Source organism: Diabrotica virgifera, chromosome 2 (assembly GCF_917563875.1).
Source record: "Diabrotica virgifera virgifera chromosome 2, PGI_DIABVI_V3a".
In the NCBI taxonomy this organism is placed as follows: domain Eukaryota; kingdom Metazoa; phylum Arthropoda; class Insecta; order Coleoptera; family Chrysomelidae; genus Diabrotica; species Diabrotica virgifera.
Genome location: NC_065444.1, coordinates 249,556,263 through 249,681,381, shown reverse-complemented (window position 1 = coordinate 249,681,381; position 125,119 = coordinate 249,556,263). Strand labels below are relative to the sequence as shown.

The 125,119-nt window shown below is 33.3% G+C and overlaps 2 protein-coding genes across 3 annotated transcripts; one reads left to right on the top strand and one right to left on the bottom strand.

Moving 5' to 3' along the window:
- Positions 1–37,601: 37,601 nt before the first annotated feature.
- LOC114326516 (mitochondrial ornithine transporter 1) lies at positions 37,602–55,339 on the bottom strand. Its single transcript, XM_028274909.2, has 3 exons — positions 55,044–55,339; positions 54,452–54,985; positions 37,602–42,981 (listed from the first exon to the last, which is right to left on the bottom strand). The coding sequence occupies exons 1-3, from the start codon at positions 55,135–55,137 to the stop codon at positions 42,659–42,661; spliced, it is 951 nt and encodes a 316-aa protein (XP_028130710.2). The 5' UTR covers positions 55,138–55,339; the 3' UTR covers positions 37,602–42,658.
- Positions 55,340–57,427: 2,088 nt separating this feature from the next.
- On the top strand, positions 57,428–121,451 carry LOC114326517 (protein lava lamp). Of its 2 annotated transcripts, none has more exons than XM_050644438.1 (13): positions 57,428–57,585; positions 57,665–57,986; positions 73,876–74,111; positions 74,171–74,887; positions 80,179–80,280; positions 80,382–80,641; positions 88,657–89,127; positions 92,667–97,467; positions 103,942–104,228; positions 108,248–110,009; positions 118,204–118,348; positions 120,643–120,809; positions 120,919–121,451. In XM_050644438.1, the coding sequence occupies exons 2-13, from the start codon at positions 57,670–57,672 to the stop codon at positions 120,996–120,998; spliced, it is 9,345 nt and encodes a 3,114-aa protein (XP_050500395.1). In that variant the 5' UTR covers positions 57,428–57,585; positions 57,665–57,669; the 3' UTR covers positions 120,999–121,451. The 2 variants fall into 2 exon arrangements, with proteins under 2 accessions (XP_050500395.1, XP_050500396.1); XM_050644439.1 differs by having other exon boundaries at positions 57,438–57,580; positions 57,660–57,986.
- Positions 121,452–125,119: the final 3,668 nt, after the last annotated feature.

Genomic DNA, 125,119 nt, shown 5'->3' with positions numbered 1-125,119 from the left:
CGCAGGGATGTTGCAATAACCATATATATTTTTGAAAAGCACTATTGATGAAGCATATGCCCATATGGATCAAAAAGCAAAAAACAAAAAAAAAATTTTAACCCCCCATTTTATTTATTGTTTTTGGCTACAAGGGTTGCACTAGGAAATCGCGTTTAGTGTCCATGCATGGGTAATAATAACTTGCACAAAATGATATATGAAGCATATTAATGAAGGGCATTGTGTGTTAAGGATTCCAAGAAAATCACTTTATTTATTAATTCTTCTTCTTTTTTGGGTGGTTCCGGGGAAAAAATGGGGGTGCATTATACAAATTTGTAAATAACACCAGTACATGGGTAATCGCTGAAAGTCTTTTTACTCTAGCATAAACGGTTCAGATGGTATAAAAAGGGGTTTTTTAAAATGTAACACCCTGTAATTAAAAAAAGGGCAATTACCCTTCAGTGGAACCTATACGAAAAAATCAATCATATATTTGTAAATAATCTCCGTAGCATTTCTTTTTAATTTCCGTTACAGTTAGCGAAAAATATATTTTTTCTAAAAACATCTTTTTTTAAAAACTTGTCAAATTTGGGGCGCCACCCTTGCTAAACGGTGGATGATAGAGAGATGCTGTTGGAAATAAATCGTAGAAAATATAGTCCTCTTCATATTTCTATAAAAGAAATTTTTTGTAAAAGGTACAGGAAGGGCTACGTTCTGCAAAAACCATAAATTACCCCCTTTAAAGGGGTGAAAAGGGGGGTTCCGGGGCGAAATTTTTTCAGAAAAAGTTAGTCTTATAATAAGCACCCCTTGATATGCCAGAAAAAAAATAAAACCGGACTTGTGTCCATTTTGCAAGGTTCAACCTCTGTTTCCTACACTAAATTATCATAATGAGAGAAAATCAAAACCGTTATTTTTCTTATTATTTTAAAAGTTCAAAGATATTTTAGATTTGCAATAATTACTTTTTCAGCATAAATTAATATACGATTATATACGTGGAATATAACATAATTTGTCCTATTTCAAGAATCTTTCTTATGTCTATATTGTGTATTATTGTGCGAATAAATATTTTAGATATATAATTTTCTTCTTTACTCGAGAAATTTGTATTTCGAGCAATTTTCATGTCGAGCAATTGATTTTCGAGCAATTGAATTGTATTCGAGCAATTCACCGGTTACCATTATTTTCTGTTATAAGTGTTCCTAAGTAAGTGTACTTTTTTACTCTTTCGATCTGCTGGCCCTCTACTATCAAGATTTCGTTATTATTATGGTTGTTTTTACTAATTTTCATAAACTTCGTCTTTTTGATATTGAGAGAGAGTCCATACTCCCTACTACACCTTACTATTTTACTCATGAGTCTTTGCAGGTCTTGTAAACTATCGGCTATTATTACTGTATCATCTGCTTATCTGATGTTGTTAACTAAGACTCCATTGACTCTTATGCCGACTGTTTCAGCTTCCAGAGTTTCTCGCATTACCTCTTCAGATTAAGCTTTAAATAATAGAGGTGATAGTATGCAGCAGGGTTGTAAAAAACCCGGGTTTTTTTTAAAAGCCCAACCCGACGGGTTTTTTTGGGTTTTCTAGGGTTTTTTCGGGTTTTTTTGGGGATTTTCAGTTTTTTATTTAGATTTGATATATAGTTTCTGCTCTATCAAAAGTTTTACAAAAATTATGAATTTTATTGCAAAAATAATAAAATAACAAAATATGCTTACAAAATAAAGCAACTTGACATAAATAAATACATTTGGCATCACTGGCCATCAGTGCATCAGCACCTGCACTACGTCATTTGCCTCCACGCCAACAGCCGGATAATGGGGAATCACCGATATTTCTTCGGGGATTTATTTAGAGCACAAACCTCTTAATTTTGTCAATTTTAACTGTGCGATGCATTGATGAGTGCGTTTTGCCGTAGCGTTCTGGAGTTGTGAAATTACATCATTCTGAAATTATGGCAAATAACAGTAGATGTGGAAGAAAATTAGATTTCAGTTGGGCAGACGTTAACAAAATTGAAACGGAAGGTGACAAAAATACAGATTCTGATTTTCCTGATAACTAATATGCTTTGCTGATGCTTTGTTTAACAATAAACTTGTTTATTTTTTATTTGTCTATATATCATGTTTCAAATAAAAGTGTTTTATTAGTTTAGTTTCAGTTTCTCTCGTTTTGTATTCACCTACTACTTACTTCATGATATTTATGCTAGTTTTTGTTTTTATTCAGAAATAAATATATGTATATGACGTTCATTCAACTGAAAATTTGCTATTTTTGAAAAAACCCCAAAAAACCCAATAATAGTGGGTTTTATCAATTGAAAAATCCGAAAAAACCCACTGGGTTTTATAAGATGGGGAAATTCTATGCCAACCCTGGTATGCAGCCTTGCCTGACCCTCTCTTTATTTCCATTTCTTTAGATGTTTCTTTTTAAATTCTTACTATTGCTTGCTGATTGTAATAGAGGTGTGTTATTAGTCTTAAATCTCTTTCATCTAGGTTTTTAGTTTTCAGAATTTCCATGAGTCGATCGTGTTTTACTTTATCAAACGCTTTAATTTAGTCTATAAAACAGACGTAAAGAGGACGGTTAACATCCAAACATCTCTGTGTCAGCACGTTGAAGGAGAATAATGCCCCGCTGGTACCCATACCATTGCGGAACCCATATTGAGTGTCACTAATATCCAGCTCCAGTTTAGAGTATATTCTGGCGTGGATAATTTTCAGCAGAATTTTCAAGGTATGTGACATTAAGCTTTGGTAGTCACTGCATGGTTCGGTAGTCACTGCATTCTTTGGCATTCACTTTCTTTGGCAAACGCACAGATGCTGATGTCAACATTTCTCTAGGGATGATTCCCGTAGTATAGATAGCGTTGAACTGTTTTACTATTATGTCCAGGTTTTTCTCGTTGACCAAATTTATCAGCTCGCTAGGTAATTCATCTGGACCAGCAGATTTATTGGTTATCATAGAGTCTATTGCCTGACTAACCTCTGAATTGGTTATCTCTGGGCCCACATCTCCGGTTTGGCTATCTACGGATGTACTAGCTTCTCTCTGGTCATGAAATAGTTCCTCGATGTACTCTTAGTCCAGAAAGCCACTGCGCATCCGCTAGGAAAAATATTCTAATTCGGATTTCTTGCACAATCTTACTCAAAAAGGATCTTTTAACAAATTTCTATGTTGCCAGGACCAAAAGGTGGTCAAAAATTTTTTAAACGTTTTTTTTTGTTTTTTTCCTAAAATTATTTTTATTGCATGGAAAAAAGTTTTTTTTAGGTTTTTTGGATCATTCCAAACAGAAAAGGTCTTTAGTGACTTTTTTCTAAAAATGATAGTTTTTGACATATAAGCGATTAAAAATTGAAAAATTGCGAAATCGGCCATTTTTAACCCTCAAAGACTATGTGAAAAACTGAAAATTTGAATGTTGCCAAGGTAGGTAGATATTCTTTAAACATCGCTTGATGAAATCCCCGAAGAGTTTTTTGCAATACAATATTCAAAACTCCTTTGTTTTTTAATTGCGGATCAAGCGTGCGCGACACTATTTTCCACCGACAGTATGGTGCAAATGAAAGGAATAAATTCGTTATTTCGAAAATCGGCGACTTTAAGGAAAAATCCCGAAACAGGTCGATTTTTATTTTTAAGTTATGATATTGTGGCAGATATGGTATACTAGTGACGTCATCCGTCTGGGCGTGATGACGTAATCGATGATTTTTTTAAATGAGAATAGGGGTCGTGTGGTAGCTCGTTTGAAAGGTTCTTCAATTCTCTATCAAGTAATGTAAACATTTACATAATTTTTTATACAGGGTGTCCTTCTACTTCTTTTTTTGTCAAATAATTTAATTTAATAAAAAATTTTTGGACACCCTGTATAAATAATTATGTAAATGTTTATACTACTGAATAGAGAATTGAAGAACCTTTCAAATGAGCTAGCACACGACCCCTATTCTCATTGAAAAAAAACAACGATTACGTCATCACGTCCAGATGATGACGTCACTAGTATACCATACATGCCACAATATCATAACTTAAAAATAAAAATCGACCTGTTTCGGGATTTTTCCTTAAAGTCGCCGGTTTACGAAATAACGAATTTATTCCTTTCATTTGCACCATACTGTCGGTGGAAAATAGTGTCGTGCACGCTTGATTAGCAATTAAAAAACAAAGGAGTTTTAAATATTGTATTGCAAAAAACTCTTCGGGATTTCATCAATCGATGTTTAGAGAATATCTACCTACCTTGGCAACATTCAAATTTTCAGCTTTTCACATAGTTTTTGAGGGTTAAAAATGGCCGATTTCGCAGTTTTTCAATTTTTAATCGCTTATATGTCAAAAACTATAATTTTTAGAGAAAAGTCACTAAAGACCTTTTCTCTTTGGAATGATCCAAAAAACCTAAGAAAACTTTTTTCCGTGCAAAAAAAATAATTTTAGGAAAAAAACAAAAAAAAAACGTTTAAAAAAATTTTGAAAACTTTTTGGTCCTGGCAACATGCAAATTTGTTAAAAGGAGTCCTTTTTGAGTAAGATTGTGCAAAGAATCCGAATTAGAATATTTTTCCTAGCGGATGCGCAGTGGCTTTCTGGACTGTCTTTCCATCGTCGTAGTTTTCGTTCTGTCTCCATTATAATATTTCCATTTTTGTCGAGCAATATATTTGAGGTTCTTCTATTTCTTATTCCGGCTAGTTCTTTAACTTTTTTATGTAGGTTGAAGTTGAAGTTTACCTATATGGTCCAGTTATTTCCTGCACCTTTTTGTGCATATTAGACGAGTTATTATTTTTCTGTATTTCTACTATTTCAAGACAGTTGCTTGTTGCTTCTGTACCATTTTTCTTTTGTATCCCGGATTTTACCTCTGATTTCTTTATTGATTTCGTTGTATTCTTCAGTGATGTTATTTTTCTGTTTTTTGTCTGTTTTTCATTAGCCTAAATATTTCATCAGTCATCCAATGTTGTTTGCGTTTATTGATTGGTTGCGTATTGCATGATGATTTGCAAATCAAAATATCACAATTAGTCCAGTCGAGTTAGACGAATAACAGGCCTAACCTTGCATTAAGAGCTGCCCCAAATTTTATTTTTTTAGTCTTTAGGGGGGGGGGGTCAATAGTAGTGTAAATTTAAAATCTCGACTGAATTCCGCCATTGCGTTAGCCGCCATCTTGATTTTAAACGAGAACTGTTTTTGCTCAATATCTCCGCCATTTTCAACTTTTCGACAAAATCTATAACAACCAAAATTGTTGAAAATGTAATTTTCTATCATTTCTATTAAGTACAATATTTTTGTGTCATCGATATTTTTCGAGTTATAGCGGAAAATAATGACAGTTATATATAAATAGAGCATAATTATTGAATTATCTCGTTTATTGTTAATTTTACGACAAAAATGTTCCTATACAAAAATAGAGAGAATTGAATTCTACACAATTTTAGTTTGTTTCATTTTTTGCTAAAGTTAATATTTAAGGTAGTATGTATGCGATAATGGCGCGAGCGTAAGACCTGCTTGATTTTGTAGCAATTGTTTTTGTTCAATATCTACGCCATTTTCAACTTAAATTGTTGCAAATATGATTTCCTACAATTTCTTTTTAACAATTTTTTTCATGCGGTTGATATTTTCCGAGTTAAGTGGGAAAATAGTTAAAAGTGGTGGGGGGAGCATAATTACTAAATTGAATCTTTTTTCCGAGCTACCCCAAATTTTATAATTCTATCCTTTAGGGGAGATCAATAGTAGTGTAAATTTAAAATCTTGACTGAATTCCGCGGTTGCATTAGCCGCCATATTGATTTTAATAGAGAACCGTTGTTGCTTAATATCTCCGCCATTTTCAACTTTTCGACAATTTCCTACAATTTCTTTTCCACAATTTTTTTATGCCATTTATATTCTCCGAGTTAAGGAGGAAAATAATGGAAGCGGAGGGGAGCATAATTTATTGAATTGTCTCATTTATTATTAACTTGACGACATAATTGTATATAAACAAAAATAAAGAGAATTAAATTTTATACAATTTTTGAAACTTCCAATGAAACACCAACCAAACTAAGTACATAAAAGACATAAATAATAACTTACGCATTACGTTCACTTAATTTTATTATTTACCGGGTTTTATTGGTTGAATTTTTCTGTCGACAATTAAGTTTCATGTCAGCTAACATATTTTAATATTTCTACATTTTTTTTTAATTTTGGACCCCGTTGGGGGGAATTTTTCCATTCCCCCCTCTTAGACCCGCCACTGTAAAATCGTAATTGCAACAATTTCAGTCCTTACACTTTTTGTCGAAAAGTTGAAAATGGGGAAGATATTGAACAAAAACAATTGTTTTAAAATCAATCGGGTCTTACGCTCTCGCCTTTACCGCATACGTACTACCTTAAATATTGATTTTATCAAAAAAATGAAAGAGACCAAAATTGTACAAAATTTAATTCTCTTGATTTTTGTATAGGTTAAAATTTGTTGTAAAAGTAATAATAAACGAGATAATTCAATAAATCAATAATTATGCTTTTCACCATAACTCGGAAAATATGGACCGCACAAAAAAAAATTATAATCAACGAAATTATAGAAAATCGCATTTTCAACAATTTTAGTATGTATATTTTTTGTCGAAAAGTTTAAAATGGCGGAGATATTGAGCAAAAACGGTTCTCGTTTAAAATCAAGATGGCGGCTAACGCAACGGTCAAATTCAGTCGAGATTTGAAATTTATACTACTATTGACCCTCCCTAAAGATTAGAAAAATAAAACTTGGGGCAGCTCCTAATGCAAGGTTAAATGGTATCCCGACTGGGCTAAATCGACTTAGATGGAAGTGAAATCGAAAGTGCCGAAGAGTATGTATCCCTAGGTCATACGATCAAACTAGTCAAACAGCATCAAACGGCAGAGATAACTTGAAAAATCCGACTGACTTATGCAGTAGTAGGAAGACTCAGTGATGTGTTAAAAACAAAAAGATACCAATAAATCTAAAGAAAAGGGTATTCAACAGTTACATTCTACCAGTTATGGCTTATGGAATGGAGACCATGACACTTACAGAGGTATCAGCCAATAGATTGAGAGCGACACAGAGGGCGATCGAACGAGCTATATTAGGAGTATCTCTAAGGAAACATATACGAAATGGGGAACTGTGAAGAAGGACGAAGGTGGAAGATGTAACTGGAAGAATTACGCAAATGAAATGGAACTGGGTAGGACACGTGGCACGGCAAAATAACGACAAGTGAACGAAAAACATTGTACATTTGACACTACGCGAACACAGTTGTAGTAGAGGAAGACCACAAAAAAGATGGCTAGACGACATCAAAGCCAAAGTAGGGAGAAACCGGCACCAAATAGCACAAAACACAGAAGAGTGAAGAGCTCACGGGGAGGCCTTTGTCCATGAGTGGATGCAAACAGGCTGAAGAAGAAGAGAAGAAGATTGCATGATGAGCTAAAACAAGAACAAAAGAGGTTAGAGAAGTATTCTACTAGGATAAAATCTGGTGATATGGATTTGAGTACGAACCCAATTTTGGATGGATTGGGCTGACAATATAAAACCCACAAACCAATCGTGCCAAGACCAATCCCAATAGGTAGAGAAATAAAATATGTAGTTCCTTAGTACACAGTAAATAAAATTTAAATTCACTCTTCTTCTTCTTCGTGTACCATATCCTTTCAGAAATTTACTTACCATCATAGCTATCTTAATTTTATTCACTGCCACCCTAAATAGCATGCTTGTATCAATATTATACCAATCTCGCAAGTCCTTAAACCATGAAGTTTTCTTTTTCCTGGATTGCGTTTGCCTGCTATTTGCCCTTGCATAATATTTTGTAGCAACCTATATTTGGGCCCTTTCATTACTTGTCCAAAGTACTTCAGCTTTCTCTTCTTGAGGCTTTTTATAATCTCAGTAGTTTTGCGAAGACGTTCTAGTATTGTGGAGTTTAAAATCTTTTCCACCCAAGAAACTTTTAAAATAATTCTTCTAGAGGACCACATTTCGAAATCCTCAAGAAGATTTAGATCACTTTTATTTTTTGTTTTATTTTATTATCAATTTGTGTAGTTAATAAAAGCAGCTACTTTCACATTTGCCGTTTATTTTCTACGATTATTCTGGATTATAGGAAAAATACAAATGCATCTCTTAAACTTAAAGTATAACCTATCATCTGTCAGTTTTCTCCTTCTTGTAAGAAAAAGGACAGGTAAGGAGGTTTTTAACGATCTACAACATTATTTACGGTCCAAGACTCGACACCATAAAGTAAGACCGAGAACACTTAACAACGAATTAAGCCTCAATTTCTGGCCTGTTCAATTCTGGATCTAATTTCTGGACCGTGACTCTCTGCATTAAAATTTAACTAATAAACAAGTTTAGGAATTTGATCAACTCGCTCAAGTTTGGTACTATGTATTTACAAATATATACTCTTTTGTTTACTTATTACGAGTATTTTGGTTATCCATATGTTCAGATCCAGACCTGCTTTCTGCTTTCTTACAGCTCTCAAAGACACTGTCAAGTAATGTATGCAGATCTTCGTGAGTAGAAGCTAGGAGTACTGTGTAGCCTACATATCACAAATTATTTATGACTTCACCGTTCACAATAATTATTTCTACTTGATTTTCAGAATGCGCATTTTTGAAAATTCTTTCGGAGTAAACGTTGAACAGCATGGACGACAAGCATCCCTGCCTTCATCCACTTTTTGATATTATTAGATTGGACAGTAGTTGGATCGTGTGCACACCGTTTGTGTGCCACTTGAAAACACGTAGATACTAACGCGTACTAATCTAAAGATTCCTCCACGAACGCGTACCGCACACACGGTGCGAAGTGTTCGGCGCGTATATCTATACGTACCTTTATAATGTTCTTGCTTGAAGAAGACTGTACGCATATAAGTAGTATATCGCACACCTAGTTCAATAGTGCCACAACTGCAAAAAATCGAATTTTGAGTTAAGGCTGTAAAAGATTGCCTATATTATGCCCCATCTAATGCAAATTATTAACTTTATATCAAACATGATGTCAAGGGCAAGAAAAATTGTTGGGTTAGCTTTGCAAATTAAAGATAATGAGAATCTGAGAGACAATTCAAAGGTTTTTTTATGAATAGATACCTTGGACATTAGTGACAAATGTATTAGAACAACTTTGAGAAAATCAGATGGTAAAGGATCCGTGGAAAAGGACAAGAGAGGAAATTGTATGAAACGAACAACGGTTACTGAACCGGTGAAAAATAAAATAAGAGAGCACACAAATTCTTTCGAAAGAGTAGAATCGCATTACTAAAGAGCACAAACTACAAAGTAATACATAGATGGTTCACTTACTTTAGCACAAAATGTATCGCTACTACAAACTACAGAAAGAGAGTGCAGGAAGACCTGTCGCTAAAAACTGCACTTACGAGCATATTTTCAAAACTGAGTTTAACATAAGCTTCTTTCGACCAAAAAAAGATAAGTGCGCGGTTTGTGAATCATACAAAAATTATTCTGCTGAGCAGCAAGCTACTCTTGATCAAACTTCTAATAAAGGTATCCAAAATAAATTCAGAAGCAGAGAAGAAAAAGCACAAGATGTAGCAGAAGCAAAAGCTGATCCTCAAGTGTTGGTAGCTTGTTTTGATTTACAGGCGGTCTTTCCTACACCTTGTGGAGATGTTTTAAGCTTCTACTATAAATGCCGCCTGAACTGCTTCAATATTACAATTTTTCAGATGGTTCAAAAGAGTGGTTACTATTATTTTTGGCACGAAGCTATTGTTAACCGCGGCTCAAACGAAATAGCTACGTGTCTTTTTGATTATCTTTCAACTCATTGTAATGATAAAGACGTCATATTTTATAGCAACAATTGTGTTGGACAAAAAAAAAATAAATTTATAGTTACTATGTATCTCTATGAAATTGCAAAAATTAATATTAAATCAATCACACACAAATTCTTACCAGTGGGACATACCCAAAATGAAGGGGACGCCATGAAGAGGACGTCATTCTTGAGAGGGAAAAAAAAGCAAATACTTAACAGGTCCCATTTATGTGCCTGCCCAATGGCCTGTTATCATAAGGTCTGCAAAAAAAGAAGAAAATCAGTACAATGTAAAGAAAATGTCAACAGAATACGCGTTTGCTACAGAACGTTTTGCTCATTTCTCGAAATTATTGTGTTTTGCACTTGTGGCACTATTGAATTAGGTGTGCGATATGTAGAACCGAAAAGGGAAAGAGCAGCAAACACGAGCTTTCTCAACTGATCGTAGGTAGAGTCAGGAATACTACTCCAAGCATTGAAAATGGTCATGTATTCCTTCTCCAGGTCATTAAAAGCATTTCATTGTAATTATCCAAAGACATAAAAGTATACCTACACGGATTTAGGGCATCTAACTCAATAAAAAAACTATATTGTACATGTATCAAATCCCTAGTCCCAGTTTACTCCAAATCCAGTCCCCGCCACTGTTGTATTATTTATTTGTGTTGTTTATGTTTATAATCAGATACGTACGCGAATTACTGAAACACATGAGCCGGCCGTTGTCCTTTGTTACGCATGTTCGTATTTTCAGTTGGAAAAGTGGGTTGAGAGGTTCTGATAAAAAGAGACGTGTGTCTTCGATAAGATTGCTATTATTTACACAGTCGGACTGGCAATAGGGCCGTTATACACCGTCGGACTCGAATTTCGAATTAGTAACAGTTGGAAAACTACCGAAGCGTCCAAGTGGAATGTAGAAAATATTCTTCATTAGAAATAAATTGAAAGTGAAGATACAAGTAGATTAATATTGAATTAATTAAAATAGCTTTGTTTACAAAATAGTTATAGTAGGGGAGGAAAGTATGCTAAATGTGCCGTCACTCGAGCACTTTGGGGACCTATTGGGTTGTGAAGAGTAAGTTCTAAAACCAAAAAAAATAAAAGTAAAGTTTTCCATTTTAGTGGGGACTTTCGATTTTTAATTTAATTATCCATTTCCAACAATCGTTTTTTTCCGATTATAGCGCTATTTATCCATAATTCGAAAAAATGTTTCAAATAAAAGTTACTTATTTTTACGTAAGGAATCCGAATCAGCAATAAAAAAACCCGTGTTTGTGAGCGAGCTGCCCCCCTCCCCACTTGCAAAAATCAAAAAACAAATAGCCCTGATTTATGAGCTTTCATATTCCGCAAACTAAAAATTTTGAGCTCCTTCCACTGAGCAGGAATTTAATACTTTAGTGGGGGGGGGGTCAGCCCCCCCCACTACTTAAAAATAGGAATATTGAAGCGGTTTTTGCGGCAGAATTACGAGCTATTTATGAGCTCTTGAAATCATATAGTTTCGATTTTTGAGCTCATCCCCTTCACCCCCAAACAACCCTTTAATTGATTTAACTTAAGAGCAAAGTGCTGAGAAAACTTAAAATATATCGTATTGCGGATATAATTCCTATAGCTTATATACTCTAAGAATAAACTATTAAATCACGTGCATTTCGATTATTGAGCTACAACCCCTTCGCAAGAAAACCACCCTATCTTCCCGGCTTAAGAGAAAGTTGTACTTAAAATGCATTAAATTAATTATTTGGCGACTACATATCATTTAATAATTTATAAGCTCCCAAATTACACGCATTTAGATCAGTAAATTGCAATTTATTTTGTATAGTGCAGTCACTGAAGGTAAAAATCAACCATTACCTTTAATTTCGGTGAACCTTCATCGATTTTTACGAAAATTGGTCAGTGGTTAGAGGATACATCAAGAAAGAAAGGTGACATGGTACCACCTTGCGCCTTTACCCTGAGGGTGGATACCGCCCCTTCTCGGGGGTGAAAATTATTTTATAAAAAATAACTGCACAAATCAATAAAAGAACAAATTAAAAGCAAAATTTATTATATAAAGTTATTAAAATATGTCAATACTTTTTAAGTTATTAAAGATCAAAGATTTTAATTATTCGTGAAAAAAAATGCATGTTTTGAAGCGGTTTTTCGTAAATCACTGAAAAACTGTAAGTTTTTACAAAAAAGTTAATATTAGTTTAATTCGTATAGCTTATATTCTAAGAATAAACTCTTAAATCACGCGCCTTTCGATTATAGAGCTACAACCCCTTCGCAAGGAAACCATCCCATATTCCCGGCTTAAGAGAGAGTTGTACTTAAAATAATTTAAATTAATTATTTGGCGACTACATATCGTTTAATAATTTATGAGCTCGCAAAATATACGCATTTCAATTATTGAATTGCCATTTTCTTTCTATAGTGCAGTCACTGAAGGTAAAAATCAACTATGACCTTCGATTTCTGTAAATCTCCATTCATTTTCACGAATTGATAATAACAACTTGCGGTTTTAGCCTGGGGTATATGTCACCCCTTCTCGGGGGTGAAAATTTCTTTATTAAAAATAACCCCACAAATCGAGAGAGGGACAAATTCTAAGCAAAATTTGTTATATAATGTTATTAATAAATCAATACTTTTTGAGTTATTAAAGATCAAATATTTTAATTTTTGTGAAAGAAAATGCATGCTTTAAAGCAATTTTTCACAAATAACTCAAAAACTGTAAGTTTTTACAAAAAAGTTTTCATCACTAAAATTGAAGCTAATAAAATATATAATAAATTGCTTACTTGAAAAACCCTTTAATATTAATTTAAAGTAAATTATTGGTAATTAAATGTATATTTTTTTCTGCGACTGTTCAAATCTAAGGATTCAAGCTTAAATAACGGGAAATAGATGCATTTTATAACATTTAGGTACTAAATACTTGTCAAAGTACTTAGAAATACCTATCAAAAATGAGCTCCAGAAAAAGTTGATAGCATCAAAATCCGCTCACCAATTTTCGTGAAAATGAATGGAGATTTACCGAAATTGAAGGTCATAGTTGATTTTTACCTTCAGTGACTGCACTATACAAAATAAATTGCAATTTACTGATCTAAATGCGCGTAATTTGGAAGCTTATAAACTATTAAATGATATGTAGTCGCCAAATAATTAATTTAATGCATTTAAGTACAACTTTCTCTTAAGCCGGGAAGATAGGGTGGTTTTCTTGCGAAGGGGTTGTAGCTCAATAATCGAAATGCACGTGATTTAATAGTTTATTCTTAGAGTATATAAGCTATAAGCATTATTTCCGCAATACGATATATTTTAAGTTTTCTCAGCATTTTTCTCTTAAGTAAAATCAATTAAAGCGTTGTTTGGGGGTGAAGAGGATGAGTTCAAAAATCGAAACTATATAATTTCAAGAGCTCATAAATAGCTCGTAATTCTGCCGCAAAAACCGATTCAATATTCCTATTTTTAAGAAGTGGGGGGGCTGACTCATCCCCCCCCCCACTAAAGTATTAAATTCCTGCTCAGTGGAACAAGCTCAAAATTTTTAGTTTGCGAAATATGAAAGCTCATAAATAGCTCATAAATCAGGGCTATTTGTTTTTTAATTTTTGCAAGTGGGGAAGGGTGCAGCTCAACACGGGTAATAAAAAAAGGGGGCTCCTATTTAAAATTATAAAGTATCCCCCACCCCACATCCGTGGAGGATCGTGTTTGGTACTATTCGATAGATTTTTCAAACATATTGAATAAGTGTATTTTACAGTTTTTCGATCTGATGTTCATTTTGCGAAATATCGCGGGATTCGTATTTAAAATTTTAAATTTACCCCCCACCCCTTTCCGTGGGGAGTCGTGTTTGGTATCATTCGATAGATTTTTGACAAATATTCAGCACGTATTTTTTAGTTTTTAGATCTACCTATCGTTCATTTCGCGAAATATTCGCATTTTTCTTGTGAAACTTTGCGACTCACCCATTTCCTTACGCCCCGCCCAAATCGTCAGATTTTTGAAATATACACTGTTTTCTATGTACTTATCTTATCTTAATCTGACGATTTCGAGTTTTTCTAAGGATAAATTTTTTTTTCGGTCCCCCCTTAACGAACTCCCCTGTGTTTAGAGCCAATGTATGGTAGAGGTACATCTACAGGGTACCAGGTTTCTCCCCATATGATAATCTGACGCGCTCAAGTTACTGCAAAAATCCCCGCTTGTGCTCCCCTACCATTATTATATACAGGTTTTGTTAGGCCAATTCCGTACGAAAAATGTTTCTGATTCGATTTCTTTGCAGATTTCTGTTAGAAAACGTATCTTTTAAACAAATCTAAAGGGTACCAATATTTTTAAACAAATTTCAAACTTTACCGAAGGTGTAGGCCTCTTGTAAAATTTTCCACCTATTGATTTTGAGCTTCTTACTAATTTGTTATGATGATGCGCTTAATATCTTCCGTCCATCTATTCGCCGACAGATAACAATGCATCAGAAACACAACCCGACACAGCCACAACACAAAGATTACTGGAACTGGAAACTGCAGAAATAAGAGTACCGAGAAGAATTACAGGAAATGCGCTGGGCGATCGAAAGGGGAGCGAAAACATTAGAAGAAAATGTAACGTGCAGTGTATAAAACGAATGGCAACTAAATAGAAAAAATGGAATGGAATTGGAAAAAAATGGAATGGAAAAAAAAATGAATGGGATAACCACATAAGCAGAATATGGGCGACCTGTGTGGTCAAAACAGCAAGAGATAAATCACCAATCCACCAATCGGTAGAAGAAGTATCGACCGACCGCGCAAAAGATGGGGTGACAACCTTCCACAGAGGTATTAAGTTGTGCTCACAACGGAGAGATATGGACTGTATCCTCGCTCCGACCCTTGCTCCCTGGTATTTATATTCGTTATATTCGTGAATTCTCGCATTTAAAATAATGTATTTATTTTAAACGGAGAGCAATGGATTGTATCCTCGCTCCGATCCTTGCTCCCTGGTATTTATATTCGTTATATTCGTGAATTCTCGCATTTAAAATAATGTATTTATTTTAAATGCGAGAATTCACGAATATAAATACCAAGGAGCAAGGGTCGGAGCGAGGATACAATCCATTGCCCTCCGTAGTGAGCAAACCCTTAGTCAGGATCGGAACTACCATTGGAGCAACCGGGGCAGCGCCCCGTGGCCCCCGACCAAGGGGGGCTCTTGTTGGTTGGCCGTGCATAGATTTTAACAAGGAAAATAAAAATATGTATTTTAAAAGCCGATCCCAGCCAAATATTTTCAAATGACACAATTTTAAAAAGACCTTACAGAGGCACCGTAGACCTCAACATAAAGTTGAGGGGTTGAGCTAGGGCCCCGAGACCTTAACATAAAAATTTAAATTATTACTAAAGAAATTAGTTATTTCGGCGTAATAAAACCTAAAATGCCATTGGAAAAGGAGGCCCCGGCTAAGCCGGGGCCCCCGCGAACTTTCGTAAAGATATAAATTGTTACTGAGGAAACTAGTCATTTTAGCGAAATGAAAACTAAAATGCAACCGGAATAGGGGCCCCTGGTCCCATCTACTTTGTCTTAACCAATTTACCCCAGACCACATCTTGGTACGTGAAAGAAACCACATTGTAGCTGAACAATGTAATTAACATTATAGTACATTTTTTTATGAAAACAGAAAATATGTTATATTGATGGTACTTGCAAAATTATTTAGCTTAAAATAAGGTGATTTCAAATTTTTTTGTGTTGGTCAACTAAAATAGCAATATGTAGGTACAAGAAATTTCATTCATGAAATGCATTAAAATGAGTTTTCAAGGGTTTAAATATCAAACATTTTTCCAGACCCCCCATTCCGCTGCGAGGTAAACCCCAGACACCTCGATAGGGGCCCCAGGTTACGTTTGCCCCGGAGAAGCAGAATTGCTTATAAAGAGGAAGAAGAAGAAGATCTAGTCGGTGATTGTCGACCGACCGCGCAAAAGATGAGGTGACAACCTTCCATAGAGGTATCAATCCGCCAATGAACAAGCAGAATTGCTTATAAAGTTGTCATCTGCTTCGATATGCCTCTTGTGTTGGTCGCCACTTCAGAATCTTCTTTTTCTAGTAGGAACATCTATCATCCGTAAATCTGGCAACATGTCCGGTCAAAGCCCATTTAGCCATGGCAATTTTTTCAATTGCACCCGTGACTCCTGTTCTTCTTCTTTCTAGGTTTGGTACTTTATCTCTGATCGTAATACCTAACATTGATATTTCCATAGCGTGTTGTGTAACTCTTATTTTATTTACTGTACCTTTTGTTAGTGTTCTGTACAGGCCCCGGGCTTAGGTGACTGGCGCCCTGGGCAAATGGTCTACTGGCGCCCCTTTATTACTATAATGTAAAAGCAAATAATCTATGTTACTTATATTTTATGAAGTAAAGTAAATAACAAGAAAACACGTCTTTCATACAATACACAAAACTGTAGACATTTATTTCTACATAATTCACACTTCCAGCAAAGATTACAACTTAAAATTATATTTTTAAGATCCTACTTTGTACAAAGCATTTTAAGTGACAGATTTTTTTCTAGCCTTCAATTTGGCAAACTTGTTTACTACATCAGAAAAATCTGTGCTTAGGGTGAAGTATTTTTCACAACACAGTAACATGAGACAATAATTTAACTTGCTGTCTGAAAGAGCAGATCTCTTAACATTCTTCAGACGATTCAAAGCGAAAAATCCTCCTCTCTGCAGAGCAGTTGGTGACAGGTAAGGCAAGAAAAATACTAACAGCTACTTCAAGATTTGGGAAAGTATTCTTCAATTCATTTTTTATTGTGTATTCTTACACGTCATCTTAACTTATCATTATTATGTTTCTTCCTATTTATATTTTACATTTCCGGTAGCCTGTATTATATTTACTTGTTCTGTTCTATATATTTTTGACTATTTCACTCATCTTAAAATTTTCACATAATCTGACCAATCACAAACCAAAGACAGCTTGTGTTATCGCGAAAACACCAACTGTCTTTCAATTCTGATTGGTCTATCAGCTTCGTATTTTCAACGACGTAACCATGGATACCGATCGCAAAGCAAAGTTTGACGTTTGCCAAAAAAATTATTGTAGCTGTATACGTCAAAATGAGTCGTTTCGGTGGTACTTCAAACGAAGTTATAAACCAAAACATTGAAGAAAATATACCGAGTAACACAAGAAAATCTAAATCTTATATATGGAGACAATTTATGATGTTCTGTGTGGATCGCAACTACAAATTATATGCAGAAAATAACAACGAAAGACTAGCATTCATTCTAAAAGACTGGGCCTTCAACATGCGAAAAATTGATGGTAGTGATTACAAGGAGAGTGTTATTAAAACCATATGAAACACTACTGCAAAATTTTGAGTTACCTAGATCAAATGTATTATTATTAAATTCCTTCCTCTCATTCTACTGAATTTTTGACCTATCACTTTGTTCGTGAAATAGTCTAATAAAATACCACTCGTGATTTAATTTATCTTATAAGTCTGTCTTTTATTTCTAAACTCAACTGAGTTGCTTAAAGAAAACACCACTCGTCCTACGGACTCGTGGTGTTTTCAAGCAACTCAGTTTCGTTTAGAAGTAAATCGACAGTAGTGGTATTACTATTGATAATTTTTGATAATATCCCGTCGTTAAGTATATTACGTCAGATGCCCTTCGTTGCTACGAAAAAATACATTCAGTGACATTAATGACAATTAATGTTTTAAAAATTATAAAAGTGATGACTTTCAATCGTCAAATATTTATAAAAACTGTGTGTTTAATGGTACTAATTTGTACTTACATAAATAATTTACAATAAAATTTTGGTTTTGAACAGTTTTATTCATGAAATAATCGCAACAAATTGCACTCGAGCTCTGAAATTAATATAGAATTTTTGCTCTCGTGACACTTTGACATAATTTCACTCGCTAATTTCACTCGCCTTCGGCTCGTGAAATTAAAACTGTCAAAGTGTCACTCGGGAAAAATTCAATAATTTCAGAGCTCTTGTGCAATTACTACTGAAAATTTTTTTATCAGATATTTTTTAGTGGGTAATTTGTTTCTCTAATTTATTTTTATTATCTCTTTTATTTTGCGCCCCCAAAAATTTGGCGCCCTGGGCAAATGCCCAGTCTGCCCATTTATAGCCCGGGGGTTCTGTATGTAAGAACCGGTAAAACACATTAGTTAAAAATCCTTCTTTTTAAAGAAACTGGAATATTAGACCTATCCTTGAATCGAAATCCAAATTGAAATCAAATTTTGTTTTATTTGTAATAAATCGCCTTGAGGCTTTCGATAAATAAATGTGGTGCTACAGAAGAATTTTAAAAGGTTCTTGGGTGGAGAAGATTTGAAACTCCACAAATACTAGCATCAAGAAGAGAAACGTGAAGTATTTCGGACATGTAATGAGAGATCCCAAATATAGTCCTGGACGAAGAAGGACTTCATGGTTGAAGAACGTGCGAGATTGGTATGGTATTGATTGATACAAGTAAGTATGCTATTTAGGGTGGCAGTGAATAAAATTAAGATAGCTATGGTGGTAACCAACGTTCTGAAAGGACAAGCTACATGAAGAAGAAGAGACTTTAGTTGTTCACTTACAATTAATCTATATCTATGGCATGGTTATATAGACAAATTAAATAAAAGCTGACTGCAAATTATAAGTGAGTAAAGTACACCGTTACCGTGAAACACGATATTACTAATTACTATTTATTATTTATTATTACGATTTAATTAATTACTTTAAATAATATTCGCTTATTTGAAATACGGGGGTTCGACTATATTAATTAACTATCGAATAAGTTTGTATAAACGTGTTCATTTAATCAAAAAATTATTGAAGTTATATAGTCCATTCTTTCACGGTTTTTGCTCTAAATTTTAAAGAACCGCTTGGATTGACATGAAATTTGGCATACGTATAGCTTACATGTCAAAGAAAAAAAGTGATATTGTGCCGATGTGTGCTTTTGCCCTGGGGGTGAAAAAATATATGTCCAAAATAAGTCTGGAAATGGGTAAACTGACTAATTTTAAGTAACTTTTGTTCTATAGAGCATTTTCGTTAAGTCAACACTTTTCTAGTTTTTTGCGAGTGAATATGTTCATTTTTCAACAAAATAACCACATTTTTAGACGGTTTTTTTGCAAATAACTCAAAAAGTAAGTATTTTGTCGAAAAAAACGTTCTTAGCAAAAATATAGCCTATAAAAAAGTAAAAAAAATTGTGTACGCGTTAGGTCTCTGGATCTCGTAGAACCAGAGTTATATCCAATGAAAAATAGATTCATATTCACCAAATGTCAAATAGAATATTTCGACGTGGAATATCCAAAAAATTAAGCACTTTTTGGGGAAAACCCATTATAACTTTTTTAAAGTGTTTAAAAAAAGCTTTATTTCTGTTTTTACAAAAAGTTTCTAGCATTAAATTTAAGCAAGTTACGCTCAAAATAAAGCTGGTCCCTTTTGTTTTTTCAAAAAAAAAATCGGGAAGACCACCTCCTAATTAGCAACTTAAATTAAATTAATCGTTACCGCTCCAAAAATTATTTTACTTATGTTGTGTTTACATGATCTGTAAGTTTCATCGATTCAAAGTGCTTATTTTTGAAAAAATTTGGTTTCAAAATAAAATTTTTTAAAATTTAAATTTTGAAAAATATGCTTTTTTTTCAAAATAACTTAAAAATTGTTAGAGATACCAAAAATCTCGAAAAACAAAAAAAGTCAGATTTGCTTTTTCTGAATATCATGTATTTTTTTGTTTTTCTGTTAGACAAAAATTGATTAAGATTTGGTGTTTCAAAATTTGCATACATTCGTGATCAGTGACTCGTTCAACCCCTTTTAACTACAGCCCTTTCAATAATAATGACTTTGAACCGATGAAACTTACAGATCATATAAATAATATATACATGAGTCAAGAAACTTGTGAAGTCGTAACGATTAAGTTCATTTAAGATACTAATTAGGGGGTGATTTTCTCGATTTTTTTACCAAAACCAAAAGGGACTAACTTTATTTTGAGCAGAACTAACTTGTTTAATTTTGATGCTAGAAATTTTTTTTATAAAACAAAAATGAAGTTTTTTTTAAACACTTTAAATAAATTGTAATGGGTTTTCCCCGAAATGTGCTTCATTTTTGGTTCTTTCACGTTAAAGTATTCCATTTGGAATTTGACGAATATGAACCTATTTTCCATTAGCTATAACTCTGCTTCTACTAGGTGTAGAGACGTGATATATACACCATTTTTTTAAATTTTTTACAGGCTATATTTTTGCTAAGAATGTTTTTTCGGCAAAATTCTTACTATTTGAGTTATTTGCGAAAAACCGTCTAAAAGCGTGGTTATTTTGTTGAAAAAATGAACATATTTACTGCCAAATAACTCGAAAAGTATTGACTTAGTGAAAAAACTCTATAGAACAAAAGCTACTTAGAATTAGCCAGTTTATCCATTTCCTGACTTTCTTTGGACGAATATTTTTTCACCCCCAAAAGGAGGTGAAAACCACCCCCAGGGCAAAAGCACATTATATCGGCACAATATAACTTTTTTCTTTGACTTGTTAGCTATGTGTATGCCAAATTTCATGTCAATCGAAGCGGTTTTTTTAAATTTAGAGGTTTTGCAATATTTTACCGTTAAAGAACGGACTAATACTTCTGTAGGCGCGTTGAGAGTAAATTTATATGTGCGCGAATTCATCAAAAGTCTTGGTCCTGGGCGCAGCTTAAACGTTATACGTCCTCTGATTGGGTAATTACAATTACCTGTCAACAATTGTGCAATATGTCGGATATTTTATTAATACGTCAATGGTTGTGGGTAAACAAATTGTGTGTAGGTATATTAGTTTTTATTGTTGTGAGAACAGAGACAAAAACCAAGTTTATGATTGTAGTGACTTTTTAAATAGTTTTTAAAAGCAACAGGTACGTAATTATTGTAAATGTTTGAGTATTACAATAAAAAATTACTTACCTATTTGGAAAATGTACCTACCTACCTAGCTAGTAGGTAATGCTTTGATTTACATAATTTGATTACCAACAAAATTTCAACCAATTTTCATCTAATAGATTGCTTTTTAGTCTTTATTTTGTTGTATTTAGTTCCACAAAAATCAAACTTATTTGATTAAACTAAGAGAATAAGCAACTGTGAAAGAAGTTTAAAACGTTTAGTTGCTATATCTTCCCACATCATTCATATGTCTCGGTAGCTAAATTCTGCGTGCGGTGAGTTCAAAATCTAACAACCTGATAGACGCAGGTTCAATAACCAATGCAAATTTTTATTTTTTTATACATTTTATGATTGTGAGTATATTTATTATATTTTTTTTTTCAGAAAATACGTATTTAGTTAAAATTTTTGTCAACTATTATTGTTTAGAAATCATTTCTTTGTTTCATTTTTCAATGTGTTTGCGTGTGTTTTATTCTTTTATTTTTTTAATTTTTGGTATTGTTTTAATAAAAAATTTTTGGAAAGTAGAAGTACCCATTAAAACTAAGTTAATATTTAAATAAAATATAAATAAACTGTTTAAAGTATATTGATTTCGTTGAAATCATATAATAGAAGTATAATTTCTTACGTTACACACACATTCTTTTTTTAAGTGGCGTTTTCAAATTTATGTAGAGTCAATTTCAGTAAACACTTTACCAATTTTTGCTTATTTCAAGATATTGTTCTGCGTATATTCTTTGTATTTTTGTATAGACTAAATACTTATAGGACTTTTTATCTCGAGAAACACAATATCTACTAAAAGTTTAAAGGGTAGTTGGTATATACCTTCCAATGTACCTTAAACACTTCCAATGTAAAATGGTATAAAATTTTATTATTAATTTTTTTTAATGCCAAATGGATTTATAGCATTAAAAACTTTTTCAGTTCTATCGGGCCATCATCAGTAAGAACTAGCCACAAAATGGGGTCATCATCATCAATGGTGCTACAGCCCTATAAAATAGCCTCGACCTTCCCAAGTCTATTATTACGCCAGTCAGTTCTATCAATTGCCAACTGTTGACAGTTTGCTGCGCCTATTTTTTACCATCCTCATCTACACCATCCTTCCATCTGAGTTTTGGCTTACCCCTATTTCTACTTCCCACAGGTTGTGACATAAGGATTCTTCTAGGAGGATTGTTCTGCTGTGATCTTGCTAGATGTTCTGCACATCTTAGTCTTGGTCAAAATGGGGTCAAAGTACCCTTAAATTACATAATTACTGTTTACAGTTTTAAAAATAATAAATATTATGATAGTGAGTCGATGTAATTTAAGTGTCAACTGAGCACCATTCCGCTGATGCTCATGGTCTCATGATGCAAGGAGGTTCTCACTGGTGATGGTCCAATAGTACTGAAAAACTGAAAACCTTTTGAATTTTATAAATTCATTTGGGTATTTTAAAGAAAAATTGTTAATAAAAAATTTTAATCCGTTTTTTATTAGAAGTGTTTACTTCAGCGTAAGTTTTTACGATTGTACTATTTATAACCTTTCATATATTTTAATTACAGTACGTTTTTTTAACCTCATGATTTTTCCACTAATAAAAAATTCCATAAATTTTTCAAATCACATGTCTACCAAATCAATATTTTGACAAATACATATACCCATTCAAGGACAAAATCTGCGCATGAATTTATAAATACTAAAAATTTTGAAGGAAATGTAAACAAACAACCTTATAGTAGGGGAGCAAAGTATGCTAAATGTACCTATAGTCACATAAATGTACCTATAGTCACGACGATATTGGTATATATGTTACAGTTCAAGTTGATTATCCAGTTGGAGTTGACTCCAACTAGTTGGAGTCAACTCTAACGGCTGGTTTCAGTAAAAGTTGATTATAAATATAAAATGAAGATTTATATTCAACATTTACTAGTAAAAGTAGACTCCAACTAGGAAAAGTATACTCTTCCCAATGCCATTTAGTAAAAGTTGATTCTGATTCACACAAACAGCCGATTCTAGATATTAAATGTTACTGAATATGTTCAAATTAGTCTAGGCTGTATCGTCGCCCCCGTTAGGTAAATTACTCCGATTTGAATTTTTTGCACAAACTTACTCAAAAAGAGGTCCTTATAACAAATCTACTGGGTGCCAGGCAGTAACTTGATCGATAAATTGTTTAAACAATTTTTTTTAGACAAATTCACAAAAATAATTTTTTCACTTCGAAATTTTTTTTTAGATCATTTGGGTTATTCTGAACAAAAAAAGAAGGTATTTTGTGTTTTTTCTCTAAAATTGATTGTTGTCGCGTTATACGCGATTTAAAATTTGAAAAATGCGAAAATAGCAATTTTCAAGGCTTAATAACTCGGTTAAAATCCATTATTATGAAAGTCAGAAAGTGACCAAATCAACGTTTATGGCCCCCTCTAAAAGATCCAGCAGAAATTTTTGTCACTATTTTATTACTAAGCTTTATCTTTAATTATTAACAATGAGCGCTAAGTGCGTATTAGGCGGCCGTCAATGGTGAGTGCTAAAGAGATTCCAGCCGTCCAATGGTGAATCTCACTCGCACTCACATTGACGGCCGTCTCAATACACGGTTAGCGCTCATTGTTGATAATTAAAAATAATATCTTATTAATGAAATAATGACAAAAATTTCTTCAGGATCTTATACAGGTAGCTTTAATTTTGATTTTTTTTTAGTTTCTGACTTTCATAATATGTATATAATATCGTATGGCATTTTTGCCTTTCGGACAGTTCCGGCGCCAATTACATCTTTAACCCTGTTTCAAGTAATTAGTGTCGATGTACACTAGCCCAGGGGGACTGACGGCTTAACGTGCTCTCCGAGGCACGGTGAGACGGCTCGTGTCATTATTGGAAATGAGAATGGTTTAATTATCTTTAACAGAGTTATTAAACCTTGAAAATGGTTATTTTGGCGTTTTTCAAATTTTAAGTCGCTAATAATTCGACAACAGTCAATTTTAGAGAAAAAAAGGCCCAACGGATCTAAAAAAAAATTTTTACGAAGTGAAAAAATTACACACACCGGCAAAATTAGCCGAACACCTTAAAAATGGGACATGTTTGATGTCTCGAATTTCCTAAACCAGTTGTCCGATTTGAGTGATTCTTTTAGTAAGTTATAGCCTTATTAGTTAAGAATATCGGTGTAATAATATTGTTGCTAGACAGGTACATGTCATTTTATACCGGGTGTTACAATCATACTATATTTTTTTCTTAAAGTTCGGAACACCCTGTGGAATATTCTAGTATATAATATAATATCTTAAGATTAAAACTCGATTGTAGACTTAGGCTTTCTTAACATTTTCTTTTTTGATTCATTTGCTTATGTTGGAAAATAAAAAAGTTATGTGCTTTAACAACTAGCCATGTTTTTTATCAATAATTCCTCATAGTAGGGGAGGAAAGTATGCTAAATTTGCAGTTTGTAAATATGTCTCCTATTTAAGATTTTAAAGTAACCCCCCAGCCCACCTCCCTCGGGGTCGTGTTTGGTGCCATTCGGTAGATTTTTGAAAAATATTAAATAGGTGTATTTTGCAGTTTTATGATCTGATGTTCATTTCGCGAAATTGCGCAGGGTTCGTATTTAAAATTTTTAATTTACCCCCCTCCCCTCTCCGTGTGCTGTCACGAACCTCCACGGAGGTGGGGTGGGGGATTTAATTTAAAATCCTAAATAGGAGCCCCCAATTTTTATTGCAGATTTGGATTCTTTACGTAAAAATAAGCAACTTTTTTTCGACACTTTTTTCTAATTATGGATGGATAGCACTATAATCGCAGAAAAATGATTGTTTCAAATGGAAAATTAAATTAAAAAATGAAAAACCCCCACTTTCTGATTTTAGCACATACTCTTCACAATCCAATAGGTTCCCATAAAGCTCGAGTAACTGCAAAAGTATACTTTCCTCCCCTACTATGAGGATTTATTGATGAAAAACATGGATAGTTGTTAACGCACATAACTCTTTTATTAGCTCACAGAAGTAAATGAATCAAAAAGAAAAATGTTAACAAAGCCTAAATCTACAATCGAGTATTAACTTTAATATTTTACATGTTCTAGAATATTCCACAGGGTGTTCCAAACTTTAAGAAAAAAACACAGCATGATTTGTACACCCGGTATAAAATGATATTTACCTGTCCAGAAACAATATTATTACAACGATATTCTTAAATAATAAGGCTATAAAATACTAAAATAATCACTCAAATCGGATCAGTGGTTTAGGAAACTCGAGACATCAAACATGTCCCATTTTTAAGGTGTTCGGCTAATTTTGCCGGTGTGTGTATTTTTGCGAACTTGTTTAAAATCATTGTTTATCACCAAACGTCACTAAAATCATTCATTATTGTACTCATTTGCCCATTTGCCCTCATTTTCGGCAGTAAAGTAACACTTTGTTGTATTGAAAGAAGAATGTTACTTTACCTGCCGCGATAATTAATCAAATTAACCGAGATGAGAATGTAAGTGGTCAATGGCAGCAATCGATTATTTATTTGAGTGAAATTAAAACTTATTTACTTTAATTATTAAAAATATTGTACAAAATTTATCTTATAATCAATAAAATTTATGTCAAAAAGTAAAATTCTGTAGTGTTTTATACAAAATAAATCAAAACTTTACAGATTTAGTAATTAGGTAGGTATACAATATAGGGCTTTTCATCGATTGTCATTTGTTTCGAGCTTCTGTCATGTGTCATATAATATTAATATATCTACGTCATACGTCTTTGGTTTGTATCATTGGTATATGTCAATAACGTATGACGTAGATATATTAATATTATGTGACACATGACAGAAGCTCGAAACAAGTGACTGTGAATGAAAAGCCCTATTGATAACTATCGATTAACCATCAAAATCGGCCATCATGCAAAAGTCATCTGTCATTACTGTCATACGAATTTTTTATTTCGTCTAAAATTAAAAAAATTTCCTCAAAGTTGTAAGTAAGTGTTAATGTTTTTTATGATTGACGATACAATTTTGTACGCACCACCTCAATACTCTTTATCGAACGCGTGTGTTCCTCTGCTCGTAATATCAGACTCGTTCGATGAAGTGTCACTTTACTGACTGACTTTACTGAAATTAGTTAAACAATTTTTTGACCGCGGTACCGCGTGACGCCTTGTGTATTTTTTATAAGGATTGTTATACGGATGTATTTCTTTGAGTAAGTTTGTGCAAAAAATCGAATCAGAATAATTTACCTAACGGGGGCGACGTTACAGACTATACTAATAAGTAGTAGAAAAGGTCAAAACAAAGAAACGCATACTCATCAAAAATGCACTTGAGATTCTCGTATAATCAACATTTACTGAATCGATCCAGGAAGAGTCAACTCCAACTCGTAAAAGTTGATTTAAATTTTTAAATCAACTTTTACTGCTCGTTTCAGTTGGAGTTGACTCCAACTAGTTGGAGTCAACTCTAACTGAGAATCAACTTGAACTGTAACATATATACTATATAAACCGGTATAGACTCTTCCTGCACTCTCAGATTTGACCATATTATTATGCAGCTGCTGCATTTTAGTGTAGCAAAGAAATTGAGAATGTTTATACATTCTTAATTAATTTACTCTTTTGTTTGAGTATTAAGGAATCTTTCTTGTTGGAGCTTTTACCAAGCTGAGCAGATGAGTTGTGAATTATTTAAAATTCTCTCGTCTTAATTTCCTCGGCATCCTGTATGATTTATAAATTTTGAAAATCTCAGGAGGTGTAACCAAAGAAAGTATTCCACCTGTTGTCAATCTGGTGGTATGCAGACGATATTTATTGTCGTTATCTGTGCTACTTCGATTGATAACTTACTTTGTTTTTCGGCAGATGGCCCTAGTTCATCCGTTATATTTCTTTCTTTGCAATTCGGAAAGGCTCAAAGTGTGGTACGTAGAAGAATCTGAGAGAAGAGGATATGGAACTACTGATGAGGGGGAAACAACCCCCGAAACCGGTATAGACTCATCCTGCACTCTCAGATTTGACCATAGTATTATGCAGCTGCTGCATTTTCGTGTTGCAAAGAAATTGAGAATGTTTATACATTTTTAATTCATTTACTCTTTTGTTTGAGTATTAAGAAATCTTTCTTGTTGGAGCTTTTACCACGCTGAGCAGATGAGTTGTGAATTATTTAAAATTCTCTCATCTTAATTTTCTCGGCATCCTGTATGATTTATAAATTTTGAAAATCTCAGGAGGTGTAACCAAAGAAAGTATTCCACCTGTTGTCAATCTAGTGGTATGGAGACGATATTTATCTTACTTTGTTTAAGTAGATAAATTTGCACTACCTACTCGAAATAAAATAAAACAAATAATATGTTGTGGACTTATCATACATTTGAACGTAGGTACCTATATTTTAAACTGATAATAATATTAGTTCATTAGAAATCGATTAAAGCCATATCAGAAACCTATTACGCAATAACACTGCAATCTTAATCAATATACCAAACAAATACCTCTACGTAAAAAGTTTCTGCGTTTAATGGATTATCTCAAAAAATCAATCAATTTGTACGTTCTAGACAATTATTAGATGTTTAAAAAGGGTCAAATTGCTACTACGTAATTGATTGTTTGGGCAGTGACGTTACAGTGAATTGGAAATTAACGTTACTTATCGTAATCGAACGAACGTACCGAGTACCTACCTAGTTTTTCTTATTTATCAGTTAATAGGTACATTCTTAATCCTAGTAGTATTGTCTGAAGTTCTGAAGTATATTTTTACTGTTCTTTGTGAGGGAAAATGTATTATTAATACGTATTTAAATTAATATATAACAGCCAACTTAGGCGTTAAGATCACCCATCATCATTCATTCTTTACTTGTCCACTGCTGGACATAGATCTCCCTCATAATTTTCCATTTTTGTTTCGATCTTGTGCCTCTTACGTCCAATTCCTACGATAACGTTTTAGATCACCAGTCCAACATGTGGGTGGACGACCTCTGCTTCGGTAGGCATCATCTCTTGGTCTCGATTCCAGTTTCCGCTTTGTCCATCTGTTATATGTCATTCGGGCCACGTGACCTACCCAGTTCCATTTCAGTGTTGCTATTCTCTCTACTGCATTAGCCACTTCTGATCTTCCTCGTAGCTTGCGGTTTGGGATCTTGTCTCGCAGTGAAACGTCCAACATAGCATGCTCCATCCCCCTTTGAGTCACAAGGATCTTTTACACTGATCTCCTTGTCATGGTCAACGTTTCCTCTCCGTAAGTCAACACTGGCAAAACACACTGATTAAAAGTTTTTCCTATATTGGTATGTTGGACGATTGGAAAATGCGGATCAACTTGCCGAACAAGTAAGTCTTATTATAAGTCAACGGTTTGAGCTTCTATATTTGAGTTTTATTATGCCTACTTATGTATATCATATCACCCATAATGATCATTAGACCAGTCTAGTTAGACTCAAAAATAGGAGTGAGGTTACAATAATTACCATCAAGCTGAAAATTGGCAGGATTGTTCAAAATACCATCATAAATTAAATCTAAAAAGTCCTCATAAATCCGACCCGAGCTAAAAAATTTACGCGGGGTAAAAGGTCACCAAATATGGATTTACCGATTTTCAGCGAAACGGTAAGTTTTGTAAATGTAGATTAGATAATTATCTATAAAAAATATCTTAATACTTTTTTTCCTAAGAGCCACTGTTTTTGAGATACAACGATTCAAAGAGTTGAAAGAGTTCCAATCGTCATAATATGTATTAGTACACCACGTATATACATCACTGAAGCTGTAATACAAGTAAACATAATATTTTATCGGTCAACTTAACTTATATTTTATATTACACATAATAATATAAGATATTATAAATATATGATAATGTTTCTACTATACAGCTTGCGGTCTACCGGGGGATGCAATGTATAAACTGTATTATATTACAGTGCCAACAAAAAAATCTTTACAAAGTGAATTTAACGCGAAGATAATAAGAATTATTTCAATTTTACGGCTTATTCGCAACAAAAATAGTAATTTGATATGACAAAGTATTAACTTATAGTAATTCTTCTTACTTATGCGTCTTATTCAATTTGTAAAGATGGGTTTTGTCGGAATAAACAGGTTCTATCGGTACGTCGGCTAATCTAATCACCCTACCTATTTTTTTCTCAGAAGGGTTTGAACATAATAATGAAAGCCGAATAACGAATATTTCAGTATACAATAAACTTTATGCAAATTTAGTTTGTTTACTATTATGCAAATTACACCGTAATCTTCCTGGGTGGCGAAATCCTTTAGGTAGATGACGAAATGATAATTGAAACAGCCATAGAGCAATGCAATTTAACAAATACAACTATTGTTGTAGGTGAAGATGTAGACTTGGTCGTATTACTCACTGCTCGAAGTCCAATCGAAAAAACTATCTTTTTTTAAAAACCTGGAAAAGCTCAACACCAATCGGAAATATATTCATCGAAAAGTTTATCTAATTTTGCAAAGTGTCAAAATCATATACTATTTTTACACGCAATAACTGGCTGTGATACGACATCGGCATTTTTCAGGAGGGGTAAAACGACTGTTTTTAAAATGTTTGAAAAACAAGATTATTTCAATGTGCTAAAGTTTAAAAAAGAAACTAATTCAACTCCACAAGAAGTTATTTTTAACGGAATTAGCTTTCTTCTCTTTATACATGGAGCGCCTAAACAAATTACGTGCTTAGATAAGTTTCGATATGCATGCTTCTTTAAAAATACTCGAAATAAAAAACAAGTGCAGTTATCTTGTCTTTCTCCAACCCCAGCGGCTGCTCATCAACATTTTTTTCGGGTATATTACCACGTTCAAGTGTGGCTTGATTATCAGCTAGATCCAAAAGACTGGGGATGGAAATTAGTCGACAGTTCATTAGAACCAATTCAAACTGTACCTGCGCCGGAAAAACTACTGAACACAATTTTTTGCAACTGTAAAAAGGGATGTAGCCCTAATTGTGGTTGCAAAAAGTTGGACTGTTTTGTTCGGTAGCATGCACTAATTGTCAAAACTGGTCGTGCTCCAATGTTGAATCACCAACAATTGAGGATTCATTTGATTCTATCGAGAAGCTATGCGACGTGTCATTATTGGGGCAGTTTACTTGCACTTAGGATGAACAAGAAGAAGAAGAACAAGAAGTAGAAGAAGAAGAACTAGATGGTGAAGAAGAAGATGAACAAGTATAATAGGAAGCAGAAGAATTAGAAAATTATGAACCAGTTGGATAAGTTTCCTTTTTTTAAATTTATACCGCTTTTTATAACTTTTGTCATTTTTAACCCTTGCCAGTATCAATTATTCAATAGCTTCAAATTAAACAGAATTATAACAGATCCGTGGAAGAGGCCTACTGGGGAAACCACGTTAAAAAAACGCGTTAAGTACACTACCTCAAAGGTGGTATGGAAGCGTGTGCGCATATTATGACGATTACAACTTTTTGAATCGTTGTATCTCAAAAACGGTGCCTCTCAGGAAAAAAAGTAATAAGACCTTTTTTATAAACAATTACCCATTCAACATTTTTTGTTGGAGCTAATTTTATGATAAAACTTACCGTTTCGCTGAAAATCGCTAAAAACTATATTTGGTGACCTTTGACCCCGCGTAAATTTTTTAGCTCGGGTCGGATTTATGAGGACTTTTTAGATATCATTTATGATGGTATTTTGAACAATCCTGCCAATTTTCAGCTTGTTGGTAATTTTTGTAACCTCGGATGTGTAAGTTGACCGGAGTACATATTATATTACATTTATTTTATGGTATTTGGTTTATAGGGCTTTTCCCAAACAGGTAAAAAATGTCCAAAGGTTGTTATGAAGAAGAGAGAAAAAGAAAAATATAATTTTAAAACATGTATATTTAGTTAGCTTTTAGATGTTTTGTTCACACATAAAATTTTATTTTATTTTTTTTTTCTATTTTCTTTCAAGTCTCACAAATAAACCTCTCCCATCTTGCAGACTTATAATAAATTTATATTTAGAAATGAAACAAAGCCATTGAAAATGTTTATAAATATCTTTAAAATAGCACAATCATTTATTTGTTCAAGGTTTCATCGGGAAACTTTTTGGTTTCCGCGCCTGAGTACAGAAAATTAAGAGATATTTTTGCTTCATCTAAATATAGACTTCATTGTCACTAATTAGTAGAAACCAAAAACAGTTTTATAAGAGTGATATTTTTTTTATTTTTTTATTTTATATAATTTCTTTTTTTTCAAAAAAATTGGACAAAACAAACGATATCGACGCAATATTTAACCAATGTATACCTACTCACAATTTTCTATTAAATGGTATAAGATGTTAACAAGGTCAGAAAATATCTAGACCAGTTTGTTATTTTGTTCGTAAACTTTCTTCCATCACGTCCAGAATTTTCTGTCATCCAACTTTCCTTTGCTTGTACTTATTCTTTTGTAATCCAGAATATTTTTGAACCTTTATGTAAGTATAGTATTTTTGGCGTTTTCCTATTGTTCTTTCACACTTTCTTGTTGTTAATTTGTTGCTGAAGTATTTATTTTCTGAAATCAATGGGAAAAACCCAATAGTTGGCTGTATACCATAGTTTAAAAAACTCATACGAAGTAAAAACTTCAACTGGTATTCTGGTATAAAATTGTTTATTTAAAAACTATCTAAAAAGTCATCCAAATGGATTGCAAAACGTTTTCGTTCTAATTCAGAACATCTTCAGTGCATTCTGCAGAGTAGTTTGAAACTAGCACACCATTTAAAGTGGTAACCCCATAATGATCTTTTGTTAAGATAACATATTTAAACCATATATTATGGGGTTACCACTTTAAATGGTGTGCTAGTTTCAAACTACTCTGCAGAATGCACTGAATAAGATGTTCTGAATTAGAACGAAAACGTTTTGCAATCCATTTGGATGACTTTTTAGATAGTTTTTAAATAAACGATTTTATACCAGAATACAAGTTGAAGTTTTTACTTCTGTATGAGTTATTTATTTTCTGCTTACTTTTGTAATTTATCTCTAGTTGTTTTATTTTTTAAAGCTTCAATATTATATCCTACGTTTTTTGTAGGTGTAGGCCTAAATATCATGCTGCCTTTGAATCTAAAGTTAGGTACCTACTAATTAGTGAGATATGGTCAGAGCCAATATCTGCTCCATGGTAAGCAGTTACTCTTTTAATGCTGTTTTGGAATCGTTTTTAATTGGGACAATCTATTTGGTTTCTAATTTTGTGTTGTTCAATATGTCGTGAAGATTTCCATGTACATAATCATCTGTCTGATAGAATATAGTAGGTATTTTTAATTACCAGTTCTTCTTACGGACTAAATTGTATTAACTTATCTCTTTATTTCTTCATTACTTATACCACTTTATTTTCTCATTCATTCTTTTCTCCCAAGGCAAAAGGTCCTATGACTTCTTCTGTTGCTCCATTAGATTTTATGGCATTCCGTATTTGTTCATAGAACTGTTCAGGTTCTGTGTCTGGTTTGTCTACGGCAGAAGCATATATTTGAAGTATATATATTTACATTTATGGGTTTGCATAGCAGCGTTATCAGAATGATTCTTTTGGATATAGGCACTATATGTTTTTGTGGTATTGAAACCTCTATACTCTGGGTATAGAGATTTTTGAAGAGAAGAACTGAATAAAGATGGGTAAAATAAATGATAAGAGATTTAAGACGACAAGAAGAGGGGCTTAGCTCAGGAAAAAAAATTAAAAGGGCAGAGAGACGCTAAATCTCAAGTGAGTATTCGGGCTAGCTTCAATACACCGAATATTGGCTTTGGAGATATGAGAAGAAAATTTGGTAATGAAATTATAGTAACTAGGAAGAAAATGAGACTGTTAATACAAAAATGGAAGGAAAATGGATAAGAATGCTAGAGATAAAATAATATCGAGTTACAACAAGGAAAGAAGAAGAAAAAAGGGCGCCAACTCGAACGAACAACTCGGCTCTCAGAACCAAGAAGTTGGACAGGTTCGAGATTTTGAAGTAACGAACAACAGGAACTCTATGACACTGGTTACAACCACCTGAAATTCAAAATACTAAATACTGATCTTCTCTTGCTATGTTATATACTGGTAATACAGACTGAAATAAAACACCAACCTTAATACATACAAATATATTAATGATTAGTGTGACCAACTCCAATTCAGTCGAATCCGGGACAAGGCTGAAAAAAAATACCTGAAATCCGGGATTTTTCAATGAAAATTGGGCCATTTTTTTTTCAGAACACGATAATTACAATACAGAAACGAAAAAAAGTCCACCGTCCACCGTTTTCGATGTGGTATTAGAATTAAACTCTAGAAATTGTCGATTTTTTTCGTCCCAAAAAATTCAATTTGATGTGAATTAGAAGAATAACGTATTCAAAATTTCAAAATAGAATTTTACCAAAACGTTGAAAATTCGGATGGCCCGGAAGCCTTGTTCGGGACGCCGGGACACGACTTCGTAATTCGGGCCATGTCCCGGATTTTTCGGGCTAGTTGGTCACACTATTAATGATAAATGTTAAATACTAACAATTTACATATAACGCAACGTAATAACAGTGATAGTGGATGGGGAAAAATCAAATAGGACCGCAAAGGCCACTTTAACAAGCAATTATCCACTATCACTGGCCAAGCAAAGATATTAAAATCAAAATCCAAATCAAAAGTCCGTCAGAATAGCACTAAGTCCTTACAACTAAAAAGTTAGTAATTATTTCCTAAATTGAACTACGCTAGAGTGAGATCCACTACAAGAACGCTACGGTTACCAAAAATAATAAAGATCTCACCTAGCAAAAACACTAATAAGTAAATATATAATGAGTTATATAAATGAGTTATAGAAATGAGTTATATAAATGAGTTGTATAAATGAGTTGGTCAGTTACTCTTTATATACAATGTAAAAACCTACAAGACATATTCCCTATTTGAAATCCGCGACAAACCTTTAACGACCCCTTCCCTATCAAATTTTTAAGAAACAATTATTATTTATAATGATTATTGAACAAGACCTAATTTTATTTATTTGAAACTACTACTTATATTAAATCAAAAAAAAAACCAACGACCTAAAACCCTATCTATCAAGAAATATGTACCTAGTTTACCTCGATTGTATGCATACAAGAAGTTTACAGTGCAAGCAACTATAGAGTACCCAAAATATGTAAATAATAAAATTAAACAACTTATCTTAACCACAGTTCCTATTTAAAGTCCAGATAGGAAGGAATTTCCTCTTGACACGGCAAAAACTAGTGGGCTGCTGTGGTGATAAATCCAATCCTGGATGTTGTGAAATAGGTGATATCCAATCCAACCAAAAGTAACTCTAGGGGTAACCCATACCCGAGTTGCTTACAGTAACTGGCACATATTTATATGATGGCACATTAAATGATGATCCAATTTACATAAATTGACTAGACTAAGTGTCTATGTGACAAGTAACTAAGTGACGGAATTTGAGCAAAGCAACACATCGGCGGTATTATAACCTTTTTCCTTTCTTGTAAATAAGTCTCCAGATATAACTACTGCTTGATTATTATTAGTATGGGTTATTGGCTGATGTTCGAGGCCTTTTAGTTATATTTTCCCAATTTTGCCCAAACTCCGTCACCTAAGTAATGACGATGTGTTGCCCCTTTGCGAGTTCGTGACCAACTAAACTAGCAATCGACAATAATCGATTTTCTTTTTATTGGCGCGCCTGTGCACCGAAAAGTCGTTGTTGGATCTTCGCGGGCGTCACCCAAGGATTTTGTAGAGGGTGTATTTTAATCCAATTTTAATTAAAGTAATTTAATTAGTAGCGTGATCGCTACATTCTCCCTCTTCTCCAGCAAAAAAAGGAAAACTCTACAAGTTTCCTTTTTTTTTATTTTCCAGAACTAACTGACGCTAGGCGAACCTGAGGATGGACACGGTAAAGAAGAAACGTTGTGGTATAAAACCATAATTATGGTAGGCTCAACAGCCATACTATTTGCTGAGGAGACAGAACAAAAATCAGGACGAAGTCATACAGACAGTATAGAGGCCACGCGAGATATCTTGAGGACAGAAGAGTTGTTAGCTATAATTACTGGTATTGAGCATTTCAGATATTTTCTGGAAGGTCGTTCGTTTACGGTCATAACTGACCATAGTAGTTTGGTGTGGTTACAGAGTATGAAGAACCCATCTCCTCGTTTGGCTAGGTGGATTTTAAAATTGGCACAATATGATTATAAAATTGTTCATCGTAAAGCTGCAGGTGTAGTAGTCGCTGATGCACTATCTAGAACTTTTGATATTAACTTGTTAGATTTATCTACTCTACAACCAGATGACTGGTATCGAAAAATGTTGGATGATGTCCAGAATGTTCCAGGTAAATTTCCTGATTTTAAAGTTGAGCATGGTGTTTTATATAAACATGTTTTAAGTTCTATGGATGCCCTTACGGGAATGTCTGAATGGAAGATAGTCGTTCCAACAGCAAATAGAGCAGAGGTTTTGGCCACTTTTCCTGACCATCCTACTGCAGCTCATTTTGGCTTCTACAAAACTTACTGTCGTATATCTGAACTGTATTACTGGCCGAAGATGCGTCAGACTATTCGTAGTTATCTCGCCCGATGTAAAATTTGTGCTACGTGTAAGTCGACAAATCTTCCCCAACCAGGTTTAATGGGTAATTATCGACGGATTGATTTTCCATTCCAACTTATATCTTTAGATCTTATTGGTCCTTATCCTAGGTCGTATAAAGGTGCTCAATATGCCTTAGTAGTTGTTGATTACTTTACAAAATTTCCTTTGGTTCATACGATGTCTAAAGCAACTACTTCAGCCATTATCAAGTATCTAGAGAATGAAGTTTTCCTAATTTATGGTGTTCCACAGATCGTGTCATGCGACAATGGACCCCAGTTTACAGCTAAGGCTTTTCGCGATCTCATGTCTAAATATAATGTACAAAAGATCTGGTACAATGCGAACTATCATCCTCAAATTAATCACACTAAAAGAGTTAACAAATCAATCGTGACTGCTTTGAGATCATATTCTTTTCCTGATCAGAGAGCTTGGGATACTCATATCCACTCTGTAGTACAAGCTATCAGGACCTCTTCTCACGAAATAACCAAATGTCCTCCATCGTACTTAATGTTTGGTCGTCATGTTCCTCTTTCTGGTGATTATTTTGGTAAAATCTCAGAAAATGCCACTAATTTTCCTGCAATATCAGATAAGTTACACCGCTTAGAAGATATTCAGCATCTTCCTGACATATATGTGGATGTTCGCAAACGTTTGAAAGCATCTTATGACAGAAATAAGTGCCGTTATGACCTGAGAAAGCGAGCCTTATCGTTCAGAGTCGGAGATTCCGTTTTGAAGAAAAATTTTGTCAAGTCAGATAAAGTGAATTTCCAATCTGCCAAGTTGTGTCAAAAATACATACCTTGCACTGTTATTAAGGTTATCTCCCCTTTGATTTATGAGTTGAAGGAAACTTCCACCGGCAGGAAACTAGGAAGGTTTCATGTCAAAGATTTACTTGAGGATAAGACTGTAGGTCCACATAACTTGTCTGATAATTCAGATGGTTCATCTTCAGATGAAGATTAAATCGTGAGGGACCAGTTTGTTATTTAAGATCTGCTTATTTATTTTGTTTACCTGGTTAACATCTGTTGTTGTGCCTTTTATCTTATTTCATCTTATCTTAATGTTGGTCAATATCTTAGTTTATGGACTTGTTCATTTTGCTGTTAGTTGTGTCTTGAAAGCCCAAACTCCGTCACCTAAGTAATGACGATGTGTTGCCCCTTTGCGAGTTCGTGACCAACTAAACTAGCAATCGACAATAATCGATTTTCTTTCTATTGGCGCGCCTGTGCACCGAAAAGTCGTTGTTGGATCTTCGCGGGCGTCACCCAAGGATTTTGTAGAGGGGTGTATTTTAATCCAATTTTAATTAAAGTAATTTAATTAGTAGCGTGATCGCTACAGTATTTAGTTAGAGAATGTTTAATAGTATATCTACACCATGTATATGTTGAGAATCATATGTGTCAGTTCCAGAATAGTGGAAATTGAATCCGTCGTACATACTAAGATATTCCCGTTATTAGGCCATCTAATTTCGCTAATACCCATGACACAGAACAAATAACAATTGTTTTCTATTCTGTGCCCATGATGTCCATGTTCATTATTTTCTTCTCTTTAACTATTACCGAGCTTTCCGGAACCAAAAGCGTTATGATTATCCATTATGTCCATTCTCTATCATATTCATTAATTTAACTAATATCAAATACTGTTATCAAATTAAGTTTGTACTTAGGTAAGGTAAGGCAAAAATCAATCAAAAAAAATTGTAAACAATCTTTATTTAAGTAAACCATGTAAAATTGTATCTTTGGTTAAAACATGTAAACTCTTTATAAAAGTACTAAAATATATACATAGTACAACTCCACAAATAAAGTAGGTACCTATCAAAACTGTACAAATAAATTGAGGTCACTTGGTAGTTATATCTATTTAAAAAACACTAATGTCTACTTGTTCGCAACTCATAAACAGTCCAAATTCAGGAACAGCCTGGGCTTTACTACATTAACCTTAGCCTTAAAATCAACTGATAAAAAACTTCATCAAAACATTCATTTTCTCTAAAAGTTTTGACAACTAGAGTTAGCTAATAAACAAAAAAATAAACTCAGTTGTTCCTAACTTAACCCATTAGGGCCCCATACACGAGCGGATAATCCGTATATTTCAAATACAGTAGTCTCGGTTATCCGCCATAAACGGGCCGGCGGAAGGGCGGATAAGCTAAAATGGCGGATAATAGGGAGGGTTAAATGAGACATAAGTTTTTGCATCTCGTTTTGTTGCTGCCAAGTCACGTCATCTCTGTAGAACCATAATATCGACAGCTCTGGATTCTTCTTGTTGTATGTATACACCGTTCTTAGGCGTCAACGCCCTTCGGTAGGGATCTATGGAGAAGTATCACCAAGCCGCAAGCCCTTATCTCTTGCCGTACCGCTCCTCCATAGGCCGATCCGACCCCATTTTATCCAGACCAAGCCGTAGACTCTATTGAGTTTTATACTACGGCGTTGGCCTTTTATAAATTTCATGACCTAGCTGAGGCTCGAACCAGCGACCGCAAATCGCAAATCCACTAAACTTGTCGATCGACTGAGCCCCAGCTAACTGAACCGTCAAGACCGACATTCTTCTTGTTGCTGGACGTATTTTATCGCAAATTCAAAAAATTTTACGCCTTCTTTGTGTAAAACTATGTGGGCCTCAAGAGTATCTGGTTCTTGGATGTCTTCATCACTTTTACATTAACAAGAGTAACAATTTCTTCATGGGTTATTTCATACTGGTCATCCCTTGAAAACCACTCTCCAACATCACTCAAAGACGCATCCTCACATCACATCCAGGGATAAGTTTCACTAAGGACATAAATATTTTCCTGAACTTCACCCGGAGTGTTTGTCCTCGGTTTCTTTATTCTCGCGTCCCTACAGCTTATCCCAAGACTTAGCAACTGTTTGTGCCCCAACTTTATCCCATGCAATTGAGATCTTTTAAATTGGTGGCTTTCAATGTAGGCATCAAGTCTCGGCCATCATTCATTTCTTGTATCATGTCTTTCCAATCAGTTCAGTTCCACCTTATGGACTATTTTCAAAAGTAGGTATATTTTGTTGCATAAATGGTACGGCGGATAAAACGGAATTTCGGATAACCGAAGGGCGGATAACCGAGACTCTACTGTACGTACAGATTTGATGCGACAAATCTGGTTCGGACGAACCAAATCTTTGAGAGCCCACTAACCAACATACCAAACACACGAATCAGACCTGCATGTCTGGCTCGACGTACCAAATTCGCACGTTAGTGGAGTAAAATCTTGCATTTTAGGCGGGTTTGATCTGGCTCGTGGTGTTTTAGTCGAGCTAAAAGATCTGAGTACGGACTGACATTTTAAAAATGTTTTCTGAAAACAACAAACGGAAAGCAATAGCTTATACTAAAATTTTTGTTATAAATTAACATTTACGCAAAAAAAGAGTGAGAAAAATGTGGGTAAAAAGTGGTTATTACGAGGAAACGATTTTAGTCATATGTCTCTAACGAGAGAGCTGCGGGAAAATGATCCAAGTGATTTTGGAAACTGTATAAGAATGGACATGGTAATCTACGATTTGCGGATGACATAATCCTGATAGCTACTGACCTACAAGAACTGCAAACCATGCTTTCAGAACTACACACAGAATAAAAAACAGTAAAATCCTTTATAAAAGGTATATTTAAAATCCCTCAAAAGGGCTACATCAAAATCACATAACTAGTTTTCGACTGGTTTACCAGTCATCGTCACTTGCTGTCATACTTTTACCATGTGAACAAGTCAAATCCACAGCTCAGATGTTACCTGGGGCAGATTAGCAAAATACTTTAAACATCCACGCTTAATATAGCATTTTAAACCAATGTTTCCTTGACGGACTACTTTTACTGGGCTTTGACCCACATACTTTTGTTAAATAATATCTTGGTGGTTAGCATGTACATTGCTCGTAAGCACTGATGATGACTGGTAAACCAGTCGAAAACTAGTTATGTGATTTTGATGTAGCCCTTTTGAGGGATTTAAAATATATCTTTTATAAAGGATTTCACTGTTTTTTGTATTACATGGTATACAGCCAACTACAGGAAAACTTTTTCCTTGTGGATTTTTTACACACAGAATCTTCTAAAATAGTACTGAAAATGAATTTAAACCAAACAAAAGTCATGCACTCCGAAGAAACCGTGACAATAATAAACGACAAAGTTATAGAAAAAGTTGAAGAATATAATATATACTTAGGACAAAAAATAATACTAAATAGGGAAATTCAAACGGAAGAAATAAAAAGAAGAAGAAAGCATGGGTAGCATTCGGCAAACTGAACTATATACTCAGAAATCAGCAAATTCAACTACATCTTAGATCTAAAGTTCTTGATGCATGCATTATTCCGATATTAACATATGGGACACAAACATAGACAATCACAAAAAAGAATATGAACATACTCAGTCACTCAACACGCGATGGAAAGAGCAATGCTTGGCATATCTCTTAAGGACAGGAAAACAAATACATGGATAAGACAGAAAACCAAAGTCACCGATGTGGTACAAAAATCATTAAAATTGAAATGGGAATACGCTGGAAATGTAGCTAGGAGCGATCTAAACAAATGGCACAGAACAAATCTAACCTGGAGACCATACCAACACAAAAGACCCAGAGGCAGACCTCCTATGAGATGGACAGATGATCTGAAACGAACTGTCGGGAAAAGCGTACAACAAAAAACAATGGAAAGGAAGACTTGAAGAAGCTCATGTTCAGATGTGGACGTGAATGGCTACACGAAGAAGAAGATAAGAATGGACGAAAATTCATTTGAACACCTATTAAACCTTATTGAGGGGCATTAGAGAAAACCAAATACAGTAATGCGGGAATAAAGTACGGTCAGCATTTTTAAAATACACTTTGCAAAATTGTACCATTTCGTCGTATGCTTTATTTTTCATATTTTTGTTTGTATATTCGGTGCTTTTGATTTTCGGCTCGTCTCAAGCCCACTAACGGACAAGTCAAAACCTGCAGATAGAATTCGCACGAATTTTATGACGCGCCATACTTAGCTCGCGACCAACCATAGACGCACGCATGATACTATAAATAACGAGATAGTATCTTCCCGTAGCGCAAGTACGTCCGAGTTCGCGCATGATGACGTAACTGGAGACCGGAAGTTAAATTTGAATTCTTGTTAAAGTTAAATGGGATTTGTATGCATTCTATGATGAAATTATTCAATTAGCAAATTTACATTAAACTTCAATGTATTCGAAAAATATTTAGTGTTGAGATTTCTATCAAAATAACTGTCAAAGATAAAATATAAAATACACTTAGCTTACAACAACCGCCAACAATTCAAACTAATCGGACATTACGAATGATTACGAACCATTACGAACTTGCCGGTCTCCACTTACGTCACGACTTCCGGATGTGCAATATATTATCTTGTTATTTATAGTATCATGGACGCACGGATATCTTTACCAATTTGATTCGCTACGCATTAAATTCGACGGATAATTCACTCGTGTATGGGGCCCTTTTCGCTGCCGAACACGCGCCAGCGCGTGATATGGTTACTTAAGTAAGGTGCCGTTCAACAGAATGGCTCCTAGTCGAGTTCCATCCTCTTCAATAGACAGCGAATGGGTTAAGTAAAACTATCAATAAAAATATTTTCATTGAAAATCTAAGAATAAACAAAGAGCTAGTCACTGAACACCACTAGTCTTGTCCTTAGATTCTATCCTATATAAACCTATGCAATTCTCAAAACAATTCCACAAAACACTTCCTATATCAGAAAACCAAAACAATAGTAATCAGTAAGGAACCAATCAGATGCAAAATAGAAATTGACGGTATCTTGAACAAGTAATGGAAGTAAAATACCTTGGAATTACATTGTCAAGTTACGGAGACCTGGACAAAGAAGTGATAAATCAAGTACAAAAAGCAAATAGATTGGCAGGATGCCTTAATAACACTATATGGCGAAACCGACATATTAACACTGAGATGAAGTCAAGAATTTATAAAGCCAGTGTAAGACCAATAATGACATATGCATCAGAAACAAGACCCGATACAGTAACAACACAAAGACTACTGGAAACAGCAGAGATGAGAGTACTGAGAAGAATTACAGGAAATACACTGAGAGATCGAAAGAGGAGCGAAGATATTGGAAGACAATGTAACGTACAGTGTATAAACGAATGGAGACTAAATAGAAAAAAGAATGGAACAACCACATAACCAGAATGGGGGAGACACATGTGGTCAAAATAGCACGAGATAAATCACCAATCGACAGAAGAAGTATCGGCCGACCGCGCAAAAGATGGAGTGACAACCTTCCATAGAGGTATCAATCCGCCAATGAACAAGCAGAATTGCTTATAAAGAGGAAGAAGAAGAAGACTTCCTATATTTGCCAGATTTTGCTACCATTGACATTCATCTACTCCCAAACCTTAAGAAACTGATAATCCAAAAACATATTGGGATAAATTAGGGATTAATAACAATCATAAATTGAATAACAACTAGTAAGGCACTTAAGTAACAAAACTCAATCATCAAAAGTCACTAGACAAACTATATCGAACTAAAGGAAGTCTACCCTGAGAAATAAATGCCCTTTTTCAAATAAAACACTCATTTTTTCAATACTAGATGAAAAAGAATCTCATTTTTGAAAAATACAATTAATCAATTAAATTCTCTTAAATCAAAAACCCCTATAAATCTCTTGAAATATGATGCATCCATTTTTTACTATATTCTATCGTAAGGAACATGACAGCTGTAGCTGGAACAGCTCTAATAACCGTTGGCAGCAAACCATTATACAAGGCACCTATGCCTTCATGTCTTGCTATCTTAAATATTAACTTCATCATATTTTCGTTCAGGTTGTTGACTTGTATACGTGACTTGGCAACATCGGCTGGAAAGAGAGCTGTCCAAAAGATTCCCCCACCCATTCCACCCGCAATCATGGTTTTTACTAGACCTATGTCCTCTTTTTTCTGGTCTGGCTTCCTTAATAACTCTCTAGTACCTAAAAATACACTAAATTAATAATGGAAGTATAATAAATAACAAATGTATATATGTAAAAGAAATGTATTTTTAGAAAAACATAGAGAAAAAGAAAGAAATAATACTCCGCCAATAATTATTATAAAAATTTATGTTATAACTAGAGACCGGAATGTATTATTTATACAAAATGTATTTGTTGCATATCTGACATACATATTTTGCATAAATTTCTAATTTTTACAAGAAATTGCATGAAGCTAGGACAAAAAATCCCCACAAATTACCCCTGGACAAAAAATACCCAGAAAAAAACCCACAAAAAATCCGCACAAATAATCCCCGGACAAATAATCCGCGGACAAAAAATTCCCATAAAAAATTCCTGACAAATAATTTCCACAATTTTTTTTTGAACAAAATATTCCCCAAAAAAAATTCCGGACGAAAAATCCCGAAGAAATATTTGCTGTCGAATAGTTCCCTAAATTCTTTATTCTTTAGTTCTTTATTTGCCTCCCTAAAAAGAAAAACGCAAGAGAATGCGGCGACTACCGCACCATTAGTTTGATGTCCCATGTGCTAAAGTTGCTACTGAAAGTCATCCATAACCGAATATATCATAAACTAGACATAGACATTAATGATACGCAATTTGGGTTTCGCAAAGGCCTGGGAACTCGTGAAGCTCTTTTTTCACTTAACATACTTATACAAAGATGCCTGGACGTCAATTAAGATATATATGCTTGTTTTATTGACTATAATACAGCATTCGACAAAGTACGACATGAACAATTAATGCATGTCCTGGAATCAAAGAAGCTGGACTACAATGACCTCAGGATTATATCGAATTTATACTATAAGCAACGAGCAAAAGTACGTGTTAACGATCAGCTGTCAGAGGAAATTGAAATCAGACGTGGAGTGAGACAGGGATGCGTGTTGTCGCCGGTTCTTTTTAATGCCTACTCGGAAGAGATCTTGAAAAAAGCTCTTGAGGGTGAAACAGCTGGAATAAAGGTAAATGAAGTTCCCATTAACAACATTAGATATGCGGATGACACTGTCATCTTAGCTGAAAATATTGGGGATCTTCAGAGGCTGGTGACCAGAATAGCAGAGTTTGGAGAAGAATACGGGATAACAATGAATGTCAAGAAGACAAAGTTTATGAGAATATCGAAAACTCAAAGAAATAACGAAAGTCTCGTCATAAACGGATCCAATATCGAACGAGTCGATCAATATGCATACCTTGGAACAATGATCAACTCCACAGGAGATTACTTACAGGAAATCAAAATCAGGATAGAAAAGGCTAGAGCAAATTTTAACAAAATGAGGAAAGTGCTCTGCACAAGAGATTTGAAGTTGGAGCTAAGAGTTAGGTTGGCTAGGTGCTACGTTTTCTCGACTCTGTTTTATGGAATGGAAGCTTGGACCTTGAATGCTGCATCAATGAAAAAACTAGAATCATTCGAGCTGTGGGTGTACAGAAGAATTCTGAAAATATCGTGGACAGAACACGTTACAAACAAAGAGGTTCTGAGAAGGATGAATAAAGAAATGGAAATCCTAAATACCATCAAAACAAGAAAATTGGAATATCTCGGACATATTACACGTAGAGAGAGATACAGCTTGCTCCAATTGATTATGCAGGGAAAGATTCAAGGAAAGAGAAGCATAGGGAGACGCAGAATATCGTGGCAGCGCAACCTGAGAGAGTGGTACGGATGTACATCAAATGAACTTTTCAGAGCAGCCATCTCTAAAATACGAATAGCTATGATGATTGCCGACCTCTGCCGCGGAGATGGCACTTAAAGAAGAAGAGTTCTCTAAAAGTTTTTCCGTGAATGCAATCGACGCAAATGTTTTTCAGCCTCAGTTCATGAGAGTTATACCAATCTATCTCTTGGGAATTTTTTGTCCGGGATTATTTGTCCGAGCCCCATTGCATATACACACACCGGCAAAATTAGCCGAACACCTTAAAAATGGGACATGTTTGATGTCTCGAATTTACTAAACCTGTTGTCCGATTTGAGTGATTCTTTTAGTATGTTATAGCCTTATTATTTAAGAATATCGGTGTAATAATATTGTTGCTAGACAGGTAAATATCATTTTATACCGGGTGTAACAATCATACTGTTTTACTCTTTTGTTCTTAAAGTTTGGAACACCTTGTGAAATATTCTAGCATATATAAAATATTGAAATTAAAACTCAATTATAGCCTTAGGCTTTCTTAACATTTTCTTTTTTGATTCATTTGCTTATGTTGGAAAATAAAAAGTTATAGGCTTTAACAACCAGCCATGTTTTTCATCAATAAATTTTCATAGTAGGGGAGGAAAGTATGCTAAATTTGCAGTTACTCGAGCGTTATGGGGACCTATTTGATTGTGAAGAGTGGGTGCTAAAACCAAAAAAAGTTGAGTTAAGTTTTTCATAAAGTGTGGGACTCTTCATTTTTTAATTTAATTTTCCATTTCCACCAATCGTTTTTCCGATTACAGCGCCATCTATCCATAATTGGAAAAAATGTTGCGTATCTTTACGTCAAGAATCCAAATCTGCAATTAAAATTGGGGGCTCCTATTTAAGATTTTAAGTAACCCCCCACCCCAACTCCGCGGGGGACGTGTTTGGTGCCATTCGATAGATTTTTGAAAAATATTGAATACGTGTATTTTGCAGTTTTACGATCTGATGTTCATTTCGCGAAATATCCTATTTAAAATTTTTAATTTACCCCCCACCCCTCTCCGTGGGGTGACGTATTTAGTATATTATTCGATAGATTTTTGAAAAATATTGAAATCCCCACGTATTTTTTAGTTTTTCGATCTGACGCTTATTTCGCGAAATATTCGCCTTTTTTGTGAAACTTTGTGACTCACTAATTTTCTTACGCCCCGCCCAAATCGTAAAATTTTTGAAATATACACTATTTTGCATGTACTTAACTTACCTTATTTGACGATTTCGAATTTTTCTAATAGTTTTTTTTTCGGTCCCCCGTTAATGAATTCCCCGTTGTTAAGAACCAATATATGGTATAGGTACATTTACAGGGTACAAGGTTTCTCCCCATGTGATAATCTGACGCGCTCGAGTTACTGCAAAAATCCCTGCTTGGGCTCCCCTACCATCATTATCTGCTTAGTTTATAAACAAGCCTAAAGTAATTCAATAGATGTATTAAATAAATAAATTAATAAGCGATGTAAGCGATGTCACAATGACGACCTCCCGTTGATTTCAGCTGAACTAGCTTCGAGGGGGGTTTTAATGTCAAACTCTGAACGCACATGCATTGTATCAGTATTTATTTTTGCATGTTTTTTTTACAAATTTTATATACAACATCGACGAAAAATGAACATCAGATCGAAAAACTGCAAAATACACGTATTCAATATTTTTGAAAAATCTATCGAATGGCACCAAACACGAGCCCCCACAGAGCGGTGAGGTGTGGGGATTTAATTTAAAATCTTAAATAGGAGCCCCCAATTTTTATTGCAGATTTGGATTCTTTACGTAAAAATAAGCAACTTTTATTCGACCCATTTTTTCGAATTATGAGTAGATCGCGCTATAATCGGAAAAAAACGATTGATTCAAATGGAAAATTAAATTAAAAAATGAAAAGTCCCCCACTATATGGAAAACTTAACTTAACCTTATTCTGGTTTTAGCACGTACTCTTCACAATCCAATAGGTCCCCATAACGCTCGAGTAACTGCAAAAGCATACTTTCCTCCCCTACTATGAGGATTTATTGATGAAAAACGTGGATAGTTGCTAAGTTTACGTAACTTTTTTATTATCCCACATAATTAAATAAATCGAAAAGGAAAATGTTAAGAAAGCCTAACTCTACAATCGAGTTTTAATTTTAATATTTTACATATGCTAGAAAATTCCACAGGGTGTTTTAAACTTTAAGAAAAAAACACAGTATGATTGGTACACCCGGTATAAAATGATATTTACTTGTCTAGCAACAATATTATCACAACGATATTCTTAAATAATAAGGCTAAAACATACTAAAAGAATCACTCAAATCGAACCACTGGTTTAGGAAATTCGATTATTAATTGTGAAACAATTAATAACAAAATATAACCGAAGTTATATTTTGTTGCTACCTGTTGATCGCTACTGTTTACTTATAAGGCAAATTTTAGAAGTGCATTTATAGAATTTTATTACGTAACCCGTCACTTCGTTAATTTGTTTATATTTTGATGTACAAACTAAGCTCTTGGGATTCAGCCATATTCTGAATTAAATCTGGATGGAAGAAAATTATTTCGAGCTTGCTCTAAGATTGTTAGTACTTAACTATTTTCATTTTAAGATAAATCATGTGAAAAGGTAAAAACCATGTGAATACGGTGTGAAAAAACCCTTAAAGGACCCAATTCAAAAGAACAAATGACAATAGCGCATTGCTTAGGGACTCAAAAAACTGAGCAGCATCTTTGTTATCTTCGGAAATCTCAATTTTAAAAGTGAAAAATGTTATTTTTACCTCGTTTTGCAGAAATATTGTAAATTTAACATTGCCGATGAAAGTACCTTAAGAAGAAAATATATTGAGATTTTCTACGACTAATCAAAAATCTGAAAGTAGGTAGGTACCTACTAATTCAGGGGGGCGCTGTGGCGCTTTAAATGATAGGGGTTTTAGACGAAGATGCAAAAAAGAATGTGTGTGTACTTTGTACGCACGTAAGAAGTTATACTTCTATTATATGATTTCTTAAAAATAAATTATATTTTAAACAGTTTGTTTTAATTTTTTTTAAACATCAAACTAATGTTGTGCTTACCGCTTTCAAAAAAATAAAAAAATAGTATAGGATTGCACTGGATTCGATCTCTGGCCGAATGCTATGCCAAACACGCTACGACGACTGTGTCTGTATCGGTTCGGACGTACCTAATGGCAATTCACGGTAACAAACAGACAAGGTGTGAAGTATAATAAATATACAATAAAATGTTTTAATAATACTCATCTTACTCCTGAGGAAGGCAAAACCAAAGACACGAAAATTATAATAAATATATTTACTAAAAACACTAATATATTCTTTTCACACCTTTTCTTGCACTGATATATTTATACATAACTAGAAAGATTTAGCAACTAAACACCATACTGTCTGTGTGCGCAGTATTATGAAATTTTACTCTCAATCGCCCCTAAAGAAGTATAACTTCAAAAATAAATATTACCTTATTGCGTCAAAACAATTTGGAGAATTGAAGAAAACCAACAATTTGATTATAACACGTTTTGTTCAAGATGAGTCACCCCATTTTTTTCTACTGGAAAGTATATCATGCGATAAAGTTTTATTAATGTTAAATGACACTGTATGCTATATGGTAAAGAGAGCACAAAATCTAAAGATATTCTATAGCAATTTAAATCATTTAACATGTCTAGCGCATTTTTATACAACCGTTATTACGAGTTTAATTCTACAAAGAACGTCTGGGTAATTTTCCCTTACTCTTCTTACCTATTACTAAGAGATATTCAAGGAATACAAAAAAAAATATTATATGACAAATAAATACTTATTGTTTTTCGCTTAAACTCAAGTTGAAGCTACCACCCACCTGCCTTTTGGCAGTTTGAACATTTAATTTAAGCGAAAAGCCATGTTTATTTTTCAAATAAACATTTCTTTCTGTTTTCTCATAGCAGTAAATTACATACATTCTTCTTTTTGTATCAATTAATGTAATTTCAAAAAAATTTGGACATCCTATATAAATAATTAGGTTACTGATTATATTACTGAATATAGAATTGAATAACCTTTCAAATGAGCTATCACACGACCCCTATTCCCATTAAAAAAATAATCAATTACGTCATCACGCTCAGATGGATGACGTCACTAGTATGAATATTCCAAACAGTGGCGTAGCTGAAGATTGCTGGGCCCCCCGCGACAATTTTTGTGGGCCCCCGTATTATAAACATAACGACAACTAATAACAGTATAATTACTAAAATATGTGTAAATGATAATATTTGGCCTTTATTTAATAAGTCTTCATTAGTTAGTGTTAATAGATTTTTTGGGAATAGACATGAAAACCTATTATACATGTATCTTAATCCGACAAACCTATTAGTAAGTTGTTGCAATATTATATCTAAATTTACATTGAAAACATTAACTACAAAACTTTTTTTGCTTAAAGTTATTTTTTGTCGCAGCTGAGCTCATCGTAACATTGTTTATCCGTTTATTTTTAAATTCCGGTATAATACCCCACTATTCTGCTATTCCTGCTGCTTTTGCTATAGTTTCGAAAAACGAATTTCTCATTTCTAGAAGATTATCAAGAGTTTTTTCAAAAAGTTGAAGGGCGACCGTTAACTCTGCCGTTTCAGATTTCAAAAGTGTTGATGTTAGATTAATAATGTTATTAAGAGGAAAGGAACATTTTGACGCCTGTCAAAATTTTCAATGTTAATAATTTTTTTCAAATCCTGAGAAAACTAATAAGTATTTTTGAAAAATTTAAACGCAGAATGAAAGATTATTTTATTACCGAGGGCCGAAAGTCCCATAGAATGAATAAAAAGTTTCTTTTGAATGAGATATTTGAAATTAAAAATCACACTCTCTTAGTTTTTCACCCCTGTAACTTATTAAAATAAACAATATAGAAGTTTTCAGGGACTACCGGCTCTCGGTAATAATGTAATCTTTCATTCTGCGTTTAAATTTTTCAAAAATACCTCGAAAAAAATGAATCCCATTTAAATAGCATTGAAGCCGAAAGTTCGTACCCATCCCCTTAACGACAAATTCAAAATTATTCATATGCTCTAATAATGCATTAACTTATAATTTTTCATCGTTTTTTAGATAGCAATGAAATTTTCGTTAAAGATTTCATTACTTGTCGGAAAGCTCGACGCAAAGTATGCTACATGCTATCTTTTAATACTTGCACTAAAAACATAATCTTTTAATTATATCCTAAAAAAACTAACTCCTGTACACCAGCAACGGCATCATTCAAGACTAGGTTCAGGTTGTGTGCGGAAAGGTGCTTTGATTGTATAAGTTTTAAAATTCCATTTACAAGACCTTCTGCACTTTGGTCTAACATACGAATAAATCCCAAAAAACTTTCAACAACTTCTGCTTTAGAAGATAAATTTTATTTTCATCGCAAGTTACATAACGGAAAATAAAATTAAGCTGATCGTGTTTCGAAATATCTTGAGTGGTATCAAGAATTATTGAATAAAAACATTTTTTTTTAAATTAATCAATTTGTTTTCAGTTTCTTGAGCCAGCAAATTTACAACTTCGTTTTGTATTTGGGGGCCCAAGTAATTGTTTTAAGTTATTGTTTTTATCGATTAATTTAGCTAAAACAGGATCATACTTAGCTACTAAAAGAACGACCGACAAAAATTACCTTTTTGGAATTCACTTTCATCTAAACTATCAACATGCCCACGAAAGTACGAAACGCTAAATTGCACCCGAAAACAGTAAGAGTTACGTCAATTACCCGCTTCGTTATTTCCTTATTCAAATTCAAATTCCCTATCTTGATGCTTATTAGGAAAATTTGTTTTGGTCCCCAATTTAAAGATAGTAGAAGTATTAAGCTTGAAGGCTTTAAGGGGCCCCTCCTAACGTCGGGGCCCCCCCGCCTTGCAGGCCCTGCGGGCCTGTCAGCTACGCCACTGATTCCAAAGAATCTTAATTTAAAAATAAAAATCGACCTGTTTCAGGATCTATCTCCAAAATCACCCATTCTTGAGAAAATGAATTTATTCTAACTCAAATGTCCTCACTGTATATTAAAATAAATAAATATCTAAATTGTATTTCAATCTTACTGCAGTTTTAATCTATATAAAAAATGTGATTTTTAAATAGCAGGAATACATTTTAGATTATTATTATTATTACATAAATTTTTGAACAAGATGATAATAATTAACATCTACCTATTTGCATATATTATGCACATTCTTTATTTTTTTTGCATAATTTTTTTGCGCTAATATGCTGCGCCAATATTTTGACAGTTACACGTTTAATAGCTGCTAACAATAATAGAACAAAACATTCCAAATCAGAATGCAAACAGTTTTAGAGGCACAAATAGTAGTAATCAACAATTGGGGAAAATTTGAACAAAATACTACCAAAATGTTAACAAACTGTTATAGACCAGGACTAATAATAATTCACTTATGCTCCTTCTCAAATATGCCCGGAACATTAATAAAAAAATTAAAATATTTAAAAATTTCGAAAAACATCGATTTATTTCTGCTTTCTTTGCTTATAACTTTAAAACGATTCGTTTTCGAACAAAGTCGTAAAGAAATAAAATAAAGATAATTGAATTTTGTATGATATACGACTGGTCAAAAATGTCTTAAGGTATTACCTTTTCTTACCTTTTCCGCAATATAGCGATAAATACAAAATAAGGGGGCAAAATACGCCTGTTGTTATTTAATGTTTCTTAACCACTTTGGTGGCATTTAGCACCTTAGTAATTCGCTTAGAAAATTCTTATAACTTACTTAAATGGTCTACCAAATTTCATTAAAATCAACCTAATAGATTTTGCATAATAAATTTGCAATCTAAATGTTTTTAAAAAAGTTCAAATTTTTTAAAATCTTTCGGAACAAAAAGTAGACCATTTAGAAGTTGGCTAATTTTTTTACTTATAAAGAGGTGCTCTACCTATCTAATACACTTTACAGAATTAAAATCGGATTATTTAAGGGGCCTCAGCAATGTTTTAGAATTATAAACAATTTTTTGGCTTATAAACAAATAGCTTAGTTTAATAATACAAAAATGTATTTTTAGCAATGCAAATAATTAAAACCGGTATAATTTGACTTAAACTTTCAAATGCTGTCAGCAGAATTGCTATTTTATTTTTAATCAAAAGTTATTCGCATTCAAAAATTTCAATTTTTCGCTTTTTTTGAAAGTTCCACCGCGTTTATCTAGAAAACTATGCATCCTACGAAAAAACTTGTAAGAACATTTTTTGCTTAGAATTACCCAAGAAATACAAAAAAATGTTTTATTTTGCGAAAAATCGATGTTATGTAATTCCTCAAGTTCTCTGTTTATAACAATCTTACCGACATCCGGATCAACTGTTACCCAAAAAATTCGTGTTCTACGGGTCAAAATACATAAAAAAAACTTGGGTAAGTCCATCTAAATAAAGGAGCCCGTAGCACCCCCTCCTGGCCACAGCACTAATTTGTTTATAACTTTAAAACATTGCTGAGGCTGTTTAAATAATCCGATTTCAATTGTGTAAAGTGCATTAGATAGGTGGAGTGCTTCTTTATATGTAAAAAAATTTACAAATCTTTGTATGTACTAGTTTTGGTTGTGCAAGATTTTAAAAAAATTTTAATTTTTTAAAAAAAGTTTAGATTGCAAAATTATTATGCAAAATCTAGTAGGTCAATTTTAATGAAATTTGGTGGACGGTTTTAGCACATTACAAAATTTTTTTAAGGGAATTAGGAAGGTTCCAAGTGTAACCTAAGTGATGGAAAAACATTGAATAAGGACAAGCTTGTTTTGCCCCCTTATTTTCTATTTATTGCTATTTTGCAGCAAGGGTGATAAATTAAGACATTTTTAACCAATCGTATCTGATAGAAAATTTAATTATCTTTGTTTTATTCCCATACGACTTTGTTCCAAAATGAATCGTTTTAAAGTTATAAGCAAAGAAAGTAGAAAAAAAAATGAAATTTTTTGAAATTTTTAAATATTTTATTTTTTTCATTAATGTTCCGGGCATATTTGAGAAGGAGCATAAGTCAATTATTATTAACGAAGTTATCACCTAACTTTATCCGCAAAAATCCGAATGCCACCTCTCACATCCACCTAAAAACAGATCCTTCCTGGTCTATTAAGATACTACATCAGCGTGTCATCAAAACAGAAAACGCGTTCCAAGATTGCAGCTTTAATTTTGAATATTTTGTCGAGATATTTGGCACACATATTCGTAATATAGTAAAGAATGGCGGTACAGAACCCAATTCGAGAAATATGTTAGTATGTGGAAATTACTCTATAATTAAAGAAAATATTACAAAAACGAGCCTTCACCGCCATTACAAAGAACAAAAAATACACTTTCTTCAAATAAACTTTTTTACCCCATGCCTAGATTGCGTCACATTGGAACTAAGTACTAAAATTGATTATCTATAACAAGAAATCGACAATATTATAACTAATAATTAGATTATATTTACTAATATTAGGTAACCTAGAGAAATAGTCACTGGCATTTTGACAAACCTATGTCGTTTTTTCAAATGTCATACTTAGCACGATTCTCTTATCTGCTCTGTTATCAATATTGATGTCTGTTCAGTGAAGAATAGTGTAATATTTTCTAAGATATTGGAATTTGTTAGTGTTGATCTTTAGAGAAGTAGTGTTCGTTTATAATTAATTTATTATATTTTTGTGTAATAGAACTGGAGTATTTGGAAAAATAGATTATTATTAATTGTGAATTTTGTAGGTAAGTCTATTTTATGAAAAAATATTTTGAATTCTAATGTGAGTATATAAAGCTTTCGGAGGATTTTTTATTCAAGAAATACCGTCAGTAGTTTGAAATTCAAATTTAAATAAAAAAAAACCAGAATACACGCTTTTAATAAAATATTAACCTAGTTTGGTTTATTTTTATAAATATTTATTTACTTATAATTGCTTTCTATTACTTCCATTTAGCGCGCCTATGCGTATATTGTCACAACATTGAACCTTCATTAGTTAGTGTCAAATACTGCCGACACACTGTTGCCAAAGTTTCGCAGATCTTCCAAAAAGGGGTGTACTAATATCTCCCAAAGTAATATTGATCACGTGCTGATGTAGCCTCTTAAGTACTTTAAATAAGTGTTGGTTAATAAGAGAAGAAATTATAGAAAATGGAAATGTGTATATAATTTTGTATTTATAAATATTATTGAGTTAATATAAATATATCATGACCAAAACAATAACACAAAGAAGTTGAAAATCTAGATACAACAAACAGAATGATGTATTTAAATAAAATTAACACTTTGACTGCATCACGTATCCCTAGGGGCATGTACGTATCAACTGTGTTGTAGGAAAATTGGTCAAAATGTCGCATCATGCACTAGTGATAAAAATGGTATTCGTACGAGGGGCACACACATGCCATACAAGGAATGTGACACATAGAGAGAATAGACCATAACATATCTCCAGGGGTATGTGAAGCAAGAGCTAGTATATTAAGAATTTAACTGCAGCAGTTAAGGTGTTAAGAAACACCTGCAACAAAAATCTGCGAAAATGTAAAAATATCATCACAAATCAAGGTAGCATTAAATATATCGTTAAACAATGATTACCTTCATATGCACCAAAGAAGAAGAAATATCCAGGCATCTCTCTCACAATAGTGGGCACTAACCCACGAAACATGCCTTTAACTCCTTCAGTTCTAATAACTTCTGCAGTTAATTGCAAAGGTCCCACACTTTTAACAGCTTTTCCTAATTGAGCCTGCTGTTTGTTTACTTCATGCATTGCTTGCAGCCTACATTTGACTAATTCTGTAGGACATATAGCAACCGAAGAAAAAAAGGCTGCTAAAAATCCAGCTGTTGCATTGGTGACAGTACTTAGTTCATCTATAGATTGTGCTCCTGTAATATGTTGCATGAATTTTTGACAGAAACCATAGGCAAAAAATAAAACAGCATTTTCTGCAACATTTGTAGCTAATGCTGGCACTGTTCCTGCATATAGTCCCCTTCGAACACCATCTGTTTTTAAAGTGGTTGCGAAACAATTGAACATATTTTTGTATAAAGTTGGAAATGTCTGCATTTTTACTTTAACTGTGTCTAATGGTTGTCCAACATACACTAAAGCCACACCACCTACAACATTAAAAACGTGTTGTTATGGTAAAAGCAACAAAAAATACTTATTATTTACCCAATGAGCCCCCTGTAAAATCAATTATTCCATCTTTAACGTGCTGTTTTCCACTAGTTTTTAAAACAGTTAGAGAGTCCGATTGATTCTCCATTTTAACACGTAAATTACAACACCAGAAGAGTATTCATAAAGATTAAATTAAATAATAAATTTAAATCTGAAACTGTCGTTTAAGGTTAGAAAAGTTCATAAGTAGAGTGATAAGATAACAGCGTAAAAAACGATTGATTTTGAAATTTAGTTCTCACTTTAAAATACATGTTTTGGAAAGGGATCTAATCAATGATTATAATTTATAATTAATAGAAAATAATCTTTGTTATAGGAATTCCCATGTAAATAACAATGAAGATAGCCGCTTATAATATGACCTTTGATCTACTCCTCTTGTCCTCTATATACGTCATTAGATCTACTCACAGCCATAGCCCCCGTAACCGACCAGAACATTGAAATAAGGCAACACGGCTAAAAATCATATAAAAATATCTGCTTGTTTACGTACCTGTGTGCTTGTTTACGTACGAAGGGTGCAGGCAAAGAAGATGCAGAAATTGATGCAGATTCAATTTTTGCATAAAATGAGTTTCTGGTCGCCACTATTAGCCAGCGATCTCGACTACCACTCTATAAATCAATCAACGGCTATGAACGTGTTGAGTCAGGAATAACAATATATTTCAACTTCTCTAGTCAGGCTAAGAAGGTAGCAAGTCCGCGCAGTCCCAGCGAAAAAAGTGCTATGTCATGTTTGTGCACATAAGCTGTAATTCCAGCAAATTTAGTAAATAAACGAGTTTTCGTCAGTGCATAAATAATAAACAAACACCAGCAGCAGAGTCTTTTAAACCATTTTTCTCGAAACTTATTATTTTGACATAGCACCTTCTTTGCCTGTTCCCTTCATATGCGTTGTGTTGCATTTTTAATACTTTTCCAAGAAAAAAAATTTTCTTTAGAGGAAATGCTGTTCCAAAATTATTTCCAGGACTTCCAAAATATTTGACAAAACAAGAAGATGATGAGAAAGATATAGAAGCACAAAGATAATTTCAATAGGGGTGGTTTAACTATTTATCAATGTTTACTCTGCAAATTACTAGGTACTACACTTTATGTCCACTTTACATCAACAATAAATTGAATAAGAAATTGATAAAGTTATTCAAGGCCAAATTTGACGTGTACATAATGTATGGTTTGTAACAGAAAATGAAGGAATTTGATGAAATAGAACAATTGGATATGTTTTATTTTGTCAAATTTCTTTATTTTCTTTTTATTTACGGCAAAATTGGATGTAGAATTGTGTTTTCTATAAGTCAAATTCGACCTTGAAGAAGTTGGTCAATTTCTTGTTCAATTTATTGTTGATGTAAAGCGGGTATTATATTTCAAATACTAATTTCTAAACACTTTTGAAAAATAATTCTTAAAATGTAATCCACAAACCATACATACTTATAGACGTTTCACGACCATGTTAATCTTTCGGATCGAATTAACGCCATCTCTTGATTGGAATGGGAACTAAATTGACAAATTTTAGTTACGTGAGAATTTCAAATTATAAATTTTGCGGGATTTTTGATGAAATTTCGCAGGAAATTAAAACAACAGAAAGACAATTCAATGTTTTATTCCATATTTTACTGAAAACTTCAAATATTCCAATTTGTTTTCAAAATGCTAAACACTACTGCTATGTGTCACGTGAAAGCACTGATGTGTATCGAGTTAATTGAAAATTTTTGAAAGAATCTTGTACATAGGATGATTGTTTACATAAATATTACCTTAGAATCTTTTACAAACTTCCAAAAATATATAGGTCCGAAATGTTGATGACACACTTGCCTATTGGAATAAACTGTTTCAGGATCTATTATATTGTTTTTTTTTAATGTGGAGAAACACAACACGGGATGATCAATGTAAACTAAAAATTCTACTCATAAAAATGGAGAGAAGGTTAATACACTTATTAAAATTGTGATTAAATCTAATTAAAAACGTAACACCACTATAATAAAATAAGCCACAAACTGTAAAATAAAAAGTAAATAACAAATTAATTTAATTTTCAACTGTCAGTTGTTAAATATGACAAGAGAAATGACTGACAGCGACATCTCTGGATTGGAATGGTAACTAATTTGCTGTCTTGACCTTGACAATTTACGTGAAACGTCTATGAGTATGTATGGTTTGTGATGTAATCAAAATAAAGATCAAAATCATAGAGCTACAGGCCCTCTATTTGACACCTCGACAGTGTTGCCACATCTAAAACGACAGTCTGTTCAAATAAAGACGGCCATGAACGTGGCCATGTGGCCATGAACCACGTAAAACTTCTACTGGAACTAAATACCTTAATAAAATAGGCAGGTTAGGCAGACATCTGTCAATAAAATAAGTGGATGTTGTCATGCTTTTAATTTGTCATACGTGGACGTTTTTGTGTCAAAATAGAAATTATGTTATTAAATATCTACATTTCTTTTCTTTTTAAATGCTAGTGTATCAATGAGGTAATGTGTCTGTACATATGTCATCTAATCGTTCTCATTAAATACGTTGTATCCCCATATTAACATTTACATATTTCAGGTAAGTTAATATGTTGAAAGAGCCTGACCCCGACCCCGGAGGTGAGGCCTCTGGGCCCCAAACCTCCAGAGAAATCAAGGACTTGCAAGAGGAGAACGAACAGCAGCAAGTACTGATAGCTCAACTTAAGGAGATGCTGAGGAAAGAGCAGACTACAGTACCCCAAGAAAAAGTGGAGAAGTATATAAACACCTTAAGCAAAGCCAAAGCTAAGAAATCAAGACTAAAGAGAGATGATTCTGGTAGTACTGAGAAGAGTAGTACTTCTATGGATAGTAAGAAACATGAGAAAGTTAATTTGTTAAAGCAACAACTAGAGGAAAACAAGTAAGTAGATGTGGTAATGATGTCATGGTTGAATAGATGAAAAAACAGGATGTTTAGAAATGTTTATACAGAAAACAAATTGTTATAATAAAACACAGCAGAAATTAATTGAAAATTAAAAATATATTATATAGGTATAGGGAGTTCTAGCTAACACAGCTATTTTAGGCCCATAGCTTGAAAATTGTTCCCCATTTTTTATGGTTCTTAGTTTTTCCTCTCCATGTTCTTTTTCTTCCGTTCAGCGCTTAATTTAGTAGGTAATATTTTTGGTGTTCTTTCTTCTTTCATTCTTTCTAAATATCTCGACCATCTCAATCTTGATGGTTTTACTACTTCTGATATCGCAATTTTAATCTTGTTTGAGATACCTACTGCAAATTTTATGTACCTACTTTGATTTTTTTTATTTCATTAATGACTAGGTTGAGTTTTTCTGCTGAGGTTTGCAATACACTGCATACATCTTTCCAGTGCAGGATTTAGGATACTTGCGGCTCTAGGCCAAATTACCCCGAGCGGCCCCTGATAACTTCATGATTATATAATTAAAGCATAAAGCACATTTCATATTAATACATAACGTTTATTTTAATTTAACTTTTTAAAATGGGTACAACAAACAAAGCATAACATAAGTGAATAGAAATGCCACTAATGTTCTATTTGAATACGTTATATAAATAGATTGAAATGTTATATTCGCTAATTAAACAATCTTGGTTTATAAATTTGGCTAAAACCCCAAAACAGCTCTACCAACAATTTCTATATTTATAGAAAATATATAATTCAAAAAGTTAGCAAACAGAACTTATTTGAAAAATTATTAATACATATTGCTAAAATTATTATATTATAAATTATTAGTATTGCAGTTAATTGTTAAAATTAAATAACATTTGTTTCATTCGGGGGGAAAGTACAGGTGACAACAAAAGTCTAAAAAAAGCTGAGTTGAAAAGACATAAGTAAAAGAACAAGCAAAATAATATGAACTGTAATAGTAATAGGTTACGGTTGATCAGTCAATTCTCACATTATTCTCTTATACTGAAAAATGTCAATATGTTCTAAATTTGGATAAAGTTGTATTAGTGATTAACATTGACACTCACTCCACTCCATACTCATAATAAATCTCATATCTAAACTCTAAATACTCCAGCTTTTTGGCTGCAAAATCTTTAATCAAATCGTTAAAGTCTAAGGCCTTCATTTGAAACAAAACTATCCAAACTAGACAATCTAGAATCTTCATCAGAAGTCGAGTTTCTCAAGTAAGTTTTGATTCTTTTAAACACGCTGAATGATCTTTCTCCAGATGCATTAGATGTCATCATGCATAGTAGAATGCGCAAAGCCGTGTTCATATTCGGAAATAATGTTGTTAACTGTTTTTCACGAATGAGTTTCAGATACACCAAAAGTGTATTCCTCTGAGGCTTGGTAAATTGGTAATCTTGTTATCATGAGGTTCTCTTTCTTCATCAAATATACTTTCAACAAAGCCTTTAAACTGTACCTACACACTCTTCTCCAAAGTCACTGTCTATGTCGATTCGATACTTTTTAGCCAAAATAGAAGCTTTTCCCCTGATTTCTTCATTGGAAATTGACGATAAGTTGTTTAGAAATCCAAATTCTTCATTAAGGCTGAAATTAACTTCGGATCTTTTAATCAATTCTAAATTAAGCCAATCAATTACAACATTGAATGTATTTTACTTTAAGTCTTCTTTACCATTAAAGTGGGGTTCAGTGGATTCATCTTCTTTGTCTTCGCCAGGGAGAGCTTGTATTTTCGGTCGTCTTTTTATTTCAAGAATATAGGTTTCATTTTCAGACAACTCGTTTCCTCTTTTTTCATGGGAATCAACGTTGTGTTTCAGACTCAACACTTTCCTGTAGGGATTTGTATATGTTGCACATTCAAGTATAGCAGTCTTTTGACATGTTTTGCTATTCTTGTCAAAACGTTGTAAAATATCGTACCACATGTTTAGTAGAATAGCATTCTCTAATTTGAAATTTTTTTTACTGATTCCATTAGCTTCAGCTCGGCTCACATTTGTTTCCCCTGTATCGGCTGATATTTTTTTAATTGCATCGTAGTAGAAGTAAAATAGGTTTTACAGCATGCCATTTGGCATCTTGTAACGTTTACTCTTTTTGGAAGGAGTTTCTTTTCGTTATTGCTATTCTGGCAATGTTTTCTAACACGGTCCATCTTGAAGTAGATGCACTCATGAAAACGTAAAGTTCTTGAATAAACGATAATTTTTTATTTATTAATAAATTTTAATAATAATAATTGTATATAAGTATTAATAAGCGTTAATATTTATTTTTGATGTGAACGTTGGTTATTTTAATTAGATTGTATTGTTTATATACAAAATTAATGTACTCGATTTACAGTAGCGGTAATTATTAATTAATGTTGGAAAATAAAAATTAAATTTTTTTACCAAAAAAGATTTTTTTACAAAACTCTGCGGCCCCCTTTTGCTTGCGGTCCTAGATGCGGCCTAGTCGGCCTAGTGGTAAATCCGGCACTGCATCTTTCAATATATCTCCAGGTCTAGCCAGTCACAACATTATCGGAATAAGCTAATATCTGATATCACTTTGTTCTTAAAGTCCCTGTTATGTTTACATTGCTATCTCTTAGCGCTCATAGGGTTGTAGACAGAGGGTCTTCCTGCTTTAAGACTTGTTTGGTTTTGAAACTGTCTGACAGTTTTCAGTTGTATTTGAGGCATCTAAAAGCCAAGGGGTATAAGTGCAATTTTGGTCGAGTTGGAGGTAAGTACAGTCATAGATAGTTAATCTCCATTTTAATGTTGTGGTAAAAGGATACAAGTGAATTTAAAACCGGTAGTGACATCTATGGGTGTTTGACCGAGTGTTTGACTTAACTCCCGAAAATAGTTTGTTTATCATTTGGCAGCCATTGGATATGAGTATGCTTATATCCCTTGGACTCCAAACAACCAAACACGTGTTAGTTATCTCATTTGGCAGCCAAATCGTCAATACTTGTTAGATTAGTAGTTCAATGGTAAAATGTGTTTGACATTCATTGCATCACATTTTCGTTAAGCCAGTTAACACGATCCATATGTAATTGGATTTCATAATCATAATCCATAATGCTTCCTCAGCATCGTATAACTCCATGAATCTAACACTCTTCCTTTCAGACCATTTTCTTTTCGTACTTACATCTCTTTTTCGATTTTCGGACAACAATGCCATTTTAATGACACTACTTGGATCTAAGGAAGTTGGCCAGCCTCCTAGTTGACTTGGATAGAACCTGTTAATTTAATTTAATTTTAGAATAATAAAAATTTAATTTTTTTATAGAATAATTTATTTTTTTATTTGCATAAAATTTTTACATAAGTATTTGAGCAAATAACGTCAAGTAAAAGTAAAAAGAAAAGAGATTATATAAATCTAAAGTACATAGAACAATAATTATCATAATTAAAATTAAAATTAAAAATTAGACATTACATGTTACAAAAACAAAAACAACTAATACTCCAGGTATTCCACCATATGGTTCTACAATGACCAGATATTTAAATAACTCTCTTTTAAATCTTCCAAATTGAATCTCTTGTTTTAACGCTGATGGTAGCTTGTTGTAGAATTTGATACAGGCATATAGTGGACTCCGTGCTGTTAGAGTAAGCCTGTGTCTAGGGATAGTTAGGTTTAGAGCTCTTGTGTGATGGGTATGATTGGGGATGTAATGGTTAAATAATAAAGGGTTCTTAAAAAGAAACTTTAAACATTCATAAGTGTAGATGTCTGGAAAAGTAAGTATATTTAGTAGTTTAAATTTCCCCCTGCATGGATCCTTGATTTTCATCCCAAGAATAATCCATATTACTTTTTACTGAATGATAAGAAGCTCTGATGTTGCCAATTCACTTCCCCAGAACATGATTCCATAACGTAATTGAGAATAAAAGTTAGCATAATAAACAGTAAGAAGAGTATCCTGCTGTAAGTAAGTACTCTTTAATGACATTCTACACCTTCGGCAAAGAATTAAGGATTTGCATGAAATTTTAGTATGTTTTAGTTTACTTCAAAAAACTAAGACTTGATTTTTTAAAAATTGTTTTACCGTGCCGTTTAATTACTATTAAGGGTCAAAGTTAAGTTTTAACATGGGCTCTTATGGGAATTCTTAAAAAGTTAATAACTTTTGACCCAAATTTACGATTTTTAATTATTTGTGCCTTAATCAAAGATTTTATTGTAAGGAAAAACATATTAAACAATGAGGATTGTTTACCGTACCATTATTAAATAAAAGTGAAAATACTGTTTCGAAATTTAACAAAGTTGGTAGTGAGATCAGCTGCACTCGTGGGCGTCAATGCGCAGACGCACTAAATACGCTTCAGCAATTTAAACTGTGTATAATTCAAAGTCGATATGATGAATCATAAATAAACTGAAATAATTATTTTAAATATTAATTAAAGCTAATTGGAAGTTAAAAAATATGTAGATTATTAGAATAAAACGGTTATGAAAGTTATTTAAATAAAAAAATATATATATTCTCATTAATATTTTTATTAAATTTATTATAATTTATTTTTATAAAGTATTCAATACAGAAACATATCATCTATCACATTTTTTAATTATTGTTGATTTACCATCAACCTCTCCTTTCAGGTACGTAATACACTTTAATTCTCCTTCTTCTTTATATATCTCTAATATATCACCCCACGAAATATTATTATCAGCTAATCTTTCGATCATTGCTTTGCTAATAATCTTATCTTTACATAAAGGATAAAATGTTTTTTTATTTCACCACAGGAATGACATTTTACATCAAAGTAGGATCCCATACCATGACTTTTTTCTTTCACAACATTTTTCAAAATCAAATCAGCTTTACAAAATGAACAAATCGTTTGTTCAGATAAATATTTTAAATTTATAATTGTAGATCCTTCGACAGGTATAATTTTCTGTTTTTCTGAATGTTCAGTTGGTAGTATAGTTTTAAAATTGCTTAAACCCACTTTTTTACTTCTTTTATACTTACTAATTTTTTAATTGTTGTAAATCTGCCTGTAATGCTCGAACGAAGCTGATTCTTTTCCTTGATATACGAGTGTACTTGGACAAATAGGTGACACGATCAAAGTAGCAAAGTAGATGCTGTTTGTGCCTCCCACCCATCACAACTTTTACAGAAATTTGCCTTGTCAACAACGGGAAGGATATCAAATCACAGATCAAGGCATTCTGGATAATACTCAGGAAGATCCTGGCTAACCAGACAACTACTTCGAAATCGATGGTGACTAGTTAAGTTTACTTTTAGTGTTTTCTACTTTTTGCATTTTAAATGCCAATTTTTTACTTTTTTTTACAAAAATTCTTTGTTTTGTTAATCACATTGTATTTAAAAGAATAAAGATACAAGTACAGTCCAAGTATTTTATTGGAAGACAGTGGGTATAAGTGCTGTTTCTTATTCTAAACTGTCTTATAAAATGCTAAGTTTTTTTAAATCTGAATAATTATACTACTATATAAAGGTTTTTGAAGTTAAAAAGACTAGCCAATCACTAACTATTTTGAAAAATAAGGGGTAGAATTTAGGAAAGGTGTTAAACTTCAAACATGATTTTCTCAAAACTACCAAAAATTCACTTGTGTATCCCTTGGCTTCTTATTTGTTCTTAACCTTATTTTTAAATTTTTTAATAAATTCAGTAATTTTTGTTGGTTCACTGAATCATATGCTTGTTTGAAGACGATAAAGACAAGGTAAATAGGAATATTTTACTCATAGCACATTCCTCGTTTTGCCTCAGTATAAAAATATGTTCTACCAATCATTTCCTTTTTTGAAAACTGTGTTGATAGCTGATACTCTCCTATTATTTGTGTATCACCTTCCAATTTGGCTTCTACCCATTGCTTGGAGTTCAGTCAATGCATTTTGTCAGTATTCTACATGAATTTTATATTATTGCAGCATCTGGACAAGGTTATAATACGCAAGTAACAATAGAGAAGAAATTTAGAAAAAATAATTTTCTTTAGTTATTTTGGTATAATAATGTATAGGAAACTTCATCTGTGACCCTATTATTCAATTTATTGTCTCAAAAAATATGTGAATTAATTTTTAAAACATAAAGTTGAAGACTTAGAGCATGATATAAATATTCTGGCTATTCACTGACATTGAAACTTCTTGAATTGTCTTGAATATTTTTATACAGTGAATTCATAAAGTGTGGAAACAGCCTATTATCTAATGACTTTATTATTTTCAGAGTGAAAGCTCATCAGTTTGGCCGTGATGATGTCATTGATGATTTTTTTTAAATGGGAATAAGGGTCCTGTGGTAGCTAATTTGCAGGGGCGTCATTTGATAGGGTCAGGGGGCATTTGCCCCCCCCCCCCGACCCTGAAAATGACTGAAATTTACAAAAATACATCAATTTTGTATTATGTTTGCATACATAATGTATTGTATATATAATGCTTGCCCCCCCCCCCCTATCAAAATTTCAAATGACGCTCCTGCTCATTTGAAAGATGATTCAATTCTCTATTCAGTAATATAAACATTAACATCATTATTTATACACAGTGGCCAAAAAATAATTGACGCAAAAAGAAGAATGTATGTAATTTATCTAACTCAAAATACATTTTACTGATGCCACATAATATAAAAAAATGTTTATTTTATAAGCAAACATTGCTTTTTGCTTAAATTAAATATCAAACAGCCACACACCTGCCTCTCAGCAGATTGAACATTTAATTTAAGCGAAAAGAAATGTTTTTTTTGTCAAATAAACATTTTTTTTTCTCTTTTCCGACAGCAGTAAAACGTATGTTGTGTTAAATAAATTACATATATTCTTCTTTTTGCAGCAATTAATTTAATTCAAAAATTATTTTTTTTGTCACCCTATATAAATAATAATGTTAATGTTTATATTACTGAATAGAGAATTGAATCACCTTTCAAATGAGTTAGGTACCACACGACCCCTATTTCCATTTAAAAAAATCATCGATGACGTCACTATTATGGGATATACATCAAAAAATCATAATTTAAAAATAAAAATGGACCTGTCAGAGTTTTAACTCTGAAAATAATTAAGTCATGAGATAATAGACTGTTTCCACACTTTATGAATGCACTGTATAATTATACACCTTCAGCTAAATGTTCTATGTATTTACTTAGTAGGTTGAACCCAGCTGAATGTTAGTATGTATGAATATTACTCAAATGGCCACAATGAATAAACGTATATACCTACCTGATGAATCTATAATGATTCTATATCCATAATTTTATTAAGATGGAAGATGGTAAATATTTTCTATAGGACAAAGACAAGGCAACAAAAAAAGTGTTTTAGAGATTTATTTTAAAAAATTAGAAGAAACTCTACTATTCATTGCATGGAAGTAGTTCATAGGAATGGCATACCTACAACCAGGGCCGGATTTAGGTCAATTGACGCCCTAGGCAATTCTCTAATAGCCGCCCTTCAAACATGTACCATTTTTATTGTACAGTATTTTTGCCGCCCTAGGCAACTGCCTATATTGCCTAATGGATAAAGCGACCCTGCCTACAACAACTGAGATGTAAATTAAGAACATAAAAAAAAGGATTTGATAATTTAAATGTCTTATGATAGTAACAGGACTCTTTATATGCATTTTAATTAATTAATTTATATAAATAAATCCTTACAATACCCTCTAAAGAATAATGTAGCAGCACTATTTATATAAAGATACATATTCTATGATTCTTAATTTTCATATACCTGTAATATCCACAATATACAATACACAATACCTTTCTCAATAACAATGGTATAGGGACCGTTTAAGTATTACGTAACGCAGAAAAATTGCGTTACGTAATAGTTAAACGCCCATTACAGTGAGTTACGTAGGGGGGGAGGGTGGGTCAAAAATCGCCGTACGTAATACTTGACCACTCCCATAGAAAATTAATAAAAATATTTACTTATTTCTTAAAATATTTTTTTTAGATTCATAATAATATTATTAACTGGAAGTGGAAGGTTAAAAATGCATAACCGTTTATTAAAAGTAATAAAATTTTATAGAGTATTCATAATAGTTTCGCATATCATTAATGTTTGCAGGTATAAAACATTTATTTTTGTTAATTAAACATACAATAATTAATCCTGTTATCCAATAACCAATCTATTCTTCTAGAATCTAGAAGTTAGCTATGAATTATAGTTTTTAACATTACCTTTATATCTAATAAAGCTAGTACTATGTATAGTCTAGGCGCCAGAGGGGTCACCGTGTCATATTCAATTCTGATGGACAAACTCAACGGTTTCTTATGGATTTTTGGCTGCTGATTACGAATTTCGAGGGGGGATTTCGATCCGAGTGGTCAAAAAATTGTTATAAACAATTTAATTGTTTATAAATTGTTTATAAGGCTCTGGCTCATAAACTAAAAGAGATAAAAAAAATGTTTCACATAAAATTTGTTCCTTAATAAAAAACGAAGAAAAAACCTTTTACTAAAGTTAAATCTAACAATTAGAACTCAAGATATTGTAAAATTAGTGCACAATGCAAATTGCAAAATAAGTATTTTTCGAAGCTTTATCGATCGTAACTCGGCTTCTACGCATGCAAATAAGTCTTAGAAGGTATCATTTTAAAGCCTAATTAACCGGCTTTCAAACAAAGTTTGTTAAATTATTTGATCTTCATTTGTTTTACAGTTATACCCGTTTGAAGTTAAAATTTTCTTAAAAATATTGTGCATTAATTTGTTTATAAAGGTTTCAAGCAAATTTGAGCTATAAACATTTATACTTTAATGAACAATAATGATAGAAAATCTCAAAAGGAACAATTTGAGGTTATGTAAATGTTCATAAGTATAGTTTTGGCCAAGATGTTGATATTTTAATGGCGCGCGCTATGAGGCGCAAGATCGGCTCACCGCTTAAAGGTTTACGCGCTAACTTCTCGATGCAAATTATAATTTCTATGTATACATACGTTATCTTCATTTTTCATTTTTGAAGATCCTAATAAAATTTTATCATATAATTCTTATAATTAAATCATCATACTTTACCTCGTTTCACCTTTCATTCTATTTACTTTGTCTTCTATTTTTTGCACTAAGTGAGAAAAAAAATTAAAAACTAATATTTCAGAAGTATAACTAAAAAGTAAGTTGATATTATTTATTAATACTATTTTTACAAACATTTTTTTTCATGCATATGCAAATCTGCATATAGATATACAGGGAATATCAGCTTTTTTACATCTGCATAAGTTCTTAGCGAAATTTTAACAGTTACATGGTGGTACAAGTCTGTTCTTGTAGGCAGTAAAACTAAAACTTTTTGAGGCTTCAGTGTCTAATTATCTATATGATATCCATATAAAGTGGATCTAGTTCTTTTGCAGCATCATCAAGGCCCGTCAATTGCGTGTATTCCGCCACATCATAAATGCTCGTTTTATATGCAATGATGATGCTGCAAAAGAACTCGATCAATTTTTATATGGATATCACATATTGGCTCATTTTCATGCGTAGATGCCGAGTTACGATCGTTAAAGCGTCTAAGAATACATACTTACTTGGCTGTGAGCCAATCTTGCGCCTCATAGCGCGCCATTTAAATATCGACATCTTAGCCAAAAATAAACTTACGAACATTTTCGTAAGCTCAAATTATTCCTTTTGAGTTGTTTTATCATTATTGTTAATTAAAGTATAAATGTTTATAGCTCAAGTTTGCTTAAAACCTTTATAAACAAATTAATGTACAATTTTTTTAAGAAAATTATAACTTCAAACCAGTATAACTTTAAAATAAGTGAAGATCAAATAATTTAACGAACTTTGTTTGGAAGCCTCTTAATTAAGCTTTAAAAGGACACCTTATAAGGCTCATTTGCATGCGCAGAAGCCGAGTTACGATCGGTAAAGCTTCGAAAAATACTTATTTTGCAATTTGCATTGTGCACTAATTTTACAATATCTTGAGTTCTAGTTGTCGGATTTAAGTTTAGTAAACGGTTGCTTCCTCGTTTTTTATTAGGGAACAAATTTTGTTTGAAAGATTTTTTTTTATCTCTTTTAGTTTATGAGCCAGAGCCTTATAAACAATTTATGAACAATTAAATTGTCTATAACAATTTTTTGACCACTCGGATCGAAATCCCCCCTCGAAATTCGTAATCAGCAGCCCAAAATCCATAAGAAACCGTTGAGCTTGTCCATCAGAATTGAAAATGACACGGTGACCTCTATTTGGCGCCTAGACTAGTAGCTTAAAGGTTGTGTCTCAATCACCAGTAAATGGGTTGAAATATTATTACAGTGGAACCTCGATAACCCGGATTAATCGGGACCGCGGCCGATCCGGGTTATCGAAAATCCGGGTTAGCCGGAGAATATAGTAAAAATTAATAAATAACCTCCATTATAATTACAAAAACATGAAACACATATGCACAGTACACATCTAAATTACGTATAGTTGTATAAAGTGTAGAGTTTTGTTCATTTCTTGGTAAAAAACTCAGTCATACTGTAGAGATGTACCGACACCATAATATGGTAGGTCTGGATCCCGCGTACGAAAAAAAAGTTGATAAATAGCAAGCTGAAAATTTGTTATTAGCTTAAGGGTGTCTAGTCGGACAAACATTAATATATGGGAACACTGGAACAGGGGAAGTTTTAACTGTGGAACAGGCTAAAAATTTGGAACGGCCAGACCACGAAAACGGCACATGTATTTTGTCCGACAGAACAGACTTAAACTCTCCGAACAGAGATTAAACTCTCATGCAAAAATCAGACTGCTATTTATCACCAAATTGGCGTTTTAATGAGTGGAACATGTAGAATATGTCAAATGACAGGAATTATGACAGGTGATAAATAGCAGTCTGATTTTTGCATGAGAGTTTAATCTCTGTTCGGAGAGTTTATGTCTGTTCTGTCGGACAAAACAAATGTGCCATTTTCGTGTTCTGACCGTTCCAGATTTTTTACCTGTTCCACAATTAAAACTGCCCCTGTTCCAGTGTTCTCATATATCAAAGTTTATCCGACTAGACACCCTTAAGCTATTAACAAATTTTTAGCTTGCTATTAATCAACTTTTTTTTCATACGCGGGATCCAGACCTATGGTATCATAATATCATATTTTGATGCTGCAATAAATTTATTTTAAAGATTCGCCTTTATCAATCCTACCTAATGTTTCTAATTTCTTTTCCATTGTCACAACATTTTTACGTTTTGTTAACATTACAGTTTTGTTACCATTACGTAGACAAAAATCAGGCAAACACAAGCACGATTACAGAACGGAAGTGATTAAAACAATGTCGTTATTTAAGAACAGACTAAGGCCATTGTTTTAAAAAAGAATTTTTAAATAGTCACGTCTATTTTAAACAATGCTAAGACAGTTTGACATAAATAACGGAAAAGGAATACAGACAGGTGCCTGTTCTTTCCGATAAGCTGAGACGGTCGCTCTGCCTGCCGCCGTGTGCATGAATCATTTTTACTGTTGTACATACTTATATGTGTTCAAATTACACAAATACACATTATCTCTCAAATATTATTTGACCTACATACATTTTTATTTGATAAAATTGTTAAATTGTTTATTTGTTAAATTTTTGTCTGATGAAAATCGGTCCGGGTTAGCCGGACTTCCGGGTTATCGGGGGCCGACTTATCGGGGTTCCACTGTATTTTGTTTTTTCTGCAAACAACGTCTGATGAAACTAAAAGGCCAAAATATCTAGAACAGACTGGCAAATTAGACGAGATAATTTACTTTACATAATTATGCATCTTATTTATGTTAGAAAATACATGATATTTTTCTCATTTATTTTTCGCATGTTCCAAACCAATTACTTATTTATATATTCTTTTTCATCAAGAAATCAAAGTGAATATTATCCTCAAAAAATGTCACCAATGTCTTTTCAGCTGATCATGGAAGCAATGAGCTTCCATTCCTTCTTATTATTTGTCTTTTCAGCTGATCATGGAAGCAATGAGCTTCCATTCCTTCTTATTATTTGCCTTGGTTTTCGAATTTCGTACTCTTAACACCTTTAAGCCTTCCTCCATGATACTATAAATAACAAGATAGGATCTTCCCGTAGCGCAAATACGTCCGAGTTCGCGCATCGCATGACGTAACTGGAGACCGGAATTTGAATTCTTGTTGTTAGCTTATAGTCCAGGCTGTATCGTCGCCCCCGTTAGGTAACATATTCCGATTCGATTTTGTTGCACAAACTCACTTAAAAAGAGTTCCTTATAAGTGAAATTCAATAAAAAATTTTCTTCTTGGTAAAAGGTATATTAGTTTAAAAAGCCCTAAAGGGCTAAAAACATATGAACAAAACGTTTTCGCTCTGTAACAAGAGCATCATCAGTGTTACAAGAACATGGTGAGCCAACCAAAAAATACAAAGGTCAAAGCCTTTCAAAAAACAGACAAAAGTCTTATATAAAAGATAACATCGTAAAATCCAAAGGATGGATAAAATTCCTAAGGATATAGCCCTATTATAGGGCCATATGTTACTATAATAGTAACATATGACTCCCACACGTTGTAAGTGGGTCAAAAGGTAACTAGGTCATTCTGTTATGAGAGATTTGTTCCTTATAACAAATACACAGAGTGCCGGAAGATGCCGCGGTCGGAAAATTTTTTTAAACAAATTCAAAAAATCAATTTTTTTACTTCGTATAATTTGTTTAGATTCTTTGGGTCATTATGAGCCAAAAATGTTTTATGTGCTCTTGTAATTTTTCTCTAAAATTGACTGTTGTTGAGTTATACTCGATTTAAAATTTGAAAAACGCGCAAATTGCCATTTTCATGGCTTAATAACTCTGTTAAAAATTATTATTATGAAAGTCAAAAAGTGACTGAATTAAAGTTGAAAACCCCCCCTACAGGATCCTGAAGAAATTTTGTCATTATTTTATTACTGAGCTGTTATTTGTTAACCATGAGCGCTAAATGAAGCGGCCGTCAATGTGAGTGCAAGTGAGATGCACCATTAGACGGCCGTAATGGTGCATTTCTTTTGCACTCACTATTGACGGCCGCCTATATGCAGTTAGCGCTCATTGTTAATAATTAAAAATAACAGCTTAGTAATAAAATAATGACAACAATTTCTTCAGGATCTTGTAGGGTGGACTTTAAACTTTGATTTGGTCACTTTCTAACTTTCATAGTAATAATTTTTAACCGAGTTATTAAGCCTTGAAAATGGCGATTTTCGCGTTTTTCAAATATTAGATCGCGTATAGCTCGACAAAAATAAATTTTAGAGAAAAATCACAAGAGACCTTTTTTGCTTATAATGACCCAAAAAATCTAAGAAAATTGAACAAATTGAAAAATTAATTTTTTGAATTTGTTTAAAAAAATTGTTTAAACAATTTTCTGACCGCGGCACCTCCCGGCACCCTGTGGATTTGTTATAAGGAACTCTTTTTTAGTAAGTTCGTGCAAAAAAATCGAATCGGAATAATTTACCTAACGGGGGCGACCATACAGCCTGGACTATACAACCGCGAGCAATTCAAACTAATCGGAAATCATTCGGACATTACGAACCATTACGAACTTGAGTCTCCAGTTACGTCACGACTCCCTTCTCTTCGAGATGCGCAATATATTATCTTGTTATTTATAGTATCATGCCTTCCTCTGCCTGGTGCTTAAACTGTGCTACAGATATATGATGGAGATGCAAAATGGAGTAGATCAAGGACTGGGCAAAAAAAGAAGAGTAGAGTATAAGCCGAATGACAACAAATAAAAGAGTCACACAGTTCCCCCATAGAGTTATATATTAGCATAGAGAGAGTGTCATTCAGAGCGAAGTGACGACACCATCTTTTTTATTTGGATTAGTGCTGTTTCACTCTTACGCATAGTAAAGCTGCTACAGTTGTCCTCCTCTTCCGTGCCTATATTCACACTGAATGTCATCATAGATTTTCGATACAATGTGTTAGAAAGAGATGCCGCAAACCAGTCCATGAGATCTTGTCGTCAGGAAGCGCGGAAGGTAGGCTCCCTCTATGTTAATATATACCTCTATGAGTTCCCCAATAGGAAGACGATCAGTGGGAAGATCACGAAAACAATAAAATGACAACTTACTGGAGGCACATTGAAAAACAGACAGAATCATGTCTACATAAAGAGAAGAAGAAAATATTTATTTCCCAGAGTTCGGAGCATAACAACCCAATACTTTCTATTATTTTATAAATTGTATTGTTATTTTATTACTCCGCAAGAGTCTGTGTAACTATTTAGTGGCTAGTTTTGCTTGGTCAATCCTGTAATGTATGTCTTCTTTACTCCCTGCTTTTGATTACTTGTAACTTGTACTTGATATTACTTGTAATGCCCCGCTTGTCGTACTACTCTTCCAGTTTTCTAAGCAAATAGTCTAAATCAGTATATTTATTTATTTATTTATTTATTAAGCGCAACATGCCTTGTAGGCCTAGGGCTAAAATGTTTACATTTCTGATTACATAAATAATAAATAATTTAATATAACTTACATAACTTATAAATTCTATTTAATTACACTTCAGTCTTTTTATACACTCCTTCACCACCTCCCTCCATCTTCTTCTGTCCAATGCTAGTTCTTTCCATCTCTCAATGTTACTTTTCTTCAAGTCTTCGTACACACTATCCTTCCATCTTTTCCTTGGCCTGCCTTTCCTCCTCTTTTGTATTGGTCTTCGTGAGAGTACCATTTTTGGCATTCGTTTACTTCCCATTCTCTCGATGTGCCCCAAATATCGTATTTTCTGTGCTTTGATCGTCGTCGTAATCGTTGGTTCTTAATATAGTTCTTAAAATTATTTTTTAAATTATTCTTCTTCTCCACTAACCTTCTATTTTCACACCTCCATATATTGCTCTTTGCATTTTTCTCTTCCATCTTTCTAAAAGGTCTGTTTCTGACTTTTTGAGCACCCATGTTTCGCATTCGTATGTTACTGTAGGTCTGATAACAGTCTTATAAATTCTTATTTTTGTTTTTCTTGATACGGTATTTGGATTTCAATAGTGTGCGTAATGCTCCATATTTTTATTTCCTTTAGCTATTCTTGTCTTTATCTCCCCTTCTTCATGACCATTTTCATCCATTTTGGCTCCCAGGTAAATAATTTCTTAGGCTCTTTTGAACGAATATGTTTTTTCTTCATCTATTTGTACTATGATGTTATTCTCTTTTTCTTTTTGGATCTCTCCCATTATCATATACTTTGTCTTTTCTTCATTTATTTTAAGTCCGAATTTTTTGGCTTCTGTTATTCTGTTTTTCATTAACTTTTGTGGTTCTTTTTTACTTGTTGCTAATAGCGTCAGATCATCTGCAAATGCTATGCATTGGTTGCCGTTTTTACGTCTTCTTTATTCCCTGCTTTTGATGCTATTTGGACTCACAAAAGTACTTGTTTTTTTGTATATTAATTGTAACGCCCCGCTTGTCGTACTCCTCTTCCAGTTTTCTAAGCAAATAGTCTAAATCAGTATATAAATCTAAATCAGTATATAAATGGGAGTCCGTGCATGGAGAAGAGCAGTCATATACAAGCAAGGGTGGAGGCAAAAAATAAAGGAGGCCAAGGCTCAATTTGGGCTGTAGTGCCGTAGAAGAAAAAGAAGTCTAAATCAGTCCAGTCTTCAGCTAGAAGACGCGATATAATAAACTAATTCGTTTTTAGGGCAAAACTTGCTGAAAGGGGTATGCGTCAGAAAGATCTCCAGGAAATGGTCACAGCCATAAAAACCCAATTGAACGATACTCAACAGATTATTAATGCTACACCAGCCGGTCAGATCTCAATAGAGAAAAATCTAGAATACAACAAAAACACTAGTCCCGAAGAGTTGTACAACATATTGTTGGTTAAAGAAAGGAAGATCACTGAGTTGTTTGAAAAAAACCACAAACAAGAAGGTTGGTTTCATTTTTTAACAATTTGAATGATGTATTTATAATCAGGATTATATTTTTAGGTACTATTTTGGATTTGCAAGAAAATCTGAAAGAGAAAGACCAAGTAATAGATGCCAGGACAAAAGCCATAACTCTGATGACTGATAACTTGAGTAAAAAGGGAAAAAATACATTAGATGCTTTGGACGAAACCAAAGAACAGATGAGAAAGATGCAGGAAAACTTTATAACGTTAGAAAGTGAAATGAAAGCTCGACAGATGATGTTGTTGAACGACTTAAAAAACAAAAACATCGAAATAACAGAACTACAAGAAGAAATCGAACAGGTTAGGAAAGAAAAGAATGAAATGTCTAAGAGTAATGTAGAGAAACCTGAAGCGGAGAACCATGAACTTATTATTAAAGATCTACAACAAAAATTGGCAGATGCCAAGAAGCTGAACGAAGAAAATGCTTCTAAAATAAATGATTTAGAATCACAACTTCAAAATACTCAAGATACAAGTGGACAATCATCAAATTCCGAAATAGAAAAACTGAAGAAGCAATTGGACGAGAGCAATAAAAATATGATTAAAGTGAAGGCACAGAATAAGAGCAAGATTAAAGACCTGAACAAAAAATTGGATTCCTTTAAGAAGATGAGCGATGCTAACGCTACGATTATACAATTACAGAACGATGTAACAAAATTGAATGAGAAAATTGCTGAACTGGAAGAAGAGAAAGGTAATATGCAGTTGAAGATGGTGGAATCGATTGAATCACTTAAAGGTATGTTTACATGTCTCATGTATATTTTGAAATATTGTAGCCTATTACTTTTTTAACCCATTCAGTGCGAAGGGCGTTATAGTACATTCTTTCACGGTTTTTGCTGTATATTTTAAAGAACCGTTTGGATTGACATGAAATTTGGCACACGGATAGCTAAATGTCAAAGTGATATTGTGCCAATGTGTGCTTTTGCCATGGGGTGAATCTCACCCCCCTATAGTGGGTGAAAAAATATATGTCCAAAATAAGTCTGGAAATGGATAAAGTGACTAATTCTAAGCAACTTTTATTCTATGAGTTTTTTCACCAAGTCAATACTTTTCGAGTTATTTGCGAGTGAATATGTTCATTATTCAACAAAATAACCACGTTTTTAGATGGTTTTGCGCAAATAACTGAAAAAGTAAGTATTTTCTAGAAAAAAACATTCATAGCAAAAGTATAGCCTGTAAAAAACTGAAAAAAATGGTGTATATGTTAGGGCTCCATATCTAGCAGAAGCAGAGTTATAATAGCTAATGAAAAATAGGTTTATATTCGTCAAATTCCAAATCGAATATTTTATCGTGAAATATCCAAAAAAAAAATGAAGCACTTTTTGAGGAAAACTCATTACAACTTTTTTAAAGTGTTAAAAAAATCTTTATTTTTATTTTATAAAAAATTTCTAGCATCAAAAGTAAATAAGTTGCGCCCAAAATAAAGTCGGTCCCTTTTGTTTTGGCAAAAAAAAAATCGGGAAGATCACCCCCCAAATTAGCAACTTAAATGAAATTAATCGTTACCGCTTCACAACTTATGTACTTTACTTATGTTGTATTTATATGATCTGTAAGTTTCATTAATTTAAAGTGCTTATTTTCGAAAAAATTTAGTTTTAAAGTATAATTTAAAAAAAATTTAATTTTGAAAAACATGATTTGTTTCATAATAACTTAAAAATTGTCAGAGATACCAAAAATCTTAAGGAACAAAAAAAGTCGGCTATGCTTTTCTGAATATTTTGTATTTTTTTGTTTTTCTGTAAGACAAAAACTAGTTAAGATTTGGTGTTTCTAAATTTGCATACACTCGTTATTAGTGACTCGTTCAAATCCTTTTAACTGCAGCCCTTTCAAAAATAAAAACTTTGAACCGATGAGACCTACAGATCATATTAAACAATACATATTCGAGTAAAAAAACTTGTGAACTGGTAACGATTAAGTTCATTAAATATGCTAATTAGGGGGCGATTTTCCCGATTTTTTTATCAAAACAAAAGGCACCAACTTTATTTTGAGCGTAACTTGTTTACTTTTAATGCTAGAAATTTTTTTATAAAGCAGAAATAAAGCTTGTTTTAAATACTTTAAGAGTTGAAATGAGTTTTCCCCAAAAAGTGCTTCATTTTTTTATTATTTCTCATTGAAATATTCGAATTTGACGAATGTGAACCTATTTTTCATTAGCTATAACTCCGCTTCTGCTAGGTATAGAGTCCTAAAATATACACCATTTTTTTCAATTTTTGACAGGATATAGTTTTGCTAGGAATTTTTTTTTCTAGAAAATACTTACTTTTTGAGTTATTTGCGATAAACCGTATAAAAACGTGGTTATTTTGTTGAAAAATGAACATATTCACTCGCAAATAACTCGAAAAGTATTGACTTGGCGAAAAAACTCTATGGAATAAAAATTGCTTAAAATTACTTATTTTATCCATTTTCGGACTCATTTTGGACATGTATTTTTTCACCCCCAAGAGGGAGTGAAACTCACCCCCAGAGTAAAAGCACACATCGGCACAATATCACTTTTTTTCTCTGACGTGTTAGCTGTGTGTATGCCAAATTTCATGTCAATCCAAGCGGTTCTTTAAAATTTAGAGGTTTTGCAATATTTTACCGTTAAAGAACGTACTATTAATTAACGTCATACTTGAACATTGTCTAGCGCCGGTAACGTTTTCGTACATACGTCATAAGTAAAGTTACGCTCTGTACCTCCGTAAGCGATTGGCGCGCAGTGAAAACCTCCAGGTTACGACGCGGCATCCATTGTATTAAGTATTAAGTTGTTACTAAACGTTTTTAATTTACAATAATTTCGTTTTTTAATAAGAAAGGCTAAAGCGGGATAAGATTATAAAATTTGCACTCGAATTCTTATCTATGATGGAGCACATATCATCATCATCATCACGGCTTATTCACTCCTGGCGGAATATTTGCCGCCCTTTTGGGCTCTCTGATTCATTTGTTGCGGAGAATCAGTCCGCTGTTGTCTTTTATTATTATAGCAGCGTGTGTGACTTGGCCTTGTCTACAATTTTCCTCCATTCTTCCCGGTTCTTACAACGCTCCTTCCAATTGTAGATTCTCAGCTTCTTTATATCTCCTAAGACTTGATCTCTCCATCTTGTTTTGGGTCTTCCCTTTGGTCTCTTTGTTGTTGGTCTCCATTCGCTTTAGCGTAGAGCCTGGGTTAGCTCTTTCTGTGTGTTCCAGCCACCTGAGCCTTTGCGCCTTCACGAGCGCCTTTATGTTTTCACCCTGGATGACTTCTTTAGTTTCTTCATTGGTTAATCTTCTAAATTCGCCTACACTTATGCCTGGTCACTGGTCACTTCGCCTACACTGGTCCCATTATTCGTCGAATTATCTTTCTCTCTAAGATATTTAACCTCATTTCATCTTTTTGTGTTATGCACATCGTCTCTGCACCATAGGTGATTACTGGCCTGATTGCAGTCTTGTAAATTTTTAATATGGTTGCCTTACTAATGTGTTTTTCTTTCAAGAATTTATGGTAGTTCCAGTAGGATGCGTTCATTTATTTCATCCGTTCTATCGTTTCTGCCATCACCATCACTCCCAAGTATTTGAAACGGTGTACTCTTTCAAATGTATATGCACCAAGCTTAATTTCTCTCACGATGTTCGTATTCTCTCTTGAGCACTTGAGGTATTTCGTTTTGCTTTGGTTTATTACTAGCCCCCTCTTCTTTGCTTCTTTATCTAGTATTAATATTATATTCTGCATGGTTTTTAAATCTCTGGTAACCAGTGCAATATCGTCTGCATACGCTATCAGTTGGGCTGAAGATCCGATAATAGTTCCCATAATTTTGGCTGCTCTTACTGCCCCCTCTATGGCAATGTTAAATAATGTTGTTGACAGGGAGTCTCCCTGTCTGACACCTACCTCCATTTGTACTTCATCTGACGGGACTTCCCTTGTTAAGATTCGTGCCTTGGATTCCTTCATCGTCATTTTCGTGCGATTTTACTAGTTTTTCTCGAATGCCTAGTTGATTCATATCATTAACCCTGAAACGCCCAAGGGTGGGTAAAAAATGTACACCTAATGCGTATTCCATTGTAACATATTTATTACGTGTTTAGAAATTTTCCAAAAATTATTTATTGTTAAAAAGACAGCCTTTTATCGAATGTTAAATTGGTTCTACCGATATTTTTGAAAATAAAAGTATTATCTTGAGTTAAATATGGGTGAGCATAAAAAGTACTCCCTTGGTAAAACTTGTTACTAAAGGTTTCTATATAATTTATCGTTGGTAGGAACATAATCCATATAATTATCGACGTATAATTACATAATCGACATAATTATCCGCCAATGGGAAGGCTGAAAGGAAGAATGTGGAGAAAATCGACAAATCTGAATTACTGGCTTTTACTGGTATCTTAATTTTGGTGTAAATTGTAATTTTGTTGTAAGGTTTGTAAATTGTTTATATTAATATTTTAGAAGATGTGCTTATTAAGCATAAGATTCTTAAGTTTAATCCATTTCCAACAACTCTCAATAAATATATTAGCTATTTTCGAGGTGGACATTTTTTACCCACCCTTGGGCGTACATGGAACCTAAAAAAGGTTGGGCGTTTAAGATTTAATTAGCTCCTCCCTTATTACACTGCCAAAGGCTTGCTTGTAGTCAATAAACAGTATATGTAGATCTATTCCGTGCTCGTAACTTTTTTCGACGATTTGCGTTACAATGTGTATTGCGTCTATTGTTGACTTACCTTCTCTGAATCCATGTTGGTATTCACCTATTTTGTTCTCGTTTCTTTTTCTATTCTTTGTCTGATCAAATTAGTTAATATTTTGTACATTGTATTTAATAGCATGATTCCCCTGTAGTTATTGCATTTCGTCTTGTCGCCTTTTTTAGGGATTTGTGTTATCAGACCGCAATTCCAGTCGTTCGGCATGCGTTCTTCTTCCCATATTCGTTCTATCAGCTTGTGGATTCTGTGGGCTAGTTCCTCTCCCCCTTTCTTGAAGAACTAATTTATAATGTCGTCTGGTCCTGCTGCTTTCCTTGTCTTTAATCTGTTTATGGTCGCCAATAGAGCACATATTATATAGACCCCTTTATCAAAACTTTTGGCTTCCTTTTGGCAAAAAATGTGTTTATTCGAAAAAAAAAAAAATCAAAAATATTTTATTTAACGATTTTTGAGATTTTGGTATCACTCAGATAATAGTAACATAAAATAAAAATCTCGACAGAGTTACCTCACTATATGTCTAAAGAAAATCAATCTATGAAAAATTTTAGGTGGATCGGTCAAGTAGTTTTTGAGTCAGACTACTGCCAGACTAGCGACAATTTACAGCGCCGTAAGAGCAGTAAAATGAAGCGCGAAAATTGGTCCCACGGTGAGTGTAGTGGATGGTCAGACTGAGCTGTAAAATATCGTGCAGCAACATCGAACGGGCCCATCTTCGGCGTCGTGTCGCAAACGAATGGACCTGGGTCCACATTTGTAGCTCATCTACCCACAACAATTACCAAAACGCCGTATTTACATCTAGCGACACGCCGTAATTTACATCCCCGTCTGGCCATGATTTTTACTGCAGCTACTGACGCTTCATTTTACTGCTGTTACAGCGCTGTAAATTGTCGCTTGTCTCGCCGTAGCCTTAGTGTCCACCACCGCCTTTGAAAAATGCAGTTTTGAGAAAAACGCGTTTAAAGTTTTGACAACTTTTATTTTCAATTCATTTATTGTCTGTCATATCGTAAAGTGATGCACACCGGAATGTTGTTGAATTACAAAAGAGAAGTGAGCTGGCGCGAAACTGCTACAAGGCGAGTCGAAGGTAGCATTCAACATGCTGTGTTTTCGGTAATTTTGCTCCATTCTTGAAGCTCCGGAGCATTCTTGAAGTTATGTACTTTCATTTAAAAAAGTTGTAAATTTCAAAATTTTCAAACCACACCCTCCTCCCCTCGAAAATGAATATTTAATGCTTTAATAATTGCAGGATCTTCCCAAGCTGATGATGTCAAAGAATTGCAAGACAGATTGGCAAGGAATTCTGAAGAACTTGATGAAAAAGACAAAATTATAAGTTTATTGGAGACCGGTGAGTTTTCCACATTTTATGGTTCGATAACAATAAAAATTGTATTATACCAATCAGCAGTTAATTGAATTAAAATTTTTATTGTTTCAATTTTATTTCAGACATTATTTCTCTGAAAACAGAGATAACAAACTTAGCCGAGAAAAATTCCAGTCTGACTGACATACAGAATGAGCAAGTAACATCTGAAATTCAATCCATCCAAATCGAAGAGCAGTTTGAAGCCTTACAGAGCGAAAATAGTAAATTAAAAGAAGAAATTGATAATATTAATAAACAGAAAAATGAACTTCTTGAAAGAATCGAGGAATTTAACAAAGAAAAAGTGGATTTGACGTCGAAATTAGAGAGTTATATTCAGGTGAGTCTACGAGCCCCTTCCCTTATCAGTTGGCGCATCTTTGGAATTATAGTTTATGGCGATTACCATAAAAAATCATAATCTACATGCTTTTATAAATTCCCATATTAATTATGACATTTTTATTTATTTATTAAAACCATTATTCTTATGGTTTTTTATTTATTTTCAAAATTGAAAAAAAAAATCGCTAAATCATGTCTTTTCATTCACTTCGTATCGTTGAAAACATTTGTTCAGTTATCATTGGATTTTTCAATTCTGGAAAATCAAATTCGGAAATCCGAATATGTTGCAATATCCACGAATTAGTGTAAGAAATATAGTTAGAAGATACAAAACCTCAGGTTTTAGGCGAGCGATTTACCTCTAAAAAGACGCTTAGAAACGGAATATACTGAATCTTTTTGTGCACGTTTAAATTGAATCAAAGAGCTTCCATTCTGTTTATATTCTATACCAGTCAGAAATCGTATGATTTCTTCCCTGTGTTCTATGTATAGATTTCATTTGAGAACCTGTCTTTTCTTTAAAGATGTAGTAGACACAGTACACCTGCTACACCCAATAGATGGAAGATTATCTTTTTCTTCTTCATCTTCCTCTTTGTAAACAATTCTGCTTGTTCATTGGTGGATTGATACCTCTATGGAAGGTTGTCACTTGAAACCTCTATACTTTGGGTATTGAGATTTTTGAAGAGCAAAACTGGAAGAGAACTGATTTAAGATACTAATGAAGAGTGGCTTAGCTCGGAAGAACAAATCAAATGGGCAGAGAGACACTATATCTCAAGTGAGTATTCGGGCTAGCTTCAAGACACTGAATAATGGCTTTGAGATATAAAAATACAGAGAAGGGATAATGAAATGATGGAAACAAGGAAGAAAATGGGACCTGTAATACAAAAATGGAAGGCAACTTGATAAGAACGATGGAAATAGAGTGATATGAAAAATACATCACGGAGAGAAGAAGATGAGCTCCAACTCGGGTTTCTGGGCCTAAAATTTGAAAAGCTCTATATTTTTGAAGTAACGGACAACATAAGTATCTCACCTAGTAAAATAATAGTTATATAAATGAGTTGGTCAGTGACTCTTTATATTCTATTAAAAAAAAACCATATTAGACATATTCCCTATTTTTAAAACCTCGACATAAATTTTAACAGCCCTATTCCCTATCAAATTTTAATATGCAATTATTTATAATGATTATTTACCAAGACCTGATTGTATTTATTTGAAAAAAAAACTATTATGTATATTGAACAAAAAATAACGACCCAAGAACCCTATCTATCCAGAAAAATATGTAGTTTACTTGATCATATGCATACGAAAAAGTGTACAGTTGTAAGCCAATATATAGTAACTAAAAGTAGATAAAAAGATAAACAAACTTATCTTTCACAGCACTATTGAAATGAGTTGAAAGTCCATAGGAAAGTCCTCTTGGCCAGTCTTGGCACGGCAAAACTACACTTGAGAGCAAAATAATCGACTCACTTGCTTAACACGTGGAATTTCCTAAACTTGTTGTCCGATTTGAGTGATTTTTTAGTATGTTATAGCCTTATTATTTAAGAAAATTGATGTAATAATATTGTTGCTATACAGGTCAAGGTCATTTTATACCGGGTGTAACAATCCTACTGTGTTTTTTCTTAAAGTTCGGAACACCCTGTGGAGTATTCTAGCATATAAAAAATATTTAAATTAAAATTCAATAGTAGGCTTAGGCTTTATTAACATTTTCATTTTTGACTCATTTGCTTATGTTGGATAATAAAAAAGTTAGGTACGTTTAAGAAAAAAAAAACACCCTATGATTGTTACACCCGGTATAAAATGACCTTTACCTGTCTAGTAATAATAATATTACATCGATTTTCTTAAATAATAAGGCTGTAACATACTAAAAAATCACTCGAATCGGACAACAGGTTTAGGAAATTCGAAACTTCGAAACGTGTACAATTTAGCAAGTGAGTCGATTATTTTTCTCTCAAGTGTAGTTGGCTGCTGTGGTGATAAATCCAGTCCTGGTTGCAGTCTAATCAGGTAATAGTCTTGACAACCTCTTCGGGTAAACCGAAAAAAAAGTGGCTACCACAATATAAGTGGTCTCTAGGTTACTAAGTCAGTAAGTATTCAAGTGACCAAGTTTTCAAGTAACGGAATTGAAACAAGCAAACACGCCGGTTATGTGGAGAAATCCAAAGAGATATTTAACTTTGATTGCACAGTTTTGTAAATGGTATTAGCTGACGTCCGATTTCCTTCCAATTATGTATCCTTATTTTCCATCTTAAATTTTGTTTCAAATCCGCTACTTAACAATGAGAATTCATCTCAATATCCGGCGTGTCCACTTTAATAGAGTTTGACCAACTAAAGTTCCAATCGAGAAATCAATTTCACTTCAATTCAACGAGGTTTTCGCGCGTGCGTAGAGAAATATCGTTTGTGAATCAATCGCGCGCGTATCACAAGGAATTTCTTGAGGGATATTATTAATGCAATTTTAATTGAATTAATTTAATTAGTAGCGTAACCGCTACACACTCCATCTTTTTTGTGCGATCGGTCGATACTTCTTCTACCCATTGGTGGTTTATCTCTTATTATTTTGGTCATACACGTAGCCCCCATTCTGCTTATGTGGTTATTCCATTCTTTTTTCTATTTAGTGTCCTTTCGTTTATACACTGTACGTTACATTGTCTTCTAATGTCTTCACACCTCTTTCGATCTCTCAGCGTATTTCCTGTAATTCTTCTCAGAACTCTCATCTCTGCCGTTTCCAATAGTCATTGTGTTATGGCTGTAGCGGGTCTTGTTTCTAATGCATATTGTTATGTCATTATTGATTTTACACTGCCTTTATAAATTATTGATTTCATCCCAATGTTCCATATTACTCCATAGAGTGATTTTGTGACTTGTTTTTCCCATGCTATTTTCATTTCTATGTCTTTCATACAAGTACCAACTCGGCTTGTCATTGTATTGATCCCGAATACTTAAAAGTCATACGGCTCATAATAAGGCTCTACTTTCTATTAGTTTTTTTCCCATTTCTGATTTCTTTCTAAGCTTTTTTGTGAGTATTTAATTATCACATATCTATCTACGGGATATACCTAAATATACAGGGTGAGTCACCACTAACGCGACGGAAGATTACAGCGAAATGGTAAAAGATTTGAAAAAAAAAATTTAATTAGTGGTTTGTAAGTTGATAAAATCTACATTTTAAAATTATTTTGAAATATACAGGGTGTCCTAATAAATGGCGGTGTATCAAAGTTATATTTTTTCTTATGGAACACCCTGTATTTTATTGCATTTTTTAATTGTCCGCAAAAAATAAGGTATAGTTTCATAAGGCTTCCCTATACCTACGTACAGAGTGTTCTGAGTTATGTTGACATTTCTTAAAATGTAAAGTTTTAAAAGAAGGCTTATTCTCAAGTTATTTAAGAAATTATAAAAAAAATACTTTTACATCTAAATAGTTGGATATTGGTTGAATGTATTCCATGATTGATTATTACACATTTATTTACAGGGTGTTCAACATTTACAGTTTCATTATTGGATTATTCAATGTTTCATATGATGCTTAGTTTAAATGGAACACCATGTATATTAATTATTAATTATATTAAACGAAGTCACCTCTTTCGAATGGTATATGGATGTCCTATACTTAGGTCTAATAGTTTTTGCGTAATTTACAATTATTTAAATTTTTAATCTGTAAATCGATTTTAAAACAAAAGATGTATCTCATTGTATGACATCGTCATTTTATGAGAGTACGGTCTGGTAATTATCAAAAATATAAACATCCATGTATGATATTCAAATTTAATTGTTCCTAAAAATGAATAACCACGTTATCTACGGAAGAGTAGACATGGTACTTTGCATTGGGGAGTGTTTGCAAAATTGTATCTTACTTTCTAAAGTTAACGCTCAAAAGTAGGTATCTAGAAGACACCCAAAAAAGGACGTTTTTGAGAAATTTCGGAAAGTTAAATAAAAATAAACCAGTTATTTGTGATCACGTCAAGGAACTTGATGTTCTGCTTTCTGTTACGGAAAACCCAAATGCTAGTAAAGAAAAATTTCGGGTAAATCAGTCAAACGAGTGTTAAAATACTTAAGAGAAACCACTATTATCCGTATAAAACTCAAACTACACCAATATTAGACCGAACAGGATTATGATAAATATTTAACTTATCGTTTATGGACTTAAGACTTTGGAGCAGATCCTGATTTTTTTAAATGTATTGTATACAGACCAATCTACCTACTTTTCATAATAATGGTCTAGTAAATAGACATAATTTTCATTTCATTATGATACAGTAAACAAACATTTATTTCGTACAGTTTAAAAATCGAGAGTGCATAAATATTATTTTTAAATTACGCAAAAACTATGACTCCTAGTTATGGAACATCCCTATACCATTCGAAAGAGGAACCTGTGTTTAGTATAATAGTTTATTAACATACATGGTGTTTTATTTAAAATAAGATATGACACATTAAATAATCCAATAATGAAACTGTAAATTTTGAGCACCCTGTAAATAAATGTGTAATAATCAATCATGGAATACATAAATTATAAAATAATTACCAGACCGTACTGTCATAAAATGACAATGTCATACAATGCCATTAATTAACTACAACTTTTGTTTTAAAATCGATTTACAGATTTTGTTACTACAACTTTACAGATGTTTTAAAAACTATGACACCTAGTTATAGGACATCCATATACCATTCGAAAGAGGTAGATTTGTTTACTATAATTATTTATTAATATACATGGTGTTCCATTTAAAATAAGACTAATCCAATAATAAAACTGTAAATTTTGAATACCCTGTAAATAAATGTGTAACAATTAATCATGAAATACATTCAACCAATATCCAAATATTTAGATGTAAAAGTATTTTTTTTATAATTTATTAAATAACTTGAAAATAAGCCTTCTTTTAAAACTTTACATTTTAAGAAAATTCACCATAACTCAGAACACTCTGTACATAGGTATACGAAACTATAACTTATTTTTTGCGGACAATTAAAAAATGGAATAAAATATAGGGTGTTCCATAAGAAAAATATAACTTTGATACGCCGCCATTTATTGCTACACCCTGTATATTTCAAAATAATTTTAAAATGTAGATTTTATCAACTTACAAACCACTAATTAAAATTTTTTTTCAAATCTTTTACCATTTTGCTGTAATCTTCCGTCGCGTTAGTGGTGACTCACCCTGTATATATAAAAAAATATACAAACAGTGGACGGGAAAATTATTTTAAACGATACAAACTTTACTACTATTGGGGTGGTGGCCCCCAATCGAATTTATTCTAAAGCTGCCTTTCCTTATTTCATTTTAGTCATATTTGAGTATTTAGGATGCAGAATTCTGTTGGAATTTTTATCTAGATAAGCGGACAGGTGATGAGTGTATATTGTAGGCTGTTCTATGTCCGCTATTTTTCGGCCTGTGTCTTTATAAAGTTGTAAAACGCTCAGGCAACAGATAGTTACCAAGGATTCTGCACTCCGACTTATAGAGAATTTTCTCTGTGTCCAGATACTTGTCGCTAACGCGTCCGTACACCGAGAGAAAAAAATTCTTGACATAAAGAAACTTTATTAATATTTAAGAAAGATCGACTTGGCATATTGCCTAAGAAATATATTTTTTATGTAAGATATAATTGTCTAAAATATTTCAAATAAATTCTACTATAGCCAAAGAAATATATCTTAAACATGATTGAACTATCGCTTTCTGCCAAACTTCAAACCCATTTATCAGAAAGAAATTACACTTGATGTTAATTAATTTTATTAGTCATAAAAATATATTTTCTACACATTAACAAACTATTCTTTCTGAGCAATAATATTTCTTAGTAAGGAATATTATTATTCCACTATTAATAATTAATTTATTTAATGTTAAGAAATATATTTCGCAGAGATAAACGTATATTTAGAGTTAAGTTAATATTTCTTGAAAATAAAGTGATATTACATACGGCGAAATAAATCATTGTGTTAAGGTAAAATCATTATTTATTAATAAAACAAGATATAAAACGTTATTATTACATACAAATATTTTCTCCACTCTTAAACCACTGGCTTCTACACAACAATAAAAGGATGGAGAGGCAAATCCAACTTCCTCAAATTTTCTTTCTTTTGTTAATAGCACTTTGTATATCAGCAATTCACTAAAACAAAATCGTTATGTAGAAAGAGTAAACTTACTTTAATAATATTTTTTTATACACATATAGATATTTATTTTGACAAATTTAGGAAATACAAAAAAAAACAAATACACGGCCCCACATAAGAACTACTAATACTAATAATAATCAATCATATTTAGTTCAAACATGGCATTATTTAACCTACACATCTTTGTTTATTTTTTCTTTTTGTTAATGAAATATTAATTATTTATATGTATAATATTAAGTCACACAATAAACATTGTTTAGCTAAAACAAGAGGGAAAATACAACCAATGTAAAACATTGAAGCAGACATAATAATATGTAATTTTCTTAAATTTTATAATCTAAAAGAGACAGCATACCTAATCATTAAGAAATTTTATTACGGGAAAGTATTATTAGTTTACATCTAAGTCATTTAATACATATTAACTAATTCACCATAAACATATATTTCTTTTAGACTAACTGATTTCTTTATCTCAAATAAATTAATAGAAAAAATCCTCAGCGTTGCACCCGCCATGTTTGATATAGCGTTGTATTGTATATTTTTATAGAAGATGATACATTCAAGAAACCTATTATAGTTGATACATAAGTATACACATTTTTAAAAAGGTACTTACATGTATGAAGTTCTACCATTTCTGGAAGGCCCCGCAGTTGGTTAATAACTCCTTTCTTAATATTGTTTTGAAGCTATTGTATGAAGCTATGTATATATTATATCATTCTGTCCCTGCTTTAAATTGTGGCATATTTCCCAGTTAGAATAATAAGCTCCTTTATTTCAGAGTCGTCCATCATTATACCTAAAAGCATATAAATATACTATTATGTTTCTTTTTTAACCATTCGGATACGCAACAATATTATTATTACATCTTAAATTACTCAATTTACTTTTATTTAATACCTATATATGTACGTACCTTCAAAATATCCGTTAATTTTTAAAGTACACCAATAAATCCAACATCCATCTATATGAACATGAACATATCACGCCATCTTGAAAAATACTGACGACTAAATCATAAATAGTTAATCTGCGCAATTCTTTTGTGGAAGAAAATCTCTTTGCAAGTAACATTTCGGCATTAATGACAAAGTTTTTATTTTATAACCACAGTTACTACAGAGGGTATTTCTGAAGAATTATTTCTTGTGGTTTAAAATATTTATTTGATTGCAAGAAAATTTCTTGTTCACAAATATAAATATGGATTAACTTAACATTATATTTTTTATACTGCATAATATTTGTAGTTTTCAATTTAAGAAATAAAAACTTTAGGATAAGAAAATTAAATGTAACCATTAATGCATTTCTTAGTATTGAAGAAATTATCTGTAAGAAATTATTGAGTTGTGTTTAAAAAACTCGTTTCTTTATATGTGAACCGATATGTTTAAGTTAATAGGATATGTTAACATGTAAGAAATATTGCTCAAAGAAATCGGTGTTTTAGGAAAAAAGAAATTGTTCTCTCGGTGTACGCATTTGATATTTTATTTATATGCATACCTCGACAGCTTGGATTCAGTTCGCTTCGGGATACACCACAGGTGGCTCTGAAGACGCTGAAAAGCAGAAACCATGGTCAGCCGATGGTGGTGGCCCCGATTCGAATTTAATCTAAATCTGTGTTTCCTTACAAACTTTACTAGCTTACGGGCAGTTTTATAAAAAACCACTACTTTCAGGAAAACATGGAACTGCTCGATAAATTAGAAAAACTAAGTGCAGAGAAGGTCTCATCGGCCGAAAGCATTGAAATAGTCGAAGGTTTAACGCAACAAGAAAAACTGGAGTTGGCAGCGTACCAGAAACAGATGGAAACGAATTTGGAGGAACCCATCAAGGTATCAGAAGAAGAACCACCCGCGGAACTGAACGAAAGTGTGCTACAATTAACCGAAGACTCAGCGGAACTTTTGAGTAAAATTGAAATGTTCAATATCGAAAGGAAAGAGGTTATGATGAAGTTGGACGCATTGAGGGAAGAAAACAACCAGTTGTCCTTGAAGTTAAACGAAATAGAGAACAATAGAGACATTTTAGCTGAAACGTACGAGCAGGTTCAGACGGAGAAGGAAGATTTGCAGAAAGATAACGACGAACTTGCCAAAAAGTTGAAGGAATTGAAGGATGGAAAGGTTGGCCAAAATGAACAGGTAAGTCATCTCTATTTTAAATATTTTTCTTTACTTTTTGTGACGTCTTCTTATTTCCTCATGAAGTCCTTTACTTTTATTTTTTTATTAGGGGTATAATCTGTCTATATACGTAAGAATTTTTCTGTGAGTTATCAAAAGTCGTTATTCTTTTTTTTTGTAAATACAGCTTTTTGTAAAGCAACAACTATCAAGTCAGATCCTGGCTGGTTTAGATCATTGTCTTAGTTTTTATAGCAATTCGTAGTGGTTTTGTTGTAATTGGTCGAATTTATGTAGCAATTGGTGGGATATATGTAGCAATTGATCGGACTTCTGTAGTAATTGCTGGGGTTTCTGTAGAAATTGCTGAGGTTTCTATAGCAACTGGTGAAATTTTTGTTGCCATTTGTCGGATTTTTGTAGCGATTGGTAGAATATGTAGACTTATGTGTAGCAACTGCTAGATTTCTGTAGTAATTTCTGGGATTTCTATAGCAATCTATGGGATTGTATAGGGATTTATGTAGCAATTGATGCGATATCTATAGTAAATGGTTGAATTTATGTAGCAATTGTTGGGATTTTAGTAGCATTTGGTCGGGCTAGCAATTGATGAGATATATATAGCAACTGCTGGTTTTCTGGAATAATTTGCTGTGGTTTCTATAGCAATTGTTGGCATTTCTGTTGCAATTGGTGGTATTTTTGTAGCTATTGGCGGGACTTCTGTAATAATTCATGGAATTGGTGGGATTTTAGTAGCATTTGGTCGGGCTAGCAATTGATGAGTTATATATCGATGGTCTAGCGTACAAAGGTGCTAAGTGCCAATTATGGTCAAAACGTGTTATTAGGCACACCTAAACCGCCTAAGACATTATTATCTTGCAAACACATGTGGTAAGTAAAATATGTCCATATTTTTTTTCTAGCGCCATCTTTCAAAAGGAATAAGTACTACGCACCTGCAGGTTTCTAGAACTTATGTGTCAAGTGCACTTAGAACATTTGTACTACTAATCGAAATTCGTGAAACCTTCAAAGTTAATTACTTAACACATTTGTGCTACACCAAACACAATTAAAAGTGAGGTTAGATTACGTCAAATTTTGTCGGTAAACGTTAAGAAAAATAGTGGTCTTGATTGTTAGCCCTTTGAAATACCTCAAAAGTTTACCTGATACAGTTTGCCACGTTGCATAATTTTCAGATACCTGTAGCGGCCAAAACAAAAATAAAAATGTTGCGGCCGCAATGTTATATTATGCAGTAAAGCGCTGGTCTCCTAGAAAGCGGCACCGACAAACTGCGACCGTAGCACTGCGATGAATTATGTCAGATTACGGTGAAAAATTCAAGGTTCTTAACTGCGGCAATGGAATGTGCAAACTCAGCAAGCGGTGGCTTCCAACGCATCCTTGGAAACCACCGCTATTATTTTGCATGGTACAGTTTTTTATGACGTCATTCATCGCAGTGTCACGGTCTCAGTTTGTCGGCACCGCTTTCGAGGAAACCAGCACTTAAGTCACATCAACCACCTAAAAATTGTTGACCTGAAGTTCATGAAGTCGGGATATTCCTATCTGGAGGCCGACTCAATGAATGCCACGATTGAACGAGCTAAGCGCCATAAAAAAATTTACTCAACTCGCGAGTGGTGTCTGCTAGTTTCGGCCTTTAGAATAAGACCAAGACAATACATTGTGGAAAACATGAAATTTAATGATTTTTTTGATTTACAAAACCTGGTAAATAATTATGTTTTTAACACAGCCATGAACACAAAAAATGAAAAAGTGAATTGGCTAAATATTAAATGGTTGAGATTTGACAAAGAAAAACCATCTATAATACAATATAAATACTGTTTATCTCAAATACAAAATTTTGAAGAAATAGAAGTAAATTGTAAGGGAAAGGCTGGAAGAAAAAGAACAAGCACAAACCTTGAACTAAACCAAAAGTATTTGACAAGACTACCAGTTTCACATAAAAAGAAAAAAGATTTGGAATATCTTTTAAATTCCAAAGTTATTCCCGATGAATACTCCCAGTTTATAAAATACATTCCAGTGTCAACCAACAATATTCCAAGTCGAAATGAAGTCTGACATTTCATATTAGACAATTCTCTATAAATATCCAATAAAAATATTAGTTTAGGAATTTTTACTTTGTCTTTGATAGAGTATTATTTTTTGTATTTGTGTCAATAAAAATAATTATTTTTTCAATGTGTATTGACTTCCTTAAAAAAATTTTTGGTACTACAAAGGTGTTAAGTAACAGCAACAATCATTATTATTATTATTATTTCGGGACCCGCTAACATTTTAAGGCTCTTTAGAACTTACAAAAGGTCTTCAGATATCACAAAATATGTGAGCAATTATTAATAGGTACATGATAAAAACTATAATTTTAATAAGATTTAAAAGCTTAATTTTCAATTATTGGAAAACCAACAAATTAGCACTTAGCACATTTGCACGCTAGGCCATCGATATAGCAATTGCTAGTTTTCTGGAATAATTTGCTGTGGTTTCTATAGCAATTGTTGGCATTTCTGTTGCAATTGGTGGAATTTTTGTAGCTATTGGCGGGACTTCTGTAATAATTCATGGGATTTCTGTAGAAATTGGTGGGTTTTCTGTAGCAACTGGTGAAATTTCTGTTGCAAATGGTCGGATTTCTGTAGCAGTTGGTCGGAATTTTGCAGAAATTGGTGATATACATATAGCATACTGGGATTTCTGTAGCGATTGCTGCAGTTTCTATAACAATTTTTGGCATTTCTGTTGCAATTGGTTGAATTCCTGTAGCAATTGCCCGGACTTATGTAACAATGAATGGGATTTCTGTAGCAATTGGTGCGATGTCTGTAAGACTTGCTAAGGTTTTTGCAGAAATTACTGAGGTTTCTATAGCAATTAATGAAGTTTCTGTTGCAATTGATCTGATTTCTATAGCAATTGGTGGGATATCTAATCTAGTAATTTATCGAAATACTGTTGAGATTTTCTGAGCCATTTGCTTTGTTTTAGTCAATTTCTAGATCTATTATCTGAAACTCATTTTCTAAGATAACTTATTCTTCTCCATCTTTTAGACACTTAACTATTTTTTCTAGTTTTTCATACTCGAAGGTTAACTCATTCGGTTCTTTGTCAATCTTTCCAGCTAAAGGTGGCGATCAATCTTCACTTTTTCTTAGTTCTATTGCGTGTGCGTCTGCAGTTAATTATTTTGCAGCTGAAAAAGTTGAAAAAAGCTATTCTTTAAATCAGCGTTTAGATTTTCTTCATCTTCACTCTCCCGTTATTCTTAATATTCACATTTAACTTCATTATTTAATCTTCTGTCTCTCTGTTTTTATTCTGCTCATTTTTAGGCTCCCAATTTCATAGTTCTGCTTGTCTTCACAGTATTTTGACTCCTAATCTTGAAAAGCTTAGGTTTCGTTCTTCAACTCAGCAGAAATTCTTCTAGAAAGAAATTTATAACATAGATTAATATTACTTTAACAATTAAAAATATAATTATTCTCTTTTAGGTTGAAGATATGCCAGTATCGGTCCAACTAGCAGATCTTCAGAGAGAATTCGAAAAGATATTGAGTGAAAACGCAGACTTAAAACAGACGCTCAAAGATTTTGACAAAAACGTTCACGAAAAAGATAACTTAGAATCCGAATTATCGAACGCGAAAGAAAAGATTACCGAATTAGAAACTAAACTTAAAGAAAACCTCGAAGAAATCAATAACTACCAAACAATTATCGAAGAAAACAAAACAGAATTTATCAATTCGTCTAATATCATTAACCAACTGCAAATACAGCTTTCGGAGACCGAAAACGACAAGAAAGAACTTAACGTTCTGATAAGTGATTTGAACGCCGTCGTGAACGACTTACAAAACGAAAATAACAAATTAGGCGACTTTGAGATCATGGAGAAGCAAGTTGATGAATTAAAGAAGTCGCTGAATGAACAAATTGAACTGGCGCAGTCACAAGCTGAAGACTTTAAAGAAGAAATAGCCTGGAATAAACAAGAAATGGAGAAGCAAGTAGAAGAAAAGCAGAGAGAAAAAGAAAAGTTAACTGAGGAGTTGCTGCACAAAGATTCAGTAATCGAAAATCTTAAGGACCAACTTAGAGAAAAAGATGTACACGTGCACAAAATTATCGACGAAATGAAACAAAAGTATTTAGGTTTACAAGAACAGCTCGATAGTAACTCAGTTACTTTGAATAAACAGGACGATCTGACTAAGAAGAACCGGGAACTCACTGAAAAATTGAAGAAAGTCGCTGCCAACTTAAAGAAAAAGACTCACGCACTTCAAGAATTGGAATCGAAGTACAACGATGAGAAAGAGAAGTGGGAAACAGAAATAAATAAGAAAGAATCCAGCTCTGGAGAAGTGGTTGCTCTACAGACTCAACTGGAAGCTTTAAATCAAGAGTTACAAGTGAAATCGAAAGCGTTGGAAAACTCAGACATTCAGATAAAGGAGCTTAAGGACGTTATCCAGACGTTACAGCAACAAAACGTAGATTTGCAGAATATGCTGCTAGAGGCGCGCCATAAACAAGAAAAAGTAGCCGAAGTAAGCCTCAAGCAAGAGTTATCTACAAGTCTACATGAAGAATTCGACAATCTACACGGAAATAACGAGTCAACCAACGAAGATAAAGTTAAAGAGTTGCAATTAATAATCGAAATGAACGAGTCAGAGTTGACTCACTTCAAAGAAAGGAGCCAAAAATTGGAGGAAGACTTGGCTGTTTTACTAGAAGAAAAAGACGGCTTGTTAGTAAAGTGTCAAGATTTGCATCAGCAATTGGGCTTAATGTCGAAACATATTGAAGAAAAGAGTAGGCTAGAAGACCAAATGGGTCAACAACTACAAAAAATTACAACGAATGACGAAGTGCTCACTAGACAACTCGAAGAAATCAAAACTGAGAATAAAGAACTGACGGATAAAAATAGAGAGCAGGAAGAATTGATAATGAAGTTTAAAGTTAAAATTAAGAAGACGCAGGAGAAGATAAGTCAGCTTAAAACATTACAATCTAGTTTGGAAGAACAGGAAAATCTAAACGCTGATCTAAAGAAACAACTGGCGCATCTGGAGACCACGCAGAAGCATTCTCAAATGGAAAACGACGAACTGCAGAAGCAAATGCAAAGAGACTACGAAAAGATCGAGACTGATTACCAACTTCAGCTGGAAGGATTGATAAAGAGCCGGAATGAATTAACCTTCGAGTGTGAAAAGCTAGAAGAAGCAGTTAAGTCTCTAAAAGATAGAGAGGAAGAGTTGATCCTCGAAAATAACGAGTTTAAACAGAAAATAGACGAACTTCAAACTGATTATAACAACCAAATAGTCAAGCTAAAGGAAAATCTTAATCACGTTTCGACTAATTGGGAAGAATCCCTTCAAAAAGTTGCTACATTGGAAACAGCTGTTGATACTTTACAAAAACAAATTATAGTGGATACAGCCAAAGAAACAATAGAAGAAGTGATAACTGAAGCTAAGGAAAAGGTTGTTGAGTTCAATACAAAAGATACTCAAACGGATGCTACAGAAATCTCGCCATTTGTGACAAAAGTTCCACCAATTAGTACAGAAGTCCCACTTGTTTCTCAATCCCAAGAGAGAAACGCTCAACTAGATATTCCTGCGTTTAATTGGGGCGACGAATCCGATCAGTCCTTCCAATGGGGACAAGATTCTCAGCAGGCCAGCAGCTGGTTTGATGATAACAATTTCCAACCAGTTACTACTGCACCAGTACAAACTGCTTCTGCACCTATACAACCTGTACCAGTACAAACTGCACCAGTACAATCTGCTCCCCAAAAAGTTGTAGTTACAAAAGAAGATTTAGAAAGTAAGATAAAAGCTTTAGAAGTGTTGCTGTATAATGTAGATAAAGAAAAGGAAGCGGTTATTAAGGAATGTTCCGAAATGCTCAACGAGTTGACTCGATTGGTCTACGAGAAAGTTAGTGCTCAAACACCAAGCACCGTTCCACAGCCTCCTGGAGACTTAGAGTCACAAATAATGTCACTAGAGCAAGTTAAGGCTGCACATGATAAACGTGCACTACAAGAACTTGAGTTTGAAACGACTGACGCTTCTGTAGGCCCTAGTTTAGAGCCAGTCGAAGAAGTCGTCGGTTCTCCGACCACAGCTTATTTAACGTACGAACCTGAGCCCATATTGTCCGACGTCGAATCCCAAATCATGTCTCCGGATTCGATAGATGCGTTTAAAGATCCTGCAGCGCTCCAACAACTAGAATTCGAAAGGACTGATCCAGATTTAGGCCAACAGAGATTCCCAGTTGTAGAAAGACTGGCGCAACCGACGAAAGCGTACCTAACTTATCAAGTGGGCGAGGCAGTGGGAGAGAATGACGACGGTTGGGGTTGGGGTCCCGAAGAAGCTAGATTAGAAGAGGAACATCAATATAAGTCTGAAAATACGCCGCAGGTGCAAGCTTTGAAGTCAGATATAGAACAATTAAGACAGAAAGTGGAGACTCTTTTAGAAGAAAAGGACGCTCATTGCGAGGAAATGAAGCAGCTGCAGGTCAAATGCGGTAGAATAATGAAGAAATGCAAAGACCTCAAGGCACAAAACGAGCAGTTGTTGAAGAAATCCGACAAAGGCGACGACTTTTTTGATCTGGATCAGACGATTCAGGAAGAATTGAAGTCGCAGATACAACAATTGGAAAAGAAGATCAAGGAAACTAGCGCAGAATTAGAGAAAGAGAAGTTAGAGAAGTCTAATATTCTAAAACGCGTTGACGTCCTTACAGCTGCCAATGAAAAGATGCTGGAGATGAAAGAGATCCAAGAGTCGGAAATTTTGAAGTACAAACGGAAGCTCGAAGAAACGCAAAGTTCCTTCGGTTGGGGCGACGAGCTTCAAGATACCGAAATAAAGAAAAAACAACCTCGAGTGCAACAAGAAGAGGAAAGGGAAGATGTAGAAGAGCTTAAGAGACTTATTAAAGACCTGACCGCTGACAACGAAGAATTACAAGCCTTGCTCGATGACCAAAAGAACCAGAGAGTGCAATTAGAAAGGAGCAAGAGTCTGACCAACGAAACTAGATTGAGCAACTTGGAAGAAGAGTTGCAAAATAAGGAGGCGCTTATTCAGAAAATAGAAGAGGAAAGGGACCGAATACTCAGTGAAATTAAAAAAGAAATTGACGAAAAAACAAGTAGAATTCAAGAATTAGAAGAACAGATGCACAAGTCGCAAAGTGAAGATAAAAAAGAACTTGATAATAATATCAAAGAATTAGAAGATAAATTAGTACACATCACGGAAGAAAAGACTAAATTAGAGGATGAAATTAAGCAAAAAATTGAATTACTCGAACATTCAGAGGAAAATTTGAGACTAATTCATCACCAAAATGAAGAACTGAAGACTGCTCTAGCGGGAAAGACTAAAGAATTAGAAAATAACGCACAACTCGAAGAAGTCAAAGCGCTCTTAATAGAAAAAACGGCCTTAGCTGAAGAATTCAAGTCGTCCAATGACACCCTTCACCAGCAAATTCAAACTCTAAGTTTTGAGTTGGAACACCTAAAGAACGAGTTTGGCAGTTTAGAAGCGAATAGTACGCAAATTATTAAAGATTTGAAAGCTCAACTAGAGCAACAAAACGAAGTGGACCTATCTATTCAAGATGCAACACAACAGAGAGCTAGTGACGTGCGAGAACTAATACAATTATTTAAGGAAGAGCAATATAGGTATCATAGAGAAAAGTTGGAGTATGAAGAAGCTGGTAAGTTGTGCCAGGATAACGTGCAGGCATCTAGTGAATTAGAAAAAGAACTGAAGAACCAACAAGAACAGTATCACAATCTTCAAATAGCCACTTCTAAGATTATCCTAGAGCTTCAGTCAGAGCTGGAAGAAAGCAAACAAAAGCTGGACCAAATACAGATTGAAAATAGTTCTAAATTAAACGAAGTCGTCCAGGAACTGGAAGAGTCGAAGCGACGGTGCGCAGAGCTCCAATTCGAACAGGATATCAAGGTTTCCCAAACGCAAGACGTCGATGAAAAATTGCAAGAAATGTCGCGGTTGCAAAGTTCTTTGATTGAAAAGGATACGAGCATTAAAGAGTTGAAGATGTTGATCGAAGAACTGCAGAATCAGAAAGCTGGTTTAGAAGGGGAGATGAAAGAAATGAAGGACAGTCTGAACGAAAAGCAAATCGAGCTGGATAGAATGGAAAATGAGATGGTTGAGAGCATTGCTCGGTTGGAAGAGAAATGGGCGGCGCAAGTTGATGAAAGAGGTGAGTTGTTGTTTAGTGAAATATGTTACCTATTTATATTAAATTAATTTAGAAAAAAAAATTTCATAATTGAAATAATATAAAATTGAATTGACGCCAATGCATAAAGGCAAAGAATGACTCCGCGCAATTTTAGCACTCCACTCAGTTGAAACTATCAAAAACGTCATTTTTTCGTTTTTATTTTTTTCAAAAAATTCACACGCATAGTTGAGGTTTTTACAACATTTGTCCATTTTTATAGACCCTTAACCCGCGAGCAGTCGCGCCATTAGAAAAAATCTAGCATTTTATCCTTTTTCGTGATAACTTGATGAACAATTTTGCAACATAACTTTCCACTCGTAAGTGCCTCGAGGACGGGTGTGGTAATGCGTAGGTTCATTTTTTTTCTTTTTTTTTTTCTTCTTTTGGAATTTATGGCTGGTGAGAAAAAATTAGCTTTAATAATTGTTAGAAATAATATTTCTAACATAACAAGTAAATAAAAATACTATAACATAAAGATTTGTTGTAAATTCACGTCTAAATTCGTATTGTTAGGCAAAATTTAACGCACGACCGATTACGTGACAGAAAAGAGCGCGTCTGTTCCCGGGTTAAGGTGCATTAGGGGTGGATCGATTATGGCAAAATTAAAAAAAAATGACACATTGATTTGGAATACCCACCAAAAGTTACCCTTAGTAACGAAAATAAAAAAGTGATATTACAACTTTTTGATAAAATTACGTCTTCTACCCTCTACCGGCATTTGAAAAACGAAAAAAAATGTTAGAGTAATAATCACAAAATAAAAAAAAAATGACAAATTAAATTGGAATACCCACCCAAATTTACCTTTAGTAAAGACAATAAGAAAGTATTATTACGACTTTTGGATAAGATAAAATTACATCTTCTGCCCTCTACAGGCTTTTGAAAAACAAAAAAAAATTGGCATTATTAACAGAAGCCAGGTCGTGGTGGTCCTGGTTTGTTTAGTCTAGAAGTTTAGTCCCATCTTCGGGGTGCGGGTGTGCTGCGACTTTGGACTTTCAGTAATGATTCAGTAAAGTCGGCATGTGGCGCACGTACATTAGTTTGCAATTAGTCGTGAAAATTGAACAGTTTTTTTGGTTTTCGGCGATCGTGTCATAAAATATGAGTTATGAATTGTTCAAAGATACGTTATACTAGGCAATACATTAAGTGTTCGTTAGCTGGTGTTCCTACAGATTTTAAAGGTAACGAACTTCCTTCGAAAGCTCATGTTTTACAGTGTTATCTATGGACAAAGTATAATTTAAAATCTCCAAACTCAGGGAAGGAACCAACGGTTTTTGAGATATCTAACATAGTGTCTGACAAAATTTTAAGTTTGTGGCAGAAAGCTTCAATTCCTACCATAACAAGAAAAGGTGTTTTACAATTAATAAAAACTCATTACGACAAGTACTTAAAACTTTTGAGGTATCCAGAAGTTAAAAAAAATGATATGCGAACTTTTTGAACAATGTTCTTGCGACAAGGAAAAAAAGGTACCTTAAAATGAATGGGGGTTTTTACTAGATCAAAGAGGACCTAGAAAAATGATTATTGAAAATATCGATTAAACATAAACCTTAAGCTGACAAATAATGCAAGAAGAGTGGAAAAAGAAAGAACTACAAAGCAAAGAAAAGAACTACAACAATCCGTTCAAAATGAAAACTGCAATAACTTATCAAGAAAGCGAAAGCTAGAAACTGATCTAGAAATAGATCCTGAATCGCCTTCCACTTCGCATGCCAATATCAGTACTGAAATGCACTGTTCACAAAATTATTTTAAACTTCCTACCTTGGCCAAAGTCTGTGACCGCTATGGACTATCGGACAGATCTACAGCAGCTGTGGCAACGGCAGTGCTACACGACCTTGGAATTGTTACCAACGCTACCACGAAAAACATAATGGACAGAAACAAACTGAGAAGAGCAAGAGACCAATCAAGAAAAGATTTTATGCAAAACTCCTCCGAAACTTTGAAGGCCATATATTTTGACGGAAGGAAAGATAAAACCTTCGTTATCGAAAATATTGAAGGCAAGCCCCAGAGAAGAACCTAAGTCGAAGAGCATGTTTCAGTAGTTCAAGAGCCAGGCTCCATATTTTTAGGTCACACAGTATCCCTTTCTGGATCGGCTCTAAGTATTTGTCAAAGTATTGTGAACTTTTTAGAGAGTTATAGGTATAATCTAGAAGAACTAGAGGTAGTAGGATGTGACGGAACTGTGGTAAATACGGGAAGAAAAAATGGTGTAATTTCTCAACTAGAGTTAGGTCTCCCTTTACAAAGATTTGTCTGTCAGCTTCAAGCTTACGAATTGCCTTTAAGGAATCTTTTCCAAAAGCTTGACGGTCAAACTCAAGGTGCAAGAGCTTTTGCAGGAACTATACTAAATCAAATACTGCAGTACAAAAACATGCCGGTTGTAAACTACAACATTATTGACTGTGAGTTACCAGAAGTAGATTTAATTGACTTAAGTGCCGATCAGAAATATTTGTTTCAAATTTGTGTCACGATTTCTTAGTCCGTTTTTTAACGGTAAAATATTGCAAAACCTCTAAATTTTAAAGAACCGCTTGGATTGACATGAAATTTGGCATACACATAGCTAACAAGTCAAAGAAAAAAAGTGATATTGTGCCGATATGTGCTTTTGCCCTGGGGGTGGTTTTCACTCCCTCTTGGGGGTGAAAAAATATTCGTCCAAAGAAAGTCAGGAAATGGATAAACTGGCTAATTTTAAGTAACTTTTGTTCTATAGAGTTTTTTCATTAAGTTAATACTTTTCGAGTTATTTGTCAGTGAATATGTTAATTTATTCAACAAAATAACCACGCTGTTAGACGGTTGTTCGCAAATAACTCAAATAGTAAGTATTTTATTGAAAAAACATTCTGAGCAAAAATATAGCCTGTAAAAAATTTAAAAAAATGGTGTATACATCACGTCTCTACACCTAGTAGAAGCAGAGTTATAGATAATAAAAAATAGGTTCATATTCGTCAAATTCCAAATGGAATACTTTAACGTGAAATAACCAAAAATGAAGCACATTTCGTGGAAAACTCATTACAACTTATTTAAAGTGTTTAAAAAAAGCTTCATTTTTGTTTTATAAAAAAAATTTCTAGCATCAAAATTAAACAAGTTACGCTCAAAATAAAGTTAGTACCTTTTGGTTTTGGTAAAAAACTCGAGAAAATCGCCCCCTAATTAGTATCTTAAATGAACTTAATCGTTATGACTTCACAAGTTTCTTGACTCGTGTATATATTGTTTATATGATCTGTAAGTTTCATCGGTTCAAAGTCCTTATTATTGAAAGGGCTGTAGTTAAAAGGGGTTGAACGAGTCACTGATCACGAATGTATGCAAATTTAGAAACACCAAATCTTAATCAATTTTTGTCTAACAGAAAAACAAAAAAATACATGATATTCAGAAAAAGCAAATCTGACTTTTTTTGTTTTTCGAGATTTTTGGTATCTCTAACAATTTTTAAGTTATTTTGAAAAGAAGCATATTTTTCAAAATTTAAATTTTTAAAAATTTTACTTTGAAACCAAATTTTTTCAAAAATAAGCACTTTGAATCGATGAAACTTACAGATCATATAAACACAACATAAGTAAAATAATTTGTAGAGCGGTAACGATTAATTTCATTTAAGTTGCTAATTAGGAGTTGGTCTTTCCGATTTTTTTTTGCAAAAACAAAAGGGACCAACTTAATTTTGAGCGTAACTTGCTTAAATTTAATGCTAGAAATTTTTTGTAAAAACAGAAATAAAGCTTTTTTTACACGCTTTAAAAAAGTTATAATGGGTTTTCCCCAAAAAGTGCTTAATTTTTTGGATATTTCACGTCGAAATATTCTATTTGAAATTTGGTGAATATGAATCTATTTTTCATTGGCTATAACTCTGGTTCTACGAGATCCAGAGACCTAAGGCGTACACCATTTTTTTTACTTTTTTATAGGCTATATTTTTGCTAAAAAAGTTTTTTTCGACAAAATACTTACTTTTTGAGTTATTTGCGAAAAGCCGTCTAAAAATGTGGTTATTTTGTTGAAAAATGAACATATTCACTCGCAAATAACTCGAAAAGTGTTGACTTGGCGAAAAAGCTCTATAGAATAAAAGTTACTTAAAATTAGGCAGTTTACCCATTTCCGGACTTATTTTGGACATATATTTTTTCACCCCCAAGAGGGGGTGAAAGTCACCCCCAGGGCAAAAGCACACATCGGCACAATATCACTTTTTTTCTTTGACATGTATGCCATACCTATACGCATGCCAAATTTCATGCCAATCCAAGCGGTTCTTTAAAATTTAGAGCAAAAACCGTGAAGGAATGGACTATCTACAGGGGAATGTTCTGTCGATTTATTAAACCGAAGCCCTGGAAAAAGTTAAGTCATTCTCGATGGTTCGCGTTGGCGAATCGCATTCTTCGTCTCTATGTTAGTACTGAAAATCCAACATCAGAATTAAAGAAACTGACCAAATTTATTTTCACGGTTTATGCTCCTTTATGGTTTCAGATCAAATGCAATTCATCATGTGTGAATGGTGTAAAACATGTTTTACAAACAATAAAGCGTAGTCGATACCTAGAGCAAAATTTGAAAAGTGTTATAGACCCTGTATTTCAACCAAATGCTTGTTTTGTACATCCGGAAAATCTTCTGCAATGTATGTTGCATGACACTCACCCGCATATAAGAGAGCTTGTCGTCGCATTCTCAATGCAAAAACTAAGACCAATAATGATTCATCTAACATCCGACCTTTTATTATTCCACAAATTAATTGTGACAGATGAGTATATTAATCTTATTGATTGGCAAAACAATAAAGTAACTTTGCTTTAAGGTTTGAACGTAGAGGATTTGAAAAATATTATTTCCGCATCTCCTGAGAAAACCATTGACATCGCTACATTTTCCTGTCACACCCAATCTGCAGAGAGAATCGTGAAGCTCGTAACTAGAACATCTTCATAGGTTATTGGGTTACAAAAAAGAGACAGTTTTATTAAGGCAAAAATTGATTCGCGCAAAGTTATGGCAAAATTTTAATCCAAAAAAGACTACAAATAAATAATCAAAATTAAGGGGGAGGGTAGGGAGTGGGTAGAAGAATAAATATGACATATTTCAAAAATATTTCAATTGCATATATTTTTTATAATAATAACGTGTTCTTATTATTAACTTTTCAATTAAAATCATAAGTTCGTATTTTTTATTTCTTTTATTTTTTCAACCCCCGGTAGAGGGCAGAAGATGAATTTTTTTGAAAAATCACAGATAATGATTAGGTTTGTAATACCAATTGGCAACTTTTGCGCACTATTCCAAAACAGTTTTCGAAATTTTGATTTTTTGATCCACCCTAATGTATGTACATACATAACCTAATATACATTTTTTTCGAAAAAAAACTTTTAATTTTTGGAGTTGGTTGAAGTCTATTTTTTATTTTGTGTATATTATCAAAAACTATATTTCCGATTTTTTTCAAATTTTTCCGTAAGGGGCGCCACCTTCAGAAACACAAAAAAAACTGGTTTCTACGGTTTTGGGGGATTTTCTCTATTTTATAGACTTAAAATAGGTCAAATCAAGGTTTTTGGTAGGTTACAGACAGGGTTGGCAGGTTTAAATCAACATGCTTAAAACCAAGGTTTAAACCAATTTTTTTTAAGAAAAAACCAAACTGGTTTAAACCAATTGGCTTTTTTATGAAAAAATCCAAACTGGTGTTTTTATTTAAAGTTTTTAATACATCTGCCGCAACAAGTGAATATTAATTTTTTGTGTGTGTAAATAAAACTAAAAGTAGTATTAATCATTTTTTTCATTGTTTATTACTATTATGTTATAAAATAATATGATAATTAAAGTATTTAGACTTTTAATAGTAATTAAAGTATTTAATACTTTGTATCAAATAAACTTGGTTTAAACCAAATAAACCTGGTTTAAACCAAAAAACCTTGGTTTTTGCCAACCCTGGTTACAAATAATTTCAAGTAACTGAGTCCTTTAGGAATTTAAAAAATCAGGCGAAACCTTTACCCCTTCAAAAACCATGTTTTTTCAAGGCTTTGCGAGTTTTTGCAATTTTTGAAAAATCATGTTTTTTTGGGGGGTTGTAAGGTTGTTTCGCCCTGTTTTGGAAAAGCCTCAATTATGCATGTGAATTTTTTGAAAGTTTTAAATTGGTTGCAAGTCAACGAAAAAATAAATAAATAAACCGAAAAAATATTATTTTTTGCGAAGAGTTTTATTTTTTATCCAATTTTTTTGCTCTACTACATGTTCGTAAAATCGTTCTATTCTATCATTTAATTGGTCTGATTGTACCAAAAAACAAATCAAGCCTTTATTATATCTTAACAGGATGTGGCTAATTGTTGAATAACTTTCTAGGAAATACAGTCGCCGAAAGCTGGAAGTACCATCTGAGCATCGTGGAATCTGACTTTGCCGCAGTCCAAGAGAAACTTAAGAACGAAATCAACGAGCTCGAAGAAAAGTGCAACCTTCTCGTGAACGAAAACAATGAGCTAAGGAAAAATGCTGACGTCGATATTAAAAATGAGGTCGATCGTATTTCTGCTCTTCAACAACAGATCACTGACAGACAGCATTCGATTAATGACTTAAATAAACTTTTGTCCACCGAGCAAATGGAAAAAGCTGCATTGGCCCAGCAGGTAGGTGTAGTATAATCAGTTTAACGTAATAGCAAAACGTGTTAATATAGGTACACTTCTCCAAGAAATTAACGCACCACCTTAAAAATGGGTCATTTTTGATGTCTCGAATTTCCTAAATCTGTTGGCCGATATAAGTGATTTTTTTTAATATGTTATATTATAGCCTTATTCTTTAACAATATTGCTGTAATAATATTGGTGCTAGTCAGGTAAATTGTCTACCTAATTATGTCTTAAGTACCTAATTTTTTATTATCCAACATAAGCGAATAAATCAAAAAAATAATGTGTGTGTACTTTGTACGCACGTAAGAAGTTATACTTATAACAGAATTAAACACACACAAACACATTGAAAAATGCTACAAATGATTTCTGAACAATAATTGTTGGAAAAATTTTAAATAAATACGTATTTTCTTAAAAAAAATTATATAATAATATACTTACAATCATAAAAGTATAAAAAAATAAAAAAAATAAAAGTTTGTATTGGGGATTGAACCCACGTACATTGTGTTCAATTTCCAGCACCTTTAGATATCGGCTACCGGGACATATGCGTATTACTAGAAGATAGACCAACTGAACAACTTGACAGTTCCGAATTTAACCACATTAGTTTGATGTCTACGGAATTCAAATATTACAACACAACAAAACAGAGCAAGAAAAGAATATTAGATGAATATTTTTAGAAATTTTGTTGGTTATGTAGGTTTATTTTACATACATACTAGGTAGGTTTATTTTACATTTTCCAAATAGGTTATGTAATTTTTTATTGCGATACTGAAACATTTACAATTATTATTACGTACCTGTTGCTTTTAAAAACTATTTAAAAAGTCACTACAATTATAAACTTTGTTGTTTCTGTCCTCACAACAATAAAACTACTATATTATACATTTGTTTACCTCCATATTGAACAATTGTTATTGACAGATCATTTCAACACCCAATCAGAGCCCGTATAATGACTAATACCATACTGTCGGTGTGCGCATGCGCGCAAATTAATAATAAATGCGAGGTGGTGCGAACTTTGAGAAAAAAGCACAGTTTGATTGTTACCCCCCGGTATACAATGACAATTTACCTGTTTAGCAACAATATTATTACATCGGTATTGTTAAAGAATAAAGCTATAACATCAGTGGCGTAACAAACTCCGTCGGGGCCCCCCCGCAGAATTGGAAATGGGGCCCCCTTTAAAAAATTACGAAATGCGAGTAGTGTAGCAAAAACTTAGATAGTATAGCCCAGAAAATGTACGTGAAATATGGCGAGACCGTGTAATTTTCAGTGTCACCACCGAAGTGGCCAAGTCAATACTTTTCGAGTTATTTATAAGTGAAAATGTTTATTGTTGAAAAAAAAAACACGTTTTCAGGCGATTTTTCGCAAATAACTCAAAAAGTAAGTATGTACTTGATTTGATCGAAAAAATATTCTCATCGAAAATGTAGCTTATAAAAAAATGAAAAAATGAAGTCTATGGACCCAGTAAAAGCAAAATTGTAGCTCATGAAAAATTGTTCATATTCCTCAAATTCCAAATCGAATATTTAACATGAAATAACCAAAAAATTAAGCATTTTTCGGGGAAAGCTCATTACAACTTTTTTAGAGTGTTTAAAAAAACTTTATTTTTTATAAAAATTTCTAGCATCAAAACTAAGCAAGCTGTGCTCAGAACTAACACAGTTAAAACCTTTTTTGGTTGAAAAAAATTGTGAAAATTTCTCTATCACCCCAAATGAAACTACTCATTATTACCGCTACTCATCATTACCGCTGTACAAATTACTTAACTTTTTTTTTATATGACTAGTAAGTTTCACCGCCTCAAAGTGCTTATTTTTGAAAGAGCTTGAACGAGTCAGTAATCACTAGTGTATGCAAATTTTGAACATCCACATCTTAACCAATTTTTGTCTTGCACAAAAACAAAATAAAACACAAAATATTTACAAAAGCAAACTCTACATTTCTCTAATATTTGAGTTTTTTTGTATCACTAATACTTTATAAGTTATTTTGGAAAAAAGGCATTTTTCCAAAATAAAGAAATTTGTTTTTACTATAAAACCAAATTTTTTCAAAAATAAGAACTTCGAACCGGTCAAAGTTACAGATCATATAAACAATAGGTACATAATATAAAGTAAATGGTCAAAAAAGCGCCAACGATTAATTTTATTTGGGTTGCTAAATAGGGGGAAATTTCACAATTTTTTTTTTGCCAAAAAAGGGAGCCAACTTTATTCTGAGCGTAACTCGCCTAGTTTTGATGCTAAAAACTTTTATAAAAAATGAAAATAAAGCTCTTTTTTAAACATTTAAAAAAGCTTTAATGAGTTTTCCCCAAAAAGTGCTTCACTTTTTGGGTATTTCACGTTTAAATATTCGATTTGGAATTGGACGAACAAGAACAATTTTTCATGAGCTACAACTTTGGTTTTTTTGTGTCGATATACTTAATAAATAAACCATTTTTTTGTTTTTTTATAAGCTACATTTTTGCTAAAACCAGCTTGAAAACGTGTTTTATTTGTTGAAAAATTAACATTTTCACTCTCAAATAACTTGAAAAGTATTGACCTTTATAAACTCTATAGAACAAAAATTGATTAGAATTAGTCAATTTATCCATCTCAGGACTTATTTTATACCTATGTTTTTCACCCCCGAGAGTCATCCCTTTCGCCCTCTTAAGTAAAAGCAATCAACGACACAAGTCCAACTTTGAAGTTTAAGTTTAAGAGAATGGGTACGTATTTTCGGCTGCAGTGCTAATCAAATGGGGATTCATTTTTTTCGAATCCTGAGAAAACTAATAAGTATTTTTGAAAAATTTAAACGCAGAATGAAAGATTACGTTATTAGCGAGGGCCGAAAGTCCCTGAGAACTTCTATAATGTTTATTTTAATAAGTTACAGCGGTGAAAAACTAAGAGAAAATTTAGTGTTATTTTTAATTTCAAATATCTCATTCAAAATAAACTTCTTATTTAATCTAAGGGACTTTCTGCCCTCGGTAATAATTTAGTCTTTCATTCTGCGTTTAGATTTTTCAAAAATATTTATTGGTTTTTTCAGGATTCGAAAAAAATGAACACAATGTCCGTCGTAATATTTCCAAATCTATCTTTGTCATAGAACGCACTCAGTCGAATAGAATATTGTCAGCATATTGTCAGTCAGATACTGACAATCAGTGACAATTTTAAATATTTGACATGAATCGGGAATATTTTGAGTTGTTGATTAAATAATATTGATATATTATAGTGTATTTGATAAATAATTGATTTAAGACGTGAACTTTATAAAAAGTTATTTATTGTGTATTATTTATGGAAGATAGAAGCAGAGAATACATCAAGATATATTCTGTGATCCAAGTATTTTGTTGTTAAACATGTTCAAAATTGTAAGCGTTCCATAGTAACAATATATTATTAAAAAATCACTTTAACACTTTTCCTCTTTTCTTGATCGAGTATTAGTTTTTGTTGTAGGTACATATAAATTATTACAATCACTAAATACATAGTTAGTGAAAAAATTATCACATTTATTAACTGAATTAATAATTTGCAATTATACAAAAAAATAACAGTTATCCAAGAACATTCCAAAGCCATCTCTTTAAGTTAGTTATGACATTGTCAAGTAGAATGACATTCTAGTAATATTTACATATCCATTCCAGTGTGAATTTTACTACACGTAATTTGTCATGTAAAGACAGAAAAGGTAGGGATAGCCGTAAAATATTTATGAATTGCGTACCCATGGCCTTAAGTAGAACCTAAATCCAAATTGTCAAGCAAATCCGTCTTAGCGCTGATAATTACACTCCAAAAATCGGACAACAGGTTTAGGAATTTCGAGACAATAAAAATGATCGATTTTGAAGGTGGTGCGGTAATTTCTTGGAGAAGTGTATTTGATTTACATTTTCAATTTCTGTCATGTAGATGATATTCATACGATATTTTCCATAGGTTTTGGAACTGGAGAAAATACAACAACTATTGGCTGATAAAGAAGTCGAATTCATAAGACTAAACTCTAAGTCAGAAGCAATTCAACAGGAATTAGACGAGCAACACAAATTCTTCAAACAAGTGATAGCAATTCTCGAAGAAAATACCTCATTCCCGCTACCTTCTGTCGAAAAAGAGATCCTGGACGAAATACGTAGGCAGTTGAATCTCTCGAGTAACACCAGCCAAGAGATAAATTCACAATTCGAAAATCTGAATTCACAACTACATAGTTATTACAGCGTTCTTCAAGAAAGAGACGCAGAAATCTTGAAGTTAAAGGAGGATCTGGCTCAGTTGCAAAGTTACCAAACAGCTGCCCAAGAAAAAGAAACAGAAATATTGAGATTGAAGGAAGAAACTGCTCAGTTACAGACATACTACAACACTATTCAAGATAAAGACCTGGAAATTCTGAGGTTGCATAATCTTGTCAGAGATTTGCAAATACAAACGAATCAGATCACAGACAAAGATCAAGAGATTGTAAATCTCACTCAAAATGTTCAAAACTTGAATGATCAATTGAAGCAATTGGATCAGAAAGAAGCAGAAATTGTTCGACTGCAAGCAGTTATGAACGAATACAAGGAAACACTTACCAACAACGAAAGAGCACTTCAAAACTTACAACAACAATTAACTGATACCAATCTAGTAGTTGAAAACCAGAAACAACAACTACAAGACTTTAGCCAAATGTATAATGCCCTTCAGAGCACGTTTGACGAAAGAAATCAGCAAATATCGACGTTAAACCAACAATTACAAGTCACTCAGAACAACAAAGAAGCTGAGAAGCTTGAAAATGAGCTAACTCGCTACAAAGATGAGTGTTTGAAACTTCAACATTATCTAGATGAGTGTCAGCAACAACTTTTCAACATCACTCAAGATCTTGCTACCAAAACTCACGAATACCAAACTGTTAGCCAACAGTTGGCTTACTCCCAACAAAATGCTGACTTCCTTCAAGGACAAATAAATGATCTGAACGGAACGCTGCACCAAAAGGAGCAAGAGTATTTGGTGTCCTTGGAAAACTTGAACAAGAGTCGGTACAAAGAAATCGAAACGCATTACGAAGAACTTATGGCTGCCAAAGACTTGGATATACAAACTTTAAGGGCACAAGTTGCTGAATCTGTCTATAATGCAAGCGAGCAATCTACTCTCAAGGCTGAATTAGAAAATCAAGTAAAGAAATTAGAGGAGCAGATAGTAGAACTGACTACTATCACAGGAGAGCAGCAATCTAAAATAAAAGAATTGGAAGAAAAGCTTTCTGAGCAGACTTCTTTATCCGAAGAAGAAACTAAGCAATTGTCCGAAATGCGGGGTATCATAGAAGAGCAAGTTGTAAAGATAGAAGACCTTAAGAAGGAACTGTTCCAGAAGAGCAATGATTACGATAGTCTCATAGCTCAAATGGATATCAGCAGGAGCGCAATAACTCAACAACCAGTTGCTTCCACTTCGATTGAAGTACCGTCTCATTCGTCGTCGCAGAGGCCGCCCCTTCCAGAAGAAGAACCTGAGCTAGTTAATCGTGCCGAGCTGGATATAGCTCTTTATATGTTGCACCAAAGGGATGTGCGCTGCGAAGAGCTCACTGTGGAACTGACGCATCTGTTAGAAGAACGGGATACGTTACAACTGAGATTGTCTACTGCCATCCGAGAAAAGGAAGATATGAGGAGGAAGAATGTAGCTGGTGGAGGTATGTATACTTTATATACAGTTTGATGTAATAAGATTATTCAAAACAACCGACGAGTTGTTTTGTGAAATTATTTTAAATGGTATTATATGGCAGGTAATACCGTATTCGAAAGTTCTTGTATCACTGAACGAGCGAAGCCCAGTGAAATACTAATTTGTTCTTGTTTCTAGTAATATACATATTGAGTGTTACAAGAGTTTTCAAATTATGTGTTCTTCTTCTTCCTCTTCGTCTTTATAAGCAATTCTGCTTGTTCATTGGCGGATTGATACCTCCACGGAAGGTTGTCACTTTATCATTTGAGCGGTCTAGTCCAGGAACCGAAGCTTTTCACCTCGCAATTTTTACAGAATGGATAGATTTGCTTGAAAATTTGAGAATAAGTAGTGAATAGTCCAAGGATCAAAATCTATATGATGCCGAAAAGGGCTTTTACCATGGGGGTGGTTGCCACCCCATCTTGGGGGGTGAAATTTTTTTGTTATATTTTGACCGCAAAAGTTGATAAAAACGTTTATTCTAAGCAAAAAATGTTCTATACATTTTTTTGCTAAAATTAACAGGTTTCGATTTATTCGCTATCGAAAGTGTTAGTTTTATATCGAAAATCAATGTTTTTCGATATACATACTCATTTACGATTCACTCAATTTTTACCGTAGAAAATATTTTTTCAAACCAAATTCTTGGGAATTAAATAACCTGCAATTTCATATTTAAACATTTTTTCGTATCTCTGATGATAATAATCTTTCTATTCTGAAGAAAGGGCCATTTTTTTCCAAATTACAAAAATTCGTAATTCTCTTTTTAACTCCATTTTTTTAAAAACTAATTATTTTAACATAAAATCCTTTATAAAAGGTATATTTATTAAAATCCCTATACAGGGCTACATCAAAGACAGAACTAGTTTTCAATCGGTTGACCGATCATCATCAGTGCAATCTTAGAATCTACATGCAAGCCACCAAAGTAAAAATAACAGGGTAAAAACCCTTTACAATTGATCCGTCATCGGAACATATGACTAAGATGTGAATTATAACATGGATGATTAAGATATCCAATGTTTTTCGCCCGAGGTATCAATGAGCTCTATCTGACAAGTTCACATCATGACTGTATGGAAGCAAGTGATTTTGATAACAAAAGTGAGGTTATCAAAATCACTTGCTTCCATACAGTCATGATGTGAACTTGTCAGATAGAGCTCATTGATACCTCGGGCGAAAAACATTGGATATCTTAATCATCCATGTTATAATTCACATCTTAGTCATATGTTCCGATGACGGATCAATTGTAAAGGGTTTTTACCCTGTTATTTTTACTTTGGTGGCTTGCATGTAGATTCTAAGATTGCACTGATGATGATCGGTCAACCGATTGAAAACTAGTTCTGTCTTTGATGTAGCCCTGTATAGGGATTTTAATAAATATACCTTTTATAAAGGATTTTATGTTTTTGTAATGGTATACAGCCAACTACAGGAAATTTTTCCTCGTGGATTAATTAATTATTTTAAGCCAGTCAAACCTCTGTAACCTATGAACAATACATAAATAAAGAAGGCCAAATAAGGTCAATGACTAATTTTAAGTAAGGTGGTAATTAGGGGGTTGCTTCCGATCACTTTTTCGGTGAAAAAAATATGGACTGACATTCTTTTCATTATAAGTCACTTAATTTTTGAGCTAGAGATTTTTTTTTTAATTTCTGGAGATAGCTATTTTTAAAAACTTTAAATTAGTTTAAACAATTTATCCTCGAAAATGCATAGTTTTCCCGTCTTTTGACTTTGAAACTACAATATTTAGCATTTGACGAAGAAGAGCTAACATACAATAAAGTAAAGCTCGATTACTATTGGTCTTAAAGAAAATTAAAAAAAAAACGTTTTGTTTATTTTTTCAAAAGGTAAATTTTTGTTAAGTAAAGTTGTTTTGATAAAACGAAAACTTTTGGAGTTATTGGCAGAAAACTTATTAAAAACATTAATTTTTCGATATAAAACTAACTCTTTAGATAACGAATAAATCGAAAACTCTTAATTTTATCAAAAAAATGTATATAACGTTTGTTACTTAAAATGAATGTTTTTACCAACTTTTGTGGTCAAAATATAATAAAAAATTTCCACCTCCGGGATGGGGTGGCAACCACCCCCATGGTAAAAGCGCCTTTCGGCGTCATATAGATTTTGATCCTTGGACTATCCAGTACTTATTCTCAAATTTTCAAGCAAATCGATCTATTCTGTAAAAATTGCGAGGTTTTGTCCTATTTTAAGCTTCATTACTTGGACTAGTCGGTTGATACTTCTTCTACCGATTGGTCATTTATCTCTTGCTATTCTGACCACACGTGTATCCCTCATTCTGTTGCTTATGCGGTTATTCCATTCTTTTTTCTATTTAGTGTCCATTCGTTTATACATTGTATGTTACAGTTTCTTCCTCTTTCGATACCTTAGCGTATTTCCTAGAATTCTTCTCAATACTTTCTCATCTCTGCTGTTTCCAGTAGTCTTTGTGTTGGACCATATTATGTCATTATTGATCTGACACTGACTTTATAAATTCTTGACTCCATCTCGGTATTACTATGTCTCTTTCGCCATATTAAGGCATTTTGTTAGTCTATTTGCTTTTTGAATTGAGTCTCTCACTTCTTTGACCAGGTCTCCATCGTCGGACAGCGTAATTTAAAGTTATTTTATTTCCATTACTTGTTCAATACTGATGCCATCAATTTCTATTTTACATCTAATTGGTTCTTTGCTGATTACTATTGTTTTATTTTTCTTTGATGAGATTGCCATATTAAATTTTTTTGCTCTTATGTTAAATTTATGGAATTGTGGGGGAAAGGCAGCTTTTGTTTCTATTTGACCCAGATTTGGACCACCATCTCCAGATAGCTATTTCTGCGTCTCGGGCATCATCGGTGGAGCTATGCAGTCACAACTCTGAATCAAACACCAACAAGCCTGCCTTATTTTAAGGGAAATTACCGCGAATGCAATAATTCCACCTTTGAGACGCAAAACAGCGACATCTTTCGTAAAAACGAGGACGACGAAAAGTCTCAGATACAAAGTTTACTGTAATAAAGCAATTAAAATAATTGAAATAAAACAATAAACAATATTTTAAGGGCCGGTTGTTCGAACGCTAATCAACAATGATCACTATCAAATATTTAATTACTGTCACAACTGTCAATGTCAACTTTGGTTGTGTTGCTGAAAACATAATTATTGATTACAATTATCTTCTTCTTCTTCTTCTTCTTCTTCCTTCTTGTATGTAGGCTTTAAAGCCTGTTTCTTCTTCAATATTATCCTCCTAAATTGTTTAGGTTATCGCACCACCTTTTTCTTGGTCTGCCAATACTTCTTCGTTCATTTGGTGACTTATCTCGTGCTATTCGATTCGTGGTGATTACAATTCTCTGATGTTTGGGAAAAAGGGCTTAAGTCATAAAATCAAATTTTACAGGGGGAATACTTGAATGTTTCAAAAATTGTTATAAATCGCACATGTTACCTTTAACCAATTTAGTACAATAGTACCATTCAATGTACCATAATAAAATGATAATTATAGCAAGAAGACGATTTTCGTATTTATTTATTTTAAATGCACTTAAGACATATAGATCTTACTATTTACTAACTTAAGACCTACTGACCGCAACTTTTCTATATCTATATTTTTGTGTATCTACCATTGAAAGTGATAGTCGGAGAGATAGAAGCGGATTTTGTGCGTGATAAGTAATATGGAAAAACTATACGGGGATATGTTGAATTAGTTGTGTACATGACTTTCACCAACGGGCGGAAACAGAGTGTGGCACGAGGGTAGTTTAAGGGGTCAAAGTCGCGGTGTTTATTATTTTTTTTGTGATGCTCATGATTGAGATAGTGCACCAAAATTTGGGAATAAGTAGGTCATGACGTAACTAAGTAAAATCTCCAGGGGCGGAACGCTGCGTGGTCGACAAAGGGGTGAGGCTAGGTGTGAATATAAAAATTTTAAGGGGTTTTTCATGACGTTCGTGATCGAGCTAGTGCACCAAAATTTGGGAATAAGTAAACCATGACATAACTAAGTAAAATCTTCAGAGGCTAAACCAGAGTGGGGGATGAGGGTAGTTATAAGGGGTCAAACTCGCGGTTTTTATTATTTTTTTGTGACGCTCCTGATCGAGATAATGCACCAAAATTTGGTAATAAGTAGGTCATATCATGACGCAGCTAAGTAAAATCTCCAGGGGCGGAACGCTGCGTGGCTGACAACGGGGTGGGGGTAGGGGTGAATATAAAAATTATAAGGTTTTTTTTGCGACGTTCGTGATTGAGATAGTACGCCAAAATTTGGGAATAAGTAGACCATGACATAACTAAGTAAAATCTTCAGAGGTGGAAACCAGAGTGGTGGATGAGAGTTGTTATAAGGGGTCAAAGTCGCGGTTTTTATTATTTTTTTTGTGATGCTCATGATCGAGATAGTGCACCGAAATTTGGAAATAAGTAGGTTATGATGTAACTAAGTAAAATCTCCAGGGTCGGAAGGCTGCGTGGCCTACAAAGGGGTGGGGACAGGGGTGAATATAAAAATTATAAGGGATTTTTTGTGACGTTCTTGATCAAAATAGTGAACCAAAATTTGGGAGAAAGTAGATCATGACGTAACTAAGCGAAATCTCCAGGGGCGGAAACCAGAGTAAGGGACGAGGGTAGTTATAAGGGGTAAAATTCGCGGTTTTTATTATTTTTTTTTGTGACGCTCATGATTGAGATAGTGCACCAAAATTTGGTAATAAGTAGGTCATGACGCAACTAAGTAAAATCTCCAGGGGCGGAACGCTGCGTGGCCGACAAAGGGGTGGGGTAGGGATGAATATAAAAATTATAAGGGGTTCTTGTGACGTTCCTGATTGAGATATTGCGCCAAAATTTGGGAATAAGTAGACCATGACATAACTAAGTAAAATCTTCAGAGGCGGAAACCAGAGTGGGGGACGAGGGTAGTTATAAGGGGTCAAAATCGCGGTTTTTATTATTTTTTTTGTGATGCTCATGATCGAGATAGTGCACCATAATTTGGGAATAAGTAGGTCATGACGTAAGTAAGTAAAATCTCCAGGGGCGGAACGCTGCGTGGCCAACAAAGGGGTGGGGGCAGGGGTGAATATAAAAATTATAAGGAATTTTTTGTAAAGTTCGTGATCGAGATAGTGAACCAAAATTTGGGAGTAAGTAGATCATGGCGTAACTAAGCAAAATCTCCAGGGACGGAAACCAGAGTTGGCGATGAAGGTAGTTTTAAGGGGTCAAAGTCGCAGTTTGTATTATTTTTTTTTGTGACGCATCACAACATTTGTCCCCCACGCAGCGTTCTGCCACTGGAGATTTTACTTAGTTATGTCATGGTCTACTTATTTTGCCTTATTTTGCCTATACAATTAAATAAAAAAGTGCTGTGCTAGAAAATAGACAACTATTTAATAAGTAATAAAAATATAACTAATGTCAATATTATTATTTATTAGTAGCCAAAACTTATATTTTTCGGTGTATACACAATATTTTTATAAAAACATTTACCTATTGATCAAACAAAAGAAAATAAATTAAGATCAGCAAGGCTTACGTCAAGACATATGCCTTCTACATCATAGCAGTTATTCTCCAATATATGGTACAAGAGACGTAAATTGACTTAAGTCTTATTGCCATACCATTTTGAACAATCATGTTTGGGACCTTCATATCATCGTGAATAACTTTGAATTATAATGTGGTAGACTTAAACCGTTTGTACTAATAAAAAGAGCTGACTTTTTTGGTGCAGAAGGCATCAAAAATTTTTTTTGCTAAATTCTGACTTAAGCCCTTTTTCCCAAACATCAGAGAATTATGAAATTAGTTAATCAATTATGTTAATAATTGTTATGTTAATTGATTAACTAATCTCATAATTATAATCAATTATGTTTTCAGCAACCCAATCAAAGTTGACATTGACAGTTGTGACAGTAATTAAATATTTGATAATGATCATTTTTGATTAGCGTTCGAACAACCGGCCCTAAATCTAAGACTTTTCGTCAAAAGAAACTGCTTTCTGGTTACATCCTGAAAGGAGGTTCAGGATGCAACCAGAAAGCAGTTTCTTTTGACGAAAAGTCTTAGATTTAAAATATTGTTGATTGTTTTATTTCAATTATTTTAATTCCTTTATTACAGTAAATTGTACCTGAGACTTTTCGTCTTCCTCGTTTCTATGGAATTGTCTTTGCACACTATCTTCATCTTGGGCTATCAGTATTGCGTCGCCTGCGTAACAGAGTATTTTAACTTCTTTGTTTCCCATTCTGTATGGCTTTCCTTTGTTGATACTTTTGATGGTTTCATCCATGATTAAATTAAAGCATATAGGGCTCGATGAGTCCCGCTTATGGCTTACAATACCGAAGCAAAATCTGAATACCGGTATTTGATATTTGAAATATCGGGATACCGGTATTATTAATAAAAAATTTACTAGATATATTTTTACTTACCTCAGTTGTTATATTGACTTGCTATATTAACAAATAATATATGAAATCCTGAAACAAGCTGTTTAAAAATAAAACTTGATCCAAATTTTTGGGAGATAAACGATTTCTTTTTAGGTTTGTTAACTACCCAGACTTTGAAAATACTCTTTCGGAAGGTACTGATGTGGCAGGTATTGACAAATATCTTATTCGCTCCGAGCGTTAAAAAAGTGTCAAAGCAAAATCGACTGACTTGCTCATGGTGGCGGTTTTTTGAAAGTTTGTAAGGACGCTTCGTGTATATTTAAAAGGAACATTTAAAAAAAATGCCGTGTCGCGCTAGTGATATTATGTATTAATATAAACAGAAAATAAAAACTCACTTAATTTGATATAAATTCTTCACTTTCCAATATTGATTATCAGTTTGATTATGTATACATAACCTCACTATCGCAGTTTATGTCAATAAATCTTTATTAACGAAAAAGAAAATATTTTTGTTGCACTATAAATGACACTATAAATTAATAACTAATGAATTCTAATAATTATTATATTCGGTTATTATTACTACAAAATAAAATATTCAAGTTTAACAGAATAATCCCGTAAGACTCAATGTTAAAACGTCCTTACAAAATCTGACAGCGTGTCACGTGACTGTAAATAGAGGAGAGACGCACAGTGTGAATAGCCAAATGGAAAGTGGATTTGTATTTTTTCCAAAATTCCATCGGGTTATTTTTTCTTGCAAAATGTGGCATTGCAGATTTTTATACTTACAAAGAAATTGTTTGTTTATATTTAAAAAAAATTGTTTGTAATTAATTAATATTATTTTAAATTAAATTTAAATTGTGCATAAATTCAATTTTTATCAACTAATGTAATATCAAAATACCGGTATTTTTACATAAATACCGGTTTTTAATACCGGACAAAAATCGTCCGGGATTCCGGTTTTCGGGATCCCGGTATTGTAAGCCCTTGTCTTATTCCGCTGCCTATGTCTATAGGTACTGTAACTTGTCCATCTATTCTGATTTCCACTTTGTTGTTTTGGTAGATGTTTTCAGTAGTTTTTATATTTAGGGGAAATTCTTTATTATACAGAAAATGGATTACATCTTTGAGTATTCCTCTGTCAAATGCTTTCTTCAAGTCAATCATACAGAAATGCTTTTCTATTATACTCTAGTGATTTCTCAGTAATTTGCATTATGACACGATCTTATGTTATGTACACGATCTTTCAGTACGAACACCGTGTTGTTCATCTTCCAAACCTATCTTCTGATTCATTAGTTCTTGTAAAATTTTAGTTGTAAGTTTTAGGTTAGTATTTAACAAGATTATACCTCTGTAGTTCTCTGGCTGTTTTTATCTCCTTTTTTGAATAGTAGAATTAGTTTGCTCGTTCGCCATTCTTACGGTATTTTCTTGTATAATACTATACATGTCTAAACTACCTTATGCCAGGATTAGAAAAAGGCTTTGAGAAGAACCATAGTTAGGTTATGTCAAACCTAATGTTATGTAGGCAAATGGTAAACACTAACGTAATAACCAGCAACAAATGTCGAAATTGTAAGATACATTTTGTGTTATTTTAACGGAAATGATATTTTTTAGCTACTGCAGAACCGACTACTTCTACAAGTGATGAATCTGGATCTCCAAGAAGCAGAACATCAGAAATCTTCCTCGCAGCATCCGGTACTGAACTAGCTAGTGAACCAGCAGAACATTTAACTTCCAAACAAGATCTTGCTAGCAAGTAAGTCTATGTTAAAACATTGTTAACTATGTTATTATATGAGTTACTGTACAGTTACAACATAGATATATAATACTCTAGATTGGATAATCGTTATATATTGGATATCGTTATGTATATATATAATAATTGGACGTGGATAATCGTGGTTCGAATCCCATACCAACTTTACCTTTTTTATTTTTAATTTAATCAATATTACGTTTATTAGATATTTTTACATCTGAAAAAATGGACCTAAGTAAATCTAGCAGATAATAAATGTGTGTATAGTAAGTTAATAATACATACTATAAATTAGTATAGGTATTGTTAAATTATACTCGTAGTATACAGTGGAACCTCGATAACTCGGATTAATCGGGACCGCGGCCGATCCGGGTTATCGAAAATCCGAGATAGCCGGAGAATATGGTAAAAATTAATAAAATACGGTATACTTACAGATAAACTCCGTTAGAATTGAAATAACATGAAATATATTTATAAATATGCACAGTACCTACACATCAAAATTACTGAAAAAAAAAACACCAAACACAAACGGAAGCGAACAATACAAGACACACAATACAGTCACAACGATGTAAGGTTATTTAAGAACAGTGAAAACTAAAGACCATTGTTTATAAAAGAATTTTTTAAATAGTCTTTACTAAACAATGCTAAGACAGTTTGAAATAAAATGGAATAGGTACTACAGACAGGTGCCTGCTGTTTCTGCGGCGTGTGCTATGAGTCATTTTTACTATCGACTATCGTATAGTTCAAATTACACACATACACATCTCTCAAATATTATATTACATACATTTTTATTGTTGAAAGGTTTGTCTGATAATTAACTATTTTGATAGGAAATAAGCCACAATTAAATTGAAAAATAATTTTATTACCGTTTCGACGCCCATATCGGGTTGTTGTCAAAATACAAAATATTGAAAATCAAAATGTTTATCTGATGAAAATCGGTCCGGGTTATCGGGGGCCGACTTATCGGGGTTCCACTGTAATAATAATTACCAATCAATATTACCATTTTGTGGTTTTGATTTAGTATAATCCTCACATTAATAATTATTAAAAACTTTCTACTGTAAACAAAATACGTTAACAGTAGAATTGCACGTTTATTTCTTTGTAATAAAAATAATACAAAAAATATTTAAATAGGTACTTATTCATCCTTTGAGACATATTATACAATGTATAGGACAAGTCATTCTTTCTACTGACAAATAAAATTAAAACACAAAAATTATATAAACATTACAACACTTAAATATTTCTCACCGAAAAAAATAAATTCCACTTCACTATAATGTTCACTTATCCTTACAATATTAATTTGTGAACTGCATAGTAAAATAAAAGTCGTTCGTTATTAATATAAATTCGGCCTTATTCGAATGATGTAATAACGTTTGTTTTGCTTCTACCTTTTCAAAAAATTGTAACAATAGTTTCATAAATAAAAATAATGTCGAATTATAATTGAATCGGTCATTTCAAAAACAGCGTAAGTCCACAATTTTCAGAAACCAACTTTTTGAGAGGAATAGACTCTTTTAAGATAAACGTTGTGTGCAAAAACTACACCAGTCCAGTAAAAACATTAGGAACAAAACTACAATATACCTCTCAATTTTGATGTCATCCATTTCATCCATCTTTCGACTATATAGTTAGTTTTCTTTGCTCTTCTGTAAAATTAGGAATATGTGACTCGTGTTGTTTTTGAAATGACCGATTCAATTAATAAATCGATGGTACATTATGTTGATAGTAATTATTGGTAATTTGTACGAATATTTAACAATTACTTTATACTATTCTACCATTAACTTATTAAAAAAATAGCATTGACTTTTATATTTTTAAAAATCTATAGGTACCTACACAGTTTTTCTTATTTGTTATATATTTCTTTGCATATATTTACTTTAGAGATGTAATAATATCTAATAAACGCAATATTAATTAAATTAAAAATAAAAAAAGTAAAGATTGGTATGGGATTCGAACCACGATTATCCACGTCCAAAGACCAAAGACCAGTTCTCGTCGCCAGCCGCTCCAACTGTCAAAACATTTAAATAATACTCAATAGAGTAGGATAGTGACGTCGTCGATACTCCCCTTGAATTAGAAAGAGACTACCGACCAAATAGGCTCATTTATCTCTGTCGCAACCGTCACCCATTTTAAGATGGCAGGGCGCAATCTAGAGTATTATATATCTATGAGTTACAAAGTGACAATACCTTGCCAATAACCTTAATTTTTGCTTCTAGGTTGTCAGAACTGAAGCAGGTTGGCTATAGGAAAGATAAGACCTTTGTAGATGAACAAGAGCTTCGTCGGCTTCAACAGATGTCCATAATGCAACAGCACATTAAGGAAGCTTCCAAGTTACCACCAGAAGCAGCTGCCAAATTAGTTGATGCTAGCTATACACTTTGTAAGTTTTATTTTCCTAAATGATCGATTGAATCCAGTATACAGAGTAACACCTGTACATGTTATTTTCTATTTTTTTAACCGTTATTTATTTTGATTGTTGTTTTCAGCTCGTGATGTGCAAAGTCCTTCCAAGGTTCTCCTAAACTGGTTGTGGGGTAGAAGTACACCAAGAGTGAATGAAACATAACATTTGCACTGCATGAAACTGACTTTTTAATAAATATGTGCCTAAATATTTGTGTAAGGTACTAAGGGCTAACTTGTGAGATTAGATGTATCCGTACAAAAAAATGTAAAACCAAAATTTGTTCCTTATAAGATTATTTGTTGATATTTTTGATTGAAAATCAAAATTTTTGTTTCTTATTTATTTTAATTAATACCATGTCTGGCACAGTATTGTATAAGCTGCTAAAATGTTGGCCCTATACCTTTACTTAACTTAGCTAATGTAAAAATGTGTTTTTAAGAAAATGTACTAGATGGAGTTCATGTTGAATGATTGCCAAGGATGGAAAAAATAGATTTTTGTATAGTGTGATATATTCGGTTATAAACTAAGTACCAATTTGTACAGTTTTATCATTTCAGAATGGCATTTATTAATTGTTGTTCCCTGTGAATAAATTTTTTACCAAAAGTTGTTTTATTACTGAAAACCTTAATAAAATCAAGTAAAATTTAATAAAAAATTTTTGTCTTGGTAAAAGGTATATTAGTTTAAAAAGCCCCTATAGGGCTACAAACATAGAAACAAAACGTTTTCGCTCTGTAACAAGAGCATCATCAGTGTTACCTAAAATAAGTAAGGTCAGGTGGGGTAAGTGTGTAGCAAAATATTAAAAGTAGTTACCTCCCGGATTTTGAGACCAAGTAAGATTTGAAGCTAATATTTTAATATGTATTACCGACAACTGTTTCATTTTATAACTTTCCACGGCAATGTCGTCACCATATTTTAATTTTTTTTTAAACTATGTCCGTAGTACACACTTTCCCCTTCAAATGGGGGAAGTGTGTCTACGATTTATTTTTTAGACATGAATCAATAGAAATGGAATCTGTGTGTAAAAGTAGAATGTTCATTCTATCGTTGGCTATTTAAATATTTTAAATAATCGTGAAACTGTCAAAGTTACAAACTTTTAATTTAGTAAAGTTCAATACAAATGGCCTATGCTAGGTAAAAAAAAAACAACTTATTGAATATTATAATTAGTAAAAGTGACGCTGAATCGGTGTAATCCTCTTTTGGTCACCACTGGCTCTGGAAGAACCTGTACAATGTCATCAATTCCTACAAAACTTTCTTCCTCTGGGTCTGCCCAAATAAAGGAATTGGAAGCAGACATATCTAACGATCTCACCTTTCTTGTAAACTTTATTTTCACTTCATCATCTGCTTTATTTACTGAGAAAATTTGGCGATATAATGTTTAAGTGTTTTTTTAGATGGAAAGACCACCAATACCCAATCATTACAATCCACATTTTTTGGTGTTTTGTTTATTTGATGCAAATAGTTATTCAAGTCTTCTTCCTCTCTAAGCTCTTCTTCAATGTCATTATCAGAATCCTCACATATTACTTCCTTCTCCCCTTCTTCCGATGATGATTCTTGACTCAATTACAGAAACTTTTTTTTTCTTTGAGGGCTTCTTAGTTTCTTTTTCTTGTAGACGCTTAAGTACCTCTGGAGTTATTATTTCAGCACCAGTTGCAATTTTTCTCTTCGGTTTTATTCGATCTAAAGGTTGGTGTTGTTTTACCATGTCTAATAAGAGTTCTTGAAATGATACAGTATGCTCATTCGAAGTGCCAGAAACTGATGGTTCCTCTGTGTCCATTGTTTTCTTCTTCTAAGCGAGGGATATTAGGGCTCTTTTTATACGTTTCCCATCGCTTTAACGCCAGCGATGAGATATATTGGTCTGTTGAGATAACATTCGAATTAAAAGGATGCCTTTTCTAAACCCATTGATTATAATTTCAATATCTGCTTCAGACCATATCTTTCCAATCAACGTACTAAAATGTTTTTTGGGAATTCGTTGACCCTGGTTATGCCTTTGCCACTCGACAAGTTGTGAATCCCATCGTAATTTAAGCGAACGAAAAACACTCAAATCGAGTGGTTGAAGCAAATGACTAGAATGTGTAGGGAGCTTTAGTATTGTTACATTGTTTTTCAATGCGCATTCTATTAGACGTTCATCTACATGGGATACATGACCGTCATAGATTACAAGGGCAGGTCTAGCATCACCGATTTTATTCAAGAAGCTTTTCTTAAAATAGTTCAAAAATATTTCAGATTCCATCCATCCGTTAGCTGTGGCGGCATATGTAGTTCCTCGAAAATCTTTTCCTTCAGGCGCAACCCATCCATCCCAAATATTTTACCTTTAAAAACTATTAATGGGGGCGCCTTATGTCCTGCTGCATTTGCGGCCACTAGAACGGTTATATTATCTCTTCTACATCCTGCTGTCGTTCTGGAAGAAGCAGTTCCCTTCTTTCCCACAATTTTTACCTTAGAAGGGTCAAGACAAAATCCTGATTCATCCAAATTCCAAATAAATTGTGGTTTATCTTTTAAATCTAAGTCATTTAGAGACTTCTCTAATAACTGAAAATATTCGCCAATAATAAATGGGTCCATACACTTTTTGCGGGAAAATTCAACCGACTGGGGTTTTTTAATAGATAAACCATGCCGCTTTGTAAATCCTAGGAACCAGTCTTCGCCGGGCACACCATTTTTAAAGGGAGTTTTAAGTTTATTGCGTGCGACATAATTACCTACGATGCTTAAGACTTCCATCCGACTTAAACCCCAACCCCACTTTTCCATGGTTGTAAGGCAGTCTACTAATTGAATTTCCATCTCCAACGGAATAGCCGTACTCCGGCCCTGGGTGTTGCTTTTTTGACCCCTTAGTCCTCTAATGTGATAACTGAGTGTCATCTTGGGTATCCTATATTTTTGACTTGCTTTATAGGCGGTAATTCTTCCACTATTGACTTCTTCCATTGCCAGTCTTAAATCCTCTTTTGAATATGATGAGGCCCTATTGGTTTTTCTAATATATGTCCTTCCCATTATACGATAAGCATCAATTTCTGGAACAAAGATGTTTATATATACTAAAATACAAACGTAATAATGGTAATTGGGGAAAGTGTGTATTAATACACATTTGCCCGGTAACACTAGTACACACTTCGCCAGATTAAGATTTAAGAAGGGCAAGTGTGTACTATCAACAAATATTTAGAAAACTTTAATCTAGCATTAAAATACATTTATAATGTTAAAATTAAACTATTTCTTATCTTCTTAGTACAAAAAAAGTTTCAAAATGTAACGCAGAATGCCGATGGTAATTGATTTTAAATGGCGTGTCTCGCATGAAATTCGTACTCAACCTTCGGTTCAGACAGAACGACACTTTTCTAGTCAAATAAAAGCAAACCGAATCTTGGTTTCAGTTGACCTTGTAAGCATTTGTATTCTTCTTTAACGAGTCATAGATGGCGATACTAGTATATATAACCATATTAAAATATATTTTGACTTTACACACTTACCCCGAATACACAGTTACCCCACCTGACCTTATAACCATATTAATTAAAGCAAAATGTTAAAGTTAAAATGATGACCAAGGTAAAAGCAAAGTTTGGTTATACTTACAAGAACATGGTGAGCCAACCAAAAAAATACAAAGGTCAAAACCTTTCAACAACAGACTGAAAGTCTCATATAAATGCAAACATGACAAAATCCAAAGGATGGATATAATTCCTAAGGATACGGCCCTAGGGCAACATATGACTCCCACACGTGGTAAGTGGGTCAATAGGTAACAATTAGGTCATTATGTTACAAGAGACGACAGGTGTATAATGCGCCCTATTAAGGAAGTCAGTCACTTTCTTGTAATGTATGGAGGTGAACCAAGTTGAGGCTGCAATGTTGAACCATTTATGCATTACATCGACCGGTAACGCAGCATAGGTCTGCTCCACGAAACGTAGAGCCACATCCAGAGCTTTAGTGGCATCTGCATGTGACACTCGATCTGGTAGGTAGGGAAACTTCTTCCTCGCTTTCTTCATCTTCATTAAGACACCCTTGAGGTTGAACCAAGTCTACGATCTGTTCATCTGTAAATTCTTGGTGCCCATTGTCATCAGTCAATCCATTCTGTAATTGCACTTTCTTCTTCATTTTCACATGCTTTGGCTCTTAGAAGTCATACAACTTCACATCCTGGAAGTTGTAAGACTACTAGGGACGAAAAC

Bases quoted from the DNA above. Each gene is read 5' to 3' on its own strand.
- LOC114326516 (XM_028274909.2), bottom strand. From the start codon at position 55,137: ATGGAGAATCAATCGGACTCTCTAACTGTTTTAAAAACTAGTGGAAAA. The intron at 54,986-55,043 runs GTAAATAATAAG...TTAATGTTGTAG, and splicing joins TTTTACAGGGGGCTCATTGG to GTGGTGTGGCTTTAGTGTAT. The intron at 42,982-54,451 runs GTAATCATTGTT...GTGTATTTTTAG, and splicing joins CTTCTTTGGTGCATATGAAG to GTACTAGAGAGTTATTAAGG.
- LOC114326517 (XM_050644438.1), top strand. From the start codon at position 57,670: ATGTTGAAAGAGCCTGACCCCGACCCCGGAGGTGAGGCCTCTGGGCCC. The intron at 97,468-103,941 runs GTGAGTTGTTGT...ATAACTTTCTAG, and splicing joins GGCGCAAGTTGATGAAAGAG to GAAATACAGTCGCCGAAAGC. The intron at 118,349-120,642 runs GTAAGTCTATGT...TTTTGCTTCTAG, and splicing joins AAACAAGATCTTGCTAGCAA to GTTGTCAGAACTGAAGCAGG.